Source organism: Sciurus vulgaris (genome assembly GCF_902686455.1).
Source record: "Sciurus vulgaris genome assembly, chromosome: 17".
NCBI lineage: Eukaryota > Metazoa > Chordata > Mammalia > Rodentia > Sciuridae > Sciurus > Sciurus vulgaris.
Genome location: NC_136478.1, coordinates 50,829,492 through 50,951,387, shown reverse-complemented (window position 1 = coordinate 50,951,387; position 121,896 = coordinate 50,829,492). Strand labels below are relative to the sequence as shown.

The 121,896-nt window shown below is 49.2% G+C and overlaps 4 protein-coding genes and 1 pseudogene across 11 annotated transcripts; 4 read left to right on the top strand and 1 right to left on the bottom strand.

Moving 5' to 3' along the window:
• Window positions 1-12,771: 12,771 nt before the first annotated feature.
• On the top strand, window positions 12,772-57,061 carry AKT2 (AKT serine/threonine kinase 2). 7 transcript variants are annotated; one of them, XM_079117020.1, is made up of 16 exons: window positions 12,772-12,945; window positions 21,530-21,643; window positions 30,845-31,068; window positions 31,884-32,009; window positions 38,623-38,751; window positions 40,339-40,450; window positions 48,297-48,450; window positions 48,888-49,019; window positions 49,816-49,881; window positions 50,819-50,887; window positions 51,638-51,760; window positions 53,064-53,192; window positions 53,353-53,567; window positions 54,058-54,145; window positions 54,240-54,342; window positions 55,285-57,061. In XM_079117020.1, the coding sequence occupies exons 4-16, from the start codon at window positions 31,964-31,966 to the stop codon at window positions 55,362-55,364; spliced, it is 1,446 nt and encodes a 481-aa protein (XP_078973146.1). In that variant the 5' UTR covers window positions 12,772-12,945; window positions 21,530-21,643; window positions 30,845-31,068; window positions 31,884-31,963; the 3' UTR covers window positions 55,365-57,061. The 7 variants fall into 7 exon arrangements, with proteins under 7 accessions (XP_078973146.1, XP_078973145.1, XP_078973144.1 ...); XM_079117019.1 differs by lacking the exon at window positions 30,845-31,068; XM_079117021.1 differs by lacking the exons at window positions 12,772-12,945; window positions 30,845-31,068 and adding an exon at window positions 18,724-18,930.
• Window positions 57,062-61,252: 4,191 nt separating this feature from the next.
• On the top strand, window positions 61,253-65,397 carry CCNP (cyclin P; the record flags this gene model as incomplete). Its single annotated transcript, XM_079118691.1, has 7 exons — window positions 61,253-61,342; window positions 61,872-62,060; window positions 63,571-63,660; window positions 63,742-63,897; window positions 64,412-64,570; window positions 64,655-64,806; window positions 65,215-65,397. 7 exons carry the CDS (start codon window positions 61,253-61,255, stop codon window positions 65,378-65,380), a joined length of 1,002 nt encoding a protein of 333 aa, XP_078974817.1. The 3' UTR covers window positions 65,381-65,397.
• Window positions 65,398-68,538: 3,141 nt separating this feature from the next.
• On the top strand, window positions 68,539-70,985 carry TTC9B (tetratricopeptide repeat domain 9B). Its single transcript, XM_079117395.1, has 3 exons — window positions 68,539-69,100; window positions 69,716-69,898; window positions 70,739-70,985. The coding sequence occupies exons 1-3, from the start codon at window positions 68,680-68,682 to the stop codon at window positions 70,846-70,848; spliced, it is 714 nt and encodes a 237-aa protein (XP_078973521.1). The 5' UTR covers window positions 68,539-68,679; the 3' UTR covers window positions 70,849-70,985.
• A 254-nt stretch (window positions 70,986-71,239) lies between these two features.
• Window positions 71,240-86,023, bottom strand: MAP3K10 (mitogen-activated protein kinase kinase kinase 10). The gene is made up of 10 exons (XM_079117394.1): window positions 84,737-86,023; window positions 81,504-81,684; window positions 78,508-78,656; window positions 77,877-78,052; window positions 77,045-77,291; window positions 75,625-75,741; window positions 73,683-73,857; window positions 73,486-73,598; window positions 72,457-73,146; window positions 71,240-71,718 (listed from the first exon to the last, which is right to left on the bottom strand). The coding sequence occupies exons 1-10, from the start codon at window positions 85,416-85,418 to the stop codon at window positions 71,396-71,398; spliced, it is 2,853 nt and encodes a 950-aa protein (XP_078973520.1). The 5' UTR covers window positions 85,419-86,023; the 3' UTR covers window positions 71,240-71,395.
• Window positions 86,024-118,449: 32,426 nt separating this feature from the next.
• LOC306647798 (cysteine and histidine-rich domain-containing protein 1-like) lies at window positions 118,450-119,810 on the top strand (annotated as a pseudogene). Its single transcript has one exon. The product of its transcript is annotated as a cysteine and histidine-rich domain-containing protein 1-like (transcript).
• Window positions 119,811-121,896: the final 2,086 nt, after the last annotated feature.

Sequence of the window (121,896 nt, the reverse complement as noted above, 5' to 3'; positions counted from 1 at the left end):
AATCTGGGGATTCTTAATTAATTAAGAGGGGACGCTCTACCACTGAACTATATTCCCAGCCCCTGTTTTATGTTTTATTTTGAGACAAGGTCTCACCAAATTGTCAAGAGTGGTCTCAGACTTGTAATCCTCCTGCCGTGGCATCCTGGGTCTCTGGGATTATGGGCATGTACCACCATACCTTGCCAGCAATTTATTTATTTATCCAGACTCATGGATATTTATTTTACTTTAAGTTATAAACCCATATGACTTTTTTTTTTTTTTTTTTTTTTTTTTGCATTACTCTGGGTTTGGCCACTGGTGCTCTTTCAGTGGCTATTGTGTCCCTTTGACTTGATATACTCACCCATTTTATTTTTTATTTTGAGACAGGGTCTCCCTGAGTTTCTTTTTTTTGGGGGGCGGAGGTACTAGAGATTGAACCCAGGGGCACTTAACCACTGAGCCACATCCCTACCCCCTTTTTACATTTTATTTAGAGATAGGGTCTTACTGAGTTGCTTAGGGCCTCACTAAGTTGCTGAGGCTGGCTTTGAACTCATAATCCTCCTGCCTCAGCCTCCGAGCCTCTGGGATTACAGGTGTGCGCCCCCACACCTGGCTTTTGTTTTTCCACACAGCCTTACCTTCTGGCACTACATGATGCTCCAGTTCATCTTGTATATTTCCTGCCCTATTTCCAGAGTTGACCATTTCTTCAAGAAGTCCAATTTCTTTTATTGCTGAGCAGTATCAGAAATGAAGATCTTGGGGCTGGTGGTGTAGCTCAGTGGTAAAGTGCATGGTTAACATGCATGAGGCCCTGGGTTTTGTCCCCAGCACTAAAAAAAAAAAAAAAAAAAAAAAGAGAAAGGAGGGGGGGGCGGGAAGACACCAATGTCTAGGTGTGAGATGTAGTTTTTGCTACCGGAACCTCTTTTTTTGAAAAATGAAATCTTAGTCTGGCACCCAAATATATACCACATGTTTAAAACAGAAAGGCACTTATTCACATACATTGAAGTGCTTATTTTGAATTAATTTCGTGCAAACAGGGTAAAATGCAAAGGTTCAAAATGACATACACTGCTAGACATGGTGGTGCATACCTGTCATCTCAGCAACTCAGGAGGTTGAGCTGGAAGATTCCAAGTTCAAGGCCAGTCTCAGCAACTTAATGAGACCCTGTCTCAAAAACAAACAAACAAAAAAAGAGCTGGGGAATGTAGCTCAATGGTTGAACATCCTTGGGTTCAATCCCCAGTACTGGGGAAAGAAAAAAATTACACAATGAGACCATTCCGTGCTCAGTAGACTGGCAAAAATCTATGCCTCAAGGGTCGGGGAGGATTTGGAGTAATGAGAGTACGCTGCTGGTGGGACACAAGTTCGTGCCCACCGCTTTGGAAATAATTTGATGGGCCTTGGTAAAGTTGAAATTGATATACTCTCTTCTCTAACCCAGCAATGATTTTCCTAGGACTATCCCCTGGAGAAACTTCCACACACAGAGAGGCACGCATGAGTATTTATAGAAGTGCTATTTGTAGTAGTATAAACTTGGAAGCAACCTAAATATCCATCAGCTGGAGAATGGACAGACTGTGACATGTCCATTGCCTATGCCGAACGAATCACCCCACATCTTAGTTGCCTGAGACAGTGATCATTTTTTAAAATCTTTTATGGTAGTGGGGGTTGACTGGGTTCAGCAGGTTTGTTGTCACTTGTTGGCTCTCCCGCGTTTGCAGTAAGATGTCAGCTGGGGTTGATGTCCTCTTAAAGATTCTTCACAGGGCTAGGGTTGTGGCTCCGTGTTAAGAGCACTTGCCTAGCATGTGTGAGGCACTGAGTTTGATTCTCAGCAACGCAGATAAATAAAAAACAAAATGAAGATTCATCAACAATTAAAAATTTTAAAAAATTTTTAATTCTTCACACATCTGGTGGTTAACCAGTGCTGTTCCTAAGCTGGGACCTCAGCCTATGCATGGCTTCTCCATGTGGACTGCGCTTTCTTAAAACACTACAGCTAGGTTCCAAGAGGGAGCTTCTCAAGAGTCAGAGGAAACTATTATCTCTTCTAATGTAGCATTGGAAATCACATCACTCTACTTTTGCCACAGTGACTGGCCCACTCAAATTCAAGGGAGGGATCATAAACCTTACCAGTCAGTGAGAGGAGTGTCAGGGTCATTGTAATAAGAGCACATGGGATGAGACATTGCATTCCATCTTGGAAAAATTATACATCAATGTTGGATTATTATCTATTGAGTGGAATATTATACAGCAATGAAAATAAATTGCATATATCAATATGAATATACCAAAAAAATGAAAAAAGCAATTGTAGATGAATATGTATAGTTTAAACATGCAATATTGATTAGGAATACTTAAAGTATAGTGAATGTATAAAATGCATGGGAATGATAAACCCCAAATATAGGACAATAGTTCCCTCCAGGGATAGGTGGGATGTGATTGGAGAAGGTCACATGAAGATTCAACAACAGTATAGTAAAGACATTTTGTGTGTGTGTCTGTGTTACTGGGTATTGAATTGGGCTTCACTCATGCTAGGTAAGTGCTCTACCACTGAGCTACATCCCAAGCCCTTTTATTTTTATTTTGAGACAAAGTTTTGCTAAGTTGCTGAACCTGGTCTTGAACTTACGATCCTTTAACTCAGCCTCCTGAATGGCTGAGATTACAGGTATGCACCACCTTTAAAGGCAGGTGGTGAGGCCTGGGCATGGTGCCACACACATGTAACCCCAGAGACTGGGGGACTGAGTCAGGAGGATCACAAGTTCAAGGCCAGCAATCTAGTGAGACCCTCAGAACTTAGTGAGACCCTGTCTCAAAATAACAAAAGTAAAAAGGTCTAAGGATGTAGCTCAGTGGTAAAGCACTCCTGGGTTCATACCCGGTAGAAAAAAGTTAAAAAAATAAAGGCAGGTGGTGGGCACATGGTTGTTCATTGTTATTCTTTATACTTTCCTAGGTGTGTCTTAATTAAAAACTCGCAATTCCCTCTCTTACTCTGGGTCCCTCAGTTGCTCAGTTTCCCATCCTAGAGGCAATCACTGTTATTGGAGTTTTCTGTGTCCTTCCAGAAATATCCTGTACCTTTACACACACTTGTATTTTCCCACTCAGTCTGTTGCATAAATAATAGTTTTGCATTTTATTTTTTTTCACTTAATATATTTTGGAGATCATTTCATATCAGTATGTAAAGAGCTTCCTTTTAAATAGCTGTATTGATACATAATTTGCATGCCAGACAATTCACCTATTGAAAGTACACAATTTATTGGCTTTTAGTTATTCAGAGCTGGGCAGCAATCACCAATCAATTTTAGGACATTTCATTACCCCCAAATCCTGCACCCCCTAAACATCATTCCCCAAGTCTTCCATCCTTGCCCCTCCTCCAACCTGAGGCAACCATTAATCTGTTTTTCATCTCTATAGATTTGCCTATTCCGAACATATATAAATGAATTGTACAATATATGGCTTATTTTATGTAGCGTGTTTTCAAGGTTCATCCGGGTTTTAGCGTGTATTCCTTTATATGGCTGAATAATATTCCATTGTATGGAATGTATATCAGTTTGTTTATCCATTCATCAGTTGATGGACATCTATCTGATTTGGGTTGTTACACTTTGGGCTATCATGAATAATACTACTACTATGAGCATTCATGTGCCAGTTGTACCGACACTTTTTTTCTTGTGGTATTGGTGATTTTTTTAAAATACATTTTTGGTTGTAGATGGACACAATACCTTTATTTATTTGTTTTTATGTGGCTCTAACACTGAGCCACAACCCTAGGCCCTGGAACTGGTGATTGGATCCAGAAGTGATTTACCACTAAACTATATCCTCAGCCCTTTTTAGTTTTCATTGTGAGATAGGGTATCCCTAAGCTGCTGAGGCTGGCCTTGAACATGTGGTCTCCTGTTTCAGCCTCCCAAGTCCCAGGATTCCAGGCATGTGCCATCTATCCTATCTTGGACAGTTTTTTTTTCTTCTTCTTCTTCTTTTTTGGTACTGGGGATTGAACCCAGAGGCGCTTAACCACTGAGCCACATCCCCAGTCCTTTTTTATATTGTATTTTATTAGAGACAGGGTCTCGTTGAGTTGCTTAGGGCCTCGCTAAGTTGCTGAGGCTGGCTTTGAACTTGCAGTCCTCCTGCCTCAGTCTCCAGAGCTACTGGGATTACAGACATGTGCCGCTGCTCCCAGCTTTATCTTGGACATGTTTTCAATCTGTGTGTGTGTGTGTCTGGGGATGGAACCCGGGGCCTGCACGTGCTAGGTAAGTACTCTACCACTGAACTACATCCCCAGCTCCTATTTTAATTCTTTTGGGCAGATACCAGAATTGAAATGGTTGGCTCATTAGTAATTCCATTTTTAACCATTTGAGGGAATGCTAGACTGTTTTCTAGAGTGGCTCTACCATTTTACCTTTCTATCAGGAGTGTGTGAGGGCTCCAATTTCTCTACATTCTTGCCAATATTTATTATCACTTAAGTATTTTTTGTTTTGTTTTGTTTCTGTGGTGCTGGGGATCCAACCCAGGGTCTCAAGCAAGCATGCTAAGCACATGCTTAGCCACTGAGCTATATCCCTAGTGCTTATTTGAAATTTTTGGGGGGTCCTAGGGATCTAATGCAGGGTGCTTTACCAATGAGCTTCTTTCTTTCCTCCGTCCCTCCTTTCCTTGCTTCCTTTCTTCCTTCCTTCCTGGGATTGGCCCCAGGGGCGCATAACCTTTGAGCCACATCCCCAGCACTTTTTATGTTTTATTTTGAGACAGCGTCTTGCTGAGTTGCTTAGGGCCTCACTAAATTGCTGAGACTGGCTTTGAACTTGCAGTCCTCCTACCTCAGCCTCCCAAGCTGCTAGGATTACAGGCCTGCACCACGGCACCTGACTCCTTTTTTATTTTTTTAAGACAGGTCCCACTAAGTTCCTTAGGGTCTCACTAGGTTGCCGAGGCTGGCCTAAAACTTCTGCTCTTCCTGTTTCAGCATCCCAAGACTGCTGGGATCACAGGCATGCGCCACTGTGCCTGCATGAATTTTTTATTATAGTTATCCTGGTGCAGAGTGGTAGCTTATTATTGTGGTTTTGATATGCATTTATTTCCCTGATGGCTAATAGTGGTAAATGCCTTTAGCATGCTTATTAGAAAGAACTTCCTTTAAAAATAACTGCCTAGTATCCCCTCAAGTGGCTGCACTGTGGTGTGTTTAACTGGCATCGCACTGGCCGCTGGGATGGCTGGTGTCCTGACGCTTTGCTCTCATGGACAGTGCCTCTTATGAACATCATATTTTGTTCATGTGTGAACATGTCCATAGGGTAAATGCCCAGGGATAAAATCGCAAAGGTCAAAGGGAAGTTCCTATGTTTTAAAAGTTTGAATTTATGCCATTCGTGTATTTAAAAGTGGTCATTAAGAATAACCAGGTTTGTGCCTCACACATGCTAGGCAAGCGCTCTACCACTGAGCCACAACCCCAGCCCCATTGTATGACCTTCTTGATGGTGTTATTATTTAAGATTAAGCGCTACAACTGTGTGATCTTTTTTTTTTGGGGGGGGGTACCGAGGATCGAACTCAGGGACCCTGGACCACTGAGCCACAACCCAGCCCTATTTTATTTAGAGACAGGGTCTCACTGAGTTGCTTAGGGTCTTGCTACATTTCTGAGGCTGGCTTTGAACTCATAGTCCTCCTGCTTCAGCCTCCCAAACTGCTGGGATTACAGGCATGCGCCACTGTGCCCAGCTCAACTGTGTAATCTTGAACAAATTACTCAACCTGTGTTTCAACTTCTTCTTCACTAAGATGGGAGGATTAATAATAGCACCTCCCCCACGGAATGATTGTGAGATCGAATGAGTCAATGTGCATACAGGGCTTAAAACAGTGCGGGGCACATAGTGTTATCTAACTTCATCTCCAAAATTGATGGTCTTCAGCACTGGCATCGGCACCACCACTGAAAAAACCTGTAATGACATTCTTATAGGTTATTTACAAAAAAAAGGCTTTTTTGATTTTTAAAAATTTTAATATAATTGTAAACGTGTAGAAGAGAGGCAGGAACAAGCTGCGCATGGTGGTGCACACCTTTAATTCCAGTGACTCAGGAGGCTGAGACCGAATGAGGGCAAGTTCAAGGCCAGCCTCAGCAACTTAGCGAGGCCCTAGCAGCTCAATTAGACCCTGACTCTAAGCAGAACCAAAAAGGACTGAGGATGTGGCTCAGCGACTAAGAGCCCTGGGTAAAATCTCCAGTACCAAAAAGGAGAAAAAAGAAAAGCAGCACATCTATACACTGCTCTGCCAGTTGTTTATGTGATTTGCTCTGCTTGTCTTGCTGTTGTCACTCCTCCCCTCCCCAAGGAGTCACACATAGACGCATATCCTGATACAAAACGTTGGAGAGTTAAGTCAGAAACTGCGCCCTTTACCTTGGACATTCTCTATTTTTCGCGGGGATCTCGGGAAGGAACCCAGAGCCCGTCCGCACTCTAGGCAAGTGCTCTACCACTGAGCATCGTAGTCCAAGAACATTCTCTTTCCTAAGTACAACACAGCTATTGAAATCAAGAAATTGGGCCGGGGAGGTAGCTCAGTGGTAGAGCCTTTGCCTAGCTAGCACATCCCTAACATCACAACAAAACAAAACAAAAGCAACAAGAAAAACAAATTTAACACAGAAACAGTACTCAAATCCACAATTCATGCTCCAGTTTCATCATCTGTCTGAATAATGTTCCTTATTGTTACTGCCCCACCTGGGGTGGGAAATGCAGTTTAGAATCAAATGTTGCATTTAGGTGTCTTATAAGAACTTCCTTTTGTACAGTGAATGTTGAAGTAACACAGAGGAGACAAAGGGCCCCACGATTACTCTTGATACCTAGTCAGCGGGTTTAAGCAGGGTTGGCCAGCTCATGTGGCGCCATCTTGTGGCACTACTGTGAATAGAATTAATACATCGCCTCAGTATCTGTGAAATTATTTCCTGTTTTTGCAGTACTAGGGATTGAACCCAGGGGTGCTATACTGAACTACATCCCAGCCCTATTTATTTCATTATAAGACAGATCTCACAAAGATATCCAGGCTGGCCTTGAACTCGTGATTCTCCTGCCTCAGTTTCCCAAGAAGCTTGGATTAGAGGCAAATGGTACTTCCCTTCTTGATGACATTTTAAAATATAATTTTATTACAAACTTAAAAAAAAAAAAACCCAAAATCCAACATGTTACAAAACCCAAAATTTACTACTGATACTAATTCCTACCAGTCTGCTGTGCTACCATACACAAGAAACCATTAAATATTTAGGAACATTCAACACCAGAAGCTTTAGAATCTACTGTATGTAGTAGCCCTTCAAAAAGCTACAATCTACATGTTTTAAATAAAAGTATTTACAAAGAATCTTATCAACTATACAAAAATCTGTACAGTTTTTATACTGAAGCTAATGTTGAGCTGCACTTGAATTCACATTCTTAGCAAAACAGTTGCCTGAGCACGCACACACCCCACACGCATCGTTACAGGACAGCCATTTATTCCTCATCCTCCTGATGAAAAATTATGTTCCTCCCCGTATCATAGCGGGCTTTGCCACTCTTTGCCCTATCTTCAATTTCGACTTTTCCTTTGCAGACATGGTCTTCCATTTCCTGGAGAATTTGGTGAAGTTGACAGAAGAGTCTGGGTGTTTCTTCTTGTGCTCTTCCCAGCAGGTATGCACAAAGAAGGTGTATGAGGACATTTTGCCCCTTGGTTTGTTGGGGTCTCCTTTACCCACGGTGGCAGCCGCTGTCCACCCAAGAGGGTAGAAGGGGATTCTTGCCTGTGTGAACTTTTTCTCAGAGTCCCCCTTCTTGATGGTATTTTAAAAAGTGGTTGATATTTTAATTTTTCATAATAGGGTAGTTTTAAGTATTTCACTGTTTTCAAATTATGTACTTTAGCTTAACACAAATGAGACTTTGCTGTATCTCAAATCTGGACCCACAGGAGTAAATCCAGTGCTGTGGGTAGAAGGTTGGGCTTGGCCTGAGACATCTTTGAGGATAATCTGGGAACCATGACGTTTTGGCTGTGTGATCTTTAGCAGGAGATTGTTCCCCTCTGGGTCTGTGTTTACTTCTGCAAAATCAGCCTTAGAGACTTCTGCCTGAGGAACATCTAAAAATGTTGTGGAGCTGGGTGTGGTAGCACATGCCTATAATCCCAGTGACTTGGGAGGCTGAAGCAGGAGGATCTCAAATTCAAGACCAACTCAGCAATTTAGAGAGGCCCTAAGCAACTCAGTGAGACCCTGTTTCTAAATAAAATATAGAAAGGGGCTGGGAATGTGGCTCAGTGGTTAAGCACCTCCGAGTTCAATCCCCGGTACCAAAAAACAAAAAACAACAACAAACAAAAAGCAAAAAAGAAAGAAAAATTAAAAATTTTGTGGATATAGTTCCTAATACTATGCCTGATACATGGAAATTCTTCAATAAAGGCTAGGATGTTGCTTTAGTTGTTCATTTCAATTCTTCATGCGTAATAAAAATCAGACCAGTACAGAGCTTTAATCTTAGTAAAACCACATTCTGGGCTGGGGTTGTGGCTCAGTGGTAGAGTGCTTACCTAGCATGTGTGAGGCACTGGATTTAATTCTCAGCACCGCATATAAATAAATGAATAAAATAAAGGTCCCTCAACAACTAAAATTTTTTAAAAAAATCACATCAGTCAAAAACTATATTTTGATCCCTGGGTCCTAACTCTGTGCCAGGTATTATTCTGTGGGCTGGGAAGATAGTGGTGCCCAAGACAAGGTCTTCACCCTCCCAGGCAAATTTCTATTGTGGTTTGGAAAAGAGAGCTACAAAATGAACACGAGGGGATTCAAATATGCTAAGGAGATAGTACGGCAAGGCTGTTTCAGATTTGGGGTACTGAGCAAATTCAAGGGGTGATGTTGGGACTGAGTTGTGAAAGATACGGAGCCAATCACGTAAGGCTCAGAATGGGGCTGGGGGGATGCAGAGTTCAGGCAGAGGGAACAGTCTGCGGCTCAAGCTTGTCTTTCTGCAGGAACACAGGGGAGGTGGGAGGGTCTGCAACAGGGGTCCAGGCAAGAGTAGTTTGAGGTGATGTTAGAAATCAGGCAGGGGTGGCCCACACAGGGCCCTGAAGGTCATGGTAAAATCTTTGGTCCCTATTCCACATAGGATGGGAAGCCATCTGTGGTCTTTGAAGCAAATTGATCAGGTGTTCAATCTTATCAATAGTAGAAAAAACTTCCTCCCAAGGTCTGCACTAAATTGCATTAGCCCACCACAGCTACTTAAACTGGGAATCTCTGATGTATGAAGAGATGGAATGTGTAAGCTGGGCATGGTGGCACATGCCTGTAATCATAGTGACTCAGGAGGCTGAGACAGGGATCACAAGTTCAATGCCAGCCTCATCAACTAAGTGAGGCCCTACGCAATTTAGTGAGACCCTGGGGCTGGGGGATCCAGCTCAGTGGTAAAACCCTCCTGGGTTAAATATCCCTTACCAAGGGGGGCGGGAGGAGAAGAAGAAAAGAAATTGAATATGCACAGTGTCTTCTATTAACAATTTTGAAAGAGTCTGAAACTTATAATGAGGAAATTGGAACCAACATTTACAGAATCCCTGAGGCTTATCTGTACTTCTGCCAAACACACAACATTACTCTAAAAGACTCTTCCCAACACAGTAGCATCTGGGGGAGCTCAGTGACTTCTTGGGGACTTGAAGATATTGTTTCAATGATTTTTTATAATATGGGGACCTCTTTTAAATATTTTAAATTAAAATAAAAACTTTTCTTAACTGTTCCAGACTTGAGAATCTGATTGATGCTGTGGACTTTCTCCCCCTACCCCCAAAATACTTTGCTAGGGTGAGAAAGGGGAAATCCTCATTCCTCCTGGCTTGTATTTCTTGATTGACCACGTAGAAGGGAAGGGAAGTTTCTCCCCTAATGGCCACCTCCACCATTGCCAGGGCTTGACCCCTAGACCTCGTAGGGATGGAGTGCAATTCTTTCTGTCTGGGGCTGCTAAGAGGTTCTTTGTGGTTGGTCCATGCAGCTTGTCCAGTCACCATTGGGAAACTGTTTTTTGTGGCAAGGGTTGGAAAAGGCTCTGGGGCCTCATCTCTTCTCTCCTGGTATAGTAGGAGACTTTGAAGAAATATCCTCCTCATCCCTCAGGGAGGGATCTTTAATTTTTTTTGTTCTGAATAAAGAAGACTTTGATTTCATCTGAAATCTCCTCACCCCCAAAATTCATGTGCAGCCCATGTTTATAGTTATGGGCAGGAGTTCATAGAATAGATTAGAGGGAAGAGAATGAATTTGGGTTTTAGGGAATTTTCTCTTCCATCACTCTTGATGTTGAAATTGAAAGACTGAGGCCCTCAAACAATAATTAGGTGTTTGCTGAAGGAACACAGGGCACAGAAGTAGGGCCAGGACTTTCCATTTTCCAGCATGATATGAGTTAAAAGCACAGGCTGTGGTAAGTGACAGCCTGGGTCCCAATCCTATCTCCATCCCTAAATTGTCCTGGGAACTTGAGCTAGCGCTTTAACCGCTGCACTTCATCTTCAAGATTACTGTGTAGATAGCAACAGGGTAGCATCAGGAGTGTGTTAGGCACAGAACCTGGCCATAACAAATGCTAAATAAATTCCCTTACTACTGTTTTGCAATAAGGAAAGGCAAAGCCGGAAGAAGGAAAGTCATTTTGACAAGAACACAGGAAAGATGTGATTAGAACCCGCCCATCTTCAAACAGGAAGGTTCAAACCCTGTAGTGGCTCATAAAAATCAGTTCAGCAAGTAAAAAGAATATTAAATATTAGAGTGTTCCATATATGAGAGTAAAATACCTTTGGTGATATTCTTATTTCATTATTCTAAAAATCTATATATGGATATAATAGGTCTTAGAATAGTTTGAGAGAGCCATTGTCCTTGAAGACAGGTCCCCCAAGGAGTTTATACATAAGCACACTGAGGTTTCAGTGAGGTCTTAGTGTGTTATGATTCACCAGGTGCCTTAAGAGGATTACCCAAGAGACTCAGAGGTAGGGGGATAGTGGGCTGTGAGCTATTTGGCCCTGATGGGAGTGAAGAAGGTGGGCCACAGCAATGGGTCTAGAGTAGGCTAATTCTTAAATATTCCTTAAGAGCACACTTTGTGCAGGACCTTTACAAGGCAGTGCCAGGTACACAGTGATGACCAAGAGTTTTGGTCTCTTCCCTCGTGGGGCTCTCTGTGCGGTGAGGCACACTTGTCACCAGACAGTAATATACTAACATGGTCAGAGATGTGAAAGGCATTGGTCAAAAGTATTAACACTGAGGAGTGAAGTTCAGAAATTAGGAATACAGCCAGGTATGGTGGCACATGCTTATAATCTCAGCAGCTAGGGAGGCTGAGGCAGGAGGATCACAGGTTTAAAGCCAACTTAGTGAGATTATAAGCAACCTAGTGACCCTGTCTCAAAATAAAAAATAAAAAAGACTGGGGCTGTGGCTCAGTGGTTGAGCACACTTGAGTTCAATCCCTGGTACCAAAAAAAAAAAAAAAAAAAAAGAGAGAGAGAGAGAGAGAGAGAGAGGGAGAAAGAAAAAGAGGAATACAGAGCAGAGAGCGAGTTCCAAATTGGAATTCCCTTACTTAAGGGCTAATGCCAGCACTGCGTTTACCTTTGAGGAAACTAAGGCCTAGCTGTCGGCGGGACTAGCCTGAAACCCTCTCAGTCAGAGATGGATCCAGGATTGAGCTCGGAGTCAGCCATTTTTCACCCTCAAAGGTGCATACTTGCCAAGCTTCGTGGCAGGCTGAAACCCAAATTCGGAAGACAGCAATCCTCTCCCAACTGATGAGAAGAGACCAGGAGCCAGATGTCTTTCAACTATCTGGTACACTAGCAAAATACATGGGGTCACGATCTGTTTAAATCTCTTTTCTAGCTGGGCGATTTTAAGACTTTGGTGGGCTCAAGTCGATCTATAAAAAAAGATATACAACCCATATTTATTTGGATATATATGATGAGCAGGTGTTATTCATATTTTGGAAACAGAGATTGTCATATTGATAAAAATCATTGTTTCCATAAAGTAGTTCAACAGCCCACTGATGCTGCTGTGATTGTTTCCATTTTGCAGATGTGGACACTGAGGCACAGAAAAAACGTCTGCCCAGTCACTGACAAAGAGGAAACTCAAATTCTGGGGTTGCGTGGCTTCAGAGCCTGAGCTCAACCATGACTGACACGCTGAAAAAGAAACCCCTCCCAACTCCAGCTCCTGGGCTCTTTAAGAGCCTCGGAACCAGGAGTGGAGGCGAGAGCGGAGTAGATCAAAGCGTATGTAAATAAGGACCGGAGGCTGCCGGGAACTTTTCTCTGCGGCTGGCCTTTAGGGAAAGCAGGCGGCCGAGTCTTACGGCGCCTGCGCTGCCCTACCTCTCCTTTCTGTTCCGCCCGAGCTAGACTCTTAGCCACACCGACCCAAACAGTCCAACGAACACAGGCACCCTGCTATGGGCCCGCCTCCTTCCCTGTCCTGCGCTTGCGCCTTGGCCCAGTCCAAGGCGGTCCCTTGCTCTTCGTACGTCACTTCCTGTTTGTGGCGGGAGAAGGCGGTATTTCCGTCAAGAAGGTGGGAGGGGGCGGCAAGCGGGGGCTGGGGGGAGGGGGCGGGGGGGCCGCGCAGCGCGAGCCGTTGGGCCTGGCTCGGAGAAGGCGTCGCCGCCGCCGCTGCCGCCGCCAGAAGACACAAGGAGCTGGAGCTAGCTCAGCGTGGCGATGGGCGGGGGTAGAGCCCCGCCGGAGAGGCTGGGCGGCCGCCGGTGACAGGTGAGTGCGCCAGCGCGTGTCCCCGAGCGCACCCCCCCGCGATGGTCGCGTCCGGGCCCCCCGCGGTGCCGCGCTGGGCCGTACCACCCGTGCCCGCCGGGCGGGGATCGAGGTCCTCGAGCCCCCCCCCTTCCGGAACTGAGTGGGGGTGGCTGCGCGGGGGCGGGGGGACTAGCCCGGAGGGGCCGGGGGCGGGGGTGGGCAGCTGTGCGGCTGCGGCGGCCGGGGAGCTCGCTCAGCGTGCGAGGGCCAGACCACTGAGGGGCTGGGGGCCGAACCGGAGAGGCCGAACCCTTGAGGGGGCTCACCGGGTCAAGCGTAGAGTACTGTGTTATTTGGGGACTTCGGGAGCCGTTCCTATAGTGCATTTAGAAGGGTAGGGGCTCCTGGAGAGGGGTCTGTACCAAGCGAGTCAGCGGTGGGGCCGTCTGGATTACACCACGAAGGCCCGGTGGGGAGCCACCCGTGGAAGGTGGAGGAGAGCCGTGTCTGGGAGGAAGGGCTGTGATGTTTGTGATCTTTGGGGGACGTGGAGCAGGCGGGCAGGACGGGCCCAGGTGGGTGTTAGGGGTGTATTTTGAGAGGTCTGTGATACCTAGTGGTGAGAAGGAGCTTCTGCTTCCTGTATTTAATGTGCAGTGGTGGACTTTTACGTGGAACGCACTCTTTTTTTAAAGAGAATTTTTTTTTGTAGTTCTAGATGAACAAAATGCCTTTATTTTACTTATTTTTATGTGGTGCTAAGGATCGAACCCAGTACCTCACACTTGCTAAAGTGCTCTGCCACTGAGCTCCAGTTCCAGCCCTGGAACTCACACTTGATTGAATTTTTTTAATGATTTTGGGGAGGACTGTTTGGTTACTGGGGTGCTTCGAATCATGGTGGTGTCTGCTCTGGACTCCAGAACCTGCTCAGATTATTTCTTTTTAAGGTGTGTGGGACATCCTTTGGCAAGTTTTTTCGTTCAGGGCACAGGGGATGATGGGTCTTAGAAATCACTTAAGTTTTCCGAGCCTGAGGTTCCCTATTAGGAAGGGGAGAGGGTGCTGGGCTTTTATTTGAGGAGCTGTGCCCCAGAACTTGCTTGTTAAGACTTGGGAGGAAAGAGTATTTGGAGATACACTCTCCCCTAGGGTAAGGTGACTGGGGACATCTCAATCGTTAGGATTCTAAGGCCCCTTTTCTCTTATTTGAAGACTTATTGGGGCATAGCAGAGGCCTGGGCTGGAGCAGTTAGGACCTCTGATTGGGCTTCTTTTCAGTCTTGTCCACTCTTCCCTTTCCATAGAAGCAGCTAGAGTTCATCCTGCCTGACCTTGTTGGGCAGTGGGTGTGAAGGGACCAGACACTAACCACAGACCACTGCAAACTCCTCCATCCTGGCCACCTCTGTGTTTATGTCTCCTGGTTACAGGCCCAGCCGCTAGTCCTGTTTAAGCTCCCTACCAGTTCAGTGATAACAGTTGGCCTCGTGGTGAGGCTGAGAGCTGTTTTCCCAGCTGTTCCTCTTCATAGGCCAAGGGGACCTGGAGAGGGGTGCCCCTGGCCCAGAGCTGCTCAGGGAGGAAGGCTGTTCTGAAGGGTTTGGGACCATCAGATTCATTCACAGATTTGGTTTCTCACTGTAGTCATTGGGTGGGTGATTGGAGCAGCCAGCCCTAAAAGTGTGTAGCCAGTGCCCTGCTCTGTAGGCCAACTTGTGACCTTGACTTGCCCTGTAACCTTTGGATTTGTGGAAGGATTGGCTGAAGACCTTGATTGATCCAGCTGACTGGGCTGATGAAGTGGTCAAGCTGGGGCAGATGGCTTCCTGTGGTCCATAGCAGCAGCTTCCATGCTGACTGGCCTCCATGGATCATGGTTCCTGGAGAGAAAGCTTCCTGAGTCATGTGAAGCAGTGCTGTCTAGGGTCTTTCTACACGAGGGCTTTGTTCCTCTAGTCTTCTCCTACTAGCTTTTAGAGGGTTCACCAGATGGAGTTAACAGCAATAAAAACAATAACCATGAAATTGATGGCTGACATTAACTGAGTGCAATCTGTGTCCATACAGTGTTAAAGGATACTTCAAGTAGTTAACTTGCTGACCACGAGTGTTCTAAATTGGCTGGCACTATTGTCATGGTCTCCTTTTTAGATGAGGAAACAGGCACAGAGAAGCACCATTTCCAGAGTTAGTGGATAGTTACTGTTTATTGAACATTCGCCTCCATTCTAGACATGTGACAGACCTTTTGCACACATAGTCATGCAACTTCCATTTAAGAGACTTCATTTAAGTTTCAAAACATATCTGTGGTTATAGAGTCCTATGAATGAGGTAGGGTGATGCCCATTTTACAGACAAGGAAACTGAGGCACTCAGTGTGAAGTGAAATGACTTCCCTAAGACCTGGAGGTGGTAGAGTTGGGATGTGAATTCTTGGCTCATGTTGACCTCAGAGTGGTCCTCTTGTCAATGAATAACTGGGCAGTGGCTTTTCTTTCTTTTTTTCCATACTGGGGATTGAACCCAGGGTCGCTTTATCAATGAACTACATCACCAGCCCTTTTTAAATTTTATTTTTTTCTTTTGAGACAGGGTCTCACTAAGTTGCCTAGCTAGCTTCCAGGTAGCTGGAATCACAGATGTGTGCCACCATGCCCAGAAGGCAGTGGCCCAGCCTGGCTCTCGGCTTGGGGCTTTATTTGCTGTTTGTGTCTGTCAGTCAGACATTAAGGCTTGGAGGAGAAATTACCTCCCCCCAGGACTTAGCAGACCCTGGAAGGCCAGGCTGGGGTTGGAACCCAAGGCAGTTACAGCCTGGTGCCGCCCACACTTTACTCACCAAGGTCCCGTGCTGAAGTGGGTCTCTGTCCCCTTGGCCCCTGCCCTGGGCATTTTTTTCCCTTCACCCCGATCCTGGGTTGCCGTGAAGTCTGCTTGTGGCCAGTCCAGCATTTCTGGGCTTGCTGGGGAAACTCGGTGTCTTCCTGGAGTTGAGCTAGGGCTTCTTTTAGCCCTAGGCAGATGGGTGCTAGGAGCAGGACTCGGCAAGAGAACCATGCAGGGGTGACACAACTACTGGGGACCTGTGTTAGAGGCCTGGTGGGACATGGGCATGAGGTGAGTTTCTGGCAGTTTCACTTTGGCTGTTAGCTTTGAATACAACATTCACCCCCATGCGGTGGATTCAGAAAGGTCCCCACCTTGGCTGTTGTGAGGATTCAGTGAGTTAATCCATGGGAAGCTCCGACTGTGACTGCGTGCCTGGGTCTGTGGAAGTCCCAGTTGGTGGCCTAATTATGTTACTGTGTAGGGACTGAGGCATCCCGCCTCGCCCACCCTCCACCCCCATCCCCTCAGGCGTCCCAGGATCCAGGCCGGCTGTTGCCAGCCTCTGAAGAGCTGTGCCGAAGCGATTCTGAGCACAGGGGTCACGCCAGCCCTACAGCTTTTCGTCGTGTGGCCTTGGCAGGCTTCTCTACCGTTCTGAGAGTGTTTCATCATCCACGTCAATGGGAGTGGTGACGATTCCCACCCGATGGTTATTGGGAAGGCTAAGTGGGTTAATTTTTGGAAAGCACTTAAAACCGTGTGGGCAGAACAGTAAACCTGCAGTAACTGCTTCCTCTTCTCTCTGCTTAAGACAAATAACAGACACAAATGCACTCCCAGGTATGCGAGCAGTTGTAGTTCTTATTATTCCTGCTAGGTCTTCGGAGGCTCTTGCTAGTTTACAGGATCTTGTCGAAAAACATTAGGAAGAGGGCAGGGCCAGCGTTAGCATCTCCATTTTCCAGATCAGGAATGGTGTGTGGTGGGTGTACAATCAGGCAAAAAACTGACAAGTGCAGCTCCCAGGCCGCTTCCCTTTCACTTGCCCTCATCCCCTCCTAGGTGAACATTCTAGATCCTTTCTAGATGTCAGGCTTTGTGCTTACCCTTCTCCACGTGGTGGTACTAGGGATTGAACCCAGGGCACCCAACCACTGAACCCTTTTTATTTTCTATTTTGAGATAGGTTGTCACGTAGTTACTCAGGCGGGCCTCAAACTTGTGACCTTAGCCTCCCAAGTCACTGAAATTACGGTCTTGTGCCACTGTGCCTAGCTCTTCACCATAGCCGGCAATGGGAGTTGGCAGAGCCTGTGGGACGCAAGAGAGAAGGTGCAGATTTGGTCTGAGGTTCCTGAGCTGAGAAAGTATTTGTTTCCATTTATTGAGCTTTTACTCTGCCTGGCATTGCATCAGTACTGGGGACATGGGGGGCACACTTGTCAAAATCCCTGTCCTCGCGGAGCTGAGGGAGACAAGTGTGAAACAGGTGACTAAGCATGGAATAGGCCTCAATTCAGATTAGGCGATGGAGACTCATGGGTAGCTCCTTAGATATGGTGGAAGGGAAGGCCCGGGGCTGATATTAGACAGGCAGGGTGGTTCTGTGGGATCAGTGAAGGAACAGCCTTCCAGGTGGGGGCATCCACAGTGGGTAGGTGCAAAGGGGGGACAGCTGGGTGAGGTGTGGGATCGTACTGCTCAGGGGCCTGTGTGACTGGGCAGAGCCCATGAGGGGAGTCGGACTAGGGCAGGCAGGGCCCAGGTCCCTCAGATCCTGGTAGACAGCCAGAGGAGGAGTTTGGGGTTTCATTAGGAGCAGCCTGGGTGGGTAGATTTTGGGTGTTAGAAGGTGACTTTCACCATGAGAGGTTCTCGGGCTTTTGCCTGGAGGTGGGTAGATTGACTGAGCTGCGCAGGGAGTTTCACACACCTCCCACTTCCCCCTTGAGCGGAATCACTGCCTTAAGACTGGCAGAGGCCCAGTGGTCACCTCCCTTTTCTGTGGTTTTCACACTGTGTTCCCCAGGGCCCATGGCTGTTACCTTCAGGGAGTAAGGCGAGGGGCAATGGTCTGGCTTTTCTACCCACTCCTCCCTAACCCAGCTGGGTTGATGGCAAATAATGCAGAACTGCAGACCCTGATAGGAACAGTCTTGCTGCAGATTGTGCCCTCTGTTCAGCTTGTGGACCGTGACATGCTCAGTGCTGCTGAAGAGTTTCAAAGACCAGGCCTCCTGGGCTCCCCTCCAGTGAAGACGGGTGCCTGCCTGTGGACCTGCAGTGCCTCCTCAGGTTGTGGTTGCTGTTATAAAGGCAAGATAAATGGGAAAGGAGGGCGGGAACGTTACTCTGCTAGCTGGACAATCAAGGGTGGTCTCCCTGAGGCAGTGATGGAGTGCTGTGAAAGGAGCCATAGCATGACTGGTGAAGACCCTGCATATTCAAGGAATCAGCTGCACTTCCTACCTGATGGCAGTGAGACCCTCTAACTTTCTCTGGGTCCCCCAACTGAAAGTGTTGGTTGCAGGTGCTGAATTTGAGTGGTCTAGCTCCAAGGGTCTCTCCAGCACATAAAGAGTCTCAGTAACCCTAAGTGGACTTGACCCCTGATGTTTTTCTGAAGCTTGATTTGGAGTATCATCCTGGATGGAGCAGAGCCCCCCAAAGATCAAACCTGCTGGGGTCCCAGAAATCCCTTAGGATGTGGGAATGGGAAGGAGTGTCTTCAGCAGTTAATATCAGGCTTCTGAAGGACCCAGGAACACCCCTCTCTGGGCCTCTCTTCAGCTTTCTAGAGCTCTCAGTGCGAGGCCTTCAGCCACCAGGCCTCTGGGCTGCTTGGTGGGGTGGTTCCATGGCAGGCTCTTCTGGACAGCCAGCCAAGCAGCAAGAGGCCCAGCTGGGGAAGACAGCTTGGGAGCAGGACCGGGAGGGAGGGAGCGAACATGGGAGGGGCGTGGAGTGGGATCTTGGCCTGGCCCCACTGGGACAGAACCCACTGCCAGCTCAGCACCTATGGTGGAGCCTGGGGGCTCTCAAGGGCACTGAGCAGGGACAGCAGCCAGGGCTGGCCAAGGGGAGACTGCATGTCAGAGGTTCCTGCAGGAAGCTCCTGGAGTCCAGCTGTCTTGTCTGGGAAGTCATCCGCAGATGTTGTTTCTAAGGGTGAGGCCAGAAATCCAAGTCTTCCTTTGCTTGCCACCCGTGGGCCCTTTCCTAATGGACTGAAGCTGCTGCCACTGCCTCGTTCCCCTCGTTGGCCATCCTCTCAGGCTCCTCATTGACTGATGGGTCATTGGCCTGCCCTCACCTAGCCTGTACTGCCTAGTGATCCAGGCTGAGGACAGCTGATGGCAAAGAGCTTTGCTTCTGACACCCCCTTGGTTACTATGGAACCTTGGTTCTCTTCTGAGGTGCCTGCCCAGCAGGGGTGTGGGAGGCTTAGGGAGCCTTGTATGCTGGGCACCGACCTTATAGCTGGGTGTGGTGGTGCATGCCTGTAGAACCATTGACTCAGGAGACTGAGGCATGAGGATCAAAAGTTCGAGGTGAGCCTTGCAAAGCATCAGCCCTGAGAAACTGCTTCTGGGAGGGGAAGCTGATGGGCTTCTGAGAGAGCTGTGTGGACTGCCCCCTGTACTTGTCTATTGGCAGGGTGGGTTTAAAGTTGGACCTTGGGAGAGTGGGGGACCTGTTAGTCGAGGTGCTTACCTGGGAGGGCCCCCACTGAGCTGCCATAAGTACCCCATGCCAGTTAGCTCTGTAAACCTGTATGGCAGCCTCAGGGGCGGACACTGTTGTCACTCCATTTTGTAGATGGGAAACATCAGCACTGAAAGCTGCATAGCGTGTCTGTGTTGTTATTAATTGTTAGCTGAGTGGCTTCTCTGTGCTGGACATGGCTCTGAAGCTGAATGTGTCTCCTCTCATTAGTTGTCCCATAGCCTGGGTGCTCGGTGCAACTATTATCTCCACATTTTACAGGGAAGGAAATAGAGGTACAGGGACACTATTGGATCTGGCAGTCAGTGCTGGTGACAAAATTCGGACACTGTTCCATCTGGGGTACAGCTGTGCGTCCCCCACCCCCTTTTTTTGGTACCAGCAGGGGTGCTCTACCATTGAGCTATACCTCTGGCTCTTTTTATTTTTTACTTTGGAGCAGTCTTGCTAAGTTGCCCAGACTGGCCTCAGACTTGGGATCCTCCTTCTTCAGCCTTCTGTGTATCGGGGGTTACAGGCATGTGCCTTAAACTCCTGGCTCCACCTGCCTTTAGAAGACCAGTTCTTTTGACCAATATTGTGGTTAATGTTACCGGGGTCATCACAGTTGTAATGAATTCTTTTTTGCTTTCTCTTCTAGACAGAGCTGGCACAAAGTAGGCACCAGTCATCCTGGAAATGCCTCCTTTGAATGCCAGGTTGAGAGGTGGGGTGAGGCTCCCTCTTTCTTTCTTCCTTTCTTTCCTTTCTTTCTACCAGGGATTGAACGCAGGGGTACTTGACCACTGAGCCACATCCCCAGCCCTATTTTGTATTTCATTTAGAGACAGGGTCTCACCGAGTTGCTCAGGACCTCACTGAATTGCTGAGGTTGGCACTGAAATTGTGATCTGAGCCATGCTGCTGGGATTATAAGGCTGCTTCTTTCTACCACCTACTGCCTGTGCAGTTCTGAACTTGGCCCATCCTTTCCCTAGAGACCCTTAGAGACTGGGAGAAGAGAGGAGACTGGAAGGCACTTGCCTCCCCTGCCTTGGGGTCTGATTCCTGAATGACCACAGGAGTTAACCCTTGGCTGGTTTTGGTTATTTGTGTATTCCATCGACCACCAAATATTTATTGAGTCCCTACTCTGCAATGTGTGGTTTTGGGTGCCAGGGAACGGTGCCCAGCCTAGCAGAGGGGGCAGAGGATAAGAACAGGTAGAGCTGGGCTTGGGAATTCACCTGAGGAGGGAGCATGCAGGCCACGGAGGGAAGCCTGATGGTGTGGGCTGGCAGGGTACAGCACAAGCAAAACCCTGAGGCGAGAGAGATCTTGGTATGGTGGTGACACAGAGTCGCTCAATGTATCTAGAGCTGAGGGAGGAGGAGAGGGGAGGGTGGCAGGGCCCAGGAACCAGGCAATAGTGAGGAACCATAACTTTGTTCCCAAGAGGAGGGACAGACAGGCAGGTAGGTGGGGAGGCACTGTGTGGGAGGGGCTGGCTGGATTCAAGTGGTAGCCCAGAAGATGGCAAAGAAGCAGGCCATGTTCTGCTTTGGAGGCAGGGTCCCCTAGGGCCTAGCTTCTCACACTGGTATCCAGGGGCCTTCTGGGTGGGGCCTTTTGATTGAATGTCTACTTTTTTTAGCTGTGTTTTCTTTTCTTCTCTTTCTTTTTTTTTTTTTGGTGGTACTGGGGATTGAACCCAGGGCCTTGTGCATGCCAGGCATGCACTCTACCAACCAAGCTATATCCCCAGCCCTGTGTTTTCATTTAGATGATATTTTCAAAAAGCTGACATAGGCATGTTGTGAGTCATCTGAATGATTCCTTCCTATTTCCCTGACCCTGACTGAGGCTCAAGATGGCCCTTGATTTCAGAGTTCATCTTTGTGTAATTGCTATTTCTTTGCCCAGGCACGGGTCTTATCCCCAGCTGTGCATAAAGCACTTCTCAGTGGGTTCCTGTGACAACACAGCATTGTCCAAAAAGAGTATCTTTTGAGTTAACATACATATATGCTCTGTCCAATTGGTATTAAATCCCATTTTACAGATGAGGAAGCTAAGGTTCAGAGAAGCAATCTGTGAAGCCTGGAGGTGGTAGAGTCGACTGGAGTCGACTTGAGGTGTGAGTAGTGGCCTCTGAGTCCTGCTCCAGTTCTTGGAGGTGAGCTGGTTGGGGTGTGGGAGAGGGGTGGTAGCATGGGAGCGTCTAGCCAGATGGGGTGACTGGCCCACCCTCCTCCTACCTCAGACTCTAGGTGCTTGAGTAGCATGTGACTGCTTGAGTTTTAATTAATTAAAATTAAATAAAAATGAAAACACAGTTCTTCTGCCATGGCCACAGTTTAGACTCCCAGGAATCACATTGCCATCATATAGAAGTCCTGTCAGTGGCTCCACCCTAGGCTCAGCCCATCTCTTGCACTTGCTCACTGTGTGCTCTTGTGCATGTGGCTCTCTCTGAGACTTAGTCTCCTCATCTATTAATGGGGATGGTAGTACTGTCTACCTCTCGGCATTAGTGTGTGCCTGGTATTTGTGAGCACTTACTAAATATTAGCCCTGGTTTGCCTCCTGCCTGTTTGCTTCTAGGTGTCCTAGGGGTAAGGTAGAAACTCGGGTCATCAGGCCCTACCTCAGAGATCAGAGGTCCCTGGGGTGGGGAGGCAGATGGTGGTGATGCAGAGCAGCACATGTATGGGAGGTGCTGTTCAGCTGGTTTGGAGGGGTCCTGTTGTGTGTGGTTGGGAGCAGCTCAGTTCTGCAGGGTAGCAGGAATGGTAAGGGAGGGCTGCCCAGGGATTAGTGGGAGTAGGCACCGAGAGAGTGGCTGGGGCTTTGTCTTCCGGGAACCCAGGCAGAGGGGTGTGGACAAGGGAGTCAGGGTCTAATAATGAGAGTCTCATCTCCGTGACTGTGTCCTGGCTGTCTGTGAATAAATCCCATCCTTGCTTTCCTTATCTGCCAAATGCAGGTTCTTTGGTCCCCACATGGGGCATGTGGTGAAAGTGTCAGGCTAGTGTGCAGGGTTTATTCTTGGTATGGCTCCTAGAAAGAAAGGCTGTGATACAGCCCCTGCCTCATTGAAGACCTGCACCCTGCACTGGTGTAGCTGGTTCCACATGCTGCCCCCTCTCTGCCCACCTCAAGCCAGCAGGTCTCCATCTCACTACTTGTGGAGAGCACAGCCCTTGCAGGGGCCACCACAGTGCTGGCCAGCCAAGCTCCCTGCTTCCCCAGTACTCTTTCTCCTGCCCCTCTCATTTCTACCTCTCTCTGCCCTGCTGGTGGAGGCTCATGCACCCCACTCCTTGGCCCTGCTCTTCCTCTGCCTGCATGGCATGCTCTATTCAGGTCTCCATGTGGCTCTCATCTGTTTCACGTTTTGGCTCAGATGTCACTGTCTCTGTGAGCGCCTTCCTGATCCCCCTGTGTAAAGTGGAAACCCTCACCCCTTGCTTTACACCGTATCTCCATTGGCTGCTTTTCCCCATAACATGTCAGTCTTGAATATACTGTATAATTTGCTTCTGGGTTCATTTTGCTGCCTGTCCCCACACTCCTCAATGGTAGACATTCTGGTCTGGTCACTGCTCATCCTTGGTGCCCGAGGAAGTGTTGATGCAGTCAACACTTGATGAGTGAATGGAGGATTTTTTGTTTCACCTTCACTTGGTAGAACTGTGAGCATAAAAGTTGTGATTCTGTTTGCCACCCCTCCTGGAATGAATTAAAGCTCTGGGCCTGCCCTGCACTGGGTGTGGCTGGGAACACGGCGAGGACCAGGGCAGACTCTGTTCCTGCCATGTGGAGCTCTCAGTCCAGCAGGGAGGCCACATTGCCCAGATCATTGTCCAGGTGGCTGGGCATTAGAGGTAAGTGCAGTGAGGGGGGAGAAGGCCCCTCTGAGTGTCTGCTCCCCTGTGGGAGAGGGGCACACTCTCCCAGGAGGCTCTCCTGAGGAAAGGAGGATTAAGCAGATGAAAATGGGTAAACGGCATGCTGGTCAGGGCAACAGCGTGTGCAGAGGCTCTGGGGTGAGAAAGCAGAGTCTTCAAGGGACCAGAAGGGGAAGCTGTGTGTGTTAGAGCCGCCCGCCAACCTAAGAGACTGAAGAGTGGAGGAGGGACTGAGGCAGATTGGCAGTCTCTATCCTGGCCTTGGATGTGCACCTGGGAGGCAGCCTGAGTAGGTCAGAGTTGATCTTGGAGGACCCTGCTGGCTGTGGCCTGGTGCTGTTTGTTTGCAGCCCATGGCCAGGCACCATGGCCAAGCAGACTTAAAATAATTTGACATGGTTTCTGTGGGTTTGTAAGGCCCTGGGTGGCAGTGTGGGGAAGGTGTGTGTGGCGGGGGAGGCAGAGAAGATGAGGAAAGCTGTTCTGGTGCTTATTCTTGTCCTGGTTTCTTTTGCAGCCTGCCCACGTCCTCCTCCTGTCCCCAGTCCCACCTGCTCCAAGTAGACAGATGGGGTAGGTGGCAGGATAGTGAGGGTGATGAAGAGAAATAAGTCTCTCTAACACCACCTTCTCACCAAGGAGGGAGAATAGGTAAAAATTCACATGTTCAGAAATACACAGTGTAGGAAGTGAAGTTCCCATGTCTCCCCCTACCAGAGGAAGTAATACATCTGCTGTGTGCTGGACAGCTGCTGCGGGAAGACTGGTGTGCAGCCTTGGAGGAGTGCACGCACCCTTATTATCTCTAGTATATGGATAAGATGAGGAAAGGGACAGTGGCTTGCCCAAGGTCCCACAGCAAATGGCAGAGCCGGGTTGGGAGTCTGGTGTTTGGTTCATGAAGCTGCCTCGATTCCCAGCAGTCTGCCTGTTAGCACAGTCCCTCTGATGTGTTTTTCTCTGCAAGTGGCCCTGAAATGCATACATCTCATGCCCTGAAGCCTAAGACACTGTGGCCCAGAAGTCTCATTATTGATCTGTAACTAATTGCTTTTCCGAAAGGATGCTGTAGATGAATCGTATACATGGATCATGAGCTGCGAATCAACCTCAGTAATGTCAGAACTGAGGCCGTGTGGTGGCTGCCTGTCTTTGTGTTTCAGAAAGGGATGACATTGTAATTTCTGTCAAGCAGCAAGCCTTCCCTGAGTGCTGATGGTCTTGCTGCTGGTGCCGCTGGGCTGGTGGTTGTGTCAGGATTGGTCCCACATGGAGTGGTGCTGAGTGGCTGCACCTACTCCTTGGGCCAGGTGCTGTGTTAAGTCCTCCCTGCACGCGCCTGTGCTGGAAGAACTGCTGGTGGCTCTGTTTCACAGAAAAGGAAACTGAAGCTTGGGGAAGGCTGTTAAGGTGGGTGGCAGGGACCTGAATTCCAGTCCTCCTAACTTGGAAGGCTGGTGGGGCGCGCTGTGAGGTGAAGCCGGGCTGCCTGGGGATTTGCCCCAGCTCTGCTCTTCCCGTTGGAGTCAGCGGGGCAAGTCATTTCACTTGTGTGCTTCAGTTTCCTCATAAAGTGGAGAGGGTACAGTGCCTACTCTGTAGCAGTGCCATGCGGCTTAGATTTGAGGTACAGGCCCTAAGTGGGCCCTGCACCTGGTGCACTGCTAGCCAGGCGTTCCTGCTCTTGGCACAGTTGTCGTGTTCCGTGTTACTGTAGTGCCGACTCCTGTTGAGGGCATTTTAGGCTGTTTCCGGATTTTTACTATGGCAGCGATGCCCTTAGAACTGTGGTTCTCATCTCATCTCAGAAGCTATGCAGGGTCAGACCCGGTTAGTGCTTAGAAGGGAGAACTGCTTCTTAGCTGGGGTGGCTTTGCTTCCACAGGGGACAGGTGGTGATGTCTGCAGACATTTTTGCTGGCCACAACCAGGGGAGAGTGCTATTGGCTTAGTGACTGGACACCAGGGATACTGCTGAACCTCCTAAAGTACACAGAACAGCCTCCACAATAGAATTACCTGGCTCCAAATGTTACTAATGCCAAGTTGAGAGTCGTGCCTTGGAACTCAGCCCTGGCAGGCCGGGATTGTGGCTCATTGGTAGAGTACTCACCTAGCACTGGGTTTGGCTCTAGTGAGGCACTGGGTTTGATCCTCAGCACATAAATATAAATAAATGAAATAATGTATTGTGTCCATCTACCAAAAAAAAAAAAAAAAAAATAGAACTCTGTGCTGGGCCATTCCGACATGGGAGACTCCTCCAAGTCCGCGCGTGTGCTCCGCTCATCAGTTTTGCTGCAGTGCCCTCACCAAGTATGGGCCAGCTTCCAGGGTGGCGAGTAGCAAGGAAGAGTGTCGCTTCCCTGCACTTTGCCCCATTCCCACAAGCAGTGCTCTTGCCAGGGACAGGTCCCTTTGAATTTACCTCCTGCGTGGGTCCTAGGGAGCTATAGGAAGGCCTAGGACAGAGGATAGGTGACAGAGGCTCCTGAGGGGTTTGCTGCCACCACTTCAGCCAGGCACAGCCAGAAAGGTGCCCCCTGCCTGTTGCCGCTAGCTCAAGGAGACGCAGATCTCTGATTTCCCTGCCTCCCTGAACCCATATGTGCTGCCTGGCATCTAAACCAGGTCAGTGAAAGGTGGGGTGAGGGGGGGTGAGGGGAGGGGACGGAGTGAGTGGCAGGGGAAGGAATGTCTTTTGAGCTACTGCTGGGCACAGGGCTTCCCTGTACACATAGTCATTTTAATTAAGTGCCCATTGTGTGCCCAGCACTGCCAGGCTGTGGGAATCCAGCATTGACCAAGATAGGCAAGAGTTCCTGCCCTTCCTTTGTTGACATTCTGGGGCACAGAGAGACTATAAACGGACAAACAAATACATATATACAGAATGTAAGTCCACAGTGATATATATGTCTTACAGAAAAAATAAAAGATAAGGGGAGGCAGAAATGGCAGCCTAAGAAACATCAGAGAGAGAGACTTTAGCAAAGGCTGTGCCAGTCTCTTGAGGGAGCAGGGCGTACAGCAGCCTTGGGGTAGCTCAGGAGCTGCAGAGGGCAGGTGCCACTGGAATGGAGCGCCTTTGGGAATTCAGTTGGGGACAGTGCAGACCTCATAGTATCCGGGGGCTCCTGTCAGGACTTTGGCTTTTGCCCTGGGTCACAGGACAAGGAAGGTTTGAGTGGAGGGTTGGGTTCTGACTTGGATCATCACAAGGCCCCATACTGGAAGAGGGGTGTGAACAGAGCACTAGAATTCATCTAGGCCTCAGAACCCCACAAAGGGGCAAGAGCCACAATGACCCTAGCTTCATAGGTGAACAAATGAGGTTCCAGAGGACCTGGCCCCTTCCAACTGCCCAGCTAGGACAAGGTGGTCACCTGAGAGACCCTTTCTGCTCACCTCTGCCTGGAGTCCTGGACCCAGTTCAGGCCCCGTGGCATCATGTGAATCTCAAGGATGCAGCCTCTGAGGGGCTTCCGATTAGAAACCATTGAGAAATAGGCCCATGAGCCAGACAGATGGAAATAAAAACGTTTTAAAGAAAAGTTAATTTATTGTAAAGTGTTTGCAACATAGAGATTAGTCAGTGATACCCATGTGGTCAGCAGCTATTAAAAAATAAGTCAGACCTCCCCGGCCAGTCAGAGCCCTCCATCGCATCGCCAGCCTCCCTGCCCTCCCCCTCAGAGCTGACCACTGTGTGTGGCGATTCCACTCCCATGTGTGCGGCAGGAAGCTGCCTCCAGCTTCCTTGTGGGGGGTCAGGCCACCACTCCAGTCGGGATCACTGTGCATATGGGAGCACCAGGGGTGTCCCTTGCCTGTGACCACATGGCCAGGATTACAGCCTGGGCCGAAACTCAGTTCCTCTGGACTCTGGAGGCCTCCTCTGTATCCACAGACGGGCCAGATCTTCTTGAGGGAGAAGTGGAGGCCAGCCAGCCTTCCTGGGAGGTGGGGAAGAGCCCTGCTTTGGGAGAGAGGAGGTGTCCCAATTTGGGCTCCATCTTATCCAAACTCCCAAAACAGGGTTCTTCTGTATAGTTACTTCTTTTTGTCATAAAATACAGAAAAATACATTGACGGGACTTTCTACACTGCAGTAGAACTAGTAACTGTAAAGCAGGTCCCAGTGTGACCACAGTGGAACATTGTCACCTTCCAGAGTTTTCCCAAAGGCTCCTGTCTTTGTGGCATTTGTTGACATTTTTTCTTCTTGATTTTCTGCATAGTTTTACAGAGGATAAAGACATTCTTAAACCATGGTCTATCCTGTTTCCATCTTACTGTGAATAAACTCACACTTGCTTTGTTACTTTGTGTCTGTTTTCTTCCACTCAGTCAGTTCTCTTATGCCACCTCCCTGTTGTAGGAGTGGTGTTGTCCTGTAGGTATGAATTTACTCGTTGATTTATCCAGTCTCTTGTGGGTGGGATCCTGGCAATCACTAGGAGTATTGCTCCTGTGAACCTCCTCCTCCTCCTCCTTTTTTTTTTTTTTGTTGGTGGGGTGAGGAGTACCAGGGATTGAACTCAGAGGCACTCGACCACTGAGCCACATCCCCAGCCCCATTTTGTATTTTATTTAGAGACAGGGTCTCACTGAGTTGTTTAGCACCTTGCTTTTGCTAATTCTGGCTTTGAATTCTCGATCCTTCTGCTTCAGCCTCCCTAGCCTCTGGGATTACAGGTGTAGGCCACCACACCAGCTGTGAACCTTCTTGTAGATGTCTTTTGATAAACAAATGTATTCATTTCTTTTGGGGGACTGGAATTGATGGGTCATGGGGTAGGGGTGTGTGTGTGTGTGTGCATGCGCACACATATATATATTTTGTTGTTTTGAGATGGGGTTTCACCGTGTTGCCCAGGCTAGTCTCCCACACTAAAGGATCCTCCTCCTTCAGGCTCCTGAGCGCTGAGCCTATAGATTTATTCCACCACACCTGGCTAAATTTTAATTCTTACTGCCAAGCAGTTTTCCACAGTAGTTGAATCATTTTGTACTCCACCAGTAGTGAATAAGAGTTGTGATTCCTCATAGCCCTGCTGATGCTTGGCGTTGTTGGTTTTTAAAATTTTAGCATTCCAGACAGGTGATTTTAATCTAGATGTTCCCATAACTGACGAGGTTGTGCATGTTTCCTAGTCATCTGGGTGTCCTGTGAGGTGCCCATGTTCTTTTCTCCTTGCCTCCCAGGTGGCTCACATCTGGTCCGCAGCTGTAGCCCTAGCTCAGACCTCAGCACACTCATGCATGGGTGTCCTAGGAAGCAGCGAGTGGGGATGGGGCCACACAGGCTTCCTGCAGAGGGGTGTGCTGCCTGCAGGGTGGCCAGGGCAGAGCTCTGCCTGCGTTCCCTCCTGCCTTGTGTCCCCGGCCTGTGCTCCCGGGTGAGCAGGCTGTCCTCTTGGCCACGCTGCCTGGTGTTTCATCACCGCAGGACTGCGTCACAGACACCTCAGCCGAGGCGCCACCCTCAGTGGGAGGACGGGGCAGGATCCAGGCAGGACACAGGGGATCTTCCAGTTCCTCCCCCTGTTCTCGCCTGAGCTGCCGCCGATTTCTTAGTTGCTGAAACAAGACCATAAAATGTGACTCTGGTGTGCTGAGCCGCTGCCAGGGCCTCCACCACCCAGCTGGGAGACCCAAGGTAAATGGCTTCCCCTCTCTGAGCCTCTGTCCTTGCCTGGGCACAGTCATGGACCCTCTGGTGGAGTGTTGTGAGCACTCAGGAGAGGCTCCCCGGGAGTGCTGGCATGCTGGCCAAGGCCACCCTGCTGGGGATGGCTCACGGACTCTGGAACCCTGACCACTCTCGGTCACACCTGACTGCCTGCACTTAGCTTTTGAATAATGGCAGCCATGTATTTGGTTGTTACTGGGTCCAGGCAGCAGATTGAACCCTCTGCCCACAGTGGGTGCCCTGGTGCTGCTGCCTAGCCTGGCACTGCTGGGTCATGGAGGCTCTGAGAGGTAATAGTGCTGGGCCACTGAGGGGAGAGCTGACGTTGGACCTGGGTCCCCTATTGTCCTTCCTCAGCTCTGTGGGAAGTACCTGAACTGAACTCATGCAGGGAAAAGTGGTGTTCACCTCAGCTCCCAGCCACATCCTGGAAGGCCTGCTGCTTTCCCTGGCTTCACCTCCACCAGCTCCTTCTGCCTCGGCCTTTGCTTTCCCTCTCCCCTGCACCTCAGTACTCCCCATTCCCGTGGTTACTCTCCGTGTCTGCTCACACAGCACCCCACTCCCTGCCAGTCTTTCTTCTTACCTTATTTTCCTTCTCAGTGCCTCTTTGCCAAAGCTGACATTGTTCTGAATTTGGGTGGTTCTGCCTTCTCCCCAGAATTGAGCTTCATAAGACAGAGCAAGGGCTGTCTTAGTGATGCTCTTTCTAGCACCCAGAACAGTGTCTGCAGCTTTAGGGACACACTCAGAAAGATTGGTGGACTACTCGCGTGGAGTGCAGATGTTTCTGTAGCGGTGTCTGATTTAGGCTGCTGCCTTGGGAGACTGGTTCTGTCATCGTGTTCAGCTGGTATTGGTGCTGTGCTGGTCACTGAATCAGCTTTGATGGGTGGGGAGAATTGCCCAAGGTGGGTGCACAGAGCACCCAGCACAGCTGAGCTTGGGAGAGTGTCCTGGAGGAGTCACTGTTTGACTGAGGCCTCAAGGGGGAGGAAGAAGGCACAGGGGATAGAGTCTAGGTGACAGATGCTTGATTGGGGTAGGGGTGGGGGGAGGCACATTCATTCTTAGCCTTTGCTTTCTAGATGTGTGTCTCAGCTCCCACAGGGCGTCAGTCAGTGTGGCGAGGACTTTGTTCTGTGTTCTGAGCACACTGGGTAGCCGTGGAAAGGCTTTGAGTAGAAGGAGAGGGACAAGGTCCATTTAAGATGGAGCTGTAGGGATGTGAGGCCAGGGGAGGCCAGGGCTGGCGGAGGGGGCTGTGGGGATGAGCTTGAGCAGGGTGGGAGGCAGCTGGGGTGAAGGGAGGCAGAGCGGGTCCTGAGAGGCCCTGGGTATCAGGCTGAGGAGTTTGGCTTTTTTGCCAAGGACAGTGAAGGACCATGGAAGGGTGCTGAGCAGGGGAAGAACAGGGTCAGATCTGAGAGTCCATTAGCTGCTGAATAGGGGACAGGATGGGGCAGTCCAGGGAGGAGGTGGAGCAGGGTCCTACTAGCCTGGCCATCAGCTGGGAGGGGAGCAGGGAGACCAGGGGCCAGGCAGTCCCACTGCAGGCTGATGAGCGGAAGGTCTGTCTGGCCTGTGTGCAGGGTATGAGGTGCCATGCTTACTTGCAAGCGAGGCCCTTATTGCTGTTCCCAGCCCAGAATCGTTGCCTCTGCGACAAAGGAGTCCAGAATGTGATTTTCGCTGTCCTGTTTATGTCTGTCGCCGTCCATCTTGCCTTTCCTCCCGCTTCCTCCCACTTACCTCCCTTCCTTCTGCCCAGGGCCTGGGCAGCCTGCCACCATCACATGCCAGGCAGTAGCGTATCCGGCCCACCAGCTCCCCTGGGGCACGAGAGAAAGCTGATGCCCATGGTGTCCCTAGAGCCAGCTGACACTTCTCTGGGGGCCACCGTAGCTCCTGACCTGCTGTCCGCAAATAACCCCAGGCCGGGAAAGGCGAAAGGCGCCTTGGGCTTCGTGGCTCCAGTCCAGGCCCTGGCTCCAGGTAGGCCAGCTGGCAGCGCCTTGCACCCTTCTCCCCTCCGCTCTGGGAACCTGAGACGAAGCAGCAGCCTCGGCGTCCATCAGTCTGTTGGCTGCTGGTCCCTGAGAACAGAAGCAGAGGTCTTGGGGAAGGGACCAAGACCTTAGTCAAGCCCCTGGGACTGACTTCTAGGCCCCAGACAAGCGCATACATAGTAGGTTGCTTGTTCAGGACCCCAGTGTTGCCGGCTTGTCTTTCCCTAGTCGTCTTGGTGGGAGCCGGGAGGGAACTGAGACTGAGAGAGCTACTTGGGGTGGCCCAGCGTTGGTGGGTGGGCATTTAGTTTGCTGAAGGTGATAGGTTGCTGGTTCTCTGGTTTGGAAAGGAGAGTGGGAATGAGAGTGAGAGAGGGTGTGTGTATGTGTGTGTTGTGGGGCAGGCAGACGCTGGTGGCTGTGAGCACGCCCTCCGCTTGGTGCCCAAGGCTGTGTGGTTCGTCCTGGTTTCCTCAGCACCGGGGCATGGGAGCAATGTGGAGGGCAGGCTGGAGCTACCTCGGTGCCTGCCCAGCCAGCACGGAAGGTGGAGGGAGGGGCCTGAGTGCAGAGGCCTGGCTGCACATAGGCCAGGGACCTCTGCTACCCCCAGATTGAGGTCCCCAGAGACCTGGTATGTCTCTGGTAAGACTGGGCTCCCCAGGGCAGGGCCCCCCATCTTCACTGACTACACCTAGCGCAGAGCAGGCCAAGTGGCCAGAGGGCCTGAGAGTCTGGGTGTCCTGAGGGAGGGCCTGGGTGGAATCCCTCCCCCCTGATGCGCTCCTTCTTGTCTTCCAGAGTAAACTACCCACAGCGCCTCCTGCATGTCCTGCTGCCCTGGGCTGTCCCAAGCTAGGTGACAGTGTCACGCTGCCACTATGAATGAGGTGTCTGTCATCAAAGAAGGCTGGCTGCACAAACGTGGTAAGGGGTGCCTGTTACCCACCAGATCATGTTTCTCCCCTCCCACCCTGACTCTTCTGGCATCTGGTGCCCTGAGAGGTGGAAGTGTAGGTAGTGACTGACCCAAGGAGTTAGTGTTTGCAGCCTCCATGTGAGTAGCTGGATGCCCACCTCATGGAATCCTTCAGGGCCCATGGGGAGGGAGTTGAGGTGGATCAGGCCCTGTCCTGGGATATGGCAGTGAGCTCAGCAGGCACCTCCTCTGCTTGTGGGGGGCAGGCAGCACTCAGGCAGATGCGTGCGTCCTGTGGTGGTGCATACTGTGAGGTAAAACTAGACGTGAGAAGGATGGGGTGAGGCGGGCAGGAGCTGGGAGAGCCGTCTTCATTTCAGCGGTCAGGGAGGAGACCTTCACTGAGAAGAGGATGTCTAAATAAGACCCGAAGGAGCCAGACTCAGGTGGTGCGCACCTGTGACTCCAGCTTTTCGGGTGACTGAGTCAGGAAGGTCCAAGCTTGCGGCCAGCCTGGGCAATTTAGCAAGACCTGTCTCAAAATCAAAAAGAAAAAGGGCAAGGGATGTAGCTCAGTGTCAGAGTGCCCCTGGGCTCAAGTCACAGTACCCAGAGAAAAAAGACCTGGAGGAGGCAGGGGAGGAGGGCACCACAGCTCACTGGGTCAGGGGCACATGGACACAGGGGATAGCCAGCAAGTCCTGAGGTAGGCGAGCAGGTGGCTGATGGGATTGGCCCTGTGGATCCAGGAGGAGGGGCCCAATCTACCCTGTCCCAGCCCACAGACACCAGACAGTGATGTGAGACAGGAGCTGCTGCCAGGCGAGGACTCCGCATCAGGATGAGTAGAGGGGGCACATGTCCCACTACCTTTTCTAGGCAGGGGCAGCATTTGGGGCACCTTGACCCTGCCCCCATAGAGAGCCCTGAATTTGGATCTGTCAGTGGAACTTTGCAAAACTTGACAGATGGTATTGGTAGGCAGTTGCCTGAGCCTTTATTTTACATCTGTATAGTGGGTTAACAGCCCAGGCCTCTGATGTGGTCACGAGGACAGGGATTTCCACATGACTTGTGTCCCCATCAGCTCAAAATGTGCTTGTCATACAGTAGGCACTCCATAAGTGATAGTTAGATGAACAACTGGAATTGTGTGTGGTATGAATGTGCTGGAGTGTGTGAGGTCCTGGGCCTGTCCCTCCACTCAGGCTGCCTGAGGCCTGTGGCTCCCTGGGCTCAAGTGCCAGGAGTCCTGGAGGTAATTGGTGAACTCTTGAGGGCTGGGGAGTTTACCTCTGGCCCGGGGACTCAGCTGATGGCATTAAGAGAGTCTCAGCCTCTATTATGGCTTCACCGTCCCCATTCATGTTGCCAGAGACCAGATGAGTTGCCCACAGTCCTGTCCCTGTCTGCTGGGAAGGCCCATCTTGGACACACCTGCCTTGGATGAGCACAGCGCACGTGTGCACACCCATGCTCATGTACTTCCAGGCCTTCCTGTGCCTGTCACCGAGACACTGGCTGGCAGAGGCGGGCCCTGCCACTGTCTTGGCACCTCTGCTCCAACCCCTGCTGGCTAAAATAATTGCTGCACTATTTTTTGGAGTGCCCACCCTGCCAGGCCCTGGAGTCTGCCCCAGGCAGGCCCAGTGTTGGATTTTCATAGATGCCTTGCAGGGTGGCAGCCATCTTCCAGACCAGCAGCAAGAGTGATTGCCCAGGGTTTCAGCACAGAGTGCGAGGTTGGACTCCAGGCCTCCTGGCTGCTGAACGAATGTCCTCAAGGTCTGGTCTGTGTGCTGCCGCTTGCTCAGCAAGGTCTGAGTATGTTACTAATCATTGTGACTGATTGGAGCCCCTTGTGCCATGTGTGGGCCCTGTCTGTGGCACAGCCTCGGCATACCATCACCACCATTAGTAGAGTGCCCACCCTCTGCGAGGCTCCGCACGAGGCCCTTCTGCCATTGCAGAGACTGGTGGCTAAGTGGTCAGGAGTGCAGGCTCTGGACACCGGTGCTAGCTCTCACAGTAGCAGCTGTGAACCTTGACAAGGCTGCCTGTGCCTCAGTTTCCCCATGTATAAATGGGGGATAAGATCACGAGATTCCTTTTTCTTTAATTTTAGACTTCTTGTTATCAATGTATAAAACATCACAGACAAGTTCTGGATCATTAGCTCATCCCTGTGCCAGCGTGTAGATAAAGAAATAGAGCCAGGTGCAGTGTCACACACTTGTAATCCCAGTGACTTTGAGACACTGAGGCAGGAGGATTGCAAATTTGAGACCAGACTCAGTAACTTAGTGAGGCCCTAAGCAACTTAGTGAGATCCTGTCTCAAAAAATAAAAAGGACTGGCAATGTGGCTCAGTGGTAAAGCCCTCTGGGTTCAATCCCCAATACAAAAAAGAGAAAAGAAATAGAACAAGACAGTCTGCAGAAGCCCTTGTGCCCCTCCAAAGCTTGCAATCTTCTAGACTTCTAGTCTTCTAGTTTTTGCTTTCTTTTTCTAAAAAAAGTGAAGGTGAAAATTACATAACATGAAATAAACCATCTTGAATCTTACAATTCAGTGGCCTTTAGTACATTCATGATGTTGTGTAACTATTACCTCTATCTAGTTCCAAAATGTTTTCGTCACCCCAAAAGAAAACTTTGTCCCCATTAAGCAGGCAGTCTCTGTACCCTCTTCCTCTCAGTGTCTGGCAGCCATCGGTTTGCTTTCTGTTTTTGTGGATTTACCTACTCTGGACCCTTCTATAAATGGAATCATGCAATACACGATATTTTGTGACTGGCTTCTTTCACTTAGCATAATGTTTTTGAGGTTCATTACTTTTTATGGCCAAATAATCAGTTTTATGGACATATCATATTTTGTTTATCCGTTCATCTCTAGATATATATTGGGGTGGTTTGTACCTTTTTGCTATTGTGAATAGTACTGCTGTGAACAAGATGTACAGTGTTTGAAAACCTGTATTCAGTTCTTCCATGCGCATACCTAGAATTGCTGTTTTGTAAGGTCTGTATTTGTAGTTTGCATTTATAATCTAATGCCTAATATACATGATCCGTAGGTGTGTGTAATTATATAATCTGGGCCATAGTTCCTATACTTACAATTTATAGTATATTCTGTGTTTAACTTTTTGAGGAAGCATCAGACTTTACTACAGTGTCCACACCATTTACAGTCCCGAATTGCTCAGAGTTTTAGTGTTTTCTTTGGGGAGGGACCTTTTTTTTTTTTTTTTGTACTAGGGATTGAATCCAGGGGTGCTTAACCACTGAGCCACACCCCAGCCTTTTTATTTTTTATTTTGAGACAGAGTTTTGCTAAGTTGCTGAGGCTGGCCTTGAGCTTGCCATCCTCCTGCCTCAGCCTCCTGAGCCACTAGAATTACAAGTGTGTGCCATGATGCAAAGCTTTGTGTTTTTATTATTATTATTATTATTGCAGTCTTCTTGATGTGTGTGAAGGGGTGCCTCATCATAGTTTTGATTGTGTTTCCCTAACAACTGATGCTATTGAGAATTTTTTCATGGCTTCTTGGCCATTTGTATATCTTCGTAAGGAATGTCTATCCAAGTCCTTTACCCCTTTTTAATCGAGCTGTTTGTCTTTTTGTTGCTGAGTTTTAAGAGTTCTGTATATTTTCTGGATACTAGACTTTTGGTATATATATATATATGATTTATAAGCATTTTTGCCTGTTCTGTAGGTTATTTTCGTCTTTGCCTATTCTGTATCCATCCATCCATCCCTCTCTCTGTTTCTCACTCCCCACTTCCTTCTCTCCCCTTCTTTCTTTGCCCTCCCTACCTTTCTTTCCTCCAATCCTCCTCCCTCCCTCCTTCCTTTCCTTTATTTTACCAGGGCCTCACATATGCACTGAGCTATATTCCCAGCCCTATCTATCTATCTATCTATCTATCTATCTATCTATCTATCTATCTATCTATCTATCTATTTATTATTTTTGAACTGAGGATTGAACCCAGGGGTGCCTAACCATTGGGCCACATCCCCAGCCCTTTTTTATATTTTATTTAGAGACAGGGTTTCGCTGAGTTGCTTATTGCCTCGCTAAGTTGCTGAGGCTGGCTTTGAACTCACAGTCCTCCTGTCTCAGCCTCTGAGCCACTGAGATTACAGGAGTGCTCCAGTGCTCCCAACCCCAGCCCTTTTTATTTTTGTTGTGAAACAGTCTTGCTAAGTTGACAGGCTGGCCTCAAAGTTGGTGTCCTTCTGTGTCCTGAGTAACTGGGATTACAGGCCTGTGCCGTCACACCTGGCTATTTTATAGATTCTTTGTGGTTTTTCTCTACATAGGATCACATTATCAGCAAAGTAAAAGTAGTTTTCCTCCTTCCTTTTCAGTTTGGTGCTTTTCATTCCATTTTTGCAGTGGTGAAAACAGCAGTGGTAAAATCGGGCATCCCTGTCCTGATCCTGACCTTAGGGGAAGCTTTCAGTCTTTCCTTATTGAGTGTGACGTCAGCCGTCAGCCGTCAGCCGTGGGCTTTTCTTAGATGCCTTTTCTCACATTACGGAAGTTCCTTCTGTTCATAGCTTGCTGAATATTTTTATCCTGAAAGGGAGTTGGATTGTCAGATGCTTTTCCCATGTTGTTGGGATGATCACGTCAACCTGTTAATGTAGCACACTGCGTCGACTGACGTGTACACTGACCCATCTGCTCGTTCCTGGGAAGAATTTCACTTGGTCATGGTATATAAATGTATATGTATTTTTATTTTGAAACAGGTCTCACTTTATTGTTCAGACTGACCTTGAACTCCTGGGCTCAAGTGATCTGTCCTTAGCCTCCCACGTAGCTGGCCTATAGGTCTATACCGCCACATGAGGCCATCCTTTTTATATTCCTTTTATATTTATATTCATCCTTTTTATATTCATTATATATTGAATTTAGGATTTCGCTAGTGTTTGAACTTTATGTAAATGGAATGATTTAGTGTCTACATTTGAGAGAATTTTATAAGTTAAAATTCATGAGATACTTAGCCTGGCACAAAGAGCACTGTGGTAGCATCATTATCCCCATCTTCTTCCTCAGTTAATGGAGGGCCCCAGAGCAGGAGACATAGCTCAGAGAAGGGCAGTGACTGACTGGCAGGTCCCACCCAGCAGATCCAACTCAGCTCCTCATGTTCTGCCTCTTCACGGGCCCTGGGAGTTGAGTGCCTGGCACACACTTTTTGCACGAGGACTGATAATAAAGAGTATCGATCAAGTGTGTGCAGTGTGCTGGGCTCTAAGCCGGGTGTTTCATGTTGCTCTCTCATTGTTGAGATGTAGCTGACATGCCTTACAATTTAGCCATTTGAAGGACACAGTTCAGTGGCTCTTAGTGTATTCAGAATTGTGCAACCAACAACTACAGTCAATTGTAGGAGATTTTTTACATGCTAGAAAGATCCTGTCCAGTCTTCGCCTAGACTCTGCATCCCAAATGGACTCATATAGATACTCCTCAGCATGGAAGGATTACGCCTGATAAACATGTCATAGGTTGAACATACACTTCATACACCTAACTTACAGAGCATTGTAACTTAGCAGTTCGGGTATGGTAGTGTTAGTTGAGCACCTTCGTGATCATGTGGCTGACTGTGAGCCCAGTGTGGTCAGAGTGTCCTACTGCATGTAGGTAGCTTGGGTAAAGTTCAGAATTTACCATTTGAAGTGTGCTTTTGACTGAAGGCATGTTGCTTTCACACTATGATAAAGTTGAACCATTGTAAAAACACTGTAATTTACGGTCCTTTGTGATCAACTTCTTTCACTTAGCCTAAGTGTGATTCTTCTACTCTGTAGCGTGTATCAGTACTTCATTTCTTTTTATGACCTAACAGTTTTCCATTTGGATCCACCAGGTTTTGTTTATCCATTCATTAGTTGATAAATATTTGGGCTGTGTCTACTTTGGGGCTGCTATGAATGCTGCTGGTGTGGATGTTCTAGTGTAACTTTTTATGTGGATGTTTGTTTCACCATCTCACTTAATCCTTGGCCGCCCTCAGAGGAGGGGATCCTTGTAGAGTGTGTGTGGGAAGTGCATGCAGGTTCTGCCTCAGCCTCCTCCTGCTCCCAGCCTCCAGAAAAGTGGAAGGGGTTGCAGGTCCTTGAAGGGTGTGAAAGCAGCTGTAGCCCACCCTGCACAAGAGTATTTTGATGTTTGAGTCACCTATATGGCTGTATTGGTGAATACCAGCCTGTGGCATTTGGCCTTAACAGGGTCACAGGGCATATGTGTTTGGAGGCCTGGGCCTCCCCTAGGATGGGGCCACCTGGCAAGGATAACTTGCTGTTGGCCACATGCTGAGGCAGCTGGTGCTCTGGGGCACTGTTACAGGCGCTTTCCTGCCAGGCATGACCCTGTGGATCATTTAGGCCCAGCCCAGTGCCCCAGCCTGCGTCAGCAGGGGCCACCTTGAGGGCTCCCCTGGGAGAGGCACTCTCGTCCACCCTCCTCTCACTGTGGTGCCCCTTGTGAGTCACCATCACACTGGGCTGCCTGCCTGCCTGCCCGCCTGACTGCCTGGGACACTGTTCAACCTTGTTCTAACCTCTCTCCTCTCCTGCCTCTTACAGGTGAATACATCAAGACGTGGAGGCCCCGGTACTTCCTTCTGAAGAGTGATGGCTCCTTCATTGGGTATAAGGAGAGGCCTGAGGCCCCTGATCAGACTTTACCACCCTTAAACAACTTCTCTGTAGCAGGTGTGTCTCAGCCAAGCAGGCTAGAACTCAGAGAATGGCTGGCAGGTCTTCGGGGCACATGGGTCTTGATCATTCTTGAGCCAGGGGACTGACCTGGGCTTGTTTGCCCTCAGGTCCATTTCCCATCCTTCTCTTGCTGTCCCTCCTTGTCCGCTGGGTGCTGTGGGGTCTTCCGTGTGGGAGGTGGAGAGTGAGAAGAGGTGTAACCAGGGTATTTCTGTACACTTTCCTGGGCCCCAGTGCCAGCTCTGGCTGGCCCTGTGGTTTTCGCTGGAGTCCTGTCCTGCTCTGCTGACAGCCTCCTCCCTCCCTCCCTCCCTCTTTCCTAGAGGGGGTTATGACTTCCCACTGAGCTGATTACCAGGCAGACCTCAAGTCCTCGGTTCCCTCTGTGGCCTCTGAAGTGGTGTTTCCAGCTGGCCAGCTTCGCAAACCCAGGATCCTTGCCTTGTTCTTACAGAACCTGGGACTGCCCCAGCCCCCGCCTCCTTCCTTCCCTGCTGACGTGATTTGTACTATGATTGTTGTTCCTGCTAAGAATGCTTCCCAGGCAGCCCAGTCTCCACGGGCACCATCCCCTCCTCAGGTCTGCCCTGCAGCGTCCTCCCAGTCCGACTCCTCCCTGGAGCCTCTCCTGCAGCCTGGCCCTCATGCTGTTCTGCAGAAAGCCTTTTCCTTGACTGCTTTCTCCACATGCTGGTGGCTTCAGCCTCAGCTTCTCGCTTGAACCCCCAGTCTGTCCCCCAGCAGCTTCCTGGACATTTCTCCCTGGGTTTCCTCTAGGTCCCTCATACTCACCATGCCTCAAACTGACCTTCCCACCTCCCTTCCCCTTCCCTCCCTCAAACTTATCTTCCTCCCTATCTCCTTGGGCAGCCCTGGTGTGCCTGCTGTCAGGCCAGAAGCCTGGTGTTGGTCCCAGGTGCCTGTCCTCCTTTGCAGCCCGCTCCCTTCCTCCCCTGCCTGCTGCGCTCTGCTGCAGCCCATCCTCCCATCTGGGTTCCTCCCCCACCTCCTCCCTGGCTTCTGGCTTTCAGTCTCATCCTCCATGGCAGCCAGGGGGATCTCTCTCAGCCTGTCCATGTCCATTCCATGGCTCCCTGCTGCCCTGAAGACAAAGTCCATATTCCTCCAAAATATGGCCTCCAAAGCCCTGTCCAGCTGGCCTTGGCCTACCTTTCCTAAGTGGTCTCTCATTTCTCCCTTCTTAACACTTGGAGCAGAGTTGGCCACCCTGAGTGTGTTGGGCACTTCTTCACCTCTGGACTTCTGTACATGATGTCCCCTCTAACTCAGTTTTCTTTGCCTTCAGGCCTCAGTTCAGGGATGCCCCTTCCTCAGGGAATACCACCTGATGCCCCAGGCTGGGTTGGATGCCTCCTCTGGCTGTTCCTGTTCCAGCCCTGAGTACTGAGTTGTTACCATCTGGTGGTCTTCCCTGAGGGCAAGGCCAGGGCTCTCTTGGTCTCTAATGGGTCCCCAGCACCATCTGGCATGGGGCTTGCACACAGAGGTGGCTCAGGGAATATGGGCTGCAGGCCAGTAGGGCTGTCCCCTCACTGCCCAGCCCTCCTCCCCTCCCTACAGAATGTCAGCTGATGAAGACCGAGAGACCAAGGCCCAACACCTTTGTCATTCGCTGCCTACAGTGGACCACTGTCATTGAGAGGACCTTCCATGTAGACTCTCCAGATGAGAGGTGAGCCTGGGCTTCCCCGTGGCTAACCTGGTGCAAACCTGCTGCAAAAGGAATGGGCACAATGGACGGATTCCCCTGAGCTCAAGTGATGTTCCCAGTTTTCCACCCTCCTGGTGCGAAGTCTCCCTAACTGGAGCTGAGAAGAATGGGAATTCTTGGTGTGAAAACCTCAGTTTGCTCTCACACTTGAGGGCACATCAGAGTCACAGGAAGAGCTTGTTAATGACACAAACTCTATGCCTGTCCCCTATAGAGGGTCAGCAAACCGTTCCTAATGAGCATCTCTCTTGATTCCAAAGTACTGATCCAGAGAGTCACTTTAAAAAGTTCAATTTAATAATCAGAAGAAATAATGTAGATTCATCTGGTTCAAAAGTAAGCTGGGAATGGGGAACGGTAGCACACGCCTATAATCCCAGTAATCTTCAGGAGGCTGAGGCAGGAGAATGGCCAGTTCAAGGCCAACCTCAGCAATTTAATGAGGCCCTAAGCAATGAGGCCCTGTCTCAAAATAAAAAATAAAAAAAGCTGGGGATATGCTCAGTGGTTAAGCCAACCCAAGTACTCTGGGTTCAATCCAGTACTAAAAAGAAGGAGGAGAAACACAGTCAAGCTGGGTCTTAGCTCAGAGGTAGAATGCTTGCCTACTGCCCGAGACACTGGGTTCCTCTCCAGCACCACAAACAACCCCCACCCCCCGCACTGAATGGGGAGGTATCTGGTAAAAGTGTCACTGTCACCACGCCCCTTCCCTCTTTTCTCCATCCCCCAGATAACCACTGTCTTCTCTGTGATCAAAGAGTAGATGGAGGCCTGGGCGCCTGTGCCCTGGAAGGCAGCATTGCACCCACGTGGTTCCGAACTTGCCTCTTGCACTTAACTGAGTCTCTTGTGGACGCTTTCTACCTTGCTGCAGAGACAGCTGCCACCACCATGACATATGTGTGCATCCCTGTTTATCTAGCAGTTCTTTGTTGGTGGTAACTGGGGTTGTTCCCAGCTTGTGGCTCATTATAAGCAGTGTCACAGTGAACTGCTATGTGCCCTCTCACTTCACATGTGTGCGGGTGTCAGCCTGTGTGATGAATTCTTAGATGTGGGATCACTGGATCACAAGAATATGTACTTGTCTTTTTTTTTTTTTTTTTTTTTTTTTTTTTTTTGTGGTGCTTGGAATTGAACCTGGGTCATTCTACCACCGAGTCACATCCCCAGCCCTTTTTAGCAGCTCGCAAGTTTCGGAGGCTGGCCTCGAACCTGTGATCCTCTTTCCTTAGCCTTTTGAGTCACTGCTCAGCCTACATATGTCGTTTTCAGAGTTAGTTCTATCAGGTGATATCTGAGGGTGTCCTCATGGCCTTGTGTTTTCAAACATTTGGGTTTTTACCAGTCTTGAATAGTGGGTTTCTCTCTCTCTGGATGAGTTTGAGCCTCAAGGACCATGTGAATTTCCTTTATTAACTATCTGTTTATATCTCTTTTTCTGTTGAGTAGTTGGAGTTTTTCTTAAAATATCTGAAGGCTCATTCCTTTATGACGAGTGGCAAATGTTCTTTCTTCCACTTTGTCCTTTTGGACCTCACTTTGAGACACGCTTCGAGCTTGCCTGTGGGGTAGGGCTTCTGCTGACCCTCTGGAGAAGCCTAAAGCGGAGCTAGGCAAGAGAGCTTCATGTCATGATGGAAATGTTTTTTGAATTATGGCAACTGAGGAATGAAAATTTGATCTTAGTTGCTTTCATTCAATTCCAATAACCACACATGTAACTAGTGGTACCCTTCTGGACAGTGCAGTTCTAGAGCCTGCACAAAATAGTACCACAAGATGTTACCACAGTCTCTACAGTAATTATTGTTGCATGTCTCCCTAGGGTTAAAAATACACATACCCACCAAGGGGAACAGAATTACCATCTCAGACCAGCTTAGTTGTTACTCAGTTGGAAACTGGGAACCAAAATACAGACTGTCAATGAGAGCCTGGTGTGGGCTGTGTTGAAGGGTAGATAGGAGATAGGAATTGGAAAAGTCCAGGAAAAGGACTGAGCAGCGAATGCCTGGAAGTGAAACAGCTTGTGTGTCCCAGGGACCACAGAGAGTTCTGTGTCACCGGGGAATCCAGTGGCGGAAGTTTTGGAAGAGAGGAAGTGGAGGCGCTTGAAGCTGGAGAGCCCAGGGAGGACCTTGGCCTCTAGATGGAGATCCCTGCAGAGCTTGGCAGGCATTTAATAAATCGGGGTTTGTCACAGGGTTGTTAAGAGATTCAGGGGATGATAAACAGGAAGCCCTTGATTCAGCAGTACCTGGCACACAGCTTGCAAGCCTGGAGAAGGAGCAGCGGGGAGCCAGCGTGGTTTAGTAGGCAAGAGAAATGATCTAGTTTCCATTGTCAACATGACACACCCCTCAGTGTGGTGAGACTCCTTTTATGAAGACCGCGGGAGCTGGTTGGAGCCTTTTTCCTTTTCTTAGTAACTTCTGCTGCCTCTGGAGAGAGACCTGCTGGGTTGGATCTAGAGAGACCAAACCAAGGATTCCTGGCTGTAGCCTTGGGGGCGTTGTGAGCCAGAAACCCAGCAAGGGGGAGGCCACTCCATGCTGCCATGGCTGGCCATGCTTTCCTTGCTGCCCTGCCCCACATAGGCCTGAGGTTGCTGGCTGCCCTGGGCCTGGAGAGAGATGGGGTGGCAGGGGAGACAGGAAGCACGCTGGTGGTCGGACACTGCCTGGACGCTGCAGCACCCTCCTTACTGGGCACCTGGTCGCCTCTCCTGCCTTCCCCAGGAAGCTGGGGACCCTCCTTGCACCCCACCCTACCGGCAGCTTATTCAGATGCAGAAAAGTTGAAAGAACAGTATCACCGTGTGAACCTGCAGGTATCCGCACCTGGGAGCAGCAGCTCAGCCGCGCTGGCCTTGTTCAGCTGCTCACGCTGACTCTTCAGTTATTTTGTGCCGGGTCTCCAACTTCTGCTTAGACTTCTCAACACTGCTCCTTACTGCTTCTGACAGCCTCTGCTGCGAACAGGTTTTCTCCTACAAGAGCAGGTATCATCACACCGGAGGTGGTTACACTGGTTGAGCATCCTAATCTGGAAATCCGAAATCTGAAATACTCCATATTTGGAAACTTAGTACCCACAGGATGCTCCCAAAGTTTCAGATTTTGGAACATTTCTGGTTTTCCTGTTAGAGAGGCTCAACCACATAGTAAAGGCTATGCAAAAATCCCCCAATCCAAAAAATTCCAAGGTTAGAAATACTACCACTCCCAAGCAGTTGAATGAGGGATACTCACTGTGACATGTATTTACTGCTACCCTCTCCGTATCCATGCTGTACTCGAATTTCCCCAGTTATCCTCAGAAATGTTTCTTAAACAAGGATTCATTCAAGGTTCCTGCCATCTCTTTGTTTAAAGCCAGCCTCACCAACTTAGCGAGTCCCTAAGCAACTTAGCGAGATGCTGTCTCAAAATAAAAAATTAAAAGGGATGAGGATGTGGCTCATTGGATGAGTGCTCCTGGGTTCAATCTACAGTACCAAAAAAAGTTATGTGAATGTGGCCTCTCAGAGTATCTTATTGTACTACTGTGCTTGCCCTTTTCTCATGGTAATGATGGGGAATGACCCAGTGCCTACAGGTGAGATGAAGCGACTGACCTAGGCATTGTGGTGATGTATTAGGGTGCTCCGTAAGGGATCACAAGAACTTTGATGCTGCTGCACTCAATCTGATAACCAAGAAGGCTACTGAGTGACATGCAGGTGGGTAGCATATACAGCATGGATAAATTGGACAGAGATGATTCATGTCCCGGGTGGGATGGAACAGGATGAAATGAGAGTTCATCACAATACTCAGAAGATAGTACAATTTAAAACTATTAATTTCTGAAAATTTGAACCATAGTTATTGCAGATAAGTGAAACCATGGAAAGCAGAACTGTGGCTAATAGGAGCCTAGTGTACTTTTACACAGTTGTCTTCCCCGCTAGACTAGGACCTCCAGTGGGCTGTTCCCTGCTGTATCCTTAGCACCCAAAACAAGACCTGGCTTGTTGGAGGCACTTGGTGAACATTGGCTGGCTGGCTGGCGAGGTGACTCCTCGCCAGGGTCCATTCAGTCGCCTCCTCTGTGCTCCATGTCTAGCATCTCAGGTCTCCCTCACTAGTGCCAGCTTTACAGATCAGCCCCCTGAGGAAAGTTAGATGATCTTCCTGGTGTTACCTATGGGAAGGGGCCTGGGTTGAACCCAGGCCGTCAGCACTAGAGTCTGCTCTCAGCCACCGTGTGACCCCTGGTTCATGTGGGAGGCAGACAGACCATGGAGAGGTTGTGCCGTGAGGGCCACATGGCTAGTATGTGGCAGGGTGCATATTCAGGGCCTGGCTCCCAGCTGCTAGCATGTACTGTGTGCAGGATGCCCTGCTTAGTGCTGCTTGGGCAGTTGTAGTTCCCCATATGTCCCTGGCCCTGGAACCCAAATGAGGATGAGAAGGTTCTGGAAGGTGCCCCTGATGAGAGAAGTGCTCCTGGGTGAAGAAGGAATGCCTGGGTTGGTGTTCCCAGTGTAAGTGGCAAACATCAGCCTCCATGTGCCTCAGTTTCCCCATCTGTAGGATGATGTGAATCACAGTATCTGCTGTCTGGGTCATTGGGAGGGTTAAAGGAGTTACCTCACACAGCATCGTGGCTGCCTCTGTTCATGGAGGGTGTGGGCAGAGGTGGTGTCCAGTGAGGGAAGGCCTTCCCTGGAATGCTGTCCACATCACAGCTTCCAAGGAGAGGCAGGCATCCTTTTGCTTGGCTTCTAGGTCCCATGGTATAGTGCCTTGGTCCATGAACCGGCCCAAGAGGGTACCTTTGCTTGATTCTCCTGGGCCTCATGCAGGAAGCAAGGCTGGAGCTTTCCTCAGCTCTCTCAAGTCTGATGCTTACCCCTGGCACAGGGAAAGTGGAGACTAGGGAAGAATGGGTTGCCTGGCACTGAGTCCCAGCTCTGCCATCTCCAGCTGTGTGACCTCCACAGGCGATCTACCTCTCTGAGCCTCTGTCTCTGTCAGAACCCTTCCTTCCCTTGCTCTCGAGGTTGTGGCGGTGGAGCTGCCCATTCACTGCTGTTACTTTCCTAGTCGTGACTCTTGACCAGGGAGAGGGTTGGTTTCTTTAGGACCTCTCCTTTTGGGGGGTAGAAGGTACTTAAGCCCCAGCTTTGGGTGGAAGCTCCCCTCTGCCCCAGACACTGTGTTGAAACCCTTGAGGAGTGCCCTGGATAGAGGCCCTTGCTTTTTCTCTGGAATTCTGAGTGCTGCAAGCTTGTAACCTCAGTCCAGTTGGAACGTGGCTAGTCAGCCGTGGGGAGGGCCCGGCTACCCTGACCCGCTCCTTTGTCCTCCCTGGTGAACGGGGTAGGTGTGGGCCTACCCGTTGCCTTCACGCCTTCCATGAGGCAAGTGCTTTCTGGACCAGGCCTTGGGCGTGGTGCTTTCCAGGTGGCAGCCGCAGTGCACAGAAGAGGGGAGCAGGCTGGATGTCCATGCAGCAGGGCTGCTAGGCTCAGCTGCTTCTGGGCTGCTGGTTCTCTCCATCCCTCTCGTTGTCAAAAAGGCGATATCACACCGTGTGTCTAAATCTGTAGCCGGCTTTTTTCACAATCTCAAAATTTCTCTCCATGAGGTCGTGTGTCTGAGTTATATTCGTCATATCTTTTAGGAGATCTGTGATTTTCTTTTGCAGTCTGGGGTTGAACCCAGGGTGCTGTACCACTGAGCTACCTTCCCAGCCCTTTTAATACTTTGTTTTGAGACAGGGTCTCACTGAGTTGCTGAGGCTGACCTTGAACTTGTGATCCTCCTGCCTCAGCCTCTTGAGTCACTGGAATTACCACTGTGTTTGCTGGTGTGCTTTTTTCTTTTTCCATCTATCATTTTACACTCAGTCAATATTTTAAAATTTCTAAGAGGACAGCTATGATTGATAAGGCATATCAGGGGATGTGTTCCTACTCTCCCCTCTTTTTGAAAATAGGAAAATTAATATAGGGATTGGGTTTTATGCTGTGATTTGTTCCAAAGGGAACATGGGTGAAAACCAGTTGAGAAACATTGGCTGGAAGTGCTGGGTCAGGGAGGGAAGAGGCCAGCCTGCTCTGTCTGGGGTGCAGTGCCTTCCTGTGCATAGGCCCTGGGGCCACTCAGACTTTGACTGCCCAAATACCTACTGAGCACCTGTACAGGCCCTGGGGCACACCACATTCGGAGCTTCTCAAGGGACCAGCATATATGAGTTATGGGGACCCTAGACTTTGCTTGGGTGGGAAGGGGCCATGTGCCAACACTTGACACTTGTGTATCTGCTTCAGAACATGATATGATGAATACTTACATCTGTCTTCCAAAGCGTCTCCAGAGGGAAGCCAGTTTGAGAAGGCAGAGCCTCCTGTGCACTAATGGGGACCTCTGAGCTCAGTTCCTGCTTGGTTCAGCAAACCACAGATCTGGGCAAGAACTTTCTTGCCCATTGGTCCTGGGAGGGCCCCAGGTCTGGTGTGAGTCCAGCTACCAGGCTTGGAGCAGCTGCCATGTTTTTCTTGCATTTGATTTTTCAATCTGTGCCTCAGTTTCCTACTTTGTAATAGGGGAGGGAGGGTGGTGAATAGCAGTGAGTGTTTATAACACCAAAAAATAGCAGTGCCCCGGAGGTGAAGATAGGCTGCCACTGTGGGACACTGTGTTCCAGCTGTGTCCAGACATGGGGAGTGCATTGTCAGGCTGACAGGCATGGAAGTGGCCGGGCTCCGTGCTGTGGGACAGAGGCTGGTGGAGGGCAGCTAGAGGACGCACGTGCTCTGCCGCTCTCGGTTTCTGGCAGCTTCCTACCAGTGCTGGCTGCACGCACCACGGCTTCTTTCAGCCTTCGGGATTTGGGAGGTTGCCTGCTTACTCTCGGAATTGTCTCATTCTTAGTGAGCATTTTCTATTTTCTGCTGGTCACGTGGCTATTTTCTAGACACAAGCAAAACACAGAGAGGCTCAAAATATGTTAGGTTGAACCTCCAGAAAATGCTGTGTGGTAGGTCAGAAATGGGAGATATAGACAATTTAGTGTCACTCAGCCTAATATTTTTTTTCTTTTTGGTCTGTGGTCATTTCCACTAATTAGACAAAGAACAGTTTGTAAGTATCAAAAGGAAGTTCGCTCCCAAAAACTAAATCATGAGTGACAAAGCCGATGTATCGTTTTCAACCAGGGTCAGGTCCCTTCTGCGGGGACGCACTTCTTGCCCACCGCCTTCTCTTCCACATTCCTCTGTCCCTGTCCTGTAGCCCTCACACCCTGCTTCAGCAGACTGTCCCTCCAGGGAGCTCTTCAGGCCAGCTCTTCTTGAGAGAGCTGGAGCTGCTTTGATGCCTGAATGCTTCCTTTACTCTTGGTATCACTTCACAAATCATCAGTGACTTGTAAACTTGTGCTATTCATGTGTTCTGGAGGAGCTCGGGAACACAGGCCTCCCTCATTCAGGGTTCAGGGTGGTAGCTCCTTTTCAAGGGGCCCACTTTGATCATTTCACAGTGCTGCCTGGCTGCACTGGGCCCCCAGACCAGGCCACTCCTGGGCAGTGGGTGATCCCTCTCTTATTCCACTCTTGCCCTCTCCTGCCTGCTGTAGTCAGAGGTCTGAAGTTTCAGTCAGGTCCCATCAGCTCCACCTGGCTCAGACAGACCTCTCCAGAGCCTCCAAAGAGGTGTGCTTGTCTGCTCCCCCATTGGAGAAGGCGTGGCTGGGCCGGGAGGCAGCCCTCTGCTCTCCCAGTTCCAAGGTCCAGGACTCTGTCCCCACACAGGGAGGAGTGGATGCGGGCCATCCAAATGGTCGCCAACAGCCTCAAGCAGCGGGGCCCAGGCGAGGACCCCATGGACTGCAAGTGTGGTTCCCCCAGTGACTCTTCCACAGCCGAGGAGATGGAAGTGGCAGTCAGCAAGGCACGGGCCAAAGTGGTACGTGCTGGGGCAGCGGCCTGGGGCGGGGCTGTGCTGACCCTGCCTCCCTTGGTTTCCATATAAATGTGCAGGGTCTGGTGGAGAGGCTTCACAGACGCTGTGCAGACGGGTGGTTCCAAGTTGTGGATGCCACAGGGCTGCTCTGTGCCACAGGGTGAGGGGCAGCTCTGAACGGAGCTGCCATGGCCTCTTCCTTGGAGGTCGTGAAGGCTGAGCGGCCCCATTCTGAGCTCCAGGCCCTGCCCAGTGTAGCCTGTGCCGGGGAAGGCCTGGCTGCAGCCTCCTCAGAACAGAGTTGCTGCCCAGAGCTCCCTTCCTGCTCCTGCACAGGCCCTTGGGCAGCGGTGTCTTTGGTTTCCCTCTTTCCTTCTTAAAATTGCCTTCCGTGGCCGATTGCCAGGCCCTGATCGCCCCTGCTCTCTCCCTCCCCGCAGACCATGAATGACTTCGACTATCTCAAACTCCTCGGCAAGGGCACTTTTGGCAAAGTCATCCTTGTGCGGGAGAAGGCCACTGGCCGCTACTACGCCATGAAGATCCTGCGGAAGGAGGTCATCATTGCCAAGGTGGATCCTTGGGACGGCCGTGCACTGGCTTCCTTGGGGTGTCAGAAGACAAAATAACAGCTCATTTAGTTTGAGATTTTATGGGCTTCAGTCATGATTTGCTACTTCAGGCCGTCTGCATTCTGGGAAAAAAGGGAGAATTCCCACTGGGCAGTGGCAGAGTGTTGTAAGGCAGGAACAGGGAAACAGAACAGCTAAAACAAAGCTGACCGGTTAACATCAAGTCACCTCCTATTTCCTTCTGAGGAGGTTAAAGCAAAGAGGACTTTCTTTTCATGTTGATTCAGATAGACAGGAATCTCTTGTTTTTAGGGAAAATGGTCTGTTTTGGAATGTCTTAACATTCCATGTGATCATTTGACATTTGGTATGAGTGACTCTACTGGAGCCTAGTGCAGGAGCTCAGTCCAAAGCATCGGCCTACTGTGTGAGCGTGCATGCGTGTGTCTGTGTGTGTGTGTGTGTGTGTGTGTGTGTGTGTGTGTGTGAGAGAGAGAGAGAGAGAGAGAGAGAGAGAGAGAGAGAGAGAGAGAGAGAGGGAGACACACACACTGAGGGTCAAGCCCAGCCTTTGTAAAATCCCAGCCCCCAGCCCCATCAGTTGTTCTTGTCTTTCTGTAAGCTGCTGTCTGACCTTGTCTGGGTCCTGTTATTTAATTAATTGGCTATGTTCTGCTCCTGTCATTCTATCTGCTTTGATGGCAAAGAATGGAATTGGTTGTCACCCAGGTGTGACTCCTCCAGGCTGCAGGACGGGTGCCATGGTCACAGCTGCTTACCCACTCTCTGTCTGCAGGATGAAGTCGCCCACACAGTCACCGAGAGCCGGGTCCTCCAGAACACCAGGCACCCCTTCCTCACTGTGAGTCGCACTCCCCTTCTCAGAGGGCAGGGGTCGGGGAGGCGCCTGCCTGCCCATTGGGCAGAGTTCAGGGAGAGCCCAAACCCGCCACTGCAGCGCATGGCCTTGGTGTGCTCCCCAGAGTACCTGAATGCAGACCCTGGGCAGAGACTTCCTTAGAGATGGCGGGTTCACAGTGCAGGACAGCCCTGGGATGGCACAGAGCTGTCTGTGGATGGGCAGAACCACCTGTCTGGTCCAAATGGAAAGGTTTTGGGTTTTGATTTTGATTTTAAGATATCATGGAAGCAGATGTGTTCCTATTGCATTGCCTGTCTCCTTGGGCCAAGTGGATCCTCTTTGGGGCAGGTGTCTTAGGACTGCAGTCTCCATCAAGGCCAGTGGCCATCAGTTAAGTGGACTAGGTGGAGGATGGCTTCTGTGCCATTTCTTTAGCTTAGTGGTCCAGGTATCCTATTAAGCTGCAGTGTTGTCCGTACAAGATCTCAGGAGGTGCCTCAGTGCAGATTGCAGAACTGTGGGGTTGTTTTGAGCAGAGGGGAAGCCCAGGTGATCTGAGGAACCCTCTGGAGGGCTCTTTACATACAGCTTGGGAGCTGTTAGCTGGCTGACAGCTTGTTCACCCTGTCTTCGGATTTGGCTTCAGAGTTATTGCCGTGCCTAGCCCCCGGTGTGCATCCTGTGAGTGTGTGTGTGTGTGCGTGTGTGCACGCTGTGCTGGGGTGAGGCTATTAACATGTTTATTGTTAAAACGAGAGCAGAAGCCAAGCTCTGCTGCTCAGAACACAATGCCTGGGGTTTGAACTTACATGCTTAATAGCAGCCCCACACCCTGGGGCGGGTGTGATAGGCAGAATGAATTGCTCTCTCCTCTGGGCTAGGCAGAGCCTGTTCCCTCCCGTCTGACCCTAGTGGCCCTTGTGCCCTCTTCCTGCAGGCGCTGAAGTACGCCTTCCAGACCCACGACCGCCTGTGCTTTGTGATGGAGTACGCCAATGGGGGCGAGGTGAGCCGCTGGCCTTGCTTTGTGGGTGTCTCCTTCCAGAGTGTTGGGGGAGGCAGAGAAGATCTGGGTCAGATGGAAGGGACAGAAGGAGGCTTCCTGAGTGTCACTGGGTTCTGCCCCTCACCCCCCACCCTGCTCCTTTGAGGCAGGTGGGGAACTGAGACTCAGAGAGGTTAAGTGGCTTGTCCAGGTTCACACAGCTGTTGGGGGAGTTGTCAGGGCAGGATCCTAACCCAGGTGCAGAGGGGTGTGGAGAGGCTGTGGACACTCAGCTGACAGTGTGAGGAAGGATGCTCTTATGGGAGGGTGAAGACGCGTCAGCCTCTGAGCCCGTGTCCTCCCTGTGCGGGCAGATCCAGCCACTCCCGTTGCCGAGTGGCTCAGACTGGCTCTTGACCCCGCTCCTCCTCCTCTCACCCTCTGTGCACACGTGACTCACCAGGCTGCAGTCACCTCTGTGTGACTTGGTCTTGCTCAGCAAGTGCTGTCACTGGCTTGTGCTATGCCTTCCCCCTTGTCTCCCTGCCATCACCTGTCCCCTTATCTTCCTGTGGGCACCTGCTAACTGTCCCTTATTCTTCATCCTATGCTTGGTTTTTCCCTTTGTGTGAGCTCTTGTCTCACCATCCCTCACTTGGTGCCTCTTGATGTCACCTGCCTGTTCAGGGAGCAGGGGTCACTGTCATAGGGCGGGGTGCCAGGCCATCCTCCCTCCTTAGGCTGGGGTCTGACCTTCCTCCACCCCGGCAGCTGTTCTTCCACTTGTCCCGGGAGCGAGTCTTCACAGAGGATCGGGCACGGTTTTATGGTGCGGAGATTGTCTCAGCTCTCGAGTACTTGCACTCAAGGGACGTGGTATACCGTGACATCAAGGTGAGCAGGTGGCCGGGAGTGAGGGGGTGCCAGCACGTGGGTCAGGCTAGCCCCTGACCTGCACAAAGGTCTCACACCAGGAGGTCAGCCCAGTTGGTCCTGCCGTGAAGGCCTTTCACAGTCGCTGTGAATACTCCAAGGCTGCAGGTGGGGTGTCCGTTCAAACTCTCCACCAAAGCTGAACACTAGCCACCTGCTCTGCTGTGTGCACAACAGAAACAGGGACATCGTTTCCCACAGAAAACGTGTGCATGCTCAAGGCAGCACTGTCACAGCCCAAAATGCCTCTGCCGTAGAGTGGGGCGCTGCATCGTGGTGTCTCCACGCAGCAGGATTGCAGTAGCAGAGAGTACTCCAGCTGGCGTTGGAGGGAGGCCAGAACAGGTGACACATCTGGCACTGCTCCCAGGTGCATATGTAGGTGTCAGAACTAGTAAGGAAAGGCCGAGGTGATTCAGTGGCAGATGTGCACCAGGCCCCAAGTTCCATACCCAGCTCCACAAAAGAAATAAAAACTGTAGAGAAAAGTAAGGAAGTTAAGGTTACTTCTCACTGGGCATGGTAGCACATGCCTGTACTCCCAGCAACTTGGGAGGTTGAGGCAGGAGAGAGGAGTGTGAATTCAAAGCCAGTCTCAGCAATTTAATGAGGCCTTAAGTAACTTAGCAAGACCCTGTCTCAAAATAAAATATAAAAAGGGCTGGGGATGTGGCTCAGTGGTTAAGCACCCCTGGGCTCAATCCCCAGTACCAAAAAAAATAAGTTCCTTCTCACTGTGGCTGTTTGTGGGGAGGGATGGGGGATAGTTAATAACTGGGAAGGGGCACATTAGGCTTCCAGAGGGCTGCCGATGTTATTTCTTGACCTCATAGTTTACACAAAGGCTCTACTACCTTGTCCATTTGTGGTTTTGTTTCTTTTGTAGTGTGTGTTTCATAATTAAAAGAAAAAATGGTTAATAAAAAATAGAAGAAAGATAGTGCCATTAGTGCCAATTGGATCTTAATTAACTAAAGCCCACAGTCGGGGCAGGAGCTGGGGCAGGATCTGGCTCCTTCACATCCCTGGGGTGGCCAAGGTGAAGGGAGGTGTTGGGCCTGGCATCCCTCTGCGCCTCAGAGTGAGGGTATAGCCCTAAGGCCTGCTTGTGGCCGTGCACTGGGCTTGTCCTGGTCCTGGGGAGTGGGTGCTGAGGAGCTGCTGGCTCAATAGTTACCACTCCAGGCCATGGTCCCGTGGTGGGGAAGGCTGGTGGCGGGCGCCCTGGGAGAATGTGCCCGTGATCTATTGACTTTTCCTGCAGCTGGAAAACCTCATGCTGGATAAAGATGGCCACATCAAGATCACCGACTTTGGCCTTTGCAAAGAGGGCATCAGTGACGGGGCCACCATGAAAACCTTCTGTGGGACCCCGGAGTACCTGGCGCCTGAGGTGTCTGGAGCTGGGGGCCCAGGAACATGTAGGCCCAGGGTGGAGGGCCCCAGGACCCGTGCGCCCTCCTGGCTCAGACACTGAGGGCAGAACTGATTCCTCCGTCCCCTGCCCGGCCCCTGGACTGTGGCTTGGCTGCTTATTGCCCCTCCCTCCTCAGGTGCTGGAGGACAATGACTACGGCCGGGCTGTGGACTGGTGGGGGCTGGGCGTGGTCATGTACGAGATGATGTGCGGCCGCCTACCCTTCTACAACCAGGACCATGAGCGCCTCTTTGAGCTCATCCTCATGGAGGAGATCCGCTTCCCACGCACACTTGGTCCCGAGGCCAAATCCCTGCTGGCTGGGCTGCTGAAAAAGGACCCTAAGCAGAGGTGAGGGCTGGCGTCTGTCCACCCAGCCCAGTGCCCTTTGCTGTGGGCCTGCAGTGTGTGTTGTCCCCTGTGCAGCCTATGGTGGCCCACAGCTACCTCTCAGAGGGCTTCCCCATGGCCAGGCCCATGCTTGGCCCTCTCTGCCCTTATGTGATATGTGGGAATTCCGAGGACTGGGCAGTCTTGTGCCCAGCCTAGGACCATCGCGTTGTCTGTGGCCAAGCCAGGATGTGGGTTGGCTCTGACAAGCCTTCCCGTCACCTCCTTTGCTGGACTTAGTGAGGCAGGCTGTGAGACCACCTGGTCCAGGTTGCCATGAGCACCCCTCCCTGAGCCTTGGTGTCCTCCTCTGTGTGGCTGGGACAGAATCGAGAAGGGCTGTGTGTGGCCTTGCTGCAGGCTCAGGTCTGCCTGCACTGAAGCCCATCTCCCAGACCTGGCTGCTCTGGGAGATGGGCACTGATGGCCACTGATGGCCGTCTCTGCCCAGGCTCGGTGGGGGGCCCAGCGATGCCAAGGAGGTGATGGAGCACAGGTTCTTCCTCAGCATCAACTGGCAGGACGTGGTACAAAAGAAGGTGAGTGCCCGCCCTGCTGCCAGGAGCCAGTCCTGGGCGCCTGGGCCAAAGCCTGTCCTCAGGGTCCCTGAATCTGGGCTATTTTCTTCCATAGCTCCTGCCACCCTTCAAGCCTCAGGTCACTTCTGAGGTTGACACAAGGTACTTCGATGATGAGTTCACCGCCCAGTCCATCACAATCACACCCCCGGACCGCTGTGAGTGTCTGGGGCCCCCTTGGCTGCTGCGCCTGCTGGGTGGAGGAGAGGTGGGGTCTGCCACTGGGCAGTTTGCCCTAACACCTGCTTGCGAGACCTTTTGCTACTGGGTCCTTTTTGACTTAGTGACCAGGAGCCATTGGTTACAGCATGGTCCCGAGCTGCAGGGGAGAGTGCTGGGCAGGAGACGGCTGGGGTCTTCGGGCTAGATTAGGTCAGTGACTCCTGAGTGCTTTGTGTTCTTGCTCCAGCACCACACAGCAGTGAGCTCGGCAGCCCGGGGCCCTGCTGTCAGAGAGCTCTCAGTCCAGGTTTGTGACAGCCCAGAGCAGTCAGCCTGGTGTGGGCACCCAGGGACTGGGGCATTTGGAGGAAATGCCTCACCTGGCCTGTGCTTTCCTGGCAAAAGAGTGGCATGTGGGTAGCAGCAGTGGAGAGAGCTTTGCACAGTCAAGGGGACAGGCTGCAGTCTGGGTAGCTGGGGGCCCAGCAGAGAGGCAGGAGGGCACGAGTGGGAGCATCCTGGGGAACACCAGGCGCCGAGGACCTTCCCATGGGGGCCATGGGAGGGGAGGGTTCTGTGCAGAGGGGACAGGACTGCCTCAGGGCTTTAGGAAGTCCCCTGGCTCAGGTGGAGGGTAGATTGGAGCAGGCCAGGGCAGGGGACTGGACCTGAGGGGTCTGGACCAGACCCTGGTGGTGGCATGGGGAGAGAATGAGAGGAGGACACTTGGGAGGACACAGGGTCAGGGTTATGGGCCCGTGGAAGTTTCTCGTACAAGACTACCCAGGGCCTGGCCTGGGGCAGGGACCATGGCTGCTGGGGCTCATTCTGTGGCCCCATTGCAGTCCTTCCTGTAGGTGGGTCCCCAGGGAGTCTGTGGGTGCCCCAGGCTCTCTGCAGGCCAGTCATCCCAAGCGCACTTCCTCCTGACCCCACAGATGACAGCCTGGGCTCTCTGGAGCTGGACCAGCGGACGCACTTCCCCCAGTTCTCCTACTCAGCCAGCATCCGGGAGTGAGCGGCCTATTGCCACCACGGGATCCTTGCGTGGCCACCATCCACCACCTGAGTGGCTTTTTAAAAAAACTTTTACCTTTTCGGTTTGTGTCCCCATCCCCCACTCCCTCAGCCCCATTTCCAGTTCCTCCTTCAGTCCTGCCCCCAATTCACCTCAGTGATCCCTGCAGCCTTGGCTTCCAACCTCCCTTTTGTGTGGGGGGACTGTCCACCTTCCACTGCAGTGTGGGCTGTTGGGAGGACAGAGAGATTCAGGGTTTTAATCAACGCAGGCCCCAGTGAGGGTGAAGCCTGGATCCCCGGCTCCTGCCTGAGCTTCTGGCCAGGGCACTACGCAGGCAGCCTGGCTCCCTGCTGCTTCTGGATGACGCTGCCTCTGGTGGGACGGCCGCCTAGCGGACAGCACCCCGGGCCCCTCCAAGCCTGTCGTCTAGGCCCCAGGGGTCTGGCGAGAGGAGGTCTACCTGCCACCACCCCTTTGGGGTCAGAAAAGCAATAATGTCCAGGGACAGGTGGGATCGGGCCGGGGCTCCTTGTGAGTGGAGCCAGAGCCCTCCATCATGGGGAACCAGGAGAGCGTCACTGCCTTCTGGCCCTTCCTCTCCCTTCCCTCCCCAAGGTGTTCTGCTGACTCTCTGGGTGAGACAGAAAGAACAATCGGGGGCCAGCCTGCCTGCCCCCAAACCCCGTGCCTTACCAGGGCTTCCTTCCAGCTGGCCTTACCTCCCACTGGACCCTGGGTCTGGCCCCAGCCCCTTTGGAGGATGGGGGCCAGGATCACCCCCTCCTTTCTACAGAGGGGGCAGAGGGGCGCCAGCCTCGGCTGTTACACATCTCACCGAGACAGTATTGGGCCCTGTGGACTTGGGGCGGGAAGGAGCAGGGGAGGCGTCTCTGGTACGTACTGGGGTTGGGGACCTCTAAGCAGGGAGGCTACCTCACCCCTTCCCATCTCCAGGGCCCCATATTCTGCAGCCTTAAGGTGAATGTGATCAAGAGGACGTGTCAGTGCTGTAAGCACACCTGTGTGTGCTTTGGACTGCCCCCGGGCGTCCCTGAGCTCTGGGATGCAGGTGTGCGTTACTGTGTGTATGTGTGTGTGTGGGGGGGTGTTTGTGCACATGCGCACGCAGTGTGTCTGGCCCTCAAGTGTGTGTGGCGTGTGTGCGCTCGGGGCCCATGTGGCCCAGCGCTTCATCCTGGGGGGAGCGGGTTCCTGGGATCCACTTGCTTCCCTGCCCACGTCCACGCTCTCCCTCTGCCCCCAACATCTCTGGGTGTTTGGAATTTATTTTTTGTGGTTTTGACCTCCCCATCCCACCTCCCTTACCGGGCGGGTCATAAAAAGGCATTGTGGGGTGGGGTGGGGATGGTGGGGGTCTTCCCTTTCTGTGTGTGTGTGATGTGTATCTGACAGCTCTCCCATCCCCACTGGCCTGTCCTGTCCTTTGTATTTGTATGGTACAAGCAATAAAGACACCCATTTCAGACCAGGGCCTGCCTGCACTTCGCCAGCCGCCAGCCCCAGCCTCACCTTGCTTATGCAGTCTGGCCCCTGGACGCTGTCCACCTCCTGCTCCACTGCCATTTGGGGTCCCCATCAAGCAGATGAGGGAGCAGGTGGCAGTGGGGACGAGCCCAGGCTGGAGGGGAAGCTGCAGAGAAGGTGCCCCAGGGGGGCATGTCATGAAGAGACCGTTCCCGGCCAGAGGAAGGGGACAGAGGGTAGGGCCTGGGAGGTGAGGGGCACTAGACGAGGCAGGAGTGTGTGGTGTCTCCACCTTGGGACAGGCTGATTGATTCCACGTGGTCTTTGAGCCTGGGAAAGGGACACTGTGCCACAGCACCTCAGCTCATTTACATTAAATTGGGAGGCTTGGGGCCCCCCAAATTCCAGGGCAGAATCTGCGTATTGATGGCATTTGTGTGACCACCATCTGGGAGCCGTGGAGCACCTGGTTAGTGTCCTGCAGCTCTGGGAGTCCCTTCAACCACCAGAGCCCTTTATCCTGTCTGGGGCCGGACATGCCTTCCGTCTCCAGCTTGAGTCACTGATCCTGGTGGGCTGGGCCAGGCTGCTCCCTCTCCCAACCCTGGTGCAGCTGAATGCATCTTAGATTTTGCCAGGGATGGGGCTTCACACGGAGGCTTTGTGATTTTAAGTGAGCCTCATGGGAAAGTCAGGTCCCGTTCACAGATCTTCACCAGTGGCGCAGCCTATAGTCCCAGGGATTGAGGGGGCGGAGGCAGGAGGACTATGAGTTTAAAGCCAGCCTGGGCAGCTCAGCAAGACCCTGTCTCAAAATAAAATTTTAGAAAGGGATGGTATGTGGCTCATAGGCAGAGCTGGTTCTCTTGGCAGACTCTCCCAAGGCGCTACATCCCCGCCCCCTGGCGTTGGCTTTCCTGACTGTGTGGACCTCATAGTCTTCTTAATTACTTAAGTATGTCACAGTGGTATTAAGACAGTTGAACCCTATAAAGAAAAGCCTTTCCTGCTCCCTGCAGTCCCGCCAAGGCCAGGTAAGTGCAGTCCTGCAGGCGCGGTGCTGATCCGCCGCGTGCGTGCGTCCTGTCTCCCTCGGGCTTCTGCGTGCACCCCTGCTCCTCCAGCAGCCACTGCCAGCCAGCTGTGTCCCTTAGCTGGAACACCCATACATCACTGGTGCTTCTTAGTTTAAGGATGAAAAGTTTCAATAAATTTTGCCAATTAAAATTTAAGTAGATCAATCCATCTTTTGCAACGTCCATTTTAAACAAGTTGTGTGTGTGTGTGCGCGCGTGCGCATGTGCATTAAATAAAACAGAAAAGTATAAGGAAGAAAGTGACAATCATCCCATGTCCTGGAGTTTGGAGTACGGACCACTCTTTGCAGATGGATGCAGGGACATAAAAGGGCACAGCCCTTTCCTTCCGGCTGCCACAGTGGCTCTGGCCACGTCTGACCACACCGTGCCCCCACTCCTACCAAGATGCATACGTATGTGGCACATGGGGTGATGGGGTAAGAGTGAGGTTCCCTTTAATCCACTAGCCCACCATTTGCAGAACTCCTGGTGCACATCACTGTCAACAATTTCCAGTTGCTCCAAAGGTTCTGTGGGGCAGATGCATCCCGAGGGATCCTCCCTCCTCTAATGATAGGAACTTGTCTGGCTTTCAGGTTGGGGTTTTTTTGTTTTTTGTTTTTCCTGCTACCAATGGTGCTGCAATAAAGGTTACAATATATCTTCACTGCGTTTGTATTTTACTATCTGGTCTACATTCCTGGATTTGAACGAGTCGCATATCTTTCCGAAAGGGGATCGTGGCCAGGCACAGTAGTGGGCACCTGTACTTCTGCTAAGTCGGAGCCCGAGGAGGAGGATTGTAAGTAAGAAGCCAGCCTGGCAACTGAATGAGACTGTCAAAAAATAAGCAAGATAAGTAACTCAGTGGTAGAGTGCCTCTGGGTTCAATTTCCAGTACTCCAAATATTTTTCACCTACTTAACATTTTGAAATAATAACAGACTTGTAGGAAACTTTCAAAAAATGGTACAGTGATTTAAGGGCTAAGGCAGGAAATGCATGAGACTAGAGTATCTTGTACTGAACAGGGAGGACCCGCTGGGCTTCCCAAAACATTAACTGCATCACATAAAAATAAAGGCATGTGTCCATCTACAACTTAAAAAAAAAAATTTAAAACTGTCAAGGTCCTTAAAAACAAAGTCTAAGAAACTGGTAGAGTCAGGAGAAGCCTAAGCATCAACTGGAAGTAGTTCCCTGGATGTGATAGGAAAAAAAAGGCATTAGGGAAAAAGGTCAAGAAGACCAAATGACCAAATAAAGCATAGATTCAGTTAATGACATCAGTGTCTTCGTTAATTGTGACAGATGTGCCACTAAGATGTTAATAATGGGGAAACTGGGTGTGGGGATGACGGGGACTGCTATCTTCACTGCTTTCTGTATGTCTCTAACATCTTACGTAGATGTATAAAATAGCCAGGCACAGTGGCACTTGCCTGTAATCCCAGTGCCTTGGGAAACTGAGGTGGAAGGACCTAAAATTGGAGGTTAGCTGGGGCAAAATTAGACCCTGCCTCAAAAATGGGCAAGGGGCTGGAGATATAGCTCAGTGGTAGAGTGCCCACCTGTTCAATCCCCAGCACTGAACAGAAAAAAAAAAAAAAAAAAAAAAAGTACATCCGTCACCCATCTTTCTTGAGAAGTAGCACTTTTTTTTTTTTTTTTGGTACCCGGGATTGAACCCAGGGGTGCTTAACCACTGAGCCACATCCCCAGCCCTATTTTGTATTTTATTTAGAAACAGGGTCTCACTGAGTTACTTAGGGCCTCACTAAGTTGCTGAGGCTGCCTTTGAACTCTTGATCCTCCTGCCTCAGCCTCCCGAGTTGCTGGGACTACAGGCAAGTCAAGGCACTTTCTTGACAAAAATTGCATTGCATCTTACTACATTTATTGGGCCTTCTCTCTTCCGGCTGTTCATTTATGTTCATTCTCTTATGTGCCCTTGAAGGTCCAGTCATCGAGGTCAACAAGTTAATGTTGCCACAAAGCTCTTGTCAATAGACCTTAATCAAATTTTACTAATAGTCACATATAATGTCTGCATAATTTTAAAAAAGCCCTGGGCTGGGGAGATAGCTCAGCTCGTAGAGTGCTTGCCTATCAAGCACAAGGCCCTGGGTTCAATCCCCAGCACTGCAAAAATAAATAAATAAAAAGCCCTGGCTAATGGCTCCTCCCAGGCTGCGTTGTCAGGTTGGGGCCTCACAGGTTGGCTACTCACTCTGCAGACTATTCTCATTCAGAGCTTATTGCCTGATGTTTCCCCATGGTTAATCTGGAGCAGAATTTCCAGAAATGACATGCCCTCCTGGGAGCACCCTATGAGGAGGCACAGGATGACAGTTCATCCTTGAACTGGTGATAACTGATTCCTTGGTTAGGGTAGTATCTCTCACCATCTAGGGGTCTCTTCACCATCTAGGGGACATAAAGAGGCCCGGGCTTTTCAAGTAGAGGTAGGGGAACAGAAGGAAATGAGAGAAGCAGCAATGGACCAAAGGTTCTCACTGGAAGTGTGACTGGAAGTCACTGGTCCAATGTCCAAGTCTTCCTCCTGTTCAGTTTTCCCAGGTTGTTGATTTGGTGTCTGAAACTAGCAAGCTGTTTCCTGCCTTGGGACCTTTGCTCATGCTGTTCCCAGCTCTTGGAATATTCTCCCCTCTCCTTACAGTCTGGATCTTTCTCCTCCTCCATGTTTTAGCTCCATTGTCCCACCTCAGAAGGGTGCTCCTGGGCCCTGTCTAAATTATGTCCAGCCTGTTCACTCATTCATTCAACAAATATTTACTGAGCACCTACTATGTGCCAGGCCCCGTTTTAAGAACTGGGGATAATGGCAATGGGGGGATGGCAGACAAGAAGCCCTTGCCATCAGGGGGTTCGTGAACATAGGTTGCTTGGAACTCAGTAAGCGCTAAGGGTGAGGATAAGTGCAGAGAATGGGGATGGGTAGTGCTTGGAATGGCACTTTCCATGGAGGTGACATCTAAGAAAAGACCTTAAAGGAAGTTTGGAAGGGAAACAGTCTGAGGGAAGAGCATTTCTTGGGAGGGAACAGCCAATGCAAAGGTCTGGGGTATGAGGAAGAGCCAGAGGCCAGTGTAGGCGAGGGGAGTGTGGGGAGGACCGGGTGAGCGGGTTGGGCAGACGGGCCGGGGCTTAAGTGTGCGGATGGAAGCAGACAGCATAGGCGGGCTGGGCTTTCACGTGAGGGAGATGGGAGCCCTGGTGCAGCTCTGAACAGAGGCAGGTGTGCTTTGGCTTAGGCATGCACAGGATCCCTCCGGCTTCATGTGGGGAACAGTGTGGAGCATGGACTCGGGGAGAGCAGCCCGGACGCCCCCACACCAGTCCACACTGATTGCTGTGGACCTGTCCCTATCGCCCGCTGGGCAGGAGACTGTGCTTCCGGAAGGCAGGACCCACAGGCAATTTAATCACGGAAGCCCCGCGCACAGAGCCCTTCCTTAAGTGTTTGTTAAATGATTTCCAGCCCCCACGTCTTCAGCTCTTACTGTGTCCGGCTCTGCGCTGATCACTCAAGCAGTATAACGACGTCCTTGGGACAACCCTGTTGGCTGAGTTTTGAAACCATTCGTGTGTTATGGTTGAGGAACGCAAGACTAAAGTCGGCGGCCAGACGAGCATTTGTCTCTGGCAGCCTGACCTTAGGCATCTGGCGGAGGCAGAGCCCGCCTACCGAGCATTCGCCTCTTGGCATTTGCACCTGCCCAGGTAAAGGGAGCCCACTGCGCATGCGCCCGGACTAATTCAAAGCGCCTGGCGCGGGGCCGGTCCCCCGGCTGGAAGCGTCTGCTCTGCTGTGCGCGCTGCCTCAGCCTGGAGGATGCAGGTGAGAGGCAGGAGCCTGGGCCCAGCTCCCGGCTAGGCCTCCCTCCAGGGACTGACCCCCGGACCCTCTTCCTTTCAGGGTCCCAATGCCTCCCTTGATTCAGAGCTTCGGGGCGCCCCAGTCCCCGACGGCGTCGCCGCCGGTACGAGGATCCCCCGGGGGCCCCCGGAGAGGCTGTGCGCGCCGCCGGGGCTGGAGGAGGCCCTGAGCTCGCTGGGGCTGGCGGGGGAACGTGAGTATGCCGGGGACATCTTCGCCGAAGTCATGGTGAGCGGGCGACCCTGGAGGGCAGCCGGGGCGCGGGTTAGATGCGCAGTACCTGGCGGGCTCTCCTGACACGTGCGCGACAAGGATTTCCAAATCCCGCCGCGCCAGCCTCGCCCGCCCTCACCGTGGCTTCCCAGCACTGGTCCCCAACCCCTCAAGTGCCAGGCGGTTCTCTTTTCCCCTCGCAGTTACCGAATGCCCTTTCCCGCTATCCTCTGGCTGTCTGCAGCCTTTGCTGTGACAGCCATGGTCGCTTGTGTTGGTGCCACACCTGTATTCGGCTCACGAATACTGAACTTTCGTTAACGCGTTTTCGAGCATGTCCTAGGCACTGGAGCTGCTGTGGTGAGCAACCCGGTCTGTCCCCATTCTGGGGGACGGACAAGCAAATGCACTTCCTAATTTCAGAGGGCCACAAAGCCAACACACAGGTCACGGCAGTCGTCAGACTCCAGGAGATGGACCAACATCCGCCAGCACCTCTCCGGGGCCAGGTCCTGGGCTAGAAACTGAGATACACCTGTGACCGGAACACAGGGCTCAGCCCCCGCGGAGGCTGAATGCTGTGTTTCCCGAATTCTTGGGTTGAAACCGCTTCTCCAGTAGAAAGGTGTAAGGGGGAAGTAGGAAGCAGTCTTTGGGAGTCTCATGAATGGGATGGTATTCCTATAAAAGAGGCCGGTGGTGGCACAAGCCTCTAATCCCAGAAACTCCGGAGGCTGAGGCAGGAGGATCACAAGTTTAAGGTCAGCCTGGGCAACTTAACAGACCCTGTCTCAAAAACGGTTGGGGGTGTCACTCAGCGCCTTTGTGGTGCTGGTGGCCTAGCAGGGCCAGCAGATAAAACACACCCGGAAGCAATGGATTCTTTAGTGTGCATACTAAAGAAAAAAGATGAGGGATGGGATGGAGGGAAGGAATATTGAGAAAGGGAAATTTTAGCAGAGACTTGACTGAGAAAGTAATGCAGAGAGTCAGGGAAAGACAATGACAGGTAGAGGCAATGGTAAGTACCAAGGTCCTGGGGTAGGAATAAGCTTGGTGTAGTCTGAGCCAAGAGAAGGCTGATGTGGCTGAAATGTGGGTTGTGACGGAAGAGGTGACAATGATTGGAGGCAGGATCTGAGAGTCTGAACGGAAGTAGGATTTTCTCTTAATAGTCTGGACTTACTTGGTCGGATCTGTCTTTGGATGGACACGTCTGCGTGCTCTGAGGGGGATGGATTTGAGGGTTGGTGGTCATGAGTGGAATTTGAAAATGTAACATGGGGAGATGCCCAGGAAGCTGTGTGGCCAGCGGGGCTACACAGTGAAGAGGTGGGTGGGGGGTATCTAGAGTGAGGTCCAGGGTTCCAGATGGGGTTGTGGAAGAGGTGCAGTTAGAGAGGTGGTTTGGGTGTGGCACTCTTGCCACATCCAGCTTTGCAGGAGGCTGCTGCACTCTGGGCTGGAACTCAGGTGTGCCAGAAGCACAGGTGTGGAGAATGGGGCCGTTCTTGCCCATCCCCAGGTGTGCCACACGCTGCCCCAGAGAGCCCTGCCCCGCACCGTTACTCCGGAGATGCGTGCGCTAGTGGTGGACTGGCTGGTCCAGGTGCACGTACGTAGGTAGTGGGGAGGGTGCGGGGCTGGTTCCCTGTTACTACCTGAGACCCTGGTGGTCACCTGTGCCCTTCCCCAGGAGTACCTGGCCCTGGCGGGGGACACGCTTTACCTGGCGGTGCACCTGCTCGATTCCTACCTGCGTGCCGGCAGAGTGCGTCTACACCGCCTGCAGCTGCTGGGCATGGCCTGCCTGTTCCTGGCATGCAAAATGGAAGAGTGTGTGCTCCCCGAGGTACTTCTGGGGTTGGGCTCTGGAGGATGCAACCCTTGCTGTAGTCACTGATTAAATGCCTACTGTGCACCAAACTCTTCGTGTGCTGCTGGAATCCTAACGAATCTGTGTAAGGTAGGGGCTGCTAATGTGCCCCTTTAACAGGGGAGGAAACTGAAAGTAGAGAGGAAGACATTTGCCTGAAGTTAAACAGTTGAATTAGTGAATACACTAATTATAGTCCCTCTCGAGTAGTTAACATGCAGAAACTCAATGCTTCGTTATGAAGTAGGAGTATTATCTCAGTTTTATGGGTGAAGAAGAAAGGGAGGCAGAGAACTTAATGGATGTGCCATGTCACATAGTGAATAAATAAAAGGTGGATCGAACCTGGTCATTGACTCTGAAGCCCGTGCTAACCACGATTTCCCGACACAGTCAGGAAACCGAGGTCTGGAACTTGGGCTGAACCGACCCCCAGCACTCCAGAGCTGGGAGTCCAAGGCTACCTCACATCTTTCCCTGCCATCCTCAGCCTGCCTCCCTCTGCCTGCTGAGTGCCGGCTCCTTCTCAAGGGCCGAGCTGCTCCGCGCAGAGCGCCGCATCCTGAGCCGCTTGGATTTCCGACTGCACCATCCTGGCCCGTTGCTGTGCCTGGAGCTGCTCACTGCGCTGGCGGGCAGCGGCCCCCAGGTGCATACGGGTAAAGGCGTGGCCTGCTTGCGGGAGGGGCGTGGCAAGCGTGGCGGGGTGTAGCCTGAGGTTCACTTCTGGCAGGTGATGCTGCTCGCCACCTACTTCCTGGAGCTGTCCTTGCTGGAGGCTGAGGCTGCAGGATGGGAGCCTGGTCGTCGCGCAGCTGCGGCTCTGAGCCTGGCGCATCGCATGCTCGACGGGGCGGGCTCCAGGCCCAAGCCGATGCTTTACAGGTATGGCCTAGGCAGAGGGCCTGTGACAGCTCTCCACCGTTTCAAGGAGCCTCCCTTCTCGGTCCCCGTCTTTACTGTGTCAGAGAATGAGAGACAATTTGGGACGGTTCGCAACAGACTAGATTTTTCTGGGTGTGGGAGAGAAGGCGGTGTCTACCGCCCCGAAGGATCCCATTTGCCGTTCTCTGGCGATGCGAGAGAACGGGGGTTTGTGCAGGCCGGGGACCCTTCAGTTTGCCTCATGGTGGAAAGTGGGGTCTCCCGCATCCAGTCCCCCAGTCATGACCTCGGGAGGCCCCTGAACCGCCCCCAGGGCCGTGTCAAGTCTTTTCAGCTTGAAACCTTCGGCCCAACGCTAGGTTGTCTCCGCCTCTTCTCTGCCTCTTTCTCCTCCTCTCCCCGCTGCAGCTCCGTGGAGCTGGACCCCCTCGAGCGGTGCATGGTCCGCGCCTCTCTCCGGGGCCCCGCTCCAGGCCGCGCCGCGGTCTTCCTCAAGTACGCGAGGCCCCAGCGCCAGGGCACCAGCCTCGCCGCCGCACGCCTGCTCCGGCGTCCCCAGCCTGGGCCTCCCTGAGCGCCGTGACCCACCCAGAAAAATACCGAAAACTCTCATTGTGTGTTCGTCTCCCGCCCCAATAAAAGAGTCCTTTTTATTCTGAGCGCTCTCGGTTCTCGTTGATCCCTTTCTGCCCTCCTCTCGCTTCTGATTGGTCGCTGCCAGGGCTCTCGTCCCTCTGATTGGATATTCTTACCAAGTCCTTGAGAGTTGAAGACAGGTAAGATGCAAATTCTCAACTCCTCCGCCAGGGGGCCCTGGAGGACGTCACTCGGCGCCACTCGGGGTAAAACTGGGAGCCTCAGGGTTGGGAAGAAATTGCAATACAGGAACTGGGGAGAACTGGGAATGCCCGCCCCAGTCACGAAGAATTTTACCTCCATGACGTCCGCTATTCCGATTTTACTCAAGTGAATCTAAAAGTCTGCAATTCCGCAAACATCTCTGCCTTATATTCTCAACAAACTCCGTAATTTTTATTTTTATTTTTTTAAACCTGGGATTGAACCTAGAAGCTCTTATCCACTGAGCTGCATCCCCAGCCCTTTTTATTTTATTTTATTTTATTTTATTTTATTTTGAGACGGAGTCTCACTAAGTTGCTTAGGGCCTCACTAAATCGCTGAGGATGATTTTGAACTTATGATCTTCCTGTCTCGGCCTCCTGAGAAGCTGGGATTACAGATGGTCGTCACCACATCTGACATAACTTAATATTTTTTAATGGTTGTACAAGCCCCACACATCACATATGCTGGCCTGTGAAGGTCATCAGTTCGTTAGAGTCCTTGAGGGAAGAGATCAATAACAGTTTGATTGGCTTAACCCCTAAAGTGCCAATGTCAATACTTACAGCAGCATCCTCACAGTGCTGTGGCATGTGAGTTAATGTATATGAAAGCTTTAGGACAAGGCTGGCACTGAGTAGGAGTAACAGTGTTTGCATTGTATCCTACTAGGACTGGGAATAGGGTGCAGCTGTCTCCCACTTACCACAGTGCCCTAGCATGTAGCCAGTTAGTAGGTCAGAAAACATATATCAATGGGTTTCCATGTTTTTCACTTTTAAAAAACAACATATATCCCCCATCCGCAAGGTGCAGAAAGGTTAGTGTAATGTTTGGGATTCATACTCAGGAATTTTAGGTTCCTAACCAAACCTGAGTTTGGAGGTGCAGACAGGAAAATGCCTGCCTGGGGTGTTCAAGGTTGGACCCCAGGGATGTGGGGAGACTTTTTCAGTAAAAGAAATTTACAGCAAGTTACAATAAGATACAGGCAGATGCTGCCATTGGGGTGGGAGGTAGTGATTTCAGGCTATGGCTAGTGGACGGGGCCTACCGTGGAACTTGGGGATGCTACAGAGAGGGGGTGTGCCACGGGGGCAGCGGTGGGGACAGTGGGGGTAGAGGCTTGGTGCTGAGACCCCAGCCAGGGCCTTGGAGCAGGGGGAAGGGGTGGAGGTACATAACATTATTCACTACTAATTCAACAATTAGATGTAAATATTAACTGCTGGAGAGGATATGAAGAAAAAGAAACACTTGCACACTGTTGTTGGGGTTGCACATTAGTGTGACTATGGAAAGTTGTAGGAGCCAGCTCTACCACACCTCCGTCTTTATCAGCATACTGTAGTGATATGTGCATAGCCACGTTGATAGCAGCACAATGCACAGTAGTCAAACTGGAACCAGCCTTGCTGTCCATCAGTGGTTGAAATGTGAGATATATATGTATATATCACATACTACATATATGTGTGTGTGTATATATATATGTGTGTATGTATATATATAAAATGGGGTTTTATTCCATCTTAAAAATGAAATCATTTGCAGGAAAATGGATGGAACTTGAGAACCTTATGTTCAGTGAAATAAACCAAACTCAAAGACAAGGGCCATATTCTCTGTCATGTGTGGAAGCTAGAGAGGAACAAGGAAAAGCGTGGAGTGGGGAGAGGGGTCTGGTGAAAATCAAAGTGAAGTCAGTAGAGGAAAAGGACCGGGGGAGGGAAAGGGAAATGCTGGGGAAGGGTATTGGCCAAATCATAGTTCATCGTGTGTATGTACAAATATGCAACAACAAATCCTGCCATTATGTGCAACTGTAGTTCATCAATAAAAATAAACGATTATGTATGGATGCCGAGTTGGAGCCAGGCATTTGGGGTTAAATAATTCAGGATCTAATGGTTGGTAAGAAATCATCCATGACTACCAAGGCCCTGTACTGAGTGCTTTACCTGCATGATAGAATTCAGTCCCTGCTACCACCCGAAGGTAAACTTACTTGTTATCCTCATGTGTCACAAAAGGAAGTCAAGTAGAAAAAGATCTGAGAACTTGATCTGAGAACTTCACATAGCTAAGTGGAGGCTAAGGAGGGCGGCAGGACGGTCACCCCTTCCACCTCCTTTTTCTTTCGCGAGTCTCCCACGTGTTTCCTCCCCTGCATATTCTTTTATTAGTGTGCTGCTCACCCTGGTACGTCTCGGGCGTGTATGCTATCTCACTGGCTTTTCCACGAAAGAGGTGAGCTCAATGAGCGCAGAGGCGGACTCTCTTGGTTGTAGGGTAAGCCCCTCCTCCAGCCCTCACTCGCCACCTCCGCCAAGGGCAGGTGCTTCTTCTGGGCCATCTCAGCCCTGAACTCTCTGCCTGTGCTTTCAAGCCAGTTCATCGTGGGCTGTCGCTGTTGGTCACTGGTCTGCCTGTCTTCTGGACTTGGGGACCTAGTGAGGGTAAAGTCTGAAGTCCTCAGCATCATCCAGAACAGAGCCAGGCACAGAGAAGATAAAGTGAATAGTTGTTTGTTGCATAAATAAGTGAATGAATTCTACAGTGGATATTATTCACCCATGTTACTGGATACAGAGGTCCAGGTGATTTAAGTGAGATACAACTAGCGAGAAAATAAGGGGAATTTGAATGTGGGCAGTTTGAATCCTTATTCCGTGTTTGTATACAATAAACCAAATGTTTAGTGGACCGAAAACCAGCTTTCTGCGAGGTTTCTGCTTCTGGGTCTTTCCCTCAGGCTAACCCTTCTCAAAATCTTCGGGAGCTTTGGACACCGGGGCAGGGAGCAGGCAGAAGGGGCGAGGACGGTAAGCGGAGTGTTGAGTAAGGCAGAGGAGAATGAGGACTGGGGCTGATTTGAAGATAAGAAGGGAAAGTCTTGAGGGGCTTCTCTAGACCCATAGGGGGCAGCCGGAGTCGGCAGCCGGAGGTGCGGGGGCGGAGAAAGGGTGGGGACCGGCCCCGCGGGGGGCGATGCGGTAGCTGCAGCGGCGGCCGCAGGAGTTTCCCACAATGCAGCGCGGCGCGCTGTCCCCGGTGCTGATGCTCAGCGCTGCCCCGGAGCCTCCGCCGCGCCCGCCTCCCGCCCTCTCCCCGCCGGGCCCTGGCCCAGGTCCCCGCCATGGCTCGGCTCGACCGGGTCCTGCCCCAGAGCCGTCGGGGACGCTGGCTGCGGCGCTCGACAGCAGCCTGCGGGCCGCCGTGGCATTCAAGGCGGAGGGCCAGCGCTGCTACCGAGAGAAGAAGTTCCGGGAAGCCATCGGCAAGTACCATCGGGCACTGCTGCAGCTGAAGGCGGCGCAGGGGGCCCGCCCTGGAGGCCTGCCGGCCCCCGCCCCCGGGCCCGCCACCAGCCCCGGGCCCGCCCGCCTCAGCGAGGAGCAGCGTCGCCTGGTGGAGAACACGGAGGTGGAATGTTATGACTCTCTCACGGGTATGGGGCCGTCGCGGGGCACACAGAGGGACATATGTGAGAGAAGCGGGAAGTGAGGGACAACCGGGAGGTCTTGGGGACTGGCGGGCCGGGGCTGGAGGCTGAAGGGGCCAGAGCCATGCATGGTCTGTTGAGAGAGACCTCAGAACTTGATCAAGGCAAGGGGTTGAGGGCAGGCGATCACAGTTCTGGGTGTCTGGGTGGAGGGAGCTGAGATGCAGGAAATGGGCTTTGGTCTGGGTCTTCTGAATCCCACTTCCCTGTCATTCTTTCTGCCCCTGGCCAGTAGTGAACCTAAAGTGAGAAGGGCTAGCCTGGACGAGCCATTCTATGCCTAGTCCCTCGCCTCTGTGGCCGCCCTTAGCACTTTTGCCTACCAAAACCTTCGAGCTAATCGTCGGAGCTTGTCTGTGTCTTTCGCGCCCTCCAGCGGCGGCGCAGATTGAGTCTATTCTGATGGGCCAGTAGATTGGCGCCCCCTAGTGGTCTCAGCCCCCCTTGGGAGATGGGGAAGGACACGGGTTCCCTGCACTCGGGAGACCAGACTTCTGGAAGTCACGTGGGTTCTAGAGATACCAACAGGCTCTAAGAGTGCACGCCCCGGCGCCCCTGCAGCCTGCCTTCTGCAGTCGGAGCTGGTGAACTACGAGCGCGTCCGCGAGTACTGTCTCAAGGTGCTGGAGAAGCAGCAGGGCAACTTCAAGGCCACCTACCGCGCCGGCATTGCCTTCTACCACCTGGGCGACTACGCACGTGCGCTGAGATACCTTCAGGAGGCCCGCAGCCGGGAGCCCACAGGTGAGGGGCAGGGCGGGGAAGAGGTGACGGCTGGGCCTGGGCTGGGGAAAGGGCTAGAGTAGAACGAAGCGGGGCAGAGCTCTCCTTCCCTAGCGCTGCCTGGAGGGAGCGCTGTACCACTGGACATCTCTCCATCTGCCTACTCCTTACACACCCGCCACTCACTCCCCCATCCTCACCAAACATCCACTCCCCCACCATTCCTCTGCCACCTACCCGACCACTCCTCATCTAGCCTGTCACCAACCCATCCTGATATCTCCCATTCACCTACTCAGTCATTTCCCTATCCACACACTCATCCTCATCTCCATTACTTTCCCGCCCCAAATACACTCACCCTTCACTTGTTCACTAACCATTCACTCACTCACCTACTCGTCCACGCAAGGCAGGTGATGCCAGGAAATTGGTGTGTGGAAGGATGGGGAAGAGGGGTTTTGGAGGTAACGGCCTCACGTGAACACAGACAACTACATTTTGCATCGAGTCAGGAGGGAAGAGGCTGACAGTGGGTGCATGGTGCAGAGCCGGGAGCAGAGGCGAGATGAACTTTCCTGTTAAGTGGTTTGGAGAACAGATGTCTCACAGATGTCGCTGGGGGATGAGTGGAAGTGTGACAGGAACCTCTGAAGAGGCATTCCTGGCAGAGGACACAGCGTGGAGGTGTGAAATGTTTCTGGCTGCTGGTTGCAGCTTGGCTTCTGGGGAATGGTTTTGGCAATATGGGCTGTTTGGGGAGCCACTGGAGATGGGGACAATGGGTACAAGCTGAGGTGGTGTGGATGTCACCTGCTGCTCCAGGACAACCAGATAATGCCCTATCCACCTCCCCTGCAGACACCAATGTCCTTCGCTACATCCAGCTGACCCAGCTGAAGATGAACCGCTGCAGCCTCCAGCGGGAGGACAGTGGGGCTGGGGCTCCTGCCCGGGATGTGGTCGGCTGAGGTTGAGGGGCCGCCTGCCCCCTCCCTCCCACCTCGCCATGTAACTTCCCCAACTCATGCGTTTGCTGGTAAAGCACTTGTCACTGACGAACCTCTTTGTGTCTTGTTCTTGTCGGGTCTACGGAGGGGACATGGGCTTGAGTTTCATCCTTTGACCACAGAAACCCAGAGAAGCCCAGGGAGGGAGTGGGGGTGTGGGAGTGTCCCACTGGGGTGAGCCAGCCTGAGGGCCTGGGCTGGGAAAAGACAAACAGCCAAGCAAGGTAGGGGCAGGGGTAACCTTTAATGCTGCATTTTGTGCCAAATCCCCCATGATGCCCTGTCCCTGAGTATCCCTGCCCACCCTCCTCCCCACTGCAGGGTGGGCACAGGGCTCCACCCCCTGGGGTACAAAGGAATAAATTAAGTGTCCCCCCCTCCCTCCTTTCCCAATAAATAGAGTTGAGTATCCTGCCCAGGGCCTCCCCCGCCTTGGGGCACGGCAGGCTGGGGCGGGGCCTGGGACGCTACATTCATGGCTGCCCAGGCGGGCGATGGTGGGCAGGCCTTAGTGGGAGCCATGGGCCCCACACAGGGGCACCGTGTTGTCCTGGCTCTGCCCCTCCATGTCCATGTCCAGCAGTGTGGGCTGCATGCTGGGGGGCCCAGGGCTCTCTGGAGTGTCTGGCCTGCTGGGAGGCGAGATGGTGAGTGTCCGACCAAAGGAGACCAGTTTCCAGGGGTCCAGACGGGGACGGCTGGCAGCCGGCCGGGGTCTTGGGGCAAAGGTCAGGGTGGTGGGACGGCCAGGGAACTCAGGGGGCCGACGGCGGGTGGGGAACAGAGCTTGGGGGTCGGGCAGGCGGGGGAAGTCCAGGGGGTCTCGAGGGCCTGGGGAGAGAGGATCAGATCAGGTGAGTAGGGTGGGGTGAAGGGTGACATTTCAGTCAGCAACATGTACATCAAGAGTGGAATTTCTGGCTTCTCTTGAAGAATGCTCAGATGCTGGGCCACCGTCCAGCAGGACCACTGCCTCTGAAGGCCGGAAGCACTGGGACCTTGCCCTGGTCCCCATCACTTCCAGTGGCTCACCCAACTGGGCACCACTCCTGGCTTGTTCTTTAGCCCTTTGAAACAGGCTTCTTGGTTGGCTCTAGCCAAAACCCTGTCCCTCCCGGGCAGGGTCCAGGTAGACAGGCATAAGGCATGACATTGTCTCAGAATCAGGATCAAAACAGCACCTCACTATGTAGGAAAGGACTGAAGAAAGCCATGGTCACTGTCATTAACAGCGGCCCAAGCCTGGTAGGCACTTAGCTCCTGCCATTACCGTCACCTTTGTGGCTGTTAGTTGGAGGAGAGAGTAGTGCTACTTGAGAATTAGCGACATTAGTGTCGCTGCAGTTAAAACCATCTGCCTGCAGTTTGCCACCTAATTCATCCTGTCTCAGCCACCCTGGCGGGACCCACAAGGCTGCCAACAATGCGGTGCGGTGCGTGGGGACCCAGACGCTTCCCCCGCGTGCTAGGTAGGAGGCTGCAGCTTTCGAGGTAGCGGCTGGGCACCGACCAGACCATGGCGGGAACAGGGCAGTTGTCTGCGCCATAGCTGCGCGGTGCCTCACTCACCCGGGCCGTGGCCGGTGGGCTCCAGCGGCCCCCGCTGCCCCAGCGCCCCATCTGACGGCGTCCGCCGGTGTCCACGGCTCACGGCGCGTGCAGCCGTGACGTGGGTGGGTGTGAGCGACTGGCGGGGGTCCTTCTTGAAGCTCTCCAGCTCCAGGTCCACCAGAGGGTTGCTGCTGGGCGAGGGCACAGGCGGCGAAGGCGGTGGGGAGGGCACGACTGGAGCGGCCTCGTCGCTATCGGAGCGCAGCAGAGAACGCGTGGAGTTGCAGTCGGACACAGACGACAGGGACACGAGGGTGGCCGAGGGCGCCAGGCCGGGGCCGGGGGCTGAGTCATCGCGGCGTCCTGGGGGGCGCCCAGTTGGGCTCAGGCCCCGGGGGAAGCGGCCGGCACGGGGGAAGAAGAGGCCATCTAGCCAGCCCCGCTGCTCCTCGCCATCGGCTACGCGCGCCTCGGCCACATCGGCACCCAGTCCCACGGCGCCCAGCAGCGTGGCGCAGCCCAGCAGCGCCAGGTCACAGCGCCGCCGTGCGCTGTGCCCGGGCCGGGCTGGGGGTGCGGCTGGCGGCGACTCCCACGGCGCCCGCACCCCTGGGGAGGGCTCAGCGGGCAGCGGCACCGTGAGGTAGGACGGGGTGGTGTAGGGGGAAGGGGGCACGCTGCTGCCTCCGTCCGCCTCGGCGAACTCTTCTGCAATCAGAGGGGCGTCAATCGGCTGGGGCGGGGTGGGTGGTGGGTGGCTGGTTCTGCTGCCCTCGGGGACCTCAGGGCCCACAATGACCCCCCGCAACAGCAAGACCCCAGATGCCACTAAGCAACGTTTTTGAATTTTTCTCCCGCAAAAGGCTCAGGGCAGTGCGTCCTTGCCCTGGGAATGACCCCCAACCCCCAGGGACCAGCTATCCCCTTTTCCAAGAATGCCTCCCACCCAAAGGCTCCTGGGTCCTGCCCTCACCCTGGCCCTGGGCTGTTCTCCGCTTTGGCCAGGGCGTCTCCTCCCTCCCTCTTCAAGCACCCACACCCTCTTACCCATCTCATTGAGGCTGGCGAAGCCAGGGGCGATGGGAGTGTGTTTGGGGGATTTGCCCAGGTTGGGGGCACTTGATGACCACTGTTTGCTTCCTTCCCCCAGAGCCTTCAGCCTGCAGGGGGCATGAGGGGAGTCGGCCATGGCTGCCTGGGCCTACAGTGGGCACAGGGGCCAGTGGGCACCACAACGCCAGTACCTCTCCTCTCCTCCAGCTCGCTCCTTCTGCAGGGTGGAGCTGGGCCCCCATGTCCGGCCCTTCTTCTTGCCCCCGACTAGTTCTTCCTTCTTCGGGGGCCCACTGCGGCCCCACGTCCCACTGCCACCACTGCTGCTGCCACTGCTGCTGCCGCCGCCACAGTCCACAGGAGTCACTGGGTCAAGAAAAGCCACTTGGTCGCTGGGTCTTGGAAGCTTGGTCTGTCCTCCAAGCCACTCTCCACCTGGGAGTCTAAGGTCTTTCTGGTTCCCCTGGCGACACTCCCTGTGCAATCCCTGCAGACCACCCCCTGCTGGGGACACAGCTCCTCCGCCCCTCTGCCATCTTCCAGGGTTAGTCCCCTGGAGCCCAGGCTCTCTTCCCTGTGGGACCCACTCTGCACATACCTTCAGGAGTATTTGCTACTACTAAAGTTGCTTGTCTCTGTGTCCCCTGCTAGAGTGACCTTCTGGGACTAGTATAAATCTGGTGTCTGAAGAGAGGCATGCGGAGAGGCTGGGGGTGGGGCCAAGGCTGGGGAGCACGACAGGGTGGGACAGGCTCAAGAGGCGGCTTTGCACCCTTTAACTCATCTACACGCTCTGACATGTGGCCTGGACTGTGACCATCTGTCCCTTCCAAGTCTCCACTCCCCCCTAGTAGTCCCTATCACCTTGATGGCCTCTCTGCCTTTATTCCTCACAGCAGCCAGAGGAAAGAGGTGAATCTGATCCCATCATGCTCACATCCCCCTAGGCCTTCCCGATGTTTAAATAAACCCCAGGCTGGCAGCAGAGCTTAACAGTGGAGTGTGCTTAGCTTGTGTAAGACCCTGGGCTCCATCCCCAGCACTGCGGAAAAAAATCAAACTCCTAACCTTGGATCTCAAGGCCTTGTGTGATCTGACCCCTGGGACCATTGAACTAATGCTGTCCTTTCCACTCCCTCTACTCTAGACAAACTGGCCTTCTCCCCCCCACCTTCCAGTACTGGAGATCGAACATCCCCAACCCTTTTATTTTTTGAGACGGGGTCTTGCTAAATTTCCGAGGGCCTCCCTAAGTTGCTGAGGCTGGCCTTAAACTTACGATCCTCCTGTCTCAGCCTCCTGAGTCACTGGGATTATAGCATGTTGGCCTCTGGGCTGGTAACTTGCCCTGCTAGTTCTAGCCTTTCCCCTTTCCAGTTCCCTCTGTGTCCTCAGATCTGCGCATGTTTCACTCCTTTCCATAAAGGGCCTGTTCAAACCTCACCTCCCTAGACCGACTTGCCTTCTCTGATGGCTAATTTTATGTGTCAGCTTGACTGGGCTAAGAGATGCCAGGAGAGCCGCTAGATGTGACTTCTGGCGTGCCTGTGAGTGTCTTCACCAATGTTGGCGGGCATCGCCCACTCCCTGGCGTGGGGGAGGGGGTGAACAGAAGGCAGAAGAAGGTGCTTTCTCTACTTGAGCCGGGACATCCATCTCCTGCCCACAGACATGGTGCTTTTGGTTGGCAGGCCTTTGGACTTGGACTGGAAGCACAGTACTGGCTTTCCTGGAAGCCGTCTCACAAACAGAAGATTGGGGACCTTCCTAGCCTCCATAATCCCAGGAGCCAATCCCTAATTTTCTTTTTATATATCTAAATACATCCTATTGATTCCATATCTCTGCTGAACCCTCTTTTTTGTCTTTTTGGTATTGGGGATGGAAGCTATGCATGGTGAACACAGGCCTTCAATACTGCGCTACATCCCAGCCCCAAAGTCTTCATTTCCTTTCCTAATTACTCCTGGAAATTATTCTGCTTATTGACTGGCTGTCTGTTTCCCCCTGATGAGAATAAGGGAAGGGATCTTGCCTCTTTCGTTCGGTTATTCCTTTGGCCTGATGCCAAGTACATGCTCAGGGATGTTGCTGACTGACTGGCTGACTGATCGAGGCCTTGCAGATACTCACGGCGAATGGCCCTCAGCCTTGGGATGATGCTGGGGCTGGCAGGGGGGCTGGCCCCATCGGATCCTTTCCGTTTGTCCAGGGTGGGAGAGGCCTGGACTGTGATCTTATGTTCGAAGCCTGCAAAAAGGAAGAGACTTTCCTAAGTAAATGGCTGTCTGGTAACGGAAAGGAGGTTTCCTTGTGAAAGTACAGAAGGAATGATCACATGGGAACACCACGTCTGTCATTTCTTACTGCAGTGGTTCTCACAGTGCGGGCCAGGCCAGCAGCAGCAGTAGCTGGAAGCCCTCTTGGAAATGCAAATACTCGTGCCCTTTCTTGACTGGCAATCTGGGGGTGAGACCAGATCTAACTGTGCTAGGCGAAAGACCCAGGTCTGAGGGTCCAGGATGGTAGCCATCAGCTCCATCTCAGGAGCACCTGAAACATGGCTGCTGCAACTAGAGAACTGGAGTTTAACCTTTATTTATCTTACTGCAATTAATTTAAGTTTAAAATTAAAAACAGATACTTAATTTGGTCACTGGAGACACAAGCATGTTTAGAACAACCTAGATGTGAATCTAGTTTCTCCAACTCTCAATTTTATAAAATCTAAGTGCAGATAATTTTTCTTTATTTTTTCTTTTTTTTGGTGCTGGGCCTGGAACACAGTGCTTTACCACTGAGCTACATCTCCAACCCCAGATAAAAAATATTTTTGTGTGTGTGGTTAAAGGGATTTAATCCAGGAGTGCTCTACCACTGAGCTACATGCTGAGTCCTTTTATATTTTTATTTTGGAATAGGGTCTCATCAAATTGCCCAGGCTGGTCTCGAACTTGTGATCTTCCTGCCTCAGTTTCCATAGTTGCTGGGATTACAAAAACTTTGTGCCACTGTGGCCAGCCCCAGATCCAAATTTTTAATAAAAATTTACTGCCCAGCTTGAGAGATGCTATAAATATCAAACGCATACTGGATCTCAAAGATTCAGTGCAAAAAAGAGAAGGTAAACTACCTCAGTTTTGGGGTATTGATTACGTGGATATATTAAAGCTATTATCACCTGTTTCTTTTTACTTTTTAAATGTGGCTCCTAGAAAATTGAAGATAATACACATGGCTACATTTCCATAGGCTGGTGCTGCTACAGGGCTGGCTCTTGGCTTGCGACATCACAGAGAGAAGACAACCAGACATGATGCATTATGTGCTTCCTAAGAGAGACACATTATCTGGGAGCCACTCTTTGGGGGAAAAAAAAAAGTTAAAGAAAAAATACAAGTGAGCCGGGGATGTAGCTCAGTGGAAGAGTGCTTGCCTAGCTTGCTGGAGGCCCTGGTTCCATCCGAAGCACAGCAATCAAAGGAAGAGTTAAAACCCGGGTTAGGGACGCGCCCCACAGCCCCGTGGAGGATGCCCAAGGAACAAGGTGTACCAGAGGGCAGGCTGATGTGGCTGCTGCCTTCCCGCAGCTTGAGCAGGCGGCTGCGCTTGAAATTGCCCTTGCGTTTGCGGACCCGGGGTTTCTCCTGGCTCAGCTGGCACATGAGCAGGTGCAGCTCACGTTCCACGATGTCCATCTCTCGCTCGGCCAGCTCCTGCTCCCGCCGCCGCAGTTGCTCCTCCTGGAAGCGCTGCTCCTGTGCTGCCCGCAGCAGCTCCTCCTCCCGGCTGCGGAGCTCCTGCGGCGGGCGAGACGCAGAGGCAGGGAGGTGCTAAGCCACCCTGCCCCTGGCATGGGTCCCAAGGCCGCTGGGCCTCCTGGGTGCTCGGCACCAGGGCACCCCGCCGTGAGGTCCACTGGGCTCACACTCCAACTCACACTGTACTAGCCAAGCTGGGTGCCAGGGTAGGGGAGTGTGTTAGCCCAAGAAAGGGGTGCCTTTTCCTTCTGCCCTACCCCTTTTTAAACTTTTCAATCTGTAAAATTTCAAACAGCCACAAAAGCAGAGAAAGGTGCCCCCCCATCTACCCAGCATCCAACTTCAACAATGATCTGTACTCGCAAATCTCATGTGGCCCTCTGCATTTTTGCTGTAGTACTTTAAAGCCAATTCCAGACGTCATGCAGTATCACCTGTGAGTACTTCAGCACTGGGTGCTTTTTTCTCATTAATCCACCAACAGAAGGCTGTCTTTTCTTAATATGCAAAAAGACCCTGCATGGACCCAAAGGCTGGGGTTCAGGGGGCGGGACTGTGAGGCACCAAAGGCAACAGAGCTCACTGGATCCTGCTCTGTCCCTCCCACCGAGCCCTCGCCTTCACCTTCTCCTTGGTCCGAAGGTCATCAAACATGTGCTGAATCTCCAGCTTCCAGTCCTCCTGCAGGGAGTGGAAGGACTCCAGCGGCATCTGGAACAGGGCTGACTGTTCTATGACTTCGAGCCGCTTCAAGATGCTGCCGAAATCTGGCCGCCCGTGTGGGTCTGGGTCCCAGCATTCTGGGGGGAGGGGGATGGGCATGTCAGCAGTCATGCTCTGGGGAACCAGTCTGCTCAGAGAAGGCAGGACTCGGGACTGTGGACAAACAGCTTCCATGGAGCTAAAGGGAAGACTTCAAAGCCAAGCTTTGGCACATTTCCCTCAGTGACCTGCTGGGAGAGAAGCCCCAGGCCCTGCTCCCTGTGGAGGGGCCTGTGATGGAATTAAGGATCGGGCAGGAACCCCAGGGCCAGTGGATCCTAACAGCAAGAACTCTGGCCTGCACAAAGGTCTGGGGAACAAAGGGGCCAGCTGCAGGGGACAGTGTCCACAGTCACAGTCCACTGTGTCCCAGCACCTTCTCCCTTACTCCTGGGCACACGGGTGTTGGGCGGGTGTGAAGGGGAGAGGACTGGGCCCAAGGGACCCTGCCACCCACAGCCAAGCCTGCCCTCTCCATGGGGCCCTGGCTTACCCTCCAGTAGGCGGGCAAAGGGCTCGGGGCAGGTGGAGGGGATGGGCAGCGTCAGCTTGTTCATGGCCACGCCATACGCCACGGCCAAGGCATCGATTTCACGGTAGGGGACCTCACCCGTCAGCAGCTCCCAGAGCAGCACCCCAAAGCTGCAGGTAGGGGAGAGGGAGGGATGATGCTGCAGCCCAGGCCAATCCTCACCTCGCCCAGCCCTGGCCCCACGGGGCCTCCCTCACCCCAGCATCCAGCCCAGTAGATGAGGCCCCAAGAACCTGCTCTGAGCCTGAGGGGCTGTTCTCAGACAGAAGGTGGGGCTCACTCTGGTCTCTCCCCTGGGCTGCCTCTTGTCCCTTGCCCCTGCCTGGAGATCTTGGGTCTCCCATGCCTGCTGGGCAAACCCATCCTTCTTAGCCCTGACCTTTGGTGACCTCTGAAAACTCTTGGACCCCACTCCATCCCCAAGTTCATCTCGCAGCCACAGGAACACTGAGTGAGACTTGCACTTCCCGCCTCCAGCCTTGGCACATGCCACTCCCTTGTCAAGAACACGCTTCCCTCTGTGTGACTGTCCGTCAAGTGCTAACTTGGGTTGCCCCCTCTTCCAGGAAGCCTTCCTTGATCCCAAAGCCTTCAATGCGAGGTAGAGGCCCCTCCTCTATGTTCCCCCAGAACCCGCCGCACTTACCTCTAAAAGCAAGGTAACACTACTTTACACTTATAGAGCACCTACTCCAGGCCAGGCACTGTGCTAGGCACTCTTGGTAATCCTCACAACAGCCCTGTAAGGCAGAAGGTATCCGTATGACCCCTATTTTATCTCATGAGCAGGCACAGTTTCAGAGAGGTTAAGCTGCTTGCCCAGGGTCACACAGCTATAAGGGATGGAGCCTCACATGGACTCAGGTCTGCCTGATGCCCACAACAGGGCCCTTAATGGCTACACAATACCAGAGTGTGCATCACTGGCTACAGTCACCTGCATGTTCATCTTCCCCAGTAAACTGCATTTTCCTGGATCCTGACTGTCACTTTGTGCAGTTTCTAACTTGGAGTGGATCCCTATTCTCTCTGGATATCCACTCATGCATTTCTTTCTTTCCTTTTTTTTTTTTTTTTGATATGGGGGATTGAATCCAGTGGCACTTTACCACTGAGCTACATCCCCAGCCCCAGCCCCTTTTTAAATTTTGAGACAGTATCTTGCTAAGTTGCTGAGGTTCATTCAACCCTTTTATTAAGTGCCAACTGTGTGCTAGGCACTGTTCTAGGCATAACTGTTGCCTTCAGGCAGCGACAGCTTCCCCTTCCTCCTCAATGACAGCACTGGTGATTTTGAATGGGCATATGGTGCCTGGAAACATTTTCCATCCTCCTTCACAGCCAAGTAATGCCAGAGGACTACCATGCTGTACAGTGGAATGAAGGAAGGTGTGCGGGAGGCAATCAGCTTTCAGCAAGTGTCCTTAAAGAGCATGGTGCCCCTTTCCTCCATTCTTTTTCCTGCTGGGTGGAATGTGGACAATAAAAGTGGAATCTCAAGCAGCCATTCTGGACCATGAAATGAACTTGGGATTGGAGCCACCCAAGGTGGAGAAAATTAACAGTGGTCTCCACCCGGAGGTGGTATCATCCCCCACCTCTCCTGCGTATTGGGAACCTGTGAGGATGTTTTGATTGTCACAATGACTGAAGAGTGTCCACTGATATTTGGTGGATGGGAGTCATGAATATTTAGTGTCCTGAAAAGTATGGGATAGAACAATACAAGGAAGAAGTAACCTGCCCCATACAGAGAGCCCAACATAGGAGTCTGGATCCCTGGCACTGGAGATGCTGGGTCAGTCCCGGAATTTATATAACAACAGAAACTTCAGTCTTGTTACTGTGTGGCTTCTCTTCCTTGCAGCTGAAGTAGATATTTGGGGCCATAAGTGAATGTCTGGTGTAAAACCAGTTGGGACTTCTCCAAAGGGCTGCTCTGCTCTAGGTTGGGCGCAAGACTTCCTGTCTGATTTTTCTCTTCCCTAAACCCATTAATTTGCTGTTTGGGCAATTTGGAGCCTCAGCGGGGGACTGATGGAACAGTAAATGAGAAGACGCTGGGACTGGCTCCAACCAAGTAGAGGCCCTGCTTGAAAAGCTTCTATTGCCACTGACTCCCTGGGTCGAGTGGTCGCTCGCCACCACTCCTGTCGGCTGAGATCCATTCTGCACCCCACAGCCAAAGGAGCGACTGAAAGGCTAAATCGTAAACGCCCCTAATGGCTCTCCACCACACTTTGACTCAGACCCTGAGGCGTTCCCTCACGCAGACTGCTGGGCGATCTCCACGCATTTCCTACTGCGGGCTGACACATGCTGTCCCAGCACACAGGTTCCTGCCTGTTTCTGGAACATACTATGTTCATTTGCACCTCAGCACCTCCCTTGTGGCACCCAAACGTTGCGTGGCTGGCTCCTTGTCACTCAGAACTCACCTAAAGCAGTTCTCAGAAATTCTCCCTCACGCCCCCTCATGCTTTTCTTTACTATCTTTTAAATGATCATTTTCTTAACTTAAAACAGCTTTATTCTTTTAGTTTCTTGTGTATTTTTGAAAAAGTTACGATCCCTGAGGGCAGTAACACTATTTCTGTCGACTGCTGGGTCCCTGGAGCCCAGTGCGCTGCAGAAGGGAAGAATGAACGCTGCCTCCAAGGCCTCCGCTTCCTGTCAATGGGCTGGGGGCACGGGGTGCTGAGGGGCTCCTCGGTGCTGACACCTCTGTCCTATCTATATCTCTTGATGTTTTTGTCCTAATTCAAGTCCCTCTTCAGGGCCACCTCTGCTGCCAGTGCAAGTGACGACTTTGGGGCCTGCTCAGTGCTGTGCTGTGCTGATGGGCAGGAGGCCCCTCTGCCAGGCCCTGTGTTTCATCAGGAAACTGTCCCTCCCCAATACCCTCCCCTGCCCCACCCACCACTTCCCTGATGCCGCCCCAGCCCGCCTCGCAGCACCTCCAGACATCGCTGCTTTTGGAGAAGAGGGAGAGGCGGATAACTTCCGGGGCCATCCAGGCGTAGGTCCCAGCGGCGCTCATTTTGGTGGTCTTGTGCCACTCGCGGGCAAGGCCAAAGTCCGTGATCTTGAGCACCGTGTCTGCGAGGTTGTGGTTCTCAATGGCCTCCAGGATAAGGACTGGGGAGTAGGAAGAAAGGTGGGTCACCCTGACCTGTGGGGCTGCAGACCTCAGCCTCCCAAACCTCCGCGTGGCCCTACTCTGTGGCAGCTACTTGCCAGGCTGGGGTCCCCCAGCCCCTACAGTCCCTCCTTGCAGACCACACCAAAGGCCAAGGTCTTGGTTCTCTTGGGTCCTGACCTTGACTTCTAACCAGACTGTAAGTGGACCTGCAAACCATGAGCAGAAGGGAGGAACGTGGTCTCCTGCAACAGGGCCCCAGTGCCACTGTTTCTGAGTTCACACTCCGTGTGACTATGCAGTTCTTTCCACCAAATGAGGCAGACTATATCTCCCCATTCTTTGTGGGATGATCATACGACTTGCTTTTGATAAGAACAAAGAGGACATGGTACAGTGCTGCTCTAAATCTGGGCCTTAGAGACTCTGGTGTCTTCTTGCCGCCTGGATCTTCTGCCATCACCATGACAGCATGCCTCAGCTAGCCTGTTAGTTCAAGGGAGATGGGAGATACTGGGAGCAAGACCTCTCCAGCTAAGCCAGCTAAGTCCTGAGCACTCCACCTGGCTGGCAAGGGCATAGACAGTAATAAGTGATTGTTGTTTTAAGATACTGTTTTCAGGGTGGTTTGTTATGCAGCAGCATTGTGACAAAATCTGACTGACACAACCCCAAGCATGTCAAATGGTTCCAGCTGACTACTACCTAGGGTTATTACTGACAGCAATAAGTCACGGCTACTGTTTGCACTAGGCTAAGTCCTTCATAAGAACTGACTCATGAGCAACCTGTTTTTATTGACTAGTCCACTAAGGCTTAGAGAAGTCACTTGGCCAACAGCATATGGCTAGAAAATGGCCTTCCTTCTTTGCTTCCCATGTCTCCTCTTTGTGAAGTCCTGTGACAGAGGGAATACCTCCTGGACTTTACACTTTATTTCTGCATCTCTCAGGCTGGCCCAAAATAAGTCCTCTTTAAAGATCTACATCTGCTTAAAACCCTCTAATGACTTCTGCTATATGCAACCAAATACCCAAGGTCCCCAGCCTGGCCCCTGCCTGCCATTATGATTTTATCTACCCCCCACCTTGGCCTCAACTCCTGCTGTTCTGGGCTTGCTATTTCTCCACTGAGGCAACTCGTTCCCATCCCAGGACATTCCCCCTGATCTAAGGCTGGGTCCTTTTTATTCAGGTCTCTGCTCAAACACGGTCTTCTCTGCCTCACCTTTGATCTGCTTTATTTCCCTGAGAGCCCCTGGTACTCTCTGAAACTTGGGTATCTACCATCCTTTCGCCCACCCACCTGTGTTTATCTGTCCTCTATTCCTCTTTACTAGAATATAAATTCCATCCTGGGAAAGAGCCCAGATCTTGCCATGCTCACTTCTGTAATCCTAGGTTTGAGAACAGTGCCTAGCACATAGTAGGTGCTTCAGAATAAATAATGAACAGAGGACACCAGTCGAAGAGCTCCCATGAGGGAACAGTACCACGGCCACCCTGTGCTCTCTCTGGCACGGGTGTGGACATGCCAGAGACAGCACAGGGTGGCTTAAGAGCTCCACTCGCCTTCGTCCAGGTCGCATTGGCGACCTGGGTATGGGGCTGCTGTGAGTTGGTGGGGGTGAGCAAGGACCATGAAGAAGCCCAGGCCTTTAAGAGCAGGATGCAGGATGGTTACACCTCCGGTCACCCAACACTTCAGAGGTTGGAGTGCAGTCATTCATGAAGACAGGGACCACCTGCATCTGTCTGGCGCAGCCCCCCAGCCCAGGTGTGGCCTGGGCATGTTATGGGTACTTGGTAGCTCTCTGATGAATATACAAATGCCAGGTTTGGGAGGTGAGGATGACTCAGCCCTGGATTCTAGGGACTTATACACAACAACATAAAAATAGTGGTATAGATTCAAACAAAATTGGAGGTGTAGAACTAACAGAAATCAGGAATAGATGAAATGGGAATATTGAGGGAAAATGGGGAACCCTCACTTTTCTGGGCTTAAGTGTGAGCCATGTGAGGGCAGGGAACACGCTGGCCTCATTTACTGGGGATCGCTTGCTTAGTACACAATCTGGCATTGAAAACACCAAGTGAAAGAATGAAGATGTGAATAAAAATATGAAATGGAGTAGATGGGGCAGCACAAGAATGGAAGAGCTAGGAAGGTAGGATTTTCCCCCTGCTGTATCCCTAGGACAGCATCTGGCACATAATATTCCAGAATGAGCTGTGGAATGAATGAATGAAATGTGTAGTTTATGAGTACTGTCAGTTTGTCTTGGTCCCTTAGGATGCTGAAGCCCCAAGATGGAACCACTTTGATCCAACCGACCACTCAACATTGGAGAATGTGTGCTAGGCCAGGCAGCCTGGACGCTTTTATATAAGGCACATTCGTTTTCTGCCTTTCTCATTTATTCCAGTTTGCATCAGAGGCCTAGCAGGAATCCAGGAAGTGGTTCTCACCAGGGGGCGATTTTGCCTCATGGGTGATGTATGGCAATGTCTGGAGACATTTTTGGTTGTTATAGCTGGGGATGGGAATGCTGATGGCCTCCAGTAGGCAGGGACCAAGGAGACTGCCAAACAACCTAAAATGCACAGGACAGGCCTCACAGCGTTCCAGATACAAATGGCAGTAGTGCCAGGCTGGAAAAAACCTGACTCCAGGTAGGCTAGGTTCTTTTTGTTTCTGCCAGGAGGACTCTGGCATCATGACTGGATGGTGTGCGCCAAGAGGGCAAGCATTGCATCTGTCCTGTTTGCCATAAGAAAGGGCCCAAAGGGCCTGTCCTCATGTTCATGGATACTTATTTATTGATCTACTGTGACTGTAACCTGGGAAGCAGAATCGTCCTTCCGCCTTTCTGAACCTTTTTCTCCCTTAATAGAGGCAAGGCCTACCTCACCAGGCCCTGAAGGTATACTGCTGCTGCTCCTTCCCCCATGCACAGTTGCCATCTGGTGCCCCTTGTCCTGTTTCCCGCCATCTAGGCTTGGCCTGCAAGGTTTTGTGGAAGGGTTTTGGAGAGAAGATACCACTTACTGTTGATGGACTTGAGGTCCCGGTGGATGATGGGCACGGGGGCATCATTGTGTAGGTAGTTCATGCCCCGGGCCACCTGCACAGCCCAGTTGACCAGCACATGAGGGGGTACCCGACGACCTGCCAGCACCCTGCTCAGGGCGCCTCCACGGGCATACTCCATCACCAGGCAGAGGTGTGGGGGGCTCAGACAGGCGCCCCTCAGGGCAATGATGTTGGGGTGCTGCAGGGCTCCAAAAAGCCGGGCCTCCTGGCGCACCTGCTCCGCTGTCACTGCCGGGTCCCGCTCAGGGTCCAGTCGGGCGGCCTTGACTGCTACCTCCTCCCCATGCCACAGGGCCCGATAGACCTTGCCAAAGCCCCCCACACCGATGATCTCCTCCAGCTGCAGCTCGTGGAAGGGGATCTCCTGGGGCAGCTGGAGGCCCGCGGGCGCGGCGGGTGCAGCAGGGGCCACGTAGTTGCTGGGGAAGACGCCCACACGGCCGCTGGGCAGCTGCCCGGTCCACCAGCCCTCATCGCCGGACACCGCACAGTCCTGGGAAAGCACCTGGACGCGGTCACCCCTCCGCAGGGTCAGCTCCTCGTCGCCCACCGCCTCGTAGTCGAACACAGCGGTCCAGACGGGCCCCGCGGGGGTCGTGCCCCACTCCTTGGCCGCCGCCCCCTCCTCCTCCTCCATGGGGGAGGGGCCGGGGGCTGCGGGAGGCCGCTTCACACTGGCTGCCCGCGGGATGCAGAGGGCGGGCCCCGGCGGCCGTGATGGGGGGCAGTCCCTGCGGGTCTGAGGGGGCTCCTGGGGGCCATGGCTGGGGGAGGGCCTCCGCTGGAGCAAGAAGGAACCTCCTTAAACGGGCAGGGTCGTCCCCGCTGATCCGGTTGTCCGGGCGGAGCGGGTGGGAGCGGGGCGGCAGGTTCACCTGTCCCCTCGGATGTCAGGGCGCTAAGAGGGCCTGGCCGCGCGGCTCCCCAAATCCTGCCGGGGCCCGCCGGTGGGGGCCGAGGGTGAGGGCAGCAGGCGGCCACCCCTCCTCGCGCCTCTCACCCCGCGCAGCTCCACCGGCGGCCCCCGGCTCTGCATCCCCGGCCACGACCGCCGGGCCGGGCGGGGATGGCGGGGCCCCGGGGCGGCCGCCCCGGGCCGGGGTGGCGCGCCCCTCGGCCTCCTCACGCGCGGGGCGGTCGGGCGGCCCCCATCCTCGGCACCGGGCTCCCGGTCGGCCCCAGCCCCTGCCCCCGCCCGCGCCGCTTCCCGGGGCCGCCGGCGGTGCCGGAGTGACGTGTGGCCGCCGCCGCCGCCGCCGCCGCCGCGGTGCCGCCTGGGAGTTGTAGTCCCGGGCCGCGCGGCCGCCGGGCGCATCCCCGCCCCGGAGCCCGCTGACGCCCTGGGCTCCCGGGGCACCTTGCCGGGGTTGAGCTGGGCTTCGGACTCTCCCTCGGACCAGGTGGCCTGGGCGTCGGGAGCGGACCAGCGCTTGTGAAACGCCGCGGGGCCCTGGCCCAGGGTGGGGTCCGCGGTCACCGACTCGCTTAGCAGAGCGCAGTATAGGAGCTGAGCGAATGGCGGTTACTGCCCGGGTCCCCGAACGCAGCCTGGACAAGGTCCGCGCGAGGGATGGACCCTCGAGACCCCCGACTGGAGCTGCACGTTGGGAAGTGAAGTCTGCCTTGGCGACCGGGTACTGCGGGAGGCGATCCGCAAACCGCGGGCTTCGGGGAGCCGGATGGTGGCCGGAGCAAGCCAGGGGGCCCCATCAGTGGCTAGGCCTCCTCCGGAAAGACGGGGCCGGTCGATGCGTTTCTGTCCCTGGAAATGTCACAGCCACATCTGCTTCCTTCCCGGCTCTGGGTTCTTCTGGCTCGGCATCGGCAGTCAGACTTGTGCTCTCCACAATCCCCCACCACCCATCATATGGTTCAGTTTTTTTTTTTTTTTTTTTTTTTGGGGGGGGGGTGCGTGTGTGCATTTTGTGCTAAGTTCTTTGTGCAGATGGTATCATTAAATCTTCACGAAGAGCCCCATTTTACAGGTGCCTCACAGAGAAGTGAAGTCACTTGTTATAAATGGCAAAATGGTTATAAATGGCAAAGCAAAAGTCAAAGGCACCACCTATTAACAACCACCATGATTTTTTAAAACAGCGTCTTCCCATTTAAAGAATGAGAAAACAATCGCGCAGAGGTTCAGTGACTTGTTCAAATTCTGTAAGCTCAAAAGGAGCAAAATTTTGGGTCTTTTTAGTTGTCCTCTTCTAAATAGCCTAGAGGGCAGGAGGGAGGAGGGAGAAGAGAAGAAAGGAATTATAAGGAGCTCTGGTGCCCAAATTCAGAGACCTGTCCCCACAGCGTCATAGGAAGTTGTTTTACTCAGATGAAATCAGAGGCTACCTAGCTACCTGGCTACCTCTCAGGGGAACTCAGGACCTATCAGGAACATTGTTGGTGGAGGAGGCCTGGTTTCATATTGACTGCAGGCATTTCTTTCTTCTATAACCTGATATGTATACCAGCACACTAGAAATTATGAAATTAGGGGGAAAACAGGGACAGCTTGCTCAAAACAGGCAATTTTATAAACTTTGCTACCAAACGAATAAAGACCATAATAGAAATGCTAGTACAATTTAACTTCCTGAGGCATTTGCCCTCAGCAACACTTTGCAGCCTTAAAGGCAGAGGCTTCTGCTTCTTCCTTGGAGATGTTGTCCTGGAGAGAGTAATTATTTTCAAGTAATTTTTTTAAACTTTATTTTTATGTGGTGCTGAGGATCGCACCCAGTGCCTCACACCTGCTAGGCAAGTGATCTACCACTGAGCCACAACCCCAGCCCTGGAGAGATTAACTTTTGTTGAAGACTGTTTGCATCAAAATTCAAAATTTGATTCAAGGTGTAATCTTCTTAATTTTCTGTTTCAATATAGGAGAAATAGCCTTGCAGTTTCTTCATCTGCATTTACCGCTTTGCCATCTGGCATAATATGTATGTGGCAAGTGTAGTCATTTTTAGAGCAACCACTATGGAAGACACTTGCATAGATGCGCAATTTCACAAAATTTATAATTTTTCCCCTTACAAGCTTATAGATCTTGAACAAGTCACTGAACTTCTGCAAGACTCATGAAAGAAGGTATTTCATTTCTAAGACTTTCCCAGTACCTGCGAGAAAGTTTGCCCATTCTCCATTGCTTCAAAATGTTAATTTTCTGGAGAAAATTGCAGATTAACCAATGAGCTTGGGTTCAGCTGCCCTGCTTACTCAGAAGGTGATTAACACCAATGTAGCAGGTGGGCTGGGGAGTAGGTTTTCTCCAAGAAGGAGGCTAGACGGCTGAGGAAAGTAACCTCACTTGATTCTAAACCTGGGTAGATCCTGCAATGGGAATGGGGAGGAGTGGGGTGGGATTTGTCAGTTCCATGGAAAACCTTTTCAATTTTGAATGAATAAGTTATTCATTGGAAGAGAATTTTTATCTTTGCACTACGGAGTCATCCTGGGACATGGGCAAAAACTCCTCTCAGAATATTTTGAACACGCTTCCCTCAGTTCACTCACTGGGACTTCATTGTTGTGATTTATTTATGGCTGGGAGTTTATTTCTATTTTTCTAATCAGTTATTGCTTTGATTATTTATTTACTTATTTTTGCAGTACCCAGGGATGCTCTATCTCTGAGCTAGACCCCAGCCTTATTTTTTATTTTGAGACAGGATCTCACTTAGTTGCAGAAATTGGCATTGAACTTGTAATCCTCCTGCCTCAGCCTCCTGAGTCACTGTGATTTACAGATGTGCACCTGGTGCTCGGCTTTGTTAATTTTTAAAATGTGAATCTAGGCTCTGACTACTTTGTTGAAATCACGCGTTCTAGAGTAGCTTCACAGATTATTCTCACTGTTCTAGCTGGATGATGCTGTCGTTGGAATAAATAAATAAATAAATAAATAAATGTACAGATCAGTGTTTTCAATCCTTGTAACTCAACTTCTCATCTCCCTCCCCCTTGGGGTTGGATTTCTAATACAGTGTTCAATGACAGTGGTGTTAACGGGCAATCCTTGTCCTGTTTTTGAGGTATAAAGGAATGATCCTAAGCATTCCCTATTAAGCAGAATGTTTCCAGTAGATTCAAGTAGAAGTCCTCTATCTTATTTATCATCTTCTACTACTACTTTGCTAAGTTTTTTTTAAGACGATGTTGAATTTTGTTGTGTTTCATACATATTAATTGATGTGATCAGATAGGTTTTTTGCTTTAATCTGTTAATGCCAAGCCATTCTTGTCCACCATCAGTGCATTTGGCGGGGGGGGGGGGGGGGGGGGGGGTCCTGGGGTGAAATCCCAGTGTCCCTGGATTAAATCCCCATTCATAGCAAGGGCCTAGACTTTTAGGTACATCATTTTAAAATCTTTTATACTCTGTTTTTATAGTACCTTTTCTTTGTTTGGCTATATTGAGATGCATAAATACCACTGTGTTATAATTTGCCTACCATGTTCACAGTATAGTGACATGCTGTGCAAGTTTGTGGCCTAGGAGCAACAGGCTGCCGTAAAGCCCGTGGGGTGGTGGGCTATACCGCCTAGTTTTGCGTCAGCGCTCTCTATGTGGTTTGCACAACAAAACTGCCTAACAATGCCGATCTCAGAACACATCCCCACTGCTAAGTAACAGATGACCGTATTTCCTTTGGCTTTCCTGATATTTGATCCTTGGACTTGAAGCCCCTACCTCATGTATTCTTACCGTGTGCCCAGGAGACCGTGTAAACTCCACCTCTGCCCAAACATACAAAAATCCTGTGACACAGAGAATGTGGCAGGATTAGTTATGAAGCTTAAAAGTTCTACCAGGATGGAGGCTGCTTTGAGAGATGAGTTCCTGCACTTGAGAACCCCTCTGCTTTCTTTCTTTTCTGGCTCTCTTTAAGGTATCCTGTGTCTCCTTCAGCAGTGGCTCAGCCAGAAGGAAGGATCCAGGTGTTAGCGCCCTTCAGCTTTACCTGTTCTCTGTTATTGAATCAGAAAGCTAGTGGACACATAAGTAATTGTCTCTATTCATTTAAACCTTCATTAAATCCCATCCCTGGTTTTCATGGGACACCATACTCATTCAGTCACCCATTCGATAGTTTTTGCTGTTATTCTGAGAACCCCAAGGGATTGGTCATACCTGATCCAAGGCATTCCTACCATGAGAGGAAGTCTGTGCCTCCCCCATTTGTACACTGAAGCCCTAATCTCCAGCAGCCCAGAACATGACTGTGTTTGGGGCTAGGGCCATTAAAGGGGCAATTAAGTTAATATAAGGCTGTTAGATTGGGCCCTAATCCAATCTGACTGGCGTTCTTATATTTGAGGTTGGGGTGTAGCTAAGAGGTAGAGCACTTGCCTAGCACGCACGAGGCCCTCAGTTCCATCTGCAGTGCACGTGCGAGCACACGCGCGCACACATGCACACAGGACATTTAAATACACAGATACCAGAGATGCGTGCACACGGAGAAAAGGCCTTGTAAGGGGTTTCATAAGAAACAAATGCCTTGATCTTGGACTTCAGAATTGTGAGAAAATACATTCCAGTTGCTGAAGCCACCCAGACCATGGAACTTGGTTACTGCAGTCTGAGCAGATGAATATGGTCTCCAGGGCTGTAATTTCAGACACCAGTTTAGCCTAGAGGGAGGAACAGGGGTGCCACAGGGGTGGGTGGGGAGACTTTCCAGGGCTGTCCACATTACACTCAGTGTGCATCCTGGTTTGAGGGACAGACTCAAGGAGGGCAGGCCTCGTTTTTTCACCGATGCATCCTCAGGCCTCTTGTTTCTGAGGGCTTCCGGTCTTTCTACTCAGGAATGAGTCTGAGGACATGCCGTGTCCTGCTGAAGCCCCAGACCTGTAGACGCCAAGGCAAGGATGACGTGGGAGCCTGGGGGCAGGCGAGCGGCCAGGCGTGGGCTAGGATGTGCACAAGCAGGAGAAGAAGGCTGGGGGAGAGGTGAGAACAGAGGAGTTGGGGAGGGTGGCAGGAGAGTCACGCTCTCAGGCACGGGGCTGCCTCCAGCCAGCTGGTGTGAGGAACAAGTCATCATTACTAATTTTCTTTCTTGTGGTGCTGGGACTTGAACCCACAGCCTGGCACGTGCTAGGCAGGCACTCTACCACTGAGCCACCACCCAGCCCTGAGCAAGCCTCATCGTGGGGTTCAGAAACATGAGGGGAAATGCAGACAGGGATTAATGTCAGATGACTGAGGACTAAGGGTGATCCAGGGGTGGTGGAGATGTCCGGGTTTCCAAACCCCCTCTGCCTCTCCTTATTAAACCAGTGCTACCTATGGTCTACATGTTTTTGTCCCCCACCCCCCACTTTTTATGTTGAAATCTAGTCACCAAGGCGATGATATTGGGGGGGGGCTTTGGCAGGTTCTCAGGTCTTGAGGGCCCTGCTCTGATGGGTGGGATTAATACCCTCATATGGAGGCCCCCAGAGCTGACTTTCCCTTATAGCACTGCAGGACACATAGAAGGTGCCATCCATGAGGAATGGCCCCGGCCAGATACCAAATCTGTGAGAACCTTGATCTTGGACTTCCCACCCTCCAGTAGATGAGCAATATATTTCTATTGTTTATAAATTACCCAGTCCAAGGTATTTTGTTATAGCAACCCAAGCAGACTAAAACATCTGTAAAGCTGATTTAGTGATTATTAATAATTATCACATCCATTGATCACTTATTAACCAGTGCTAATTATCTATTAATTGTTAATTATTGCATCTATGAACTGCTATTATTTCCTTTCCCCAATCTTTACATGACAGATTCATTTTTTCCTTAAAAATGATTTTTTTTTTGGTACTGGGGATTGAGTCTAGGGGGTCTTTACCCAGGCCCCCCCCCCTTTTTTTTGAGTCAGGGTCTTGCTAAATTGCCCAGGTTGGCATTGAACTTGTCATCCTCCTGTCTCAGCCTCCCAAGTCACTGGGATCACAGGCGTGGACCAATGTACCTACCTTTAAAAGAAGATATACTGGGGCCTGAGGGTATAGGTCAGCGGTAGAATGCATACTTAGGATTCGTGAGGCCCTGGGTTTGATCCCCAGCATCATAAACCGGAGGTATATATACAGACTTTGCCGGCTAGGTTTGCTATATTGGCACAGGGTGGTCCAGGAAATAACACCCCTTTCCCTCAACCTGGGCCTCCTTTCGCAGTTTGAAGTCTGGGTTGGTCCACCCGTGCTGTGCTTCAGAGGCGGCAGTAGAGGGCGCTGTGGATGCACGTGAACTGGAAGAATCGACTGGAAGCCCAAACCTCAGCGAAGGTTGTGGGGCCCGGGTTTGCAGAATTGTACCGTGAAAGCCCTAAGGCAAGTGAGTGCGTGCAGAAGCTCCGTGTGGCTGGACTGTGCAGCAGAGGGACAGCAGAGTGGTCTCGGCTGACAACAAGCAGAGGCCCTGCTGAGCCGAGCTTTCTAGGAAGGTTACTAGCGTACTCTCCTGGAAGGGCGGTGGGACGCCACAGAAGGATGCGAGGCGGCATGTTCTACCCTGGGGCGGCCACTGTCGCAGCAGCTCAGGCAAGGGACTGCGCTGGCTTGGGAGGGGGTGGCTTCTGTGGGGACAGGAGAGAAGCGACAGATTTAGGATCTCTGAGACAGTCTAAGGAACCTGGTAGAGGGGTGAGGGAGAGGGAGGAACTAAGTGTGACTCTCAGGTTTCTAAGGAGACTGAGAAGAAGAGAAGAGGATCTAGACTTCAGCCGCCAGCCTGTCAAGGGGAAGGAGTATGGCTTGGTGACATAGCCTCAGAGGGGCAGTGTGAATAAAAAATACCTGGAAATGGCTTTGGGGTGCCGAGGTATTGCTGTCCATTTATTTGCCGTCCCTCCAAGGAAGGTTCCCCACTGACAGCAGACTTGGTTTTCTGATCTGCTGAACTTAATGAACTGTGGATGCAAGTGGGGTGCATTGCTTCTCAGCAGAGATCAAGAAGCTCCTTGAAGTCACCCCGGTCTCCTTTCTCTCTGCTAGGAGATGGCAGTGTTTCAGGGACTTCCCATCAGCCTGCGTCCAGGAATGATGTGGAATGGAGAACTGGAGCTCCAGAGGGGACTGACATCTCTAATTACTCTAAATGGCTAAACTGGCTGGTAGGACTGGAACTGTGTCCCCACCCCTGCCCCAAATTTATGTGTAGACATCCTAACCCCAGCACCTTAGAATTTAAATCAGTGTCGTGTCCCCCACCCGTGCTGGGGATTGAACGCAGGGCTTTGTGCTTCCAAGGCAGGCACTCTACTGACTGAGCTGTATCCTCAGCCCTAAATCAGTAGTTAGAGACAAGTCTTTACAGGTGTTTAAGTTAAAATGATGTCAGTAGAGTGGGCTCTCACCTAATGCCTGGAGTCTTTATAAGAAGAGGAAATTTGGACATAGACAATGTGAGGAGATACTGGAAGAAGATGGCCATCTGTGAGCCAAGGAGAGAGTTCTGGGACACATCCTTCACTTGTAACCCTCAGGAGTAACCTGCTGACATCTTGATTTTGGAGTTCTGACCTCCAGAACTGTAAGACAAAACATTTCTGCTATTGAAGCCACCTAGTCCGTGGCACTTTGTTACAGCAGCCACTGCTAACTAATACTCTAGCCTAGGTGTGTTTGTAGCAAGGTGACTATCCTGTCAGCCAGGAATTTCTCCTTCCTTAGTCTCTGTCTTTGCCAAGGAGCAAACTTGTCATTTTATAACAAATGAGCTGGCCACAAGGCATTGTGGTCCATGTTCCTGCTAGGTTTGCAAGAGTTTTCAGCTTCTCTCCAGTGACTGGGCTAATCCATGGCTACAGAGGGTGATGTGTGCTTTATTTTTCTTAGTTTCTTTTCTGTTGCTATGATAAAATGCCTGAAGCTGGAAGAAAATAGGTTTGTTTTTCTCACGTTCTGGAGGGTCACAGGCGTGGTACCAGCATTGGTTCTAGTGAGGACCTCATGGCAGATGACATCACAATGATGGGGCTTGTGTGGGAGAGAGATCACATGGTGAGACAGGAAGCTAGAGTGAGATCCAGGGAGGGTTTGCTCTTTTATAACAAGCTTCTTTGAGAACTAAATGGGGTCCCATGAGAACTACTCAAGTCTTCCAAGGATGATACCTCCAGTGATCTAAGGACCACCCACTAGGCTCCACCTCTTAAAGGTCCCCCCACCTCCCAACATCAGTACACTGGGGATCAAGCTTCCAGCATGTGAACCATTAGGGGTCAAGCCTCATGCAAGTCATAACACTATCCAAAACATAGACACTATTGAAGAAGTCCCTACAAAGTCACATACTCTTGCAGCTGCATACACTTTGGGAAGGGAATGAGGGAAGTAGGACTGCAGCTCATGGCCCGAGCCTCTGACTGCAAAAGCAGAGGGGCAGGCTTGCCTTGCATGTGCAGCAAGTAGCATTTGCGATTAAGGGGCCCAAGGTCAGCATTCGGCTCCATTGATTAGTTCCTCCCCTGCAGTATGATCCCAAGGCCTAGGAATGTTACCCTGGGTTTTCTAAATAACCTCACAGCAAAAGCCAGAAAGATGGAGGGTGCTGGCTGAGTGACTCTTACTGTTCCTGACCTCATCACTGATTTTTCTTTTGGAGAAAAGCCTAGTTTCTGGGAAACACATGAGAAGTAGCAGAGCTCTCTGGTCAGCTGGGTGTGTTTTGGGGAAACTGAGCTGCCCCTGAACAGCTATGGAGGCCAGCAGGAGTGTGAAGTGAGGGATTTACTAAGCAAGGGCCTGCTTTGTGCCAGATCGTTGCTAGTCACTGAACATGGTACACCTTTTCATCCTTAAAACGACACTGTGAAACAGGTGCCATTTACCACATTTCAAAGAAAATAACTTGAACAGCCAGCATTAAAGTTCTGCCTGAAGTCTCAGTCACTGTGCTCAGGACTTAATGCTCATCTCCTCACTTAATCCTCACTGCTATGAATGAGGTGGGTCCTGATCTCACCAACCCTAACAGTAGGAATATACAGTGTCAGTTTTTATATGAATGTATTTCATGAAATGATTACCACAAACTAATTAGCACCCCCATCACCTCACAGTTACCTTTTTTGTGGCATGTGGATCTCCCTTAGCAAATTTCAACTGCAGAAGACATTATTATTAACTATACTCACCAGGTTGCTCATTAGATTGCATAGCTGATTGATCTTTTTAAAATATTTATTTTTAAAAACGTTTTCAGCTCAGGGGATTGAACCCAGGGCCTTACACATGCCAGGAAATACTCTACCACTGAGCTACATCCCTGGCCACAGCTAATTTATCTTAAAATTGCAAACAGGGCTAACATCTCTTCATTTCCCCTTGTCCTTAGTAGCCATCCTTCTATCCTATGAATCTGTGTGAACTCAATGTTATTAAAAATATTGCTACATTTATTAACTCAACATATATTTGACTAATAGTAAAGATATGAGGCATACCTACTCTAGGTGATATGATTTGGATGTGGTTTGACCTCCCAAGGTTCATGGACTCAAAGCTTGGTCCCCAGTGTGACAATGTTGAGGTGGTAGGAGCTTTAAGGGGTGGGGCCTAGTTGGAGGTAGTTAGATCATGGGGTCAGGGCCTTTGGAAGAGATTAGTGTAGGTCTCACAGGACCTGGTGAACTCCTGTGAGAGTAGATTTTAAAAAAGAGCAAGCCTAAGTCCTGGATCACTCTGGCTTCTTTCTCATCCTGTGGTCTGTCCCTCTCATGTATGCTCTGCTATGATGCTATCTGTCATGTTGTGATGCAGCTGAGGGGGCCTCACCAGAAACCAAACATATGGGACTGATTTATCTTGGACTTTCAGCCTCCAAAAACCAAGCTAATAAATGTGTGTGTGTGTGTGTGTGTGTGTGTGTGTGTGTGTGTGGGCACGCATGTGCACACATGCCAGGGATCAAACCCAGGGCCTTATGCATGCTAGGCAAGCACTGTACCACTGAGCTATAATCCCAACCCTAAACCAACTTTTAATAAATACCCTGCCTTGGGTATTTTTTAATAGCAACAGAAAATCAGACTTACATACTAGGAAAGATATTATGTTAAAAATATGAAGTCCAAAGATCAAAAGCCACAATTTCTGCCCAAAGACAAGGTTCAGCATACTTGAAAGAGAGTCACGCAAACAATTGTAATCCACCCACTGGAGGGAAATGCTGGATTCAGCAAGTTCCAGAAAGAATCCAGAGTTGCATTAGATTGCATTTCTCAAAGGAATGCATGCTGGAGAAAACAAATCAAGATTTGTCTAAAATCATTTGATTGAAACAGAAAAGTGTTACAGTGAAAGAAAAACCCAAATCACTCTCTTAACCTACAGGACCACACAGACTTGATAGCCTTTGAATTTAAGAAAAAGCTTTGTAAACTGCTGCAGAGTCATTTCTTTGTCCTCTGATATGCTTTTATAAATCATCTCTAGTTTCCAACCCCATTGCTTTTCACTTATGGAATTTGGTTAAAGCTGTTTCAAGTCTTAAGAAGATTTCAAGTATAAATATCTTTAACAGGAAAGAAAAACTCACACATTTCATTAACACTGGAAGCATTCTTATCTTTTTTCTCTCTGGGTGTCAGAAGCTTGAGAACAGTAACTATGGTGTAATTCAAAAATACATTTGTTTTGAGATTTTCTTTGGCCTTCAAATTCAGCTAACATCTCACCAATTGGAAGTTTTCATTCCTAAAGGGAAAGGACAAATTCTGACTTTTTTTTTTTTCTGCCTTTCAACCAGGTGAGAGACTAGAGTAACCAAAGCACAGAAACTTGACAATATGATTTCCTTTAAGAAATCCAAGGATTTATATATTTCTGGAGGAGGTAAGACTGGACTGTAAGTGAAGGTAACTTTGAAGAGTCCCTTATGTTGCCTAAAAAGTTGAAGTTTCATCTTTTTCTTTTTTATATTGGTGATTGAACCCAGGGGTGAATAACCACTGAGCCACATCCCCAACTTTTTAATATTTTTAGAGGCAGGGTCTTGCCAAGTTGCTCAGGGCCTCGCTAAGATACTGAGGCTGGCTTTGAACTGGTGATCCTCCTGCCTCAGCCTCCTGAGCTGCTGGGATTACAGGCGTGCATCACCATGTCCAGCTAGCATTTCATCTTGATTGACTGGTAGGCAACTATTAAAAGATTTTTGGCAAGAATCTGAAATAGCATGTTTTATCCATTTATAAAGCTTCTCTTGATGGCAGCCCAGGGGGCTGGAACTGAGAGGAGTCAGTATACATAATGAAGTAACTGTCCCTACTCCAAACCTCCCCCCATGCTCTGCACTGCGGTGCCTGATGTCTTATGGCTTTGTTGGGCCCTGGCGAGAGGGCGTGCTAGAAGACTGCAGAGTTAGGGTAATCGGCTCATCCCAGTTGGCCCAGAACTTTCCTGCTTTTAGCACTGACAGGTCCACATCTGGGAGCCGCTTCCAGGTTTGCGGGTCCCCTCAGGCAGAAGCTTTGCTTCTTCCTGTCTGCCTGTGGTCCTGAGTGTTACCCCAGCAACGCCTCTGTGTTCTGGTGACAGCCACTGAAACCACTTTGTAGTTTTCCAACCTGCAAAAGCAGCTGCTTCGGGAACACAGCAGCCATCTGCAAGGGCACCTTCCCCACCTTGTTCTCCAGTTCTGAGAAATGACTGCTTCCTGCAGCTGCTGTATCTAAAGTCTGTGAGAGCAGTGGTTTCTCAAAGTGTGTCCACCCAACACCAGGAAAAGCAGCACGGGAGAACTTGTTAACAACACAAATGTCAGAGACTCTGGGAAGGGGGCTCAGCAGTCTGCATTTTAACAAGCCCTCTGGGTGATGGTCCTGAAGTTTGAGAACCATTGCTTGGTGTTCTCTTGTGGCCTTTCCAATGATCTAGATAACTTTTTTTTTTTTTTGTACTGGGGATTGAACTCATGGCCCCTTACCACTGAGCCGCATGCCCAGTCCTTTTTATTTTTTATTTTGAGACAGTGTCTCAATAAGTTGCTGAGAGCCATATTAAGTTGCCAAGGCTGGCCTCAAACTTGTGATCCACCTACCTCAGCTTCCTGAGCCACTGAGATTACATGCATGTGTCATGGCGTCCTGATATTAAGTTCTACATAGTAAATTCTCTGTTAAAACATCTGGTGTGTTCTGTCTCCTGATTGGAATACGACTGATCCAGAACGTACTGCAAAAACACAAGTCAGAGAGGAAGAGCAGCGATGGATAATTCATGCACTATGTATTCAATTATTAATGATTGATGATTATTTAATTTACTTATTAATCAATTGGAGTGGGGATGGCAAAGAGGTGACAGTTGGAACATATTTTAAAAGTCTTGATAACTTTTTGAAGACAGAGAGATTGGATGACCCCCAGGTTCCTGGCCTGAGTCCCAGATGGACTGTGGTTCTCGCTCACAAAATACCAGCAGAGGAGGAGGAGGAGAGGGGAGAGAAGGAAGGAGGCACCTGGCATCAGAGATGATCAACGTGCTTTAGGATTTGATAAGGTTTCAGGTGAGACACCCAGGTGCAGACATGGGAAGTTGGCTATAGGGTCTTGAGGTCAGGAGAGATGTGGGGAGAGAACCGGAGATTTGGGAATGACCAGCTGAAACGGTGGGTCCCCTCATAGTCAAGGAGACCGTGCAGCATGAGAAGCCTCGCTAACCAGATGATGTAAGCTTAGAAACCAGGAAAGAAGGAGAAGGGCCGGGTAGGGTGCTGGGAGAAGACCCGCAGGTGCTAAGAAGTTGCAGCAAGTGAGATACAAGGTAGATCAAATGTAGCAGAAAAGCCAAGTCGGTGTATGAATTGTGTCTTTTATTTTCAGCACTCTGCTGCTCCTGCCGCTGGGGGTTTGCTGAGCCCGGAAGCTCTGACGGCAGCCCCGCTGAAGGTTAGTCAGTTCCTAGCGATGGTAAGCAATTAGCGGCAACTCTGCCTTTCAAAGTGTCCCAGGCCATGCCCCACACCTGCTCTGTGTGGCTCACACTCCCCACCTGCCCTAATCACCCCGGGGCTAGGTACCAACCAGGCGCAGCCCTCATGCCCAGAGCGCGCTGACATTCTTCAAACTGGCCATTCCTAAACCTGCTGCACCTGTTCCTTCCCGGGGACATTTCAATAAAGGTTGTGGCCCGCTGTTCCCTCTGCCGGTCTGGTGCTTCTGGGAGCACCCCTACTGCACGGGCAACCCCCACCTCTTGAGAACAGTGAGTAACAAGCTCTTTTGAATGGCAGGTATCTGCCCATCTGTTGGCATTACTCCAAATTTTCAGTTAATATGTTTTAACACAGGAACTGAAAGTCACTTGGCGATTAAGCACTAGTGATTTTGGTGGGATTTTTATGGTTTTATACATCTTTCTGGCTTTCACAGCACAAGAGGGTGAACTGGGCTGAGTTTGGGAGTGGACACAAGTCTCAGGTCACCAGGTCCATTATGCGGTGTCAAAGGAACCCCTGGTTCTGCAGAAGGTTTAGTCGAACAGCAAGAGGCTAGGTTGCTCGAGGGATGTGCCCAAGAAGGGTTAGGTGCTCAGTTGAGGACGCAATGATGCCCTGGGAATTCAGGAGGACTGGACTTTGGACTCCAAGGGATTGAAATGCACCCCTCTGAAATTAAAAACGACTTCCTGATGGCCGCTTCCATTTCTTCCTAGTATGGGCAGCCTAGCCCAGGGATCCCGGGTAGTGGAATTTGGTCAAGTGTCCTCCAGCATAAGAAATAGGTGAATAGGAAAAAGGAAAACATTTCATGCACTTTGATCAAACTGAAGAGAAACAGTAGATTTCTTCTCCTGGGGCCACAGAAGTGGTTACAATTTACAGAAACAAAAGCCAGGTGACAGACATATGCAGCTTTAGCTAGGCTGTGCTTAGCCAGAGAATATCAGTCTTAATTTCCTTGGCATCTGTCTTCAGTTTGAGGAAGATTTTTATTCTCCTTGTCAGGAAATTCAAGAACTGTTTCAATATTAAGCTGTCAGGGTTTAAAGATTTAATTAACGTAGCAAATAACTGTTTCTGTGTGATGGGTACCATTTTATAGTTGATGAATTCCTCAAACTCCAGAAAGATGACAATTTAATCCTATTTCTATTCTGTTTAGGGTTATTTTTATTTATTTATTTATTTATTTATTTATTTATTTTTGCCTGTGCCACAGAATCACGCCTGCTGCCCAGGTAGGAATATCTTTTTCTCTTGATAAATGCAATCGTAATTTCTTCGGGATACACTTTTTTGTTCATTTTACTGGGGATTGAACCCCGAAGCTCTTCACCACTGAGCTCCATTCCCAGCCCTTTTTATTGTGAGACAGCGTCTAAGTTTCCCAGGCTGGCCTTGAATTTGAGATCCTCCTGCCTCAGTCTCCCAAGTCGCTGGGATTGCGGGTGAGCACTGTCACCCTGGCTCCCATTAGTGTTTTTTGTCCAAGGCAGGAATGTCTTCTGGGGACTAGAGTTAGTTTTAGAAGCAGGGCTGCCCAGGTTTTGTGTGAATCCTGTTGCTGGGGTTTGAGGACTCATTTTTCTTTCTGTCTTCACTCAATTGAAGAGAACAGCCAAGGCATTTGAAGCAGTCCTTACCACTATTTAACAGCATGGTTTCTTCTCCGTCATTACAACAACTTTCTTCAGTTTTTAAGCATCCTTTACCTATAGGCAGCTCCTTCGTTTCTTTCTTGACTTTCATTTAGCTGTTGAGAGACCTGGAAGTATTGCCCACAGTTGGGTTTTGCTGGCTGGGGGGCCTGATGTTTAGACTCGCCTGGGCCACTGAACATCCCTAGACCGCCTTCTTCTGGAGTTTTAAAAATAAGTACAAATTGAATTTCTTTCTGCTGCCTTTTTTTTTTTTTTTTCATACCAGGGATTGAACCACAGGTATTTCACCACTGAGCTACACCTCCAGCCACCATCACTTTATTTATTTATTTATTTTTAAATTTAAGACAGATACAAGGTTTTGCAAAGTCGTTGAGGCTGGCCCTTAACTTGCCATCCTCCCGTCTCAGCCTCCCCAGTCACTGGGATTACAGGCAGGCACTACTGTGCTGAGCGGGTGTTAGGATTTTTTTTTTTTTTCTTTTTGCTATTACAGCCCAAAGAATTCCATACTGATAGCAACTTATAAAATCTGCCCTGTGGGGAGCTGACTCTGGCCTGGGTTAAAGGTTGGAAGTGTTTGCTTGCTATAAACTTTAGCCTCATTCTTACACTCATCATGTTCTCCCTGTGATGTGGGACACTGGGAAATTTGACTGGGTGATGATTGAGACAAAATCGAGTCACTGGGGTATGACTATACAGGCAAACGGAAGGCACTGCTCCCAGAAGTCAGCCTGGCTCTCGAGAAGGAAAGAAAGGAGCGAGCTGTCTTGGCTTGCGGGGGCGCCTGGGGTTTAGGATGCTAATTGGATTTAGGTGCACTTGGGCCCAGAGGTAAGGATGGGTGGAATGAATGCACCTTGGTGCTCATGATGCACCTGGTGGTGAATGAGGCACATTTCGTGTTGGATAAACTGAGCTAAGGTGGGATCTTTCAGTGGTCTTAAGCTGTGAGTCAAGGCCCAGGAGGGCATTTGCCCTTTCATAGTGGCCTCTGACTGTCCTGGCTCCTGGCCACGCGAATCCTGAATTTCCTGATCAGAGCTGGAAGCCTTCTGTGTGGTGGCTTCCCTTTCTCTCCTTTCTGCCTGCAGAGGAGGCCTTGTGCAGACAGCTCACTTCTAGTCGCAGTTTACGCATCTTTATTTTTAAAATTTAAAAATTTTTCTGGGCACAGTGGCACACCCTTGTAATCCTAGGGACTCAGGAGGTTGATGGAGGAGCATCACAAATTTGAGGTCAGCCTGGTCAACTTGGACCCCCACCTTAAAAAAAAAAAAAAAAAAATATATATATATATATAAAGGGCAGAGGATGCAGATCAGCAGTGGAGCACAGCAAAAATTAAATAGTTATTTTTGCTAGGTGGGTGGTCTATGCCTGTAATCCCAGTGACTAGGGAGGCTGAGGCAGGAGGATCTCAAGTTCAAGGCCGCCCTAAGCAACTGAGCAAGACCTTGTCTCAAAATAAAAGCAAAAAGGTCTGGGAATGGAGCTCAGTGATAAAGCACCTCAGTACCACATAAAATAGACATTTCCACAGAGTGGTATTTACTTATTTATGTTTTTTGGTACTGGGAATTAAACCCAGGGGCACTTAAACCACTGAGCCACATCCCCAGCCCTTATATTTTATTTAGAGACAGGGTCTCCTGAGTTGCTTAGGGCCTTGATAAATTGCTGAGGCTGGCTTTGAACTCGAGATCCTCCGCCCTCAGCCTCCTGAGCCACTGGTCCACAAATGTTCTTGATATGCCCCTTTTAAGGGAAATTTTTTTTTTTTAATTTTACTGTTTTGGAAAATATGAACAAATGAACATGTGTGTTCATTTCTCTCCTTATTGCACGAAAGCTGGTGGACGAGCCCAGGCCGATTGGCATCTTGCTCTACTCACTTCCTCGGGTCTCAGAGGTCATGACACAATACGTCGCACACATGTGTCTCTGTGTGGCACTCTCCATGGATGTGGTAGGGTTGACCACCAGTACCCTGGTCACCACCATGTCGACAGTCCCCGCTGTGTTTGTATTTCACCTATGACCTCGGTAAGGAGGAACATCCACACAGTCCTATTTCTGTGTGTCTTTGGGACAGAAGCCTAGAAGTGGGATTGCTGGGTCAAAGGGCAAGTTCACCTTGACATTGCCAGATTCTCTCGAGAGATTTAAAAAAAAATCAATATGCAGATTTCAATTGACACACAGTAATTGTACCTATTTATGGGGAAGAGGGTAGCACTTACTCTGCAGGGCTAGGGATGGAGTCCAGGGCCTCCCATGTGCCAGGCAAATGCTCTGCCCCTGAGCTCCACCCAGCCTCTTCCTGGCATTTCAATTCCTGTGCACAGTGAGTTATGATCAGATCAGAATAACCAGCCGGTGAGCTCCTCCAACGTGTCCTTGGTCTCCAAGGAGGCTTTACCCTGTATTCCACCAGCACCATGAAAGAATGTTACCCCACAGTGTTGGCAAACATTAGGATATTTGCTAAACTAACAAGTGAGAAATGGGATCTTGGGGTGGTCTTAATTTTTTTTTTTTTTTTTTGGGGGGGGGGTTACTAGGGATTGAACTTGAGGACACTTGACCACTGAGCCACATCCCCAGCCCTATTTGTATTTTATTTTTTAAATATTTTTTTCTTTAATTTAAAAAAATTTTTACAGACTGCATTTTGATTCATTGTACACAAATGGGGTACACCTTTTCATTTCTATGGTTGTACAAAATGTAGATTCACACCATTCATGTAATCATTCATATACATAGGGTAATATTGTCTGTCTCATTCTATTATCTTTCCTTCTCCACCCCTCCCACCCCATTTTCCTCTACACCATCCAGAGTTCCTTCATTCTTTTCTTCCCCACCCCACTGCACCTCCTCCTTATGTATCATCATCAACTTATCAGAGTAAACATCGGATTTCAGTTTCTTGGGCTTGGCCTATTTTACTTAGCATGATATTTTCCAACTTCATCCATTTACCAGCAAATGCTATAATTTTATTCTTTATAGGTGAGTAATATTCCTTTGTGTATATATACCATGATTTCTTTATCCATTCAACAATTGAAGGGCATCTAGGTTGGTTCCACAGTCTACCTATTGTGCATTGAGCTGCTATGAACATTGATGTGACTGTATCACTGTAGTATGCTGATTTTAAATCCTTTGGGTATAAACTGAGGAGTGGAATAGCTGGGTCAAATGGTGGTTCCATTCTAAGTTTCCTAAGGAATCTCCATACTGCTTTCCAGAGTGACTGTACCAATTTGCAACTCCACCAGCAATGTATGAGTGTACCTTTCCCCCCACATCCACACCAACACTTATTGCTTGTGTTCTTGATAATAGCCATTTTAATTGGAGTTAGATGAAATCTTAGGGTGGTTTTAATTTGCATTTCTCTAATTACTAGGGATGATGAGCACTTTTTCATATATTTGTTGATTACCTGTATATCTTCTTCTGTGAAGTGTCTGCCCATTTCCTTAGCCCATTTATTGATTGGGTTCTTTGTATTTTGGATGTAAAGTTTTTTAAGTTCTTTATAAACTTTGGAGATGAATGCTCTGTCTGAAGTGTGTGTGGAAAAGATTTTCTCCCACTTTGTAGGCTCTCTTTTCACATTATTGATCATTTCCTTTGTTGAGAAAAAACTTTTTAGTTTGAATCCAGCTCATTTATTGATTCTTGCTTTTATCTCTTGTTCTCTGGGGTCTTGTTAAGGAATTCTGGTCCTAAGCCAACGTGATAGAGATTTGGGCCTACTTTTTCTTCTATTTGGTGAAGGGTCTCAGGTCTAATTCCTAGATCCTTGATCCATTTTGAGTTGAGTTTTGTGCAGAGTGAGAGATAGGGGTTTAATTTCATTTAACTGCATATGGATTTCCAGTTTTGCCAGCACCATTTGTTGAGGCTATCTTTTCTCCACTCTAGGTTTTTGGCACCTTTGTCTAGAATGAGGTTACTGTACTTATGTGGGTATGTCTCCGTGTCTCCTATCCTGTACCATTGGTCTACCTGTCTATTTTGGTGCCAGTCCCCTGCCATTTTTGTTACCATTGCTCTATTAGAGTTTAAGGTCTGGTGTTGCCGCCTGCAGCAACAATCTTGTGGTAATTTATTGGAGGTGGACTGGAACTGAACTACTTCTATTATCTTTATCTGGGCTACTTCTTTGCTTGTTTACTTGTTCGCTAGTTTATAGAGGAAGAAAGGCTTTGCTTACTTTTAGTTTTAGAGGAAGAGAGGCTTTGAGAGGAAGAAAGACTTTGCTTAGAGGAAAAGAGACTTTGCTTAATTTTAGAGAATGCTACTCTTTCAGAGTGGCTATGCTTATTAAAGGTCTACTGCTTCTTAAAGGTGGGTCACTTCTTGGAAGTGCACCATGTGGCATGCAGCCTACGTCCTACAACCTGCAACCCCTGCCCAGGTGAAGAGAATGTCCTATATACCTAAGGCAGCCAATCATCTTAGGATTAGCACAATTGAAGCATGCCCCTCGGTACCAATCAAGAAAGAATGAGTAATATCTGTTGACCACTAGCACAAAGGAGACATTAACTAATCAGGCAAAGTAGATCACGCCATATTAACACTAACTATGCGTCACCTCTTGGCTCAATGCCAGCCGCCATCCTAGGGCTACCCAAACATGTCTCTGCAGTCTGGTATTGTGATACCTCCTGCATCACTCTTCCTGCCCAGGATTGCTTTGGCTATTCTGGGTCTTTTGTTCTTCCAGATGAATTTCATGATTGCTTTCTCTATTTCTATGAGACATGTCATTGGGATTTTAATTGGAATTGTGTTAAATCCGTATAGTGCCTTTAGAAGTGTGGCCATTTTGATAATATTAATTCTGTCAATCCAAGAACATGGGAGATCTTTCCATCTTCTAAGGTCTTCTTCAATTTCTTTCTTTAATGTTCTGTAGTTTTCATTGTAGAGATCTTTCACCTCTTGTAGACTGATTCCCAAGTATTTTATTATTTTTTTTGAGTCTATCGTGAATGGAGTTGTTTTCCTCATTTCCCTTTCAGATGATTCATTGCTTATGAATAAAAATGCTTTAGATTTATGCATGCTGATTTTATATCCTGCTATTTTGCTGAATTCATTTATGAGGTCTAGAAGTTTTCTGGTGGAATTTTTTGGATCCTCCAAATATAGAATCATGTCATCAGCAAATAGTGACAGTTTGAGTTCTTCTTTCCCTATTCATATCCCTTTAATTTCTTTAGTCTGTCTAATTGCTCTGACTAGTATTTCAAGGATGGTGTTAAGTAGAAGTGGTGAAAGAGGGCATCCCTTCTTGTTCCAGTTTTTAAAGGGAATACTTTCAGTTTTTCTCCATTAAGAATGATGTTGGCTGTGGGCTTAGCATAAATAGCCTTTACAATGTTGAGGTATGTTCCTACTATCTCTATTTTTTCTAGTGTTTTGAGCATGAAGGGGTGCTATATTTTGTCGAATGCTTTCTCTGCATCAATTGAAATAATTGTGATCTTAACCTTAAGTCTATTGATGTGATGAATTACATTTATTGATTTCTGAATGTTGAACCAACCTTGCATCCCCAGGATGAACCCCAATTTGATCTTGGTGCACTATTTTCTTAATATGTTTTTGTATGCAATTTGCCAGAATTTTGTTAAGAATTTTTGCATCTGTGTTCATTAGGGATATTGGTCTGAAGTTTTCTTTCCTCAGCGTATCTTTGTCTGGCTTTGGTATCAGAGTGATAGTAGTTTCATAGAATGAGTTTGGAAGGGTTTCCTCCTTTTCTATTTCCTGGAATACTTTCAGGAGTATTAGAATGAGCTCTTCTTTGAAGCTCTTATAAAACTCAACTGAGAATCTGTCTGGTCCTGGGCTTTTCTTGGTTGGAAGGCTTTTGATGGCTTCTTCTATTTCACTGCTTGAAATTGATCTGTTTAAATTGTGTATGAACTCCTGGTTCAGTTTGGAAGGATCACATGTCTCTAGAAATTTGTCAATGTCATTGATATTTTCTATTTTGTTGGAGTATAGATTTTCAATGTAGCTTCTCATTATGTTATGTATTTCAGTGGTGTCTGTCACGATATTTCCTTTTTCATCATGAATTTTAGTAATTTGAGTTTTCTCTCTCCTCTTTGTTAGTGTGGCTAAGGTTTTATCTATTTTGTTTACTTTTTCAAAGAACCAAAATGAAAATGCCCAACATACAAAATAAAGATAGGATTTTGAAGACTGTGAGAGAAAAGCATCAGATTACATATAGGGGAAAACCAATACAAATATCAGCAGATCAAAAGTTCAAAGAACTTTTTGTTTTGTCACTTTTTTGAATTGTTTCTTTTGTTTCAATTTCATTGATTTCAGCTCTGATTTTAATTATTTCCTGTCTTCTACTACTTTTGGAATTGTTCTGTTCTTTTTCTAGGGTTTTGAGATATAATATTAGGTTATTTTGTTGTTGGCTTTTTTCTTCTTTTCTTGAATGCACTCCATGCTATGAATTTTCCTCTTTGAATTTTCATAGTGTTCCAGAGATTTTGATATGCTGTATCATCATTTTCATTTACCTATAAGAATATTTTATCTCCTCCCTGATGTTTTCTGTTGTCCATGCTTCTTTTAATATGATAGTATTTAGTCTCCACATGTTCAGAAATTTTAGTTTTTTATTTTGTTATTGATTTCTAATTTCATTCCATTATGATGTGATAGAACACAAGTTATTATCTCTAATTTTTTGCATTTACTAAGGGCTGCTTGTGGCATAACATATGGCCTGTTTTAGAGAAGGATCCATGTGCTGCTGAGAAGAAAGTGAATTCACTTGTTCAGGGAGTGAATATTCTGAATATGTCTGTTAAGTCTAGGTTATTGATTGTGTTATTGAGTTCTATGGTTTCTTTGCTTAGTTTTTGTTTGGAAGATCTATCTAGTGGTGATAGTGGTGTGTTAAAGTCACCCAGAATTATTGTGTTGTGGTCTATTTGTTTCCTGGAATTGAGAAGGATTTGTTTGATGTACAGGGATGCACCATTGTTTGGGGCATAAATATTTACGATTGTTATGTCTTCCTGATTTATGGTTCCCTTAAGCAGTATGAAATGTCCTTCTTTATCCCTTCTGACTAACTTTGGCTTGAAGTCCACTTTATCTGATATAAGGATGGAAACCCCCGCTTTTTTACAGAGTTCGTGTGCATGGTAGTTTTTTTCCCCATCTTTTCACTTTTAGTCTGTGGATGTCTTTTTTTTTTTTTATTGTAAACAAATGGGATACATGTGTGTTTCTCTGTTTGTACATGGCGTAAAGGCATACCATTTTGTGTAATCATAAAATTTACATAGAGTAATGTTGTTTGATTCATTCTGTTATTTTTCCCTTCCCCCCACCCCTCCCACCCCTCTTTACCCTCTATACAGTACTTCCTTCCTCCATACTTGCCCCCCTCCCTAACCCTAACTCTAACCCTAACACTAACCTTCCCTCCCCCCCATTATGTGTCATCCTCCACTTATTAGCGATATCATTGTCCTTTGGCTTTTTGAGATTGGCTTATCTCACTTAGCATGATATTCTCCAATTTCATCCATTTGCCTGCAAATGCCATAATTTTATCATTCTTTATGGCTGAGTAATATTCCATTGTATATATATATACCACAGTTTCTTTATCCATTCATCAATTGAAGGGCATCTAGGTTGGTTCCACAGTCTGGCTATTGTGAATTGAGCAGCTATGAACATTGATGTGGCTGTATCTCTGTAGTATGCTGATTTTAAGTCCTTTGGATATAGGCCAAGGAGTGGGATAGCTGGGTCAAATGGAGGGTCCATTCCAAGTTTTCTAAGGAATCTCCACACTGCTTTCCATAGTGGCTGCACTAATTTGCAGCCCCACCAGCAATGTATGAGTGTACCTTTCTCCCCACATCCTCGCCAACACTTGTTGTTGCTCGTATTCTTGATAAATCGCCATTCTAATTGGGGTGAGATGGAATCTTAGGGTGGTTTTGATTTGCATTTCTCTTATTACTAGAGATGTTGAACATTTTTTCCATATGTTTGTTGATTGCTTGTAGATCTTCTTCTGTGAAGTGTCTATTCATTTCCTTAGCCCATTTGTCGACTGGATTATTTGAATTCTTGGAGTAGAGTTTTTTGAGTTCTTTATAGATTCTGGAGATTAGTGCTCTATCTGAAGTATGATTGGCAAAGATATTCTCCCACTCTGTAGGCTCTTTCTTCGCATTGCTGATAGTTTCCTTTGCTGAGAGAAAGCTTTTTACTTTGAATCTATCCCAGTGGTTGATTCTAGCTTTTATTTCTTGTGCTATGGGAGTCCTGTTAAGGAAGTCTGATCCTAGACCAACAAGGTGAAGATTTGGACCTACTTTTTCTTCTATAATCTGCAGGGTCTCTGGTCTGATTCCGAGGTCCTTAATCCATTTTGAGTTTAGTTTCGTGCATGGTGAGAGATATGGGTTTAGTTTCATTCTGTTGCATATGGATTGCCAATTCTCCCAGCACCATTTGTTGAAGAGGCTATCTTTTCTCCATTGCATATTTTTGGCACCTTTGTCTAGTATGAGAAAATTATATTTATTTGGGTTTGTGTCCGTGTCCTCTATTCTGTACCATTGATCTACCTTTCTATTTTGGTACCAATACCATGCCGTTTTTGTTACTATTGCTTTGTAGTAGAGTTGAAGATCTGGTATTGCAATACCCCCTGTTTCACTCTTCCTGCTAAGGATTGCTTTAGCTATTCTGGGTTCTTATTCTTCCAGATGAATTTCATGATTGCTTGCTCTATTTCTGTAAGGTACGTCATTGGGATTTTAATTGGAATTGCATTGAATTTGTATAGCACTTTAGGCAGTATGGCCATTTTGACAATATTAATTCTTCCTATCCAAGAACATGGAAGATCTTTTCCATCTTCTAAGGTGTTCTTTAATTTCTTTCTTTAGTGTTGTATAGTTCTCATTGTAGAGGTCTTTCACCTCTTTTGTGAGATTGATTCCCAAGTATTTTATTTTTTCGAAGCTATTGTGAATGGGGTAGTTTCCTAATTTCTCTTTCTGAAGATTCATCACTTATGTATAAAAATGCGTTGGATTTATGGGCATTGATCTTGTAACCTGCTACTTTACTGAATTCACTTATGAGTTCTAAGAGTTTTCTGGTGGAATTTCCAGGTTCCTCTAAATATAGAATCATGTCATCAGCGAACAGGGAAGTTGAGTTCTTCTTTTCCAATTCGTATCCCTTTAATTTCTTTGGTTTGTCTAATTGCTCTGGCCAGAGTCTCAAGAATGATGTTGAATAGAAGTGGTGAAAGAGGGCATCCCTGCCTTGTTCCAGTTTTTAGAGGGAATGCTTTCAGTTTTTCACCATTTAGAATGATATTAGCCATGGGCTTAGCATAAATGGCCTTTACAATGTTAAGGAATGTTCCCACTATCCCTATTTTTTCTAGTGTTTTGAGCATGAATGGGGTGCTGTATTTTATCAAATGCTTTTTCTGGCATCTATTGAAATAATTCATGTGGTTCTTGACTTTAAGTCTATTAATATGGTGAATTACGTTTATTGATTTCCTGATGTTGAACCAACCTTGCATCCCTGGGATGAAACCCACTGATCATGGTGCACTATCTTTTTAATATGTTTTTGTATGCGATTTGCTAAAATTTTGTGAGAATTTTTGCATCGATGTTCATTAAGGATATTGGTCTGAAATTTTCTTTCCTTGATGAGTCTCTGTCTGGTTTAGGTATCAGTGTGATATTGGCTTCATAGAATGAGTTTTGGAGGGGTTCCCTCCTCTTCTATTTTATGGAATACTTTGAGAAGTATTGGAATGAGCTCTTCTTTAAAGGTTTTGTAGAACTTCGGCTGAGAACCCATCTGGTCCCAGACTTTTCTTTGTTGGTAGCTTTTGATGACTTCTTCTATTTCAGTACTTGAAATTGGTCTATTTAAATTGTTTATGTCCTCCTCGTTCAGTTAGGCAATTCATATGTCTCTAGAAACCTGTGATGTCTTCGAAATTTTCTATTTTGTTGGAGTATAGATTTTCAAAATAGCTTCTAATTATGTTTTGTATTTCAATCGTGTCTGTTGTGATATTTCCTTGTTCATTCCGAATTTTAGTGATTTGGGTTTTCTCTCGTTTTCTCTTTGTTAGTGTGGCTAAAGGTTTATCAATTTTGTTTATTTTTTCGAAGAACCAACTATTTATTTTGTCAAATTTTTTGTATTTTTTTTTGTTTCAATTTCATTGATTTCAGCTCTGAGTTTAACTATTTCCTGTCTTCTACTACTTTTGGTGCTGTTCTGTTCTTCTTTTTCTAGGGCTTTGAGCTGTAGTGTTAGGTCGTTTATTTGTTGAGTTTTACTTCTTTATTAAATGCGCTTCATGAAATAAATTTCCCTCTAAGTACTGCTTTCATAGTGTCCCAGAGATTTTGATATGATGTTTCTTTGTTCTCATTTACCTCTAAGAATTTTTAAATTTCCTTCCTAATATCTTCTGTTATCCATTCATCATATAATAGCATATTGTTTAATCTCCAGATGTTGGAATAGTTTCTGTGTTTTACTCTTTCATTTATTTCTAACTTCAATCCATTATGATCTGATAGAATACATGGTAGTGTCTCTATCTTCTTGTATTTGCTAACATTAGCTTTGTGGCATAATATATGGTCTATTTTAGAGAAGGATCCATGTGCTGCTGAGAAGAAAGTGTATTTGCTCTTGGTTGGATGGTATATTCTATAAATGTCCGTTAAGTCTAAATTATTGATTGTGTTATTGAGATCTATGGTTTCTTTGTTCAATTTTTGTCTGGAAGATCTGTCCAGTGGTGAGAGAGGCGTGTTAAAATCACCTAGTATTATTGTGTTATGGTCTATTTGGTTTCTGAAATTGAGAAGGATTTGTTTGACATACATGGATGAGCCACTGTTTGGGGCATAGATGTTTATGATTGTTATATCTTGCTGATTTATGCTTCCCTTAAGCAGTATGAAATGACCTTCTTTATCCCTTCGGACTAACTTTGGCTTGAAGTCCACATTATTGGAAATGAGGATGGATACTCCAGCTTTTTTTGCTGAGTCCATGTGCATGGTATGTTTTTCCCCATCCTTTCACCTTTAGTCTATGGGTATCTTTTTCTATGAGGTGAGTCTCTTGCAGGCAACATATTGTTGGATCTTTCTTTTTAATCCAATCTGCCAGTCTATGTCTTTTGATTGATGAATTCAGGCCATTAACATTCAGGGTTATTATAGAGATATGATTTGGTTTCCCGGTCATTTGGTTCATTTTTTAAATTTTATTTATTTATTTGTTTGACACAACTTGTTTCCTCCTTTATTTGACAATTCCTTTAGGATAATTCCTCCCTTTGCTGATTTGCTTCTTTGTTTCTCATCTCTTCCTCATGGAATATTTTGCTGAGAATGTTCTGTAATGCTGGCTTTCTTTTTGTAAATTCTTTTAGCTTTTGTTTATCATGGAAGGATTTTATTTCATCGTCAAATTCGAAGGTAAGTTTTGCTGGGTATAAGATTCTTGGTTGGCATCCATTTTCTTTCAGGGCTTGAAAAATGTTGTTCCAGGCCCTTCTAGCTTTTAGGGTCTGGATTGAAAAATCTGCTGATATGTATTGGCTTCCCCCTGAATGTAATTTGGTTCTTTTCTCTCACAGCTTTTAAAATTCTGTCTTTATTTTGTATGTTAGGTATTTTCATTATAATGTGCCTTGGTGTGGGTCTGTTGTAATTTTGTGTATTTGGAGTCCTATAAGCCTCTTGAACTTGATTTTCCATTTCATTCTTCAGATTTGGGAAATTTTCTGATATTATTTCATTGAATAAATTGTTCATTCCTTTGGCTTGTTTCTCTAGGCCTTCCTCAGTCCCAATAATTTCTTAAATTTGGCCTTTTCATGATATCCCATAGTTCTTGTAGATTCTGTTCATGATTTCTTACCATCTTCTCTGTTTGTTCAACTTTGTTTTCAAGGTTAAATATTTTGTCTTCAATGTCTGAGGTTCTGTCTTCCAGGTGTTCTATCCTATTGGATATGCTTTCTATGGAGTTCTTAATTTGGTTTATTGTTTCCTTCATGTCAAGGATTTCTGTTTGGCTTTTTTTTCAATATCTCTAACTCTTTATTGAAATGATCTTTTGCTTCCTCTATTTGCTCTTTTAACTGTCAATTGGTGCGATCATTCATGCTTGCATTTGCTCTTTCATCTCATCGTTTGCTTCTCTGATCATTTTAATTATGTACATTCTGAACTCCTTTTCTGTCATTTCTTCTGCCATGCTGTCATTGGGTTTTATTGATGTAACATCTAGATTTGTTTGCAGCATTTTCTTTCCTTGTTTTCGCATATTGTTCAGGTATCAGTGGACTGCTGAGATATTGCAGATTTCCTCTATTGACTTACAATGTCCCTGAAGATTTTCTATATATATCCCCCTTAGCCTTCAGTAGGCTGAAGTCTTGGAGGAAGTTGATAATGCGGTGCTCCACAAGGAAGCTGCCTCTCTAGGAGTGGTGGCCTTCAGGTGGGGTATAATCCTGCTAGTGGGGCAGAGGTGCCTCCACTTGTTGACCAATGGTCATCCAAAGGGGACCTAGGCTGCGGGCTGAGGCAAGGCCTGTTTGGGCCTGAGTCTCTGGTTTTACCGTCCTTGTGGGGAAACCTCACCCGGCAGGGAAGACTCACCCGGTGGGGAGGTCTCGCTGGTCAGTTCCCTCCTAGAGGTTCCCCTCAATTACAGCTACCGCCTTGGCTGGGCTGCCTTCCTCTGCAACATTCCCAGGGGCCCGGCCCTACCTCCTGGGCCTGGGAGCCTCACCCTTCGCAGATGAATCTCCTTAGGCTGCCCCTCCTCAGAGAATCTGCCCGCAGGCCTGGAACCTTCGCTCCGACCCTAAGCCTGTCTCTGTGCGGCTCTTCCACCAAGAAGCCTCCTAGATCCTGGGACCCTGCTCTGCACCTAATCGCCTGGCTATGCTGGCCCCCTCCTCTGAGCAGCCACCTGGGGCCCCGTACAATCGCTCTGAGTCCCAGAGACCCGCCACACGCCTCTTCCTCCAGACAGCCGCCCAGTATTCCGGTTGCAGTCACTAGGAGTCCAAGAAACTCACTGCGTGCCTCCACCTCCCACCAACCACCCGTAGCCCTGGGCAATCAATCACTCCGAGTTGAAGTGACCTGCCCCGTGTCCTCCTCCTTCTCCAGATAACCCCCCGGGTGTTCAGGAGTGGTCGCTCTGAGTGGCTCTGAATCCACGTGACCTGCTGCACGGGTCCTCTGGGCCAACCGCCCGGAGCTCTGGTGTGGCCACTCAAGACCAAGCGACCCACCACGCTTCTCCTCCAGGCAGCCCCCCCTGTGTTCAGGCGCTGTCACTTTAAGTCCAAACAACTCACCACTCGCCTTCTCCTCTGAGCAGCCGCCTGGAGCGCTAATGCAGTCACTGCGATCCAAACGACCCGCCGCGCTCCTCCTCCTCCTCCTCCTACTCCTCCCCGGGCAGGCCCCCGGTGTCAGAAGCAGTCGTTCTGAGTCCAAACAGCTCGCCAGCGCAGCCTCCCCTCCGGCAACCGCCCGTAGCTCTGGTGCAGTCACTCCGAATCCAAGTGGCCGCGCTCCTCTTCTTCCTCGTTCTCGTCCTCAGGGCAGGCCCCGTGTTCAGAAGCAGTCGTTCTGAGTCCAAACAGCTCGCCGCGCGGCCTCCCCTCCGGCAACCGCCCGTAGCTCTGGTGCGTCACTCCTGAATCCAAGCGGCCACGTTCCTCCTCCTCCTCCTCAGGGCAGGCCCCGGTGTTCTGAGTCCACACAGCTCTCCTCGCCACTCCTCCCCTGGGCAGCCGCTGAGATCCCCAATTGGTTGCTCCGAGTCCCAGCGCTGTGCTGAGCGGCCTCCTTTACGCCGCTCCCAGTTGTCCGAGTTCACTGCTCCAGCGGGGGGAGGGACGTCTCGCCAGCAGCTCTACTTCACAAAGTTCCCTGCGTTCCGAGACCACCGTCCCACCCGGGACGCCTTCCCAACGGGTGAGAGTCACCCGGCTGCTTTGAGTTGGTCCCAAATGTCTCAATATCTCCTCTTTTGAATCCTGAGTCCTGGAGCAACATGAAATGCAGCCACCCTCTAGGCCACCATCTTGAAAACCCCTATGTGGATGTCTTTTTCTATGAGATGAGTCTCTTGCAGGCAGCGTATTGTTGGGTCTTTCTTTTTAATCCAATCTGCCAGTCTATGTCTTTTTATTGATGAGTTTAGGCCTTTAACTTTTAGGGTTATTATTGAGATATGATTTGTATTTCCAGTCATTTGGGTTTATTTTTGGTTTTTAATTTGACTTGGTTTCTCCTTTGAATGGTTTTTCCTTTAAGGTAGTTCCTCCCTTTGCTGACCTCCATTGTTGTTTTTCATTTCCTCCTCATGGAATATTTTGCTGAGAACGTTCTGTAGCTCAGGCTTTCTATTTGTAAATTCTTTTAACTTTTTTTTATCATGGAAGGGTTTTATTTCATCTTCAATCTGAAGTCTAGTTTTTCTGGGTATAGAATTCTTGGTTGGCAACCATGTTCTTTCAGAGCTTGAAATACATTGTTCCAGGCCCTTCTAGCTTTTAGGGTCTGGGCTGAGAAATCTGCTGATATCTGTATTGGTTTTCCCCTATATGTAATCTGATGCTTTTCTCTCACAGCCTTCAAAATCCTATCTTTATTTTGTATGTTGGGCATTTTCATTATAATGTGCTTGGTGTGAATCTTTTGTGATTTTGTGCATTTGGTGTTCTGTAAGCCTCTTGTAGTTGACTTTCTATTTCATTCTTTAGTTTGGGAAATTTTTTGATATTATTTCAGTGAATAGGTTGTTCATTCCTTTGGTTTGTATCTCTGTGCCTTCCTCAATCCCAATAACTCTAAAATTTGATCTTTTCATGATGTCCCATAGTTGTTGGAGGTTTTGTTCATGATTTCTTACCATCTTCTTTGTTTGGTCAACTTTATTTTCAAGATTAGATATTTTGTCTTCATTGTCTGAGGTTGTCTTCCAAATGATCTAGTAAGTTGGTGATGCTTTCCATTTAGTTTTTTAGTTTGGTTTATTGTTTCCTTCATTTCAAGGATTTCTGTTTGTTTTTGAGAATCTCTATCTCTTTGTTGAAATGATCTTTTGCTTCCTGCAGTTGCTCTTTCAACTGCTTATTGGAGTGATCATTCATTGCCTGCATTTGTTCTTATCTCATCCTTTGCTTCACAAATCATTTTAATTATGTATATTCTGAACTCCTTTTCTGATATTTCTTCTATCATGCTGTCATTGGATTCTATTAATGTAGAATCTAGGTTTGTTTGGAACATTTTCTTCCCTTGTTTTTTCATGTTATTCACGTATCTTTCCCTCTAACAGTGCAGATCTGGGGTATTGTAGTTTCCCCCCATAGGCTTATAGTGGCCCTACAGATTTCCAAAACCTTCTCTTTAAGGGGCAGATCAATATTAGCAATGGCCAGTACAGACAATATGCAGCCCTAAACCAAATAGCCCCTATGAAGATGTTAACAATATTGTCATGATAAACAGAGAGGATGAATTCAATTATTACTTAGAGTAACAAATAGATTTTAAATAAGGTCTACAGTTTCTAATGGATGAAAAAGAGAAAGGGGAGGGGTGTAGGTTGTAACTGTTAATGGGATAAGAAAAGAGTATATAGAAGTTCTCCATAGGAAGAGTGAAAGTGAAATCAAAAGAAGTTGGTTGTTAGCATGAGAAAAGGGAGAAAGAGACTGAGGAAACAGGTAAACAAAAGGAAAATAGAACAAGAAAAGTAAAGAAATAAAAACTTAAAAAATTTCAAAAAGGAGAAAAAAAGAAAAAAAAAAAAAACTACACTATAACAGTCATAGTATTCTAACCTCCCAGTCTTCAGTAGTCTGATGCATGAGAGGCACCTGACAATGAGCTTCAAGTCTCCAGCAGGTGTCTCAGGATGGGATTTGCCCCACCTATACGGCATTCAGGATAATCCAAGATGGCCGCTCTGGCTTCCAAATGTGTTGGCAATGGGAAGCTGCAGCTCCAGGTGTGGGCGTGGTTGGCTGGGGGTCCTGGAGGCAAGGCATAGTCAGTCATTCTGGGGGTTGGAGGCAGGAAGTAGGCAGTTGGGCTGATGGGTCCTGGAGACACGGCTCAGTCAGTCTGGCCAGGGGTCCTACAGGTTCTGGCTGTTGTCTCAAAATGGGGGCAGCCAAGTGTAACCAAACCTACGAGTACTGTGAAGTGAACTTCCAGGAAACAGCAGGCAGCTGGTGATCTGTTGGCAGTCTGTGGTTGGTCTGCAGGCTACTGGGGGATGATGGGCAGGTGGATCTTGGGCAGTGGGTGATGAGTAGGTGAAAGTCAGGTGATGGGCAGGCAAGAGGCAGGCAAACGGGCAAATGGCAGATGATAGGCGGCAGTCGGTGAGCAATCTGCACTCAAAAAGTGGTCAATATGCTGGCAGACTGAGTGATTGCAGTGGACTAATGGGGTAAACAGTAGGGGACTTATAAGTAGCAAACACTGCCTCACAGAGAAACTGATTTCCTCTGCTAGAAACCCAAGTTACAGAGTGACAAGGAATGCAGCCTCCCTCTAGTCCACCATCTTGGATCTCCCTATTTTGTATTTTATTTAGAGATAGGGTCTCATTGAGTTGCTTTGTGCCTTGTCTAATTTTTTGTTTTTGGTACTGAAGATTAAACCCAGGGGTGCTTAACCACTGAGCCACATCCCCAGTCCTTCATTTCATTTCTTTCTTTTTTTAAATTTAGATTCATTGTACACAAATGGGTTATAACTTTTGTTTCTCTGGTTGTACACAAAGTAGAGTCACACCATTTGTGTAACTATACATGTTCATAGGGTAATGTTTGTCTCATTCTATTATCTTTCCTCCCCCTCCACAATTTCCCCACTCCTCATTTTCCTCTGTACAATCCATCCTTCTTCTTGCCTCCCTGCCCCCATTATGTATAATCATCCACTTATCAGAGAAATCATTCAGCCTTGTTTTTTTGGGATTGGCTTATCTCACTTAGCATGATATTACCCAACTCCATCCATTTACCAGCAAATGCCATAATTTTATTCTTCTTTATGCATAATATTCCATTGTGTATATATACCACAGTTTCTTTATGCATTGATCAATTGAAGGGCACCTTGTTTGGTTCCACAACCTAGCTATTGTGAATTGAGCTGCTATGAACATTGATGTGACTGCATCACATAGCATATGCTGATTTTAAGTCCTTTGGGTATAAACTGAGGAGTGGAATAGTTGGGTCAAATGGTGGTTCCATTCCAAATTTTCTGAGGAATCTCCATACTGCTTTCCAGAGTGGCTGTACCAATTTGCAACCCCACCAGCAATGTATGAGTGTACCTTTTCCCCACATCCTCACCAATACCTACTGTTGCTTATATTCTTGATAATAGACATTATAATTGGGGTGAGATAAAGTCTTAGGGTAGTTTTGATTTGCATTTCTGTTATTACTAGAGATGTTGAACATTTTTTCATGTATCTGTTGATTGCTTGCAGACCATCTTCTGTGAAGTGTCTGTTCATTTCCTTAGCCCATTTATTGAGAGGGTTATTTGTAATCTTGGTGTAAAGTTTTTTGAGTTCTTTATAAATTCTGGACACTATCGAATGATGCATGTATAGCAGAAGACATCAGGGAGGAGATAAAAAAATTCTTAGAGGTAAATGAGAACAATAATACAACATATCAAAATCTCTGGGATGCTATGACAGCAGTACTAAGAGAAAAATTCATTGCATAGAGTGCACTCAAGAAAAGAAGAAAAGGCAACAACTAAATGACCTAACATTACAGTTCAAAGCCCTAGAAAAAGAACAGAACAATGCCAAATATAATAGAAGACAGGAAATAATTAAAATCAGAGCTGAAATCAATGAAATTGAAAGAAAAGAAACAATTCAAGAAGTTGACAAGAGCAGAGTGGGTCGCGCCGTGTTGCCGTTCCGGGTGTCTGGGCCTTGCCCGTAAAGGTGGGAAGAGACAATGGCCCTGCTGTGCTACAATCGGGGCTGCGGCCAGCGCTTCGACCCCGAGAACAATTCGATGATGCTTGCATATCACCCAGGTGTTCCAGTCTTTCATGATGCTTTAAAGGGTTGGTCTTGCTGTAAGAGAAGAACAACTGATTTTTCTGATTTCTTAAGCATTGTGGGCTGTACAAAAGGTAGACATAATAGTGGGAAGCCACCTGAACCAGTCAAGCCTGAAGTCAAGACTACTGAAAAGAAAGAACTATCTGAATTGAAACCCAAATTTCAAGAGCACATAATTCAAGTCCCTAAACCAGTAGAAGCGATAAAAAGACCAAGCCCAGATGAACCAATGACAAATTTGGAATTAAAAAATCTGCCTCCCTAAAACAAGCACTTGATAAACTTAAACTATCATCTGGAAATGAAGAAGAAAAGAAGGAAGATGACAGTGATGAAATTAAGATTGGGACATCATGTAAAAATGGAGGGTGTACAAAGACATATCAGGGTCCACAGAGTCTAGAAGAAGTCTGTGTATATCATTCTGGAGTACCTTTTCCATGAGGGGATGAAATATTGGAGCTGTTGTAGAAGGAAAACCTCTGATTTTAATACATTCTTAGCCCAAGAAGGCTGTACAACAGGGAAACATGTGTGGACTAAAAAGGATGCTGGGAAAAAAGTTGTTCCATGTAGACATGACTGGCATCAGACTGGGGGTGAAGTCACCATTTCAGCATATGCTAAAAATTCACTTCCAGAACTTAGTCGAGTAGAAGCTAATAGTACATTGTTGAATGTGCACATCGTATTTGAAGGAGAGAAGGAATTTCATCAAAATGTGAAATTATGGGTGTGATTGATGTAAAACGAAGCTATGTAACTATGACTGCAACAAAGATTGGGATCACCATGAGAGAAAAGCTGAACCTATGCAGTGGGCAAGCCTTGAACTACCTACAACCAAAAAGCAGGAAAAACAAAAAGAACATAAAGAAGATGTTACAGATTGAGGTGGAAGGGGAGGGCTGTTGCCTATTTCAGAATTCTGAATGTGTGGTGAAGTGATGGCTTGCTGCTGTAACTTTTTGTTATTGAATCAGGCATTTCAGGGTCACATTAGATTTTTGTTTTTAAAAGCCAAAGTCAATTTATCTTTTTGTGTTCCGTAAGATTGATTATTCATATTTACTCATTGGTAGAACCATACTTGTGTCCCTTACTTGAAGAAGCTGGAAAACAGCTTGTAAGTGTAATTGCAGTATTTCTTAGTGTATTATTATTATGTTAAACAAATAAATAATAAGGGACAAAAAAAAAAGAAGTTGACAAAACAAAAAGTTGGTTCTTTGAAAAAGTAAACAAAATAGATAAAACCTTAGCCACACTAACAAAGAGGAGAGAGAAAACTCAAAATTAATAAAATTCATGATGAAAAAGGAAATATCATGACAGACACCACTGAAATACATAACATAACAAGAAGCTACATTGAAAACCTATACTCCAACAAAATAGAAAATATCAATGACATTGACAAATTTCTAGAGACATGCGATCCTCCCACACTGAACCAGGAGGACATACACAATTTAAACAGATCAATTTCAAGCAGTGAAATAGAAGAAGCCATCAAAAGCCTACCAACCAAAAAAATCCCAGGACCAGACGGATTCTCAGCCAAGTTTTATAAGATCTTCAAGGAAGAACTCATTCCAATACTTCTTAAAGTATTCCAGGAAATAGAAAGGAGGGAACCCTTCCAAACTCATTCTATGAAACTAGTATCACTCCGATACCAAAACCAGACAAAGACACATTGAGGAAAGAAAACTTTGAGCTAATGAACATAGATGCGAAAATTCTTAACAAAATTTTGGCAACTCACATACAAAAGCACATTAAGAAGGTAGTGCATCGTGATCAAAGGAATGCAAGGTTGGTTCAACATCTGGAAATCAATAAATTCATCACATCAACAGGCTTAAAGTTAAGAATCTTTCATCTCATCTCTCCATCTCTCTATCTCTCTCCAGGGTCTTACTGAGTTACTGAGGCTGACTGTGAGCTTGGGATCCTCCTGACTCAGCTTTCCAAGCCTTTGGGATTATAGGTGTGCACCCCTGTGCCAACTTTTTTCTTTTCTATTTTTAAATAAATAAGGTTAAGTATATTTTTATATGTTCAATGGACATTTGCATTTTTTCCATTTTGTAATAAGGGGTTCTTTACTACTGAGCCACATCCCCAACATTTTTACTTTAAATTTTGAGACAGGGTCTCACTGAGTTGCTTACAGACTCGATAAATTGCTGAGGCTGGCTTTGAACCTGAATTCTCCTGCCTCAGCCTGGAATTGCAGGCGTGGGCTACTGTACCTTGCTCCCATTTGCATTTGTTTATGGTCTTTCTGTTTATATATCTTGCCCACTTTTAATAGGTTCTTGGCCCTTTTCTCCTTTATTTTTAGAAGCTTTTTATATGAGGGGACTATCAACACTGTGATATAGTCTGTAAATATTTTCTGATTTTTGTCTCTTGTAGTCTTTAGTTTGTGTGTGGTGGGTTTATCTTTTGAATGTGCAAAAGTTTCACCTTTGTCCAATCATTTAACGAAGTTCTCTTGCTGCTTATCCTCTTACTGGAAAATGTACCAGCTCCTGGTTCATAATGGAATTTACCAGTGTCTTATTTGTGAATTGTATTTTTTTCATGAGATCTTGAGTGCATTTGGGATTTAATCTGACATGCCATGTCAGGAATGATTCAAACCCCCTCCACCACGGTTGTCTAGTTGCTCCAACACGATTAAATAAGCAAATAAAAATTTCCCTAAGGGCTGGGATGTAACTCAGTGGCACAGCATTGCCTAGCGTGTGCCAGACCCCCGGTTCCATCCCTCTCACCAGGCAAAAACAAACACACTCCACAAACAACAACAAAACAAAATAATTTACCTTGAGTCCTTTCATAAATTAAAAACTATTTTATTTCCACAAGAAGTTGTTTTGGGTCCTGGGTTTTCTAAGCCCTCCATGACCATTTTATTCATTCACTAATAATACATCATTTGTGTTTTTACTATCTGGTACAATCACTGGTCACGGTGGGGCACTGGCTTGGTTTCCTCTATATTTGCCCATTGTTCTTTCAAATGAACTTTATAATCAAGTTGTCTAGTTCTAGGGGGGAGAAACTCTCTTTTATTGGGCTGGCAATACTTTTTGTAAACTAACTCGTCAGTTAACATCTTTAAAAATGTTGGCAGACTGCTGAGCGCTGTGGCGCACACCTGTAATCCTAGCGACGTGGGAGGCTGAGGCAGGAGGATCAGAAGTTCCGGGCCAGTCTCAGCAATTAGAGAGAGACTGCCTCAAAAAAGAAAAAAGGCT

Coding starts and splice junctions, on each gene's coding strand:
- AKT2 (XM_079117019.1), top strand. CDS start 31,964: ATGAATGAGGTGTCTGTCATCAAAGAAGGCTGGCTGCACAAACGTG. Junction 40,451..48,296: donor GTAGACTCTCCAGATGAGAG/GTGAGCCTGGGC, acceptor GTCCCCACACAG/GGAGGAGTGGATGCGGGCCA. Junction 49,882..50,818: donor CCAGGCACCCCTTCCTCACT/GTGAGTCGCACT, acceptor CTCTTCCTGCAG/GCGCTGAAGTACGCCTTCCA.
- TTC9B (XM_079117395.1), top strand. CDS start 68,680: ATGCAGCGCGGCGCGCTGTCCCCGGTGCTGATGCTCAGCGCTGCCCCG. Junction 69,101..69,715: donor ATGTTATGACTCTCTCACGG/GTATGGGGCCGT, acceptor GCGCCCCTGCAG/CCTGCCTTCTGCAGTCGGAG. Junction 69,899..70,738: donor CCGCAGCCGGGAGCCCACAG/GTGAGGGGCAGG, acceptor CCTCCCCTGCAG/ACACCAATGTCCTTCGCTAC.
- MAP3K10 (XM_079117394.1), bottom strand. CDS start 85,418: ATGGAGGAGGAGGAGGGGGCGGCGGCCAAGGAGTGGGGCACGACCCCC. Junction 78,053..78,507: donor CTTTGCCCGCCTACTGGAGG/GTAAGCCAGGGC, acceptor CCCTCCCCCCAG/AATGCTGGGACCCAGACCCA. Junction 73,147..73,485: donor CGCCAGCCTCAATGAGATGG/GTAAGAGGGTGT, acceptor CTCTGATTGCAG/AAGAGTTCGCCGAGGCGGAC.